The sequence below is a fragment of the Electrophorus electricus genome, chromosome 6, assembly GCF_013358815.1.
Source record: "Electrophorus electricus isolate fEleEle1 chromosome 6, fEleEle1.pri, whole genome shotgun sequence".
NCBI lineage: Eukaryota > Metazoa > Chordata > Actinopteri > Gymnotiformes > Gymnotidae > Electrophorus > Electrophorus electricus.
Window position 1 is genome coordinate 3,216,080 of NC_049540.1, and position 144,179 is coordinate 3,360,258.

Below are 144,179 nucleotides of genomic sequence, written 5' to 3' on the forward strand. Positions count from 1 at the left end.
TTTCTAAAAGGTTTATTAAGCTCCTAACAGTGTCCAGCAGCATTGAAAAGGAAACACTTGCGCTGCAAAACTTGGAGGTCTACATTGCTGCAGTTCTCAGCTTCTCACAGTGTATAGCGATCATGATCCACTTGTCTTTCTTTAGCGTTTGGCCAACGCAAACCACCGGCTCATGCATTGGTTGCTCAGAATTCAAGGCTTCAGTCTTAATGTGCACAGTTTGCATAATGGACGGCTCACAGGATGACACCTTCAAACACTTGTTAAAAATGAACAATTCTCATTTTAAGTGTGATGATCTGGGGCTTGTTTGCTGGAGTAGAGTGTCTGGCATGGTCCATGCCATGTTTTTTTCCCTTTAATATTCCTTGGTGCTTTATTAGGTCACTTCAAACCAAATTTCACTTGCATACAGTCAGAATAGCTAAAGGTCTTTCAAGAAATTGCAGTTCTTTTTAATTTTTGTCACTTTTTATTCCAGACAAGACTTGTTGAGTGTTTGAGTAGGTGTGTTATGCTTTACTGTACTGTTCACTGACATGATTTAGTTGTATATATTAGAGTGTTGAGATTTATCTTAGCAGATACTGAGCTCCACTCATTTAAAGTCGCACAGCACACCAAGCAGTGGATTTTTCCATTTGCATTCTGAACGTAAATGCTCTTCTATTAGTCGTTAGCTGAGGGGGAGAAAATTAATTAGAAAGACAGGAAACATGATCACCATGAGAATACATCGAGCACAACGAGCTTCACAAACAACAGCAGATGAGAAGGGAGACCGAGAAAGAACGGAGAGAGTGCATGCACATGAATGAGTGAGCACCACATATTGTACTCAGGTCCACATCCACCAGGTGGGGAACTTCCACACTATTAACACTGAACTCGTGATGACATTAAGACTTAAAATAGTTCTTAAACACATAAACAAATAATTAAATGCAAAAAGTAGTTTGTTGTTAAATAAAGAGTAAGAAACTGCATCAGCCTTTCATGCCAGGAGGCCCTGATGAAGGCTGAGGAAGGTGACTGAGATGGGATGGCAGACTGGACAAATCACGATTTTTTCTCTGCTGTATCAGAGAATTTAGTTTGACGTTTAACATTTTCATGGTGTTGTCTCCGTGAGCACTGTGCACACGCATATGTATGTAAATGATAGGGGACTGAGGAAAACTAGAGAGAAGATGTACAGCTGTATGTGTCCAAGAAGGAGAATGTAACCCTTTTGGGGCTGAGTACATTTAATTAACACTCTTATCCAGAACAACTTACAATTTCAATCATGTTATGGAGGCGGGCAAGTGTAGTGTTAGGAGTCTTGCCCAAGGACTCTTACTGGTATAGCATAGAGCACTTGCCCAGTTCACCACACGAGGCAGCGTTATTTCAGTCCTGCTGTAATCCAGATTCAAATCTACTTATTTTCTAGTTTACAATTCCCCCCCCCATTTTTGAATTTTGTTTAAAAGATCAAGAGCATTTCTAAGAACATTTAGGTTGCCAGTACAGCAAGCACATGAAGTGTGTTAAATGACCAGAGGGTGAAAGGCGACATGAAGTCACGGTTTTGCTCAACACAATTATCTGATGAAATATTTTGCTGCCCTGTTTTGCCTTTAAGCATCAGACACAAATTCAATTTCTCAAAGAAAGAAATAAAGATAACAAACAAATAACCAAAGCGAGAAATCCGTTCGAAAATAATTCACGTGTAGACCACTCTTTCCGTACTGGATAGAAACGCAGTCGTGTCTACTTTCCTCCGCGATCAAAGGCGGACGCTCAAAGCGAGTCAGACCTGCCACGTTTAAATGACCGCGCGACTTACTAGTCTACACGTGAGCAGAATGCGTGTTTACATGCTTTCCCTTCGAGTTATGAGAGATGCTTGGAAAAAACAATACTTACCGTAAACAAGGCGTCAGAAATTTAGGATGCATAAACGAAACTTTTACAGTGGTGGACTTTCAACACCAAACCCACACCACCGAATAAATGACCTGTAGTGGATATTCAACACCTACAGGTTTACAAAAGCTCACATGACCACAAAGATTCGCACACATTGGAAATGTGAGCGGTGTTTATTGGTAAACCAATATGTTGATGACAATTATTTAACAGCTAAAACACTTAATAAACGTAAGTCTGTCAAAGCCTATGGGATATGTATGGAACATGAAAGACTCATAATTTGGAGAAAACTTGTTTTTTTTAATGAGATACCAGGGAACGTTCTCATGAGATAATGTAATAATTGTAAAATGTGTAATATAAAGTATAACTTAGTATCGTGTAATATACTTGTAATGAATGCACACACGTTGAATTGGATCCAGTTGCAGAAGTTTATTTTAGCAATCAAACTGATACGTTTAGTAAAACGGGTAAGCGTGGTCAGGTCGGTCCGAGGTCAATGCACAGGGTAGCGTTCAGGAGGTGTCCGAGGGGCAAGCAGGAGTCAGTAACCAGGAAAGCACACAGGATGAGGTACGCCACATGGGAACAATAATTTGCAGCGTGTGCACGGGGAAAGGAAGCTTATAAAGGGGTTGGTAATGAGGGGAATGGGAATTAGGTGTGTGCTAGAATTCCGGTGAGTCAGACCGAGGGTGTGTGCGAGTGGGCATGGCTGTGCGGGGCTGATGGTTGTTCCTGGGGTTCATAACAATACTATCCTATATTTATGACCTAGTATATTGTAAATATAGGATATCAAGTCTTAATTATGAAACACTTCATTATTATGAGACATTATATAATACTTACTGTCTTAAGAATATAATAAACTTTCTCTTTGTCTTAATAAATGTTTTAATTTTATGACCGGTGAAACCCATTAATTTGAGTCATATGATGAAAATTGTAAATAACCAAACGATGAGTGTGTAATCCATTCCTAACAAAACAAGGCATGGTCAACTTCATTCAGCACTAAATTAGGGTAGTATTTTGAATTAGTTTACAATGGTATTTTAAAGAGTAGAATATGAATTTCACATTTGCGTAATGTACTATGAAATGATATGGGGCTTTTTCATAATAAACGTTTGGTGGCAACAGTCACATCTCAGGACTGAATCAGCATCAACCGTGATTCTTCCTGTGGGTCACACATTTACTGTTGGACAAAATTGTTTTTGTACATCCCAAAGCGAAAACAGTTAAAAATGACGTGAACATCGAAAGGGAAAGAAAATCATGATCAGTGAGAAAAACAGTAACGCTGGCCTCTGAATCTGCCTGATAGATATATTTCTCACAATTTGGACATTCATCTCCTGAGATGTGTGTGTGTGGGTAGTAAATTTAACAGAACAGAATAGACAAAGTAACCACCTCACTTGTACATTAAGATCAAGGACGCTTTATTTAAAAGAGTAACTCATTCGACAATATAATCATCCTCATCAATGAATCTTCTGTGCTCTCTCTCTCCTCTAGACCCGCTAAGTCCTCCACACCTGCCCCGTGGCTAACAGAAACACTTCGCTACCACAGAAGAGAACTAAGGACTGCAGAGAGGAGGTGGAGGAAATCTCATATAGATTCAGATCTTAGCTCATACAAGTATCTCCTTTTCAAGTTCTCAATGGAAGTGACATCTGCAAAGTCATCCTACTACAGAGAGAAATTCGAATCATCATTATCTGATCCACGTAAGCTCTTCACTATTTTTTCTTCTCTCCTGAATCCTCCCTATCCCCCTCCTTCCTCATCTCTTACTCCGGAAGTTTTATCACCTTCTTTGAGGAGAAGGTTGCAGCAATCCACCAGTCCTTTTCCTCTGTTCCCACTCCTCCAACTAATGTGCATTCCCCAACATCCAACTCTCTGACTTCTTTTTCTTCTCTCTCCACAGATAAAATTCTTCAACTCCTGACTTCCAGCAATCCCACTACATGTCTGCTGGATCCGATTCCTTCTGCTCTGTTCCAGACAATCGCAAGAGGTCTGCTTCCTTTCATCTTTGCCATCATCAACAACTCCTTATCTTCTGGATACGCGCCTACTGCATTCAAAACCGCCAGGGTGGTACCAATTCTCAAGAAGGCCACACTTGACAGCTCCAGCGTTACCAACTACAGACCGGTATCACTTCTCTCTTTCCTCTCAAAAGCCCTTGAACGAGCAGTTTATCATCAATTTTCTCACCCAGAACCAGCTGCATGATCCCAATCAGTCTGGCTACAAACCGCCACATTCTGCAGAAATGGCCCTCATAGCGGTGACTGAGAAACTTCATGCCGCTAAAGCTGCCAAACAGTTATCTGTTTTGATTCTTCTAGACCTCTCAGCAGCCTTTGACACAGTGAACCACAACATTCTTCCCTCTGTTCTTTCCAGGCTTTGTGTGATTGGCTCTGCTTGGAGATGGTTTCAGTCCTATCTGGATGGATGGTCCTATCAGGTGACATGGAGAGGATCCACATCCAAACCATGTAGACTCTCCACTGGTGTTCCACAAGGCTCAGTATTGGGCTTCTCTCTCCCCTTCTCTTCTCTTTGTATACTCGTTCTCTTGGTGATGTAATATTTTCTCATGGTTTCTCCTACCACTGCTATGCCGATGACACTCAATTATTTCTTTCTTTTCCACCCTCTGACACGGAGGTCTCCAGACGTATCTCGGCATGCTTGACTGACATCGCGGCATGGATGACAGCCAACCACTTGAAGCTCAATCCCAGTAAAACTGAGCTTCTGTTCATCCCAGGTACTCCTAACCCTTACCATGACCTCACTGTTTCCTTTGAGAACTCCCTGGTATCACCATCCGAAGCTGCCCGTAGCCTGGGCGTAACTTTGGACAACCAGTTGTCATTCCCAACTAATGTTTCTAATCTAACCCAGTCTTGCAGATTCCTCCTTTGTAACATACGAAGGATTCGACCCTTTCTTTCATGGGAAGCTACCCAGGTGCTTGTGCAGTCTCTTGTGATCTCAAAGCTAGACTACTGCAACTCGCTACTTGCTGGTCTTCCTCTAAGAGCCATTAAACCTCTACAACTTGTCCAGAATGCAGCAGCACGACTGGTCTTCAATCTACCAAAGTTCGCACGTTAGTCCACTGCTGCGCTCCCTTCATTGGCTCCCTGTAGCTGCATGCATCAGATTTAAAACCTTGATGCTTGCCTACAAATCCAAAAATGGACCAGCCCCTTCATACATGTGGTCAATGGTCAAAGCCCGATCTGTACCTCGAGTACTTCGAACCTCAAGTGCAGCTCGGCTTGAAATACCTTGCTTCAGGTCTCATAGACGAGAAGCATCGAGACTATTTTCTGTCCTGGCTCCAAGATGGTGGAATGAACTCCCGGTTGCTGTCTGGACAGCAGAGTCCCTTGTAGTCTTCAAACGCAGACTGAAGTCCCATCTATTTGCAGAATATTTAAAGGACAACTGACACTTTAATATTTAAAGTACAGCTGACCTTATTGACTGGCTAATTTAGTACTTATTGTAGGGCATTATTTATGCTTTTTAACAAACTCTAGCACTTATTGTTTATAGCACTTATCACTGTTTAAGATAGACCTTATGTATTTTGCACTTCTAGGTATCAGCATTCATCCCTGTATTATACAGTATTCTAGTTCATTGGTATGTTTAATTCTAACCTACTATACTGTACTTGGATATATTCTATGAGTAAATGACAAAGCGCTTTTGTAAGTCACTCTGGATAAGAATGTCTGCTAAATACCGTAAATGTAAATGTAATGTAAATGTAAATGATGAAGAGTTAAAGAATAGTTAACACATTCTGTATGGTGACACTTGAGCTTTAGACTCTAATGCACAGCTGGTTTCTAAAACATTGGCTTTAAAGTCTTTATAATTTTTACCATGATTATTTTTGTTGTTATTTAGATGGGATGCACTATGAAGTGTGTACTGAACTCTATGGATTATGTCAATCAACTGAGGTGAAAGAGTGATTTTACTTATACTGTAGTGCTGATCCTGGTCAGCCTAATGAATAATACCAGTGAACACCAGACCCATCTCCATGGGAACATGTTGCAAGTGTGGGGTGCTGGGATATAAATTATTGTTATTTTGTTACGATTGTGTAAATGCAGTATCTCTACCATCCACTAGGGGGTGTAACACCAGCCACACACTTAGTCCCCGTGGTTTTCACCAGACCAGTAAGGAGCAGACTAAAATCCAGAATGAATAGCAAGAGTACTACTGCTGAAGAGTCCAAGTTTCATAATCATTCAGAGTAATTTATTCATAGTTGTAATTGCATCAATGTAAATTAAAATTGTGATAAAAATGTTAAGCCAAGGTGAATTAACAATATTGCTCCATTTAAAATATGACCATTTTAATTAAATTTATTTGCATTTCGCTTTTTACAACAGTCATTGTCATTAAGCATCTTTACAGAAATCCAGGTCCAGACACCTAAATTGGAAGCCAGAGACATCAGTGAGCAGAGGAAAACTCTCAGAATGAGGAAGACATCTTGAGAGGAACCAGGCTAAGATGGGTAACCCATCCTCCTCTGGGCCACACTGAGCACATCCTATATGACCTAAGCGACCATATGCAGCCTACTTAGAGCTACACTTGAAGTTAAAAAAGAACAAAGCACCTCTGGAGAGCTCAGAGTCTTCAGGGAAAATGGTAAACTGAGAGTTTAAAAGAAGAAGTTCTTCACTTCTTCAGCAGCGCTCCTCATTAAATAAGTTCTCATTTTCCATGCAGCTGATTCATTATTAAAATTTTTCTAAAACAACTGATTTTGGAATTGTAATGGTGTGGCCTGAGTTCCGAAGGGCATGGAGCAGGACGCACAGAGACGCGGGGGTGCACGTCTGCCCCGGTTCAGGTCATGCTACCCTCTCCAATGGTCCTCCTCTCGCCTGCCGCTCTAGGAGTGTCCCAGAGGTGGTTTGCCCCTCCAGACTCACTGGCGAGTCTGCTGAAGGGAAGGGACTCAGGCTTCAGCTCTGCCCATCGGAAATCTTGATGACTCCACCCAACCGCCCTCTTTCTGCTTGTTGTGTTGTTGTGGTGTGTTATATTTGTGTTACATAACACAAAACGGCACTCACATATAACATGAAGGAAGAACATGAATACATTAACAATGACAAGATGAACATGGTAAGCACTGTGTGCAGAGTGTCTGGCATGCTGAAGCAGAAGGCCTCCCACAGCATCAGGCAGTCACATGCAGATCTCAGTTTCTAGAATTATTTTCTATCTGCAAAAGATGGATTTATTATTATTGCGGATGATAATTCGAAACTTTTGCTATCTTAATGAGTTATAACTTAACACTGGTGGGATTAGCAAGGAACACAGGCTTTCAAGGTCCCCCAGAAAAGATGCGACTCGCACATACAAGTGTTGAGGGCAGTAGTAGCTCAGTGGTTAAAGTGCTTGCTTTGTTGCTGGTTCAAGCCCCACCACTGCCAAATTATGACTGTTGGACCCCTGAACCAGACCCTGCTCAGGACTTCCTGTTTACCAGGCAGGTACCAGCTAAGCCACAGCACCCATTTGCTGAGGCTGAATCATTGATGAGTGCTTTTACCTTCCACACCTCCAGCAAAGGCAAGTTTTCAGGTGAACCCAGTGCAGAAAAATTCATTTGGATGTTGGACAAATGTACATTTTTCCAATTGTTATTGACATGTAAGCAGTTCAAGTCTTGTGAATAACCTAAGCAGCAAATCGGGCTAAACCAAAGGTTTTTTAAAAATTAACAGTAAACTGGAAATGGATCTAAACTGTAAAAATAAATGTAAAGTTAATGTAAGAAGTCATTTTCGATCAGTAGTTAAAAACCTACAGTTGTTCTGCAGAAATGTATGTAAATTAAGCTTTGAAAGTTAATGCAAAGAATTCCTAAGGGTGAACCCCCTGACTTAGCTATCCTCTCTCTGTGTGAGAAAGCAGAGGTGATAAAGACTGGGTTACTACATCCTTTAGGGCAGTGTTTGGACAATACTGTACTGCAGCATTCGGTATTTATGTTGCTATTGTAATAGCAAGAAAAATGAAATTGACAAAGGAAGGCAGACAATTATAACCCTTTAAAGTATAGGTCTTTCCTTTAGAGAAACTGAAAAGACATACACCATCAAAAGACACTTGAAAACCACAGTGAGGAAGAGGTCTGACAGAAACAGAAACAGAAAACATGTTTCTGTGAGTCCATAGCTTGAATGATGGCTGGCTCACAGGATGAGACCTTCAAACACTTGTTAAAAACTTAGTAAGTGTCATTTTCAGCTGTGAAGCTGTAGGTCTGACAGGTTAAGTGATGGTGAGAAAGCCATCAGTGTGTATGACACCTGCTGTCAAGCAGAGAAGAGAGAGTGTGATGATCTGGGGCTTGTTTGCTGGAGCAAAGGTCAGCACCGTGTACAGAGTGTCTGGCATGTGGAAGCAGAAGGCCTACCACAGCATCGTGCAGTCACACGCAGTAGACTCTGTTCTCTGGATAGTGGTTCAGGGATTCATCACATTTTGTTAAACAAAACATTTCTATGATTCTATCTCAAATAGCTTTGTTTGTCCCCCACCAAGAAATTCCTGGGGGTGTTCCCCTCCACCTTCGGAGTGGACACGGGCTTCAGTCACGGTCCTCTCCCCAATCTCCTGGTATCCAGGCGGCAGGGCGGGGGTGCCTACGCACCTCCCGCTATGAAGTCTGTCTTTAGCCAAGGGAGCTGGCATCCTGTGGTGGTTGGGCATTCTGTAATGGTGTGGCCCGAGTGCCGAAGGGTGTGGAGAAGCACGCACAGACTTCCTCGACCTGGACGAACATTTATTTACATAACACAAAACGGCACTCACATATAACACGAAGGAAGAACACGAATACATTAACAACGACGAGATGAACATGTACAATAACGACACCAACATTTATCTCAACCCGCTATATTAACAATGACCAACACACTGCACTCAATGACAAGGGTTTATACACATAAAGACAAACAAGGTGCAGGTGTGTGCAGGTGTTGTTACAAACAACAACTCTCCCACTGCACGTGGCGGGCCAAACCATGTGACCCGCAGGAGGTGAGCATTCCGTGACAGGAAAGTGTTGCCATGGAAATTGTGACAACATTTGGATGGACCTTTTAGGCATCTGACAATGCTATAATCGTTTATAAGGAAGGTTGAATATTTTGCTATGCAGGATGAGGTTTCTCAGACTGCCACACCAATCACATCACTGTAGAAACAATCCACTTTTTAATGATCATTTTCCTGTATAATGTTAACGGTAGTCAGTATGCTCTTCAAGACCTCTGGATCTTAGCCAGAGAAAAGGTGCAAGTCTGTCGTCAGGCTGTCAGTCGAAAACACAAGGGTGTGTTTAAACAAAAGAAACGGGAGACAGTAAGAGGAGAGAAGGGGGAGATTAGGGCTCAGAGAACCCAGAGAGAATGTTGTCACCTCCAGTCCTTGGCTTTTCGTGAACTGCGTGGTCCATCTCTGTTACCCATGCAGCCAGTACAGGAATACTGGACTGTCTCAGCACTCTCTAATCTATTCTCTTCTGGGCACGCCAGTCAAACCTGTCTGCAAATGACAAGATCATCTTTTACTGGCCCAATACAATATGATAATAAATTAATCTTATTTCAGATATAAAAATACTATAAATTGAATTGAGATGTTTCCAGAATGAGGTATGGTGCTATAGAAGTGACTTACAAAGGCAAAGAATCTACAGTCTGTTATTTCTATTCCTGGCCCTTCTCCTATTCATTCATTCAGTCATTCACCCATCAAGTGTACTTGGTCTCTGTGTATACTGTTGGTCCTAAACATGCATGCCTGCTTGATGTTGTTCTGATATGTAACATTGTTAAGGTGTCTATAGTATATAGGTGCCTGCTGTTAGCACCAGAACAGATACACCTTGTAGACCATCTGAGTTATTCTGCCCTATTAGCAGCAAAAAGGAGGTGACGTTAGTGTGTGGTTATAAAGGGACGTAGGTGATATGCGTACTGTGGAGAAAAGCAGTGAAGTTTGTTCTCACAGCTTTACTGCAGACCACTAACTGGAGAGGTGAGTAAAACTCCTCAGTGTCAACAACCTTGACATTCTACTTTATACGACTCTTATTAGTGGAATTTTCAACCATGAATGAACATGAGCAAGTTATATACATTTTTTTATTTTTTTTTAATGTTTACTGGATTAACCAGACCATTTATTATAGTGTTGGAGGCATGATGATGTATTTTCAAACTTTGTTTTGCAATAGTTTGGAGAGGTTTACTAGAAACCCCAAACAAAAACTGCTTGTCAGGTCCATTTTTAGTACTGAAACAAAAAAAGGCTTTCCCTTTTATACAGTAACAAAGCATCAAAGGTGTAACTTGGCTGTGGGAAGTGCTGTGGAGAGGAATGTGGACTTGGTGAAACATTTCATTCAGCAGCACCCAAAATTCACATTCAAGTCCTCAGTACCAAGCTTCTGCATATACTAGTAACTAGTAAAAGTAGATTTACTGCTAATGGATTTATTAGTAGTATTATAACCTTGACATGGAGTTACTGTGTGTATAGTATAATGAGCATCATTTTAGTATGAGTCAGTATTACTGTAGGATTAATGCTTACTGTGAATCTTTTTCTCTTCTCTGGCTAGGCCCACACTCATTGCTTCACCACTTCAACATTGTGATTTTTCCAACATTTCCAGCAGTACCATTAAGTATGTTCCAGTATTTCTTTCAATGATATCGATATAGCTAAATTATTAGTAGCCGATTATATTAGCGATTACTAACATATGAAGTAAAATACACTAGTGGTCAAACATTTTCGAACATGCCATTTTTCCACTTGTTATTGACATGTAAGCAGTTAAAGTCTCTGGAATAACCTATGCAGTAAGGTAAGCAGTAAACTGGGGTAAACCAAATGTTTTTTAAAAAATAACAGTAAACTGAAAATGTATCTAAACTGAAAAAATAAATGTAAAATTAATGTTAATGTAAAAAGTGAAGATAGAGAAGTTATTGCAAAAATTAGACAAGGCACTTGGATATGCAGCACTACCAGTGGACTACTGAAGAATGAATGAACATCTTATGGACTGATGAATCAAAATTTGGAATTTTTGATTCAGAATGCAAAGTTTTTGAATCTTGTCGAATAGGCCAAATGCGGGTTCCTCAGTGTGTATGACACCCACTGACAAGCAGAGAGCAGACAGTGTGATGATCTGGGGCTTGTTTGCTGGAGCAAAGGTCAGCACCGTGTACAGAGTGTCTGGCATGCTGAAGCAGAAGGCCTCCCACAGCATCATGCAGTCACAGGCAGTAGCCTTTGTTCTTTGGTTAGTGGTTCAGGGATTCATCAGATTTTGTTAAACAGAACAATTCTATGATTCTATGATTCTTTTTCAAAATAATAGCTCAAATAGCTTTGATGTTTTAGGACTTTAAATTCAGAGTAAACAGAGACAATAAACTGCTAAAGAAAAACAAAACAAAAACAGGGAAAATTAGGGTGTTCGTAAACCTTTGATAGGTTTCTGGAGAAAGGGTTTACAGTACTACAGCACTGCTGTTCTGTAGTTTACCATACCAAATACCCATAACAATACAAATAGATGAAGATGAACTATTCCTGATTGGTTGACACATCTGGCCTGTGTTAAAATGTGATTTATTTGCTTATAGAGCCGAGCACAGTCACAGGGTTGTTGTTTTTTTCTCAAAAGAACTATTTTAGCAATCAAGATACCCCACAGAAAACTACAGTAGGGAACTCCATTTCCCAGAGCAGCTGAGTGACCTGTCACAAATCAATTACAGCCAATCAGGAAACCTTAAGCAGATCATCTATGTTCAAAATAGTCTACTACATTGTTACAATGTAGGCAGTAGAGCTGTAGATACAATTTGCTTGATCTGTAGGATTAATGCTTACCGTGAATCTATTTCTCTTCTCTGGCGAGGCCCACACTCATGGCTTCACGACTTAAACAATGTGATTTTTCCAACGCTTCCAGCAGTACAATTAAGTATGTTTCTGTATTCCTTAAAATGTTTTCAATATAGCTCAATTATTAGTAGCTGATTATATTAGCGATTACTAACATATGAAGTAAAATACACTAGTGGTCAAACATTTTTGAACACGCCATTTTTCCAGTTGTTATTGACATGTAAGCAGTTAAAGTCTCGTCGTCACGGAACGCTCGCCTCCCGCGAGGCACGTGGTTTGGCCAGCCACGTGCAGTGGGAGGACCTTCGTTAGTGGCCACGCCTGCGCACACCTGCGCCTCGTTCCATCTGTGCGTATGTAAACCCACGTCAGGGTGTGCAGCGTCCTTGGTCATTGTCGACGCGACGTGTTGTTGATGGTGGTGTTAAACGTTATGCTCGTCGTCGTTGTTAGATGTGTATGTGTTTATCGTGTTCGTTTAATGTTAATCGTTTCATGTTCTTTGATTGTAAACACATGTAAGTGCTATTGTCTTTAAATGTTAATAAATGTTTGTCCCCGTCGTTGGACCCTGTGCGTCCTGCCCCTCGCCCTACGGCACTTGGGCCACCTCGCGTTACACTCGTGAATAACCTAAGCAGTAAACTGGGGTAAACCAAAAGTTTTTTAAAAATTTACAGTAAACTGCAAATGTATCTAAATTGTAAAAATACATTTAATGTTAATGTAAGAAGTCCTTTTCAGTCAGCAGTTAACAACCTACAGTTCTGCAGAAATGTATGTAAATTAAGCTTTGAAAGTTACCTCCAGCAAAGGCAAGTTTTCAGGTGAACCCAGTGCAGAAAAATTCATTTGGATGTTGGACAAATGTACATTTTTCCAATTGTTATTGACATGTAAGCAGTTCAAGTCTTGTGAATAACCTAAGCAGCAAATCGGGCTAAACCAAAGGTTTTTTAAAAATTAACAGTAAACTGGAAATGGATCTAAACTGTAAAAATAAATGTAAAGTTAATGTTAATGTAAGAAGTCATTTTCGATCAGTAGTTAAAAACCTACAGTTGTTCTGCAGAAATGTATGTAAATTAAGCTTTGAAAGTTAATGCAAAGAATTCCTAAGGGTGAACCCCCTGACTTAGCTATCCTCTCTCTGTGTGAGAAAGCGGAGGTGATAAAGACTGGGTTACTACATCCTTTAGGGCAGTGTTTGGACAATACTGTACTGCAGAATTTGGTATGTATGTTGCTATTGTAATAGCAAGAAAAATGAAATTGACAAAGGAAGACAGACAATTATAACCCTTTAAAGTATAGGTCTTTCCTTTAGAGAAACTGAATAGACACACACCATCAAAAGACATTTGAAAACCATAGTAAACTTTGAGAGGAAGAGATCTGACAGACCACAACAGAAACAGAAAACATGTTTCTGTGAGTTCACAGCTTGCATGATGGATGGCTCACAGGATGAGACCTTCAAACACTTGTTAAAAACTTAGCAAGTGTCATTTTCAGCTGTGAGGCTGTAGGTCTGACAGGTTAAGTGATGGTGAGAAAGCCATCAGTGTGTATGACACCTGCTGTCAAGCAAAGAAGAAAGAGTGTGATGATCTGGGGCTTGTTTGCTGGAGCAAAGGTCAGCACCATGTAAAGAGTGTCTGGCATGCTGAACCAGAAGACCTACCACAGCATCATGCACTCACATGCAGTAGACTCTGTTCTCTGGATAGTGGTTCAGGAATTCATCACATTTTGTTAAACAGAACAATTCTATGATTCTATTTCATCTCAAATAGCTTTGTTGTTTTACACTTTAAATTCAGAATAAACAGAGACAATAAACTGCATAAATGTAAATAAAAACAGGAAACATTTGAGTGATTGAAAACTTTATGAGGTCATCATGGGGTCCAGGAGCTGCACAACGGTAGGAAAGCCTTGTGGTCAACACCTTGAGCAGGATCCCCATGACCGTTCCCCAGGAATCCCCTGATCCATCATTACTATGGAAAACTAATCCACCAGGTTCTCTGCTTGCTTCACATTTGACTTTTGATACAATCTTTGAGGCAGAAAACACCAAACTCTAGTTTTCTCTTCCTTCATCCTCCTTACTAGTCATGAATTCATTTCTAAAATGCTGATTTGATGTGGCTGAAAAATGTCTCAATTTGCATGTCATTCCACAAATATAATTCCAGTTCAACAAATTCAATTCAGATTCAAATTAGGCCTTTACCTGCAAAAACCACTGTGTATGGATTCCCAGAGAGTACTTATTCTGATCAAGGAGTGAGTTTTGAAAGCTAGCTGGTTGGTGAACTCCTCTGAGAATTGAGAATAAGAAAATCCCAAACAACCCTTTACCACCTTATGGGGAACGGCAGTGCTGAATGTTTCAACAGGACCCTTGGTAATATGATCCGAGCTCTTAGCTGCAACAAGATGCCTTGACTGGCCTAGATTGCAGACACTTACTTTCATGTACAACCATACTATACATGAGATGACAGGGTACGCCCCTCTTTATGATATCTCTTTAGGATATCTCTTTTGTATACTTTTGTGACATCTTTAAAACAAGCCAGATGTATGCGGATAGCCGAGATTCCTTTTTTTGCTTTGCCTCACAATTTCAGCTTCCTGCGAGTCAGTTGCACAGCTTTGATGTTGCACTTTTTGACCCTCCTGCTTCCCGTACTCTGGGATACAAGTATTGCCAGGGTGAAAATCTACAGCTGATAACATATATTACAGTAGTGAGAGTTAATGTTTGTATGCAAAGAATAAACAGAGAGAGAGAGAGAGAGAGAGAGAGAGAGAGAGAGAGAAAGAGAGAGAGAGTCATCTCATTGTCCTTCATGTCCCCCATGTCCTTACTCTGACACACACACAGACCATCACAGATGTCCAGCCCAACGTTTTGGCAATCACTCACTAATTAAAAATGGCAGGGCATGCATCAGTGGATCATCAGTGCCAAAGACGGTCACGATGAAAGACTCAGGACTTGAGCTACAGTAACATGAACAAAAGCTCTGGTACCTGCAGCAGTCTCTATTTGCACCTGGCAAAAATTCTAAAAAACGTGAAATGTTTCTGACACCAAGCATCTCTTTCACACAAAATAAGCTTTGGCCTGACTGACTTTTTAAAATATCCTTCTGCTGTTTTGCTTGCACTATTTCTAGTACGTAATTTGTACATGAAGTCTGGATTATTAAAACATAAGAATGCCTGTTTACTGTAGAAGAAAAGACGCTATGTGAAAATAGACCTATATGGCATGAGTAAAACGAATTATAAAGCAACAAAACTCTGCCAAGCCTACACAAGTATTCTTGGTTATGTGTCTCTACATGTGTATTATTTAATGATTCTTCTACCCCCCTAAACCAAATATGGTATGTTCTGTGCTTATTGGACAGACTATCATGTTTCTCTTGAATGCATGAATTAAGGATGCTACGAATGAAATAATATTTTCCTGATACTGCTAAAGGAACATCCATCCTGGCTAAGTTGGATGTTATTACTGAGGAATAGTATATAAGGTATCTGTTAAGCAGATTGCAAAGGATAAAAAGCTCATTTTAATCAGTTTAAGGACATTTTTTCCAATACACAAAGAGAAGGAAAAGCTTCTTGCTGGGGGATTTCTGGGAGGAGAATCTTAGATTTGTGGTCGTACAGCATCCAGCTCTTCGAGTCTACTCTGAAGCTTATTCTAATAAAATACCATAATGCCTGTTCCATTAACAAGTACAGCGAGCTGTTAATGTTATTTGTTGTTAATATCTTCCAATATTTTTCCCTCTTTCTCTCTCCAGAGCCGTTGTCATGGAGATACATGGGTTTGCTCTAGGTTTGCTGTTGGCTTTGTCTGCCACCCTGTCGGTCGACGCCCAGCCCGCCAACGTGAAGAGGCGCTACAAGCACTTTCTCAGACAGCATGTGATCGAGGACATGGAAATGCACCAGTGTGACCAAGTGATCAAAGAGAGGCACATCACATCACGCAACATCAATAAATGCAAAGAAATCAACACCTTCATCTTGGCCTCAAAGGAACAAGTTACCGCAGTTTGCAAGGACACAAATAAGCATCGGAAACTTTACAAAAGCACCAAACGTTTTGATTTAGTCATTTGCAAGTTGAAAAGTGGAGTCAAATGCCCCCCATGTGTGTATAATGGTAAAAACAGCAGCAAAACCATTATAGTGGCTTGTAAGAGGGGCTGGCCTGTGCACTTTCAATGCAGCAACATTGTTCTGGATTTATTCAAAGGACTTTTTCAAAGGGCTTTGATGATGCTATCTGGTTATAATGCCAATTCAGTAAAGATATTGTAATGTTTGCCAGAAAAGGCACTTTCCTCAAAACTAATGGCAAAATATGACACATACTGTGAACAATGTACATGTAACACAGATGTTTAAAAGGTAAACTAAGATTTTATTCCATTGTATTACAGGGCAGGGGTACATTTTCCACCTCCTGCCCCACCTGTTTATAACCAGAAAGCATATTGGCCCACAAGAAAACAACAATTTTTTAGGTAAAATTGTTTGCATCAGCCACCTGCGGCTGCATTATCTCAAACTGATTAATTTGCCTTTGACTTGCCATAATGTTTATAGTTTGAACATGATTGATCTCTTTTTTTTAATTTTGTTTTTACTTATACTAACTAAATATTTTTTCACTTACATTTTCATGACTTAGTGCTTAAAATGCCTTTACCAGCCCACTACACACTACCACCTCCCCCTGAGTATAAACCTGCTTCTCAGCCCACTGGTGCTCCATGGCCTGCAGGTTGAGAAACCCTGTTACAGTGTTGAACACTTATATTTTGTAATGGGAGTGCCTCACCCAAAGTAGAGGTGAACCCAGATCTCTGAGTGTGGCAGACCAGGGCAAATTAGATGAGGAACCAACTGGTATCAGGACCAAAGAGCAGATCAGCTATGGAGCTCGAAAAACAAACAAAAGCAGAGTAAGGCAAAACACAGTAGACCCAACTATGGGCTTGCACCAGCTGGACCTGGGACCTGCAAGACCCCTGAAGGCCTGCAAGGTCATTAGGGGTTTAGGATGAGCAAAATGAATTGTTTTTTCTATTTACATTAAAGTAAATTTTACATTTTTATTATTACAGGTTACATTGTATAAAAGTACTATTGGATTTGATTTTACTTCTGTGTTTTTCTTCTGTGTCACTGAGTGTGGGCCACGGTAGCCTCCGTTCTCTGCCTAGTGTTTCAGGGATTCTTCACATTTTGTTAAACAGAACAATTCTATGATTCTTTTTAATCTCAAAAAGCTTTATTGTTCTACACTTTAAATTCAGAGTAAACAGAGACAATAAACTGCTAAAATATAAATAAAAACAAGGAAAATGAGGGAGTTTGTAAACTTTTGACAGGTTTATGGAGAAAGGGTTTACAGTACTACAGCACTGCTGTTCTGTAGTTTACCATACCAAATACCCATAACAATACAAATAGATGAAGATGAACTATTCACAAGTCTTATTGCTGACATGGTGCTGCTGGTATCAGCTTCTCTCTCCAGATTCATCACCATGGAGATGCGTTGGTCAGCTCTGACCCTGCTGCTGGTTCTGTGTGCCATCCCATACACTGATGCTCAGACGGAAGAAGAATTCATCAGAAAGCATATTAGACCTCATAATCTGCTGAAAAAGAGCTGTAATGAAAGCATGAAAGAAATCAACGGCAGAGGAAATTGCAAACCGATCAATACCTTCATACTGGATAAGATTAACAATGTGAGGCAAGTGTGCAGGAATGGCAGATATTTGGGCAGACGTCTGTGGTATAATAATTATTATAAATATTATGAAAGCAACCAGAACTTTAATATAGTTGGTTGCACCTTAATCAGAAATTCAGAACCACCCATATGTGGTTGCATGCATAGAAATGGAAGCGAGCACATTTTTGTAGCATGTGACCAAAACAACAGACCAGTGCATTATGGACAGCCACGAACTCATAAAAATGAAAATCATGCATATTGATTCTATACCATGAGTGGTTTTTCATTAAATGATTAATTTACTTAAGCTGTAAAAAATAACAACATGGAATCAAAAGGTTTAGCTTCATATATAAATGCCCACTTGATTAAACATGTTCTTCAATAAACACAAATGAGTTGTTCAAATCTAATATTATAAAAGTTTCAGAGCAACTACTTTCTGTTGTGTCCATTCATTTGCTCTTGGTTTTAAAAATTAAATATGGGAGCATTGTGAGGTCCAGGAGCTGAACAACGGTAGGAAAGCCTTGTGGTAAAGACCTGGAGCAGGATCTCCATGACCGTTACCCAGGAATCCCCTGATCCATCATTACTATGGAAAACTAATCCACCAGGTTCTGTGCTTGTTTCACATGTGGCTTTTGATGCAATGTTTGAGGCAGAAAACACCAAACTTTAGTTGTCTCTTCCTTCATCTTCCTTTACTTGTCATGCATTCATTTCTAAAATGCTGATCTGATATGGCTGAAAATGCCTCAATTTGTACCTCATTCCACAAATACAATTCCAATTCCATAAATACAATTCCAGGTCCACAAATACAATTCAAATTCAAATCAAGTTTGTCTTGGAGTATCAGAGAACCTAAGTGGGAGGACACCTCAGTAGATATATAAATAAAATAATATAGCACTTAATTTAAATACAAATAGAAAGTTCTTATTTTAAAACCTTTATCCTATTTTAATTAATTAATTAATTTGTTAATTTTTTCTGTGTTCCATGTTTATGCAAAATACAATAATTGACATCCAATGAGGGACCATCTACTTGTAGAGAAGTATCCGGATTGGTTGATGCATCTGGACTGTATTAAAATGTGATTTTTTTTGGTTATAGAACCGAGGACAGTCACAGAGTTGTTTTTTTTCCCTCAAAATAACCTAGTTTAGCAATCAAGATGCAAAAATAGTTTAGCTTTCAGGATCTCTTCGACCCCACAGAAAACTACAGCAGCCACCTCCATTTCCCAGAGCACCCGAGTGACCTGTCACCAATTACCATCTGCCAATCAGGAAACCTTAAGCAGATCATCGACTGTGTGCAAAATAGTCTACTACATTGTTATAACCCCATCTAGGTAATAGAGCTGTAACAGTGATAATGAAGAACACAGATAACTAAATGTTGAATGACCAGGCCAAAAGACCAGAAATAAGGGGACAACCATGTGTATTGTATAACTTACCACACATAAACATACATACAGCTGGGGTAAACTTCATAAGTGGTCTGTCACCAACATATTTGAAATTGCAAAATAATTGTGAGTTGTTTATGTGTGTGTAGATACAATTTGCTTGATTTGTTTGTGCATAAATGTGTTGCTTAACACCAATGTACACCAGGGTTCTGAATGCTCCTTCAAGGCAAAGGCAATATGAGTATATATTGGACAAAATTCATCATCCAGGTTAGCATTTGTATGAGATGTGTGAAAGTTGACTTACCTGGCATTCGAGTGCTGTCTCAGCCTTTTCTCTGATTTACTGCTATGGCTACATGCTGTGGCATTTGCCCAACATCCAAATGAATTTTTGTGCACTGGGTTCACCTTGAATTTTGCCTTTGCTGGAAGTGTGGAAGGTAAAAGTACTCATCAAAGACTCAGCCTCAGCAAAATGCGTGCCATGTCTTAGCTGGTCATAGTATCTGCCTGGTAAACAGGAAGTCCTGAGCAAGGGTACAAAACTGAATGGTACCTTTACATTATTGAAACACTGTTAGGATGTGATGTTCAAGCTCACAATAATAAATGAATGTCATCAATTATAACCTCTGCAGTGCAATAGATAGCACATTGAACTTCTGGCCTCTGACTTGAACCCATACATATATGGCATTTAGCAGACACTTTAATCCAAAGCAATTTATAATTTGAGTAATTGAGGGTTAAGGGTCTGGTTCAGGGGTCCAACAGTGGCAATTTGTCAGTGTTGGGACTTGGACCAGCAACCTTCCAACATCAAATTGAGCACCTTAACCACTGAGCTACCACTGACCTCAAACCTTGAGTGTGCAAGTCACATCTTTTCTGGGGGACCTTGAAAACCTGCTGAGTCTTGCCAATCCCACTAGTGTTAAGTAATAACTCATTAAGATTGCAATTGTTTTGAATCATCATCCTCAATAATAATAAATCCATCTTTTGCAGATAGAAAATAATTCTAGAAATTGAGATGTGTCCAGAATGAGGTACAGGGCTTTACATGAATCCCAAGGGACTTACAAAGCATCTGCAGTCTGTCATTTCTGTTTCTGGCCCTTCTACTAATTAAGGAATTAACTAACAAATTAATTAATTAACTAATTAGCCAATCAATCAATCAATCAATCAATCAACTGAACCTTGCATGTTATAAACATGCACGCATGCTTGATTTTGTACCAATAGGAAATGTAGTTAAGGTGTCAGCAGTATGATGGTGCCTGCTGTTAGCACTAGAACATACACACCTTGTATTCTAGTCTTATTTGCATGCATGCTTGATTTTGTTATGATATAAAATGCTGTTAACGTGTGTGCAATAAGTAAACAGTTCCTGTTCACTCTAGAACAGATACACGCTGTAGACCATCTGAGCAGTTTTAAAAACCAAAGGTTTCTAAAAAAATTAACAGTAAACTGGAAATGTATCTAAATTGTAAAAATAAATGTAAAGTAGTTAATGTTAATGTAAGAAGTCCTTTTCAGTTAGTAGTTAACAACCTACAGTTGTTCAGCAGAAATGTATGTAAATTAAGCTTTGAAAGTTAACGGAAAGAATTCCTAAGGGTGAAACAGCTAACTTAGTTATCCTCTGTCTGTGTGAGAAAGCAGAGGTGATAAAGACTGGGTTACTACATCCTTTAGGGCAGTGTTCAGACAATTCTGTACAGCAGAATTCAGTATGTATGTCGCTATTATAATAGCAAGAAAAATGAAATTAACAAAGGAAGACAGACAATTATAACCATTTAAAGTATAGTTTTGCCTTTAAAGAAATAGCAAAGAAATTCGCCATCAAAAGACACTTGAAAACCAGAGCAAACTTTGAGAGGAAGAGGTCTGGCAGACCACAACAGAAACAGAAAACATGTTTCTGTGAGTCCACAGCTTGCATGATGGATGGCCCACAGGATGACACCTTCAAGCACTTGTTAAAAGTTAGCAAGACTTCAGGCTGTAGGTTTGATAGGTTACGTGATGGTGAGAAAGCCATCACAAAGACAAGATATTGCAAAAGTTAGAAAAGACACTTGGTTATGCAGCACTACCAGTGGACTACTGAAAAATGAAAGAACGTCTTATGGACTGATGAATCAAAATGTGTAATCTTTGGTTCAGAATGCAGAGTTTTTGAATGTTGTCCAATAGGCTAAATGCTGGTTCCTCAGTGTGTGACACCCACTGTCAAGCAGAGAGGAGACAGTGTGATGATCTGGGGCTTGTTTGCTGGAGCAAGGGTCAGCACCATGTACAGAGTGTCTGACATAATGAAGCAGAAGGCCTATCATAGCATCGTGCAGTCACATGCAGTAGCCTTTGTTCTCTGGATAGTGGTTCAGGGATTCATCACATTTTGTTAAACAGAACAATTCTTTGACTCTATGATTCTTTTTCAAAATAATAGCTCAAATAGCTTTGACGTTTTACAACTTTAAATTCAGAGTAAACAGAAACAATAAACTGCTAAACAAAAACAAAACAAAAACAGGGAAAATTAGGGTGTTCGTAAACCTTTGACAGGTTTATGGAGAAAGGGTTTACAGTACTACAGCACTGCTGTTCTGTAGTTTACCATACCAAATACCCATAACAATACAAATAGATGAAGCTGAACTGTTCACTAGTGTTATTACTGGCAGGGTGCTGCTGGTATCAGCTTCTCTCTCCAGATTCATCGCCATGGAGATGCGATGGTCAGCTCTGACCCTGCTGCTGGTTCTGTGTGTCATTCCATACACTGATGCTCAGACGGAAGAAGAATTCATCAAAAAGCATATTAGACCTGATATGCTGTCGCAACTCAACTGTACTAAAACCATGGAAGAAATCAACGACAGAGGAAAATGCAAAAAGAGCAATACCTTCATACTGGATGAGATTAGCAATGTGAGGAAAGTGTGCAGAAATGGCACACATTCTAATTGTTGTTATAATTGCTATGAAAGCAACCGGTGCTTTAGTATAGTTGAATGCAAATGAAAAAAAAAAAATCAGAAGCACCCAAATGTATTTATAGAAATACATATGTTCCAGAAACTAAGATTATTGTGGCATGTGAATACAACAAACCAGTGCATTATGAATCTCCACCAACTCATAAAAAGCCAATAGTGGTTTGTAAATAAAAGATTAATTTACTTGATTTACCTAAGCTGTAAAAAACACGGAATCAAAAAGTTTAGCTTCATATATAAATGTCCACTTGATTAAATGTGTTCTTCATGAAACAAATGAGTCGTTAAAATCTAATATTAAAAAAGTTTCTGAGCAACTACTTTCTGGTGTGTCCATTCATTTGCTCTTGGAATTACCAATTAAATGTGGGAACATTATGAGGTCCAGGAGTTGAACAACGGTAGGAAAGCCTTGTGGCCAACACCTGGAGCAGGATCTCCATGACCGTTCCCCAGGAATCCCCTGATCCATCAGTACTCTGTAAAACTAAACCACCAGGTTCTGTTCTTGCTTCACATGTGGCTTTCGATACAATGTTAGAGGCAGAAAACACCAGACTCTAGTTTTCTCTTCCTTCATCCTCCTTTAGTAGTTTTGCATTCATTTCTAAAATACTGATCTGATACAGTTGAAAATGCCTCAAATTGCACTTCATTCCACAACAACAATTCACGAATGGCCACCCTCCTGGCATCCCTGTTGTCATGGTTTTCCTGTCGTCTGTTTTCCGGTACTCCCTGGTTCCGCTCCTTAGTTTCGTTTTCTGTGCCCCTCATCTGTTCCTTCATTCCAGTCTGTGTTTTGGTTCTCCCATTTCCTATGTTCACCTGAGTCTGTTTAGTGACTAGTTCTCCTGGTTATTTTAGCCCTGTATTTTTGAAGATAGAGAAGTTATTGCAAAAATTAGAAAAGACACTTGGTTATGCAACACTACCAGTGGACTACTGAAGAATGAATGAATGGCTGATTGACTGATGAATCAAAATGTGTAATCTTCAGTTCAGAATGCAGAGTTTTTGAATGTTGTCCAATAGGCTAAATGTTGGTTCCTCAGTGTGTATGACACCTGCTGTCAAGCAGAGAAGAGAGAGTGTGATGATCTGGGGCTTGTTTGCTGGAGCAAAGTTCAGCACCATGTACAGAGTGTCTGGCATGCTGAAGCAGAAGGCCTCCCACAGCATCAGGCAGTCACATGCAGATCTCAGTTTCTAGAATTAGTTTCTATCTGCAAAAGATGGATTTATTATTACTGCGGATGATAATTCGAAACTTTTGCTATCTTAATGAGTTATAACTTAACACTGGTGGGATTAGCAAGGAACACAGGCTTTCAAGGTCCCCCAGAAAAGATGCAACTCGCACAGTAGGGCAGTAGTAGCTCAGTGGTTAAAGTGCTTGCTTTGTTGCTGGTTCAAGCCCCACCACTGCCAAATTATAACTGTTGGATCCCTGGACCAGACCCTGTGCCCTCCATTATTCAAGTTGTACTCAGTAATAACTGTAAATTGCTTTGGATTAAAGTGTCTGCTAAATTCTGTAAATGTATGGGTTCAAGTTGGAGGCAGGAAGTCCAATGTGCTATCCATTGCACTGCAGAGGTTATAATTGATGACATTCATTTGTTATTGTGAGCTTGAACGTCACATCCTAACAACTGTTTCAATAACGCAAAGGTGCCACTGGATTTTGAGCTCAGGACTTCCTGTTTACCAGGCAGGTACTATGAAAAGCTAAGCCACAGCACCCATTTGCTGAGGCTGAATCATTGATGAGTGATTTTACCTTCCACACTTCCAGCAAAGGCAAGTTTTCAGGTGAACCAAGTGCAGAAAAATTCATTTGGATGTTGGGCAAATGTACATTTTTCCAATTGTTATGGACATGTAAGCAGTTCAAGTCTTGTGAATAACCCAAGCAGCAAATCGGGCTAAACCAAAGGTTTTTTAAAAATTAACAGTAAACTGGAAATGGATCTAAATTGTAAAAATAAATGTAAAGTTAATGTTAATGTAAGAAGTCCTTTTCAATCAGTAGTTAAAAACCTACAGTTGTTCTGCAGAAATGTATGTAAATTAAGATTTGAAAGTTAATGCAAAGAATTCCTAAGGGTGAACCCCATGACTTAGCTATTCTCTCTTTGTGTGAGAAAGCAGAGGTGATAAAGCCTGGGTTACTACATCCTTTAGGGCAGTGTTTGGACAATACTGTACTGCAGAATTTGGTATGTATGTTGCTATTGTAATAGCAAGAAAAATGAAATTGACAAAAGAAGGCAGACAATTATAACCCTTTAAAGTATAGGTCTTTCCTTTAGAGAAACTGAATAGACACACACCATCAAAAGACATTTGAAAACCATAGTAAACTTTGAGAGGAAGAGGTCTGACAGACCACAACAGAAACAGAAAACATGTTTCTGTGAGTTCACAGCTTGCATGATGGATGGCTCACAGGATGAGACCTACAAACACTTGTTAAAAACTTAGCAAGTGTCATTTTCAGCTGTGATGCTGTAGGTCTGACAGGTTAAGTGATGGTGAGAAAGCCATCAGTGTGTATGACACCTGCTGTCAAGCAGAGAAGAAAGAGTGTGATGATCTGGGGCTTGTTTGCTGGAGCAAAGGTCAGCACCGTGTAAAGAGTGTCTGGCATGCTGAATCAGAAGGCCTACCACAGCATCGTGCAGTCACATGCAGTAGACTCTGTTCTCTGGATAGTGGTTCAGGGATTCATCACATTTTGTTAAACAGAACAATTCTATGATTCTATTTCATCTCAAATAGCTTTATTGTTTTACACTTTAAATTCAGAATAAACAGAGACAATAAACTGCATAAATATAAATAAAAACAGGAAACATTTGAGTGATTGAAAACTTTATGAGGTCATCATGGTGTCCAGGAGCTGAACAACGGTAGGAAAGCCTTGTGGTCAACACCTGGAGCAGGATCTCCATGACTGTTCCCCAGGAATCCCCTGATCCATCATTACTATGGAAAACTAATCCACCAGGTTCTCTGCTTGCTTCACACTTGACTTTTGATACAATGTTTGAGGCAGAAAACACCAAACTTTAGTTGTCTCTTCCTTCATCCTCCTTACTAGTCATGCATTCATTTCTAAAATGCTGATTTGATGTGTTTGAAAAATGCCTCAATTTGCACGTCATTCCACAAATATAATTCCAGTTCAACAAATTCAATTCAAATTCAAATTAGGCCTTTACCTGCAAAAACCACTGTCAGGGTACGCCCCTCTTTATGATATCTCTTTAGGATATCTCTTTTGTATACTTTTGTGACATCTTTAAAACAAGCCAGATGCATGCGGATAGCCGGGATTTATTCGTAGCAGAATAATCAACAATTGCAAAGTGAAACAGGTGAGGGTAGTAGCCAGATATATACACACCAGGGAATTGCTCAGTACTCATGATAGAACAGCGATAATACTTCACAGAGAGTGAACGGAACTGGAGAGACTAAAGATGCGATACAGGTGACACTAGTAAACTGGTGATGAGGATCTGGTGAGGTTGTGCCGAGGAAGACAGGAATTGTAGTCACGGATTGAGGGCGGTTGCGTGACAACTTTGGGATTTTATAAAATTATTATGGCAGTTGTCTGTCTGTCGAATGAGCGATGTGGGATCTATGCAGTTGGCTTGAGACTCTAGAACTGCTCTCTTGCCACTTCATCCACATGGAACACTTTTGATACTTGGAAGTCTGTTTTAGGACCTCCTATTTTGGTAGATATTGTGTAACGCACATATGTGCCTTTGATATTGTGCACATAATTTGTCTTGTGCACATCATTTTGGCAGAATTAAATGGGGGTGGGTGCAACAGAGTTGAAATTAACTTTACTGAAATTAATTATATTTACTTAAACCAAAACTCTAATAATATGCATGTGGTTTTGATAGTTATTTCTTTTTTTTTTAATAAAAGTTCATTTTTGTTCATTCCTTTTTTTGCTTTGCCTCACAATTTCAGCTTCCTGCGAGTCAGTTACACAGCTTTGATGTTGCACTTTTTGACCCTCCTGCTTGCCGTACTCTGGGATACAAGTATTGCTAAGGTGAAAATCTACAGCTGATAACACATATTACAGTAGTGAGAGTTAAAGTTTGTATGCAAAGAATAAACAGAGAGAGAGAGAGAGAGAGAGAGAGAGAGAGAGAGAGAGAGAGAGAGAGAGAGAGAGAGAGAGAGTCATCTCCATGTCCTTCATGTCCCCCATGTCCTTACTCTGACACACACACACAGACCATCACAGATGTCCAGCCCAACGTTTTGGCAATCACTCACTAATTAAAAATGGCAGGGCATGCATCAGTGGGTCATCAGTGCCAAAGACGGTCACGATGAAAGACTCAGGACTTGAGCTACAGTAACGTGAACAAAAGCTCTGGTGCCTGCAGCAGTCTCTATTTAATTCTCAAAACGCAAAATGTTTCTGCCACCAAGCATCTCTTTCACACAAAATAAGCTTTGGCCTGACTGACTTTTTAAAATATCCGTCTACTGTTTTGCTTGCACTATTTCTAGTATGTCATTTGTACATGAAGTCTGGATTATTAAAACATAAGTATACCTGTTTACTGTAGAAGAAAAGATGCTATGTGATTTCAGCTCCAGAAAAATAGACCGATATGGCATGAGTAAAACGAGTTATAGAGCAACAAAACTCTGTCAAGCCTACACAAGTATTCTTGGTTATGTGTCTCTACATGTGTATTATTTAATGATTCTTCTACCCCCCTAAACCAAATATGGTATGTTCTGTGCTTATTGGACAGACTATCATGTTTCTCTTGAATGCATGAAGTAAGGATGCTACGAATTAAATCATATTTTCCGGATACTGCTAAAGAAACATCCAGCCTGGCTAAGTTGGATGTTATTACTGAGGAATAGTATATAAGGTATCTGTTAAGCAGATTGCAAAGGATAAAAAGCTCATTTAAATCAGTTTAAGGACATTTATTCCAATACACAAAGAGAAGGAAAAGCTTCTTGCTGGGGGATTTCTGGGAGGAGAATCTTAGATTTGTGGTCGTACAGCATCCAGCTCTTCGAGTCTACTCTGAAGCTTATTCTAATAAAATGCCATAATGCCTGTTCCATTAACAAGTACAGGGAGCTGTTAATGTTATTTGTTGTTAATATCTTCCTATATTTTTCCCTCTTTCTCTCTCCAGAGCCGTTGTCATGGAGATACGTGGGTTTGCTGTAGGTTTGCTGTTGGCTTTGTCTGCCACCCTGTTGGTTGACACACAGCCCACCGACGTGATGAGGCGCTACAAGCACTTTCTCAGACAGCATGTGATCGAGGACATGGAACTGAACCAGTGTGACCAAGTGATCAACAAGAGGAACATCAAGAAATGCAACACCAATAATGCAAAGAAATCAACACCTTCATCTTCGCCTCAAATAAGCAGGTCAGGTAAGTTTACAAGGACGAAGGCAGAAATATATGTTTGAATTTTCATTAAAGCAAGAAAACTTGCTTTATATATAGTCTTTATATATAACAGCTTTATTGCTCTACACTGTAAATTCAGAGTACACAGAGACAATAAACTGCATAAATCTAAATAAAAAGACGAAACATTTGAGTGTTTGAAAACTTTTGACTCGTAATGTAGGTTTGTGGTCAAAAAGCATATCAACTGCATTTTTAATAATTCCAAAAGATATATAAATGTCAATTTTTTTGTTTTGTTAAGTAATAATTTTAGAAATTCAGATGTATTCAGAATGAGGTACAGTGCTTTATATGAATCCTAAGGGATTTACAAAGCATCTGCAGTCTGTCATTTCTGTTTCTGACCCTTCTCTTAAGTAACAAATTAATTAATTAGACAATCAATCAGTCAAGTATCAAGTGAACCTGATCTATGTGTATACGTTTTGTCATAAACATGCATGCATGCTTGATTTTGTAGCAGTATGAAACATCTAACAGAAAAAAAGAAAATCACATCAATGATAAGAATTCAGTCTGATTCAACTTATCATGTCATAAACAATACATTGAAGAAGGCTAAGGCTATTTTATGTGAGGGGCAGTGCATCTGTGTAATGGCAAGCTAAAAAGACTGAAATACACTACATTTATGCATTTGAAAATAGAATTTTTCCATTTTCCAGAGTAGTTGGACGTTTTTCATCAGGGATGTCAGCAAAAGGTGGATTGGAGTCTTCTGTTGGAAGGGGTGGCCAGTCTGGAATGTCCTCTGGATCGATCTTGATTAGCTGGTAACCATCTCCCACCATACCCAGTAGGAGCAATGTAACAACCAGCACTGCAGGCAGTACCGTGGTGACTAGCCTGAGGATGCTGCGAAAGCCTGTTTCTCCAGTGTCTCCGAGTGTTTAAATATTCTGCTTCATATGCTCAAGAAATGAAGTAAGGTTGTTGTGATTGTCTGGAATAAAGAAACAACATGATGTCTTGAGGAGTTTTCAAACACCATCCTTCTCAGCAAGAAGAATGTCTAACGTAAGCCTGTGATGTATTATTGCTCAATTCATCATTCAGCAGTGTTAGGGCCAATTCTGTCTCATTTGCTAGGTTTAATACCTGCCATGCTAGTGCATTCTTTTTATTAAGCAGTGCCACGGTTCCACCACCAGGCAACAAGGACAACTCTGTCACAGCACATGGCCCTGTCCAAGGATCCCAAAGGTGGTGACCCTGATACCGTGCAGGCATTTCACTCGTAAGAGACCTCTTAGTTCTGTGTGTCGTGCCAACCCCCTGGGGGCGTTTTCAGTAATTAGGCAGTGAGACAGCACAACAGCAACAGGACAACAGCATCCATACCAGGTTTTAGGTAGTTCTAAGTAAGCATGTTGTCCACATGCCCACATAAATCTACTGGTTGGAGTGGAGATCCACTACCACTAAATCCACTAGATCCACTACAGAAAACCATCTGCTATCAGCAGGGACCTGACCTAAAATCATGTACAGATTTGGAATGTCAGGCACTCTTTGAACTGCAGCTGCACTGACTGCTTGCAAGTCCCGTACAAACCCCCATTCATTTGGTTGTGGTGGTTTTCTAGCCTTCTTTACAGGGAAGATAGGTATATGCACCGGCGAGTCTGGGCAAGGGACAACTCCAGCTTTCACTAGTGAGTTAAACACGGATCTAATGCCTTTAATGGCCTCTGTCTTCAGTGGATACTGGCTTTGTATTGGCCTAAAATCAGATTTTGAGGTCATTACCACCGGGTCTGACCTTGTGTAAAGACCACCGGAGATGCATTATACAAGATAGAGAGGTCTTTTGGTGGGACCCAACCACTTCTTGTGTTTGAGCAATTCAGCACTCAATGGCCCACATCCTTCCAGTCCCTATCGGATGGCTTAGACAGAGAAATGTGGGGTTTGGAGCCCATTATAAAAAAATCAGCTTGACAACAGCCATGAGGAGGGATGTTTTTGATAGCTAAAAGAAGCCTTAATGGTACTACATCCCCAGGGCAGCAGTCAGTGCATCTACTAAGATGAACCTGTACAGCACAGTAATGGGCAGACCAGAATGTGGTTGTCAGACTCAATCGTTCTCTAATGTGGGAGTCTTTAAACCAACCTCTTTTATACTTCTCATCCCACCCCTCATGGATGTGTGCGGTGCAGTGCAGGTGGTCTGCAAGCATGTAATCGGTGTTGTTCGGTGATGTACGGTTGCGGGCGGTGGTAAGCATTATACATGACTCCATGAGGCTCCCCCCGTGGTGACTGTAATACCTCCTGGGGAAGAAGAAAGAGTAAGGTGCAATTTGCACATCAGGTCATGCCCCAATAAATTGACTGGACAACGTTGAGATGTTATAAAGGAGTGGGTAATGCACATCCCACTCTCAGTTTGACACTACAAACTTTCAGAAAATTGTTCTGTGGTCAAATGACCCGTAGCACCCACTGTCTGAATGTTTTATTAGTGAGACCTGGTGCTTTCTTCAACTCCCCCTGTTGTATGACTGAATATCCTGCCCCTGAGCCTACTAAAATGTCAACACCTCCCCATCAATAGTTAATGGTATGCATGTTAATCGGTTCTAGGGTGTACAGGCATATTTTAACAAACCATAGGACTTTTCTGATGGTTTAACTACTTCATTATTATCAGCCTATACTTCTTTGGGTGTTTGGGGCTTGTCTTTCTGTTCTATATGTGTGCTTTGTGGTATGTTGTGTATCCTTGCTAATGTGAGCTAACTGAGTTTGCTGGTGTTATGTGTTATATATTCTGTTATATATTCTGTGGTGGCTCTTGTCTCGGCTGTACAGGTGTGGCAGTGTCCAGGTCAGGCCCCTCTATAGCTTTAAACACTGAGAAGAGGGTGAGGTGCCTGCCTGTCACCTCTGTCTTTTTTGTGCCTCCATCTGCCAGGCCCCAAACGCCTTCCAGTCTGCTAAAAACACTGTTGTCTAACCCTCCTTTTTTCCCTTTGTTCTAATTTTACTTTGAGTTGTTCTATCTATCTAGTGCTCAGAATTCCCTTATTTGGGAACCCACAGTTCTCAACCCACACATCAAACTGTGCTTAAAGTTCTTCTCCATAATTGACCTTTATGAACTGAATATTTGGACTGGCAATCCAAATATATATGATATCATATATGATGGGGTGGGGTTGGATCCTGACTCTTAGCTGGTGGATCTGGACCCTTAACTGGTAGAGTTGGTTCATTGGCCTTTTTCTTTAATTTTTACTATGATTTTGTCCCATCTTCTATATATACACGTATATGTATATACAGCAGCGAATATTTATTGTCAAAGTACAAAGGAATTTTTTTTTTATTTATATATATATATATATATATATATATATATATATATATATATATATATATATATATATATATATATATAGCCTCACACAATACACTTTACTAAACAGCCAGTTGTAGTAAGGACGACCACCAGAAACAGAATATGTCTGTTATTATGCTCGTCACACTGTTCCATGTGCACTGGTGCGTCTTCACTAAACACAAACACTCGTCAGTATTTTTATGGCATTTACATTTATGGCATTTAGCTGATGCTTTTATCCAAAGCAACTTTAAATGATGACTGATTACAACTTGAGCAATTGAGGGTTAAGGGCCTTGCTCAGGGGCTCAACAGTGGCAACTTGAACCAGCAACCTTCCAAAGTTCAGAACCAGCATAAGGCTCCTAGTTTGCCGCCTCAACTAGGTGAACAACTGTGACCATCATCACAGTACAATAAACACTCACTAACTATCTCCAATAGCCTTTTGAGATTATCTCATATAATCTCTCTGAATTATCTCTTCTAATTCCATATTCATTGTCTCAGCTCTGACGAACATCTGCAACCACACACACCACTATACTCAATACTCAACATGCCAACTTGCGTTTTGTACTATTCAAAATGGAAGATAAATTATAATCATCACTTTGTTATTCTTTGTTGTGATTCGGAGGGCAACGACGGTCCACTCCTGAAGTAGAACCGCCTCCCTCAATGTAGAGGTCAGGGTTGAATCTCCTGTAATTCACGAGTGTCCTCTGGTTCTCGACGTCCACGAGAGGAAGCAGGACTTGTGTTGCCCAGCCAGAGACGCCAATTTGTCGTGGTAATGTCTAATAAAGAGTCAGAGTCGTCCTTATTTACATAGCAGAAGAGAAGAGGTGAAAACGTAGTAAAAGAGGTGAAAGCATCAGGAAAGCGATGAGAGCGCGCTCTGCCCGATGTGAGTGAGGCGTTCATTAAAAGATACAGAGAAGCCTGGCTCTAACTGGTTTAGTCTTATCTACTGGCATGTAGCTTCACTAACAGTAACATTTTTGTTCTGTGTCAAGGAGAAACACCAGCAGACAGCTACAGGGTGCAATTTCAAGTTCTGAAAAGAAGTCTCTACTTACTGGCACATCTGAACACAATTCACAAACTAAGACAGTGCATGTTAAAATCAATCTCTACATATTTGACTCATTATATATGAATTTCTTCCACAAGTGGAAAACCTTCTTAATAAAGGCATTCCTAACAAGTTCCTACTCAAATATCCAGTTCCAACAAAGACTTACTCCATCAGGTATGAGGACCTGTTTTGAAGGGTAGAGTCCTTCCCATATAAAGTATCTTAGCATTTGACATCAGAGGGTTTTATATCAAATCATGTGGTAATTTAACATCAAAAGGATTTTGAATTTCATTCTGTAATTTAACAACAAAGTTTTAAAATTGTTTTATTTCAGTCATCCTGTAACTTAAGATCAGAGGGGTTGGACCCAAAGCTTTTAGTAATTTTACATTAAAGGGGTTATTCTTTGTTAAGGGGTTGTGACATCAAAGAGGTGATCTTTGACATAAATCTAAAATCAAACACAAGCCTGTTTCGTGGAAGACAACAGCTCAGTTAACACATTATAATTAATACATAATTAAATTACATAATTAAATATCCATACACAACTCTTTGCTTCTTCATGGAAAACCATGACCTCTTGCTCTGACGCTTAACGGGTTAACGAGGATGCGGGGACGAGGCACGTTAAACAGAACATACGTTTTAATCATAAGCACAACTCAACACACACAAACACACTACATGGGTCAAACACCGACAACCTTGACGATACGACATGAGACTTATATACACTCATGACAATTACACACAACAAGGATCAGGTGCACAACACAAGAGGGTGTAGCAATACGGACACACAGACACGCACGCACACGCACATTCACGCACACGCACACATTTGAGGGGGGAGGGGCCGTACCGTGACAGAGCCCCCCCTCGAAGGCGCGACTCCCGGCGCGTCAGCCTACCAGGCTGCGGCCCCGAGACCAACGCCAAAAGGCGAGACAGACACGGGGACGCACACACTAACGGGCACAGACACAACGGGGAACAAGGTGACCGGTACATTTAGCGTAATCGAGACAGACACGGGGGACAGGCACATGAACACCACACACATTCAATAGTCCGGGAAAGGGGGAAGGAACTCCAGCCAGTCCCCCAGTCATCCGCTGGGTCAAAGACTGAAAGTGTCCCTCGCCAGCCTAGGTAGCGGTGACTGTCCCGGTTCTGGTACTGGTGCCGCTGCCTTTTTGTCTGTACGAGGCTTCGGCGTAGGCGCATACGCTCTAGAGCTCCTTGCCTCAGGTGGGGGAGTGTCCATATTTGACAACAGTGCCTCTCTGCTAGCCACCCGTGTTAGCCAGCTCACACCTGGGTGGCATGCCCTGGGCAGTGCCTTGGGTGCTGGAGGCTCCTTGCTCTCTGAGCTTTTGGCGTCGCCGTGCGAAGGAAGATCCCTATGAGGGTACTCTTCTACCTCCATAGGAGCTTCCTCCTCACAAACGGAACCCCTTTCCGACTGCAGACAGAGGTTGTTGCACTCCTCTGTCTCTCCATACTCTGTGTCTGCCATATGATTGTCCAGGTAGGGATCGTAGGACCCAGCAGAGTCCATCTCCGAGTACTGGTCCTCCTGATCCGGCTGTTCTCCGCAGGACTCTGCACCGTCGGATCCCGGACCATACACAGGGCCTCCCCCAAATCGATCAGCGGGTTCCTCCCCTCCTGTAGCTCCATGAAGCGAGGCCAGGATGAGGGAAGGTCTGACTGCTGGAATGTAGGGGTCCACAGTGTCCGACTGCGAGGACTGGAAATCGTTATACCAGTCCCACTCGTCCACCAGGTTTCTGTATGACTCCCCTGCTTCCGCAACTGGAGTCAGGAGGGTGCCCAAGAACACGGGAGACTTTGCTGTACGTGCTGTGGGAGGGCGTTGACTTCCTTTCCTCCCCTTCTTCTTCCTTTAATAACCCCCATTATACATGCCCATTTACCATTTTTCCACATTCTTCAAAATAAAAACAATATAAAGCATTATTGGAAGTTTTATTTATTAAATCCCCATTTGTTTTTTGTTCCAAGGGCTCAAATGACCCTTGGACTGCCCTGATTAAATATGCCACTGGCATTAGTTTCAGGAATCACCTGATCCTGGATCAGTCTTTGAGTGCATGCATGACCGAGGGCACCAATGAGGAAACCAACTTCCACTGACCATACTGATCACATTTTTACCATCCTTTTCCCACTTCTATTCCGCTTCCAATTCTTCTTCTGGTTCATCCTGCTTTTCCTATGCACCTTCATCTTCCTCCCTTGATTCTTCCTCATCATCATCTTCCTGCCTTGCATCCTCTTCCTCCTCACTCTTCCTCTTCCTCCTCCTCAGAGTCTTCCTCTTGCTATTCCTCCTCAGACTCTCCCATTGGCCATTCATCCTCAGACTCTTCCTCTGGCCATTCCTCCTCTTCCTCCGGCCATTCGTCCCCTTCCTCCTCTGACTCAGACAACAGGACCTTCCTCTTTCCTCTTATTGTTGACATTCTTATCCAGAGCAACTTACAAAAGTGCTTTGTCATTTACTCTTAGAATACATCCTAGCCAGTACAGTATGTTAGAGTCCAAGATACTAATGAACCAGAATACTGCTGAAATGCACGGATCAATGCTGATGTATAGGAGTGCAAAATACATGAGCTCTATCTCAGACAAAGATAAGTGCAATAAACAAGTACAACAATGTTGTTAGTCAACAACAGTGTAATAAACAATACAATAAGTACTAGTTTCAGTTAGTCAACATAGGGTCAGTGGTCATTTAAATATTCTACAAATGGATGGGTCTTCAGTCTGCATCAAGTCTGCTGTCCAGACAGCAAGAGGAAGTTCGTTCCACCATTTGATGTGATGTCTTATCATTATGTTCACTCTTTAGTATTTTTAATAAATCACCAATTGAATGCTTTTAGTGCATTAAAACTGTAACTGCAATTTAAACTGGTCTATCTGCTGAAGTTTCTGATACTAGTGGGTCACTGAATGCAATCACACTCGCTGACGCAATAACTGCTGCCTGGCGTTTGTTTGTGACGTCATAACACAGTCTATACATTTATACCGAGGATAATCATTTTAGCAAAGAGCATAAAAGGTACACTGAAACAAAACCAATAAATGGTAAGTTAAATGGTTTTGTATCTACAAAGGATTTACTTTAGGAAATGGCAAATAATTCAGTGTGTAGTAGTAGTAGTAGAATGAATCTACTGCGCTGTTTAATATAACGGATTACAGAAATAGTTTAAAATGCGTGAAAACAAGTGAACGTAGAATGACGTCGCTGAAAAGAAAGCGTGGGGTGGCTGAAAATACGCGAGTAACATAGACTACATGAAAATGTTATGGGGGGGTTGTGAAAATGAGCGAACTTCACGGAGCTGTGTAAAAAATAATATCTAGTTATAATTTAAGGTTGACGAGGTTAAAGTAAGATAGTTAAGTACAGAGAGGCCCTCTACTGTCATAAGGTTTGAGTGGTTTAGTTTTGATGGCGCATTTCCTCCGGGTTCTCCAGTTTCCTTCACACAGTCCAAAGACGTGCGTATTAAGTTCGACTGGTGTGAGTGGGATAGAGTGGTACCCTGTTCAGTGTCGGTTCCTATCTGGCGCCCTGTGCTGCCTTTAAAGAATCCAGCTCCCCGCGACCCTGAATTGGATAAAGCGCCATAAAAGATGATTAAATGCATGAGTGGTTAACCGGAGCCTTTTCGTGTAACGGAGTAGAGACTGGCAAAAATAGAAATGCGGGATATCGTAGATGAACAGAGCCCGCCCTCCGTGTAGGCACATGCTAGGTGCGCCGTCCATTCTATTTTCCCAATTGAGGGGAAAATATTCAAAGTTTTGCTATTTTCACTAATACTATCACTTCTAAATATTACCAAAAACACTCACATTATAACTTCACAATCTAATAATAGGAGCCTTAATATTTTCTCACACTCGTTAAAGATTTGCTTGCCTGTGGGGGAGGGGTACCGCCCTCTGGTGTTCAGGGCAGAAAAGAGAACAGAATAAGGCGAAATACGGCAAAAGACAAAGGTAATTTAGTGTGATGAAGAAACACTTTATGAGCCCAGTAATACTTAACGTTAGATGCGCGGAACAAAGTTGCTAATTAGGGTACCTAGCTAGCTAGGCCAGGTGATTTTCGCTAATTTAATAAACAAATAGCTAGCTAGTTAGATAATATTCTCTAATTTGATAAATAACTAATTAGCTACCTAGCAAGCAAGCAAGAGTTGTCATTTACTCCCACCCTAAATCCATCAGGGAAAGTTGGAAAGACTATTCAGGTTTTTGGGAAATTAACTACATAAAAGAAAAAGTGTATTTCTGAAAAATTAAGTGTGCTGCCTGCGCGAACCGTCCACTGTCTGCCTTACAAAACATTTTTATTGACATCTTAGTCTATATAGTTAGCTAGCAAATGCTAGCCATTCTTATATTAGTAAGTTAAAATGCCTTCCATTTCATCATTAATATAAGCCTCTGTCATTTTCATTTTAATTTCATTCATTGCATTTGATATGAACAACAAACAGCATTGCATCATGTAAGAGAAGGTCTTACCGAATACATGAATGAATGACACACCAGCCAAAATCTTGCCTAGGGCACCACATCAGTCAGGGCCCGCTCCTGATGAACAGATTTTGAAGTCACTGCAAGCAGTGACACCCCCAGAAATTGTTTATATGCATGACCAGATGGGGCCACTGAAAATCTTGAGGTGACACACCAAAACCAAAAGGCAGACCGACCTTGTACAGTGCCCTGCAGCATCAGGCAGCGGGAGAGGTCGGAGTACGATTCAGGGACGTCGGCTGACTTCCTGCATTTATTTACTTTCATTTATTTACTGAACTATTGTAAAAAATAGGGCTGTAATGCAATGTCTATAATGGTGGGAAGTTTAATGTTCTTGTATTTAAAAATTTAGAGCCATCTTAGAATCATCTTGAACTTCTTGTGGCTTTTGTCAGCCAACTGGTTAAATTTACCAATAAAACATTACTTTGAAATCTATAAAATGATCAATATGGAGGAGACATAGGTCATTCTAGCCAAGACTGTTTTTGCAAGTATACTGCTCTTTGCCAGGTTACTGGCTGCAGTGTTGGCCACAAAAACTGAAAATAGTGAAGATGGTACCAACTACACAAGACAGACCTGTAAATGTTATTATATATTAATACAAGAAAGGGTTAATAGAATTGTTTTAAATTATTCATATTCCTTTGTATGTGGAATGAGAGAAAAAGATGTCCAAAATAAGAGATAACACTTATTGCAGCATCACCGTACTGTACAAATACACAAGAGAAGATGTACATTAATATACATAGACATTCATATAGACATACATAAATAAGTGCAAATCAAGCCCCTGAGTAAATCACTGTATACTTGGATATATTTTTGAGACAAAGAAATAAGGGCAAACACTGGGCAGTGGTCAGTAAAGTTAATAGAATGGTGAAATAGGTGGAGGGTTTAGTTGAAGGACAGAAAAGGAGAAAGTTATGTTTTAAGAGGAACACACTGGTGTAAATCCTTCTGTTTAAAAACAGTAGTAGTATTCTCAGTATCCTCAGTAGTATTCTCAATAAAAAACTGATTGATTTCAGGAGGGTTTAAAAACCTGACTTTTTAAGAGCAAGAAAGCAGCTTTTTTTTTTTTACTGTTCTATACAATAGTGTTTTCTTCCGCCCTTTCTAGATGCCAAAGCACAAGGCAAACTGGTGGCAAAGTCAGTAGACACCAGAGCCCCAGAGTCCCTGCTCCAACTGCTCCCTCTCAGCAGTACTACAGGGCAAACTGGGAGAAAGTGTAAGTGTCCAAACCCTTTTATACTGTAACTCATTATTTGATGTATACTGTATCCACATTGGCTACTTTGTTATTGAAAAATATTGTGCATCACACATCTCAGTACAACCCGAATGTTTATTGCTTTTTGAGCTTTTGAGAATTGTTTCATCTGTGCAGTAGTTGATTTAAAATATACCTTTTTTATTTCTTCTAACAGCTTTTTCAGAAATGTCCAGTATTTGACCTTTGGGACCCCAACATGCACTTGACAAACTGGAGCTATAACATTCTGCATGATTCATACCTGAAGGATTTCTTCAGCAGGCCAGACAGGAAAAGGCTACTCATTAAACAGGGCCTTATAACTCATGATGAGAACATACAGAAATTCAGACATTCTCTCAGTCCACACAAACACACACACACATAAAAGCAGTTTTAAAAGTAAAGCCTCTAAATCAGCTTTTTATTTCAGGTGCTGTGCTCTCGGAAGGAGTTCACCCAGCACATTAAATATGTCAAGAATATTCAGCAGAGAAGGGAAAAGCTCTTCGTTCAAAACCAGAATGTTTGGAAAAGCTGGAAAAATCTCCAAAAACAGGCAAGTGAGCTGTCACTTCTCAGTTTATATTCAATTAAATTGCTTCATAGTTTTAAAACAATATTCTAACATGAAAAATTAATGGTGAAATGTCTTATAGAAACTAAAGTTAAGAGAATGGTGAAATAGGTGCAGGACATAGTTGAAAGAAAGAAAAGGAGCAGGTTATGTTTTAAGAGGAACACATTGGTGCAAATCCTTCTATTTAAAAACAATCAAATAATTAAGGGTTAAATACTGACTTCCTCAGTAGCACAACAAAAACAAATTAATATTGATTTCAAGAGGGTTTAAAAACTTGACTTTTTAAGAGCAAGAACGCAGCCTTTTTTAACTGTTCTATACAGTAATGTTTTCTTCTGCCCTTTCTAGATGCCAAAGGACAAGGCAAACAGTGGTGGCAGAATGAGTAGACACCAGAGCCCCAGAGTCCCTGTTCCCACTGCTCCCTCTCAGCAATACTACAGGGGCAAACTGGGAGAAAGTGTAAGTGTCCAAACCCTTTTATACTGTAACTCATTATTTGATTTATACTGTATCTACATCGGCTCCTTTGTTATTGGCAAATATTTTGCATCACAGAAACGTCAGTACAGCCCAAATGTTTCTTGAGAACTGTTTCATCTGTGCAGTAGTTGATTTAAAATATACTTTTTTTATTTCTTCTAACAGCTTATTCAGAAATGTCCAGTATTTCAACTTTGGGACCTCAACATGCACATGACAGACTGGAGCTATAACATTCTGCATGCTTCACACCTGAAGAATTTCTTCAGCAGGTCAGACACAAAAAGGCTACTCATTAAACAGGGCTTTATAACTCATGATGAGAACGTACAGAAATTAAGACATTCTCTCAATACACACACACACACACACACACATAAAAGGAGTTCTAAAAGCAAAGCCTCTAAATCAAGTTTTTATTTCAGGTACTGTACTCTCGGAAGGAGTTCACCCAACACATGAATTATGTCAAGAATGTTCAGCAGATCTGGGAAAGGTTCCTCTTGCAGGAGCAGAATGTTCAGGAGAGCTGGAAAAAACACCAAAAACAGGCAAGTGAGCTATCACTACTCAGTATATATTCTGTTAAATTGCTTCATAATTTAAAAACATATTCTAACTCGAAAAGTTAATGGTAAGATCTCTTTTAGAAACTGATTGAGAGAACATTAAATTCAGTGTGGCAGTGGTGACGTTTAAGCAGACCCAGATCATTTATTAACCCATACCAAAATGTATTTGCTCAGACACAGCAGGTGGGACAATAGCACCAATAAGAGGAGTCTGAGAAGGAGGAGGTGGCCAGAGAGCTGCTTCTAGGTTGCCAAGACGAGCATTCTCTCTCTCTCTCTCTCTCTCTCTCTCTCTCTCTCTCTCTCTCTCTCTCTCTCTCTCTCTCTCTGTATATATATATATAAAAGGCATTTAAAAATTTAAGCCTCTCTTTATTTCAGGTGCTGTGCTGTCAGAAAGAGTTCACCCAATGCATCAATTATGTCAAGAATGTCACCACTGTCGAGACTCTTCTTCACAAGTCTAAATCACTGGGTCCCAAGTGTAAGTTTCTTGCATCGCTGCACAATCGTTCAAAGCACAGCATACATACAGGAGGAACAAAAAAGTGCCTATAAAGAAAGTTCAGACATTCTTGCGTAAATTGAGCTTTCCTTTAAGAACATGCAGTAGCCCATGATGTCTGCTCAATTTAAATATGTGACTATACTTTATTATGTGTAAATGTCATATATTGTATTTTTATTGCTTTTTGAAAAAAACTACTCTGTAGATGCAATAGAGGACAAGATAGCAGAGGACTCCTGCAACTCCTTCCAGTGCTCTCAAGAGAGTGAAGTTAGAGACGCCACCAGAGCTCCAGAGACCCCGGACACTCTGGGAGCAGCAGGGGCACCTGAAGTGGAAAACACCCCAGCTGGTAAATGACAGCCAAATACCACATCAGTAGACTCTGCATACATCTGATCCATGTACACTAATTTAACATCCTTCTTTTATTTCAAATTTAAAGGTTCAAAATTCAAGAGGATCAAGAAAATTGGTGCCTTCTTCAGACAAGCTTTTCAGGCTGTAAGAAGGACCTGTGTCTGTGCCAAACGATCCAACAAGATTGCCCCTGCTGTTTAGCTTTGTCCAGCTCTCTTTTTGACCAGTTTATTTTTGTTTTTTTAATATTCCTTGGTGCTTTATATCATTTTATGTGTTTATTCATAATTTATTAGGTCACTTCAAACCAAATTTCACTTGCATACAGTCAGAATAGCTGAAGGTCTTTCAAGAAATTGCAGTTCTTTTTCATTTTTGTTACTTTTTATCCAGACAAGACTTGTTGAGTGTACCAGTAGGTGTGTTATGCTTTACTGTACTGTTCACTGACGTGACTTAGTTGTATATATTAGAGTGTTGAGATTTATCTTAGCAGATACTGAGCTCCACTCATTTAAAGTTGCACAGGACACCAAGCGGTGGATTTTTCCGTTTGCATTCTGAACGTAAATGCTCTTCTATTAGTCGTTAGCAGAGGAGGATAAAATTAATTAGAAAGACAGGAAACATGATCACCATGAGAATACACTGATCACAATGAGCTTCACAAACAACAGCAGATGAGAAGGGAGACCGAGAAAGAATGGAGAGAGTGCATGCACATGAATGAGTGAGCACCACATATTGTACTCAGCTCCACATCCACCAGGTGGGGAACTTCCACACTATAACACTGAACTCGTGATGACATTAAGACTTAAAATAGTTCTTAAACACATAAACAAATAATTAAATGCAAAAAGTAGTTTGTTGTTAAATAAAGAGTAAGAAACTGCATCAGCCTTTCATGCCAGGAGGCCCTGATGAAGGCTGAGGAAGGTGACTGAGATGGGATAGCAGACTGGACAAATCACGATTTTTTCTCTGCTGTATCAGAGAATTTAGTTTGACGTTTAAACGTTTTCATGGTGTTGTCTCCGTGAGCACTGTGCACACGCATGTGTATGTAAATGATAGGGGACTGAGGAAAACTAGAGAGAAGATGTGCAGCTGTATGTGTCCAAGAAGGAGAATGTAACCCTTTTGGGGCTGAGTACATTTAATTAACACTCTTATCCAGAACAACTTACAATTTCAATCATGTTACGGAGGCGGGCAAATGTAGTGTTAGGAGTCTTGCCCAAGGACTCTTACTGGTATAGCATAGAGCACTTGCCCAGTTCACCACACGAGGCAGCGTTATTTCAGTCCTCCTGTAATTTAAGATCAAAGGGTTTGGACCCAAAGCTTGTAATTTGACATTAAAGGGGTTATTCTTTGTTAAGGGATTTTATATCAAAGAGGTGATCTTTGACATAAACCTAAAATCAAACACAAGCCTGTTTCTTGGAAGACAACGGCTCAGTTACACATTATAATTAATACATAATTAAATATCAATACAGAACTGTTTGTTTCTTCATACAAAACTATGACCTACTGCATGTTTTAATAATTGTTCAGAGGAAAGGAAGACTAATACGTAAACTATTTCTTCCGTTCTTCTGTCTAGGATGAAAAGCCTTTTGTGGGACTGCTAGAACCAAATGACAGATGACATCCTCATACAACTGTCACAACTGATTTAAGTAAAACACCAGCATTTAAGAGTCAATCTCTTACACTTCAAAACCATTTAATGTTTTCCTTATTACATGGGGAAGCATCTGTGCATTCATCTCTATAAAAATAAAGGACACAGTGCAATTGCCTTCAGAATAACACACACACACACACACACACACACACCACACACACAGACAGACAGACAGACAGACAAACAGCAACTGGGAAAAAACGGGACATTAATCCAGCTCTTTTCAGGTGCAGATAATCTGTAGAGCTATGCAGTGTTTTGTGTCAGAGTTGAACCAACGGGTGTACAGTGTAGGTATATTAAGTAGTTATATTAATAAAAACTATTACATGCAAAAATAATAGAGTGATACAGCTTTACAGTTTGTGCAAATTAGCACAAGTTACAGAGAACTTGCTGTAATACAGTAAGGGAGGTGGTTTGGTTAGTTTAAGGTTAAAAGGTTTAAAGTGCAAAGCGTCAAACAGTCCAAAATACAAGTTACTATACTAATGCAATGGTGCAATGCAAATCCCACACTGGCTGGCATTTGGAAGGTTGAGACAATTAAATTACAATCTTAGTAATGCATTTCTGCTGCCATTTTGCCACAGCATGTGTGCAGTAATGTGAGAACATGTTACTGCAAAGCAGAGTGGCACTTTCCCCTTTCACAGTTGAATTTTGCCATCTTTCTAGTGTGGTGAACTTGACAGTTACATTCAAATGCATTGAGAGCAAATGCATATCAGGTGAATAACATGTTAATCATCATTTTTAAACCACTCTTGCATAATCACGATACATATTAGGTTAATATGTCCATGCAACAGATTTTATTGTAAATACAGCTACCCAAAACCTCTGGGTAAATGACATTTTCATATGTTAATATATCAAAGGGCAAATGTAAATGGAATTGTTTAATTAGAATTTCATTTTGAGCCCAAAATTCAAACCTACCAACAGTTTGTCATTTTGTATGTTACTTTTTCTTTTTAACTTTGCACTGAAATGCTCCCATATCACAAGGGTGTTTTATGCAAAAGGCATCCAGGCTCTTGAATGACCCCCTCCCCCTCCAACACATGCCACTGATCCAGCAAAGTCCGGAAATCCAGATTCAAATCTACTTATTTTCTAGTTTACAACACCCCCCCCCCCCCCCCCCCCCCCCCATTTTTGAATTTTGTTAAAAGATCAAGACATTTCTAAGAACATTTAGGTTGCCAGTACAGCAAGCACATGAAGTGTATTAAATGACCAGAGGGTGAAAGGCGACATGAAGTCACGGTTTTGCTCAACACAATTATCTGATGAAATATTTTGCTGCCCTGTTGTGCCTTTAAGCATCAGACACAAATTCAATTTCTCAAAGAAAGAAATAAGATAACAAACAAATAACCAAAACGAGAAATCCGTTCGAAAATAATTCACGTGTAGACCACTCTTTCCGTACTGGATAGAAACGCAGTCGTGTCTACTTTCCTCCGCGATCAAAGGCGGACGCTCAAAGCGAGTCAGACCTGCCACGTTTAAAGGACCGCGCGACTTACTAGTCTACACGTGAGCAGAATGCGTGTTTACATGCTTTCCCTTCGAGTTATGAGAGATGCTTGGAAAAAACAATACTTACCGTAAACAAGGCGTCAGAAATTTAGGATGCATAAACGAAACTTTTACAGTGGTGGACTTTCAACACCAAACCCACACCACCGAATAAATGACCTGTAGTGGATATTCAACACCTACAGGTTTACAAAAGCTCACATGACCACAAAGATTCGCACGCATTGGAAACGTGAGCGGTGTTTATTGGTAAACCAATATGTTGATGACAATTATTTAACAGCTAAAACACTTAATAAACGTAAGTCTGTCAAAGCCTATGGGATATGTATGGAACATGAAAGACTCATAATTTGGAGAAAACTTGTTTTTTTTAATGAGATACCAGGGAACGTTCTCATGAGATAATGTAATAATTGTAAAATGTGTAGTATAAAGTATAACTTAGTATCGTGTAATAGACTTGTAATGAATGCACACACGTTGAATTGGATCCAGTTGCAGAAGTTTATTTTAGCAATCAAACTGATACGTTTAGTAAAACGGGTAAGCGTGGTCAGGTCGGTCCGAGGTCAATGCACAGGGTAGCGTTCAGGAGGTGTCCGAGGGGCAAGCAGGAGTCAGTAACCAGGAAAGCACACAGGATGAGGTACGCCACATGGGAACAATAATTTGCAACGTGTGCACGGGGAAGGGAAGCTTATAAAGGGGTTGGTAATGAGGGGAATGGGAATTAGGTGTGTGCTAGAATTCCGGTGAGTCAGACCGAGGGTGTGTGCGAGTGGGCATGGCTGTGCGGGGCTGATGGTTGTTCCTGGGGTTCATAACAATACTATCCTATATTTATGACCTAGTATATTGTAAATATAGGATATCAAGTCTTAATTATGAGACACTTCATTATTATGAGACATTATATAATACTTACTGTCTTAAGAATATAATAAATTTCTTTGACTTAATAAATGTTTTAATTTTATGACCGGTGAAACCCATTAATTTGAGTCATATGATGAAAATTGTAAATAACCAAACGATGAGTGTGTAATCCATTCCTAACAAAACAAGGCATGGTCAACGTCATTCAGCACTAAATTAGGGTAGTATTTTGAATTAGTTTACAATGGTATTTTAAAGAGTAGAATATGAATTTCACATTTGCGTAATGTACTATGAAATGATATGGGGCTTTTTCATAATAAACGTTTGGTGGCAATAGTCACATCTCAGGACTGAATCAGCATCAACCGTGATTCTTCCTGTGGGTCACACATTTACTGTTGGACAAAATTGTTTATGTACATCCCAAAGCGAAAACAGTTAAAAATGACGTGAACATCGAAATGGAAAGAAAATCATGATCAGTGAGAAAAACAGTAACGCTGGCCTCTGAATCTGCCTGATAGATATATTTCTCACAATTTTGACATTCATCTCCTGAGATGTGTGTGTGTGGGTGGTAAATTTAACAGAACAGAATAGACAAAGTAATCACCTCACTTGTACATTAAGATCAAGGACGTTTTATTTAAAAGAGTAACTCATTCGACAATATAAGACGAATGCTAAACATCACATGCACAGTGCGAAACTCTAACTGTACAGTTGCTGCCATCTCGCTTGACACAGTGAAGGCGTTCTTTCAAGGTGAACGAGGTGTTTGCTGTGCCAAGGGCCTTTGGATTTGGACAAGTGTTCATTAAATGGATAAAGATCTTGTATAAGCAACCAGAAGTAGCAATACAAATGAGTGGGATGATTTCCTCTTCCTTTATTCTGGGTAGAGGGACATGTCAGTGATCAGAACTCTCACCAGATCTCTTCTCTTTGTTTAGCTGTTGAACCACGTCAGAAGCGATAAATAGGAAGTCTGGTTTCCCAGCAGTCCAGATCAGTGACATTGTGCTAAACTGATACATGCATATGACATCCTGTGCTTTGCATCAGACCCTGCAACAGCTGCCCAAGCCCTGCGTAACAGCATTAAGCAGTTTCCAAAGCTGTCGGGCTACAAAGTGAACAGGAACAAATCAGAGGTTTTATCTTTCACTGCATTCTGTCCCAAATCCTTCTTACAAGCCATAGCCTTTCAGTGGCTTCCAGAGAGCATCATGTATTTTGGCATTCACCTCCTACCTAAAATACATGACTTGCAGAAAAACTTTGACCCTTTGCTGAGGAAAATATCATGTTACGCAGACAGGTTGTCATCCTAATTTCTATTTCTATCGGGCAATATAAATGTCCGTAATTTGAACTGTATCCCTAAACCTAACTATCTCTTTCAATCTCTACTCATAAATATCTATATGAAACACCAAAAGCTACCAAAATGTCAACAGCATTAAGGACTTTTTGGGAGAAGGATTTAAACTTTTCATTTAACAAGAAAGAATTGGATCGTATTAGCATGAATCAAAGGAAGTTGTAAAGTGATATAAAAATTAGACTTATTCAACTTAAAATTCTAAATAGTTTCTATAGGACACCATCTCGATTACATAAGCTAAGCCTCGAAAATACAAAACAGTGCTGGAAATGTCGGAGTTCAAAGGAAACATTCCTTGCTATTGGCTATGAGGTCTTTGGGAACAAATAATTATGGAAATCACCATAATTATTGGAAATAATTATGGAAAAATTAAGTTTTCTCCCAGGTAATATGCTAGGAGATCCATCAATCATGTGGACATTCAGAGTTGATCCAGACTGCTGTAATGAGCTGTTTATCTGTTTAATGGGCCAGGGATCTGTCATCTTTTATTTGGTGTTAACGTTCATCTGAGTGACCGTTCAGTCACGGTGTCACGTCCACAGACCGGAACGTTCCCTGTTTCCCGGGCAACCTAGTCACTTCTGGGTTTTCATCCGTCTCCATGGTTCCCTTTCTCCTCCCCTTTCACTCCAGCTGTTTATCGATTAGCCTTGATTAGTGTGTGTACTTAAACCCTGTCTCTTTTGCTTCTTGTTTGTCGGTCATTGTTTGTTATTCGTGGTCTCTCTTTGGCTCTGGTTAGCTCTCGTTTGTCCCTGCGCATAACCTGTCTTCTTATGTTATCCTGTCTGTTCTGTTTTGTTCGGTGATTGTTTGTTTATTATTAAACCTATTATTTATTTTACTTTATTGTCACGCTCTGTATGGAATCCCTCGTTAGTTCCATTTTACATAACATCCAGCATGTCGGCACTTCGCAAGTGTGTTCGCTCTGCACCCCTCCCGCGTTACACAGGGTCGGTAACCAATGTGTAAGGTGACCACCCACTTCAGGCAGATATAGAAAACTGATGTGTCATGTAGCAACACCCCTACTAAAAACTGACATCTCGCGCCTGTTTTTAGCATTCATGCAAATGACCATTCAGTCAGGGTGTTTTAATTAAACAATGTTATTGTTTAATATATATGCCACACATAACCTGGATATAATTATAAATGGAAGGTCTAGTGATAAATCAAATATTATTTGTAGTATGTGTTTATAATTCAATTACAGGGATATATAATTAATAATGAAATATTGTTACATCAGGAAATGTTATGAAAGTATGAAAGTATACAGTGTATGTATGTGGGTGTGTGTCTGGGTGTGGGTGTGTGTGTATATATATATATATATATATATATATATATATATATATATAATATCTACCAAATTCTGAATGGTCATAGTTGGACTTTAGTTGGCTGAGTGCATTTTTCTTCAGATACACCAAACATCCACTTCTCCATGTGTACCTGTCTTATGGAATTTAAATGTGAATTTGCAGCCTGTAGAGTTTAGAGCAGATACTGTTCATCAGCCCCCGTTACACTGCTTGTCAGCAGTCAGTTTCTCACCACTTGCTGACTGGATGTTATTTTGGTGAAGGACTCTAATGCACAACTCATTTCTAAAACATTGGCTTTAAAGTCTTTATCATTTTTACCATGATTATTTTTGTTGTTGTTGTTTAGATGGATGCAATTTGAAGGCCAAATGTGTACTCCATGGATTGTCATTCAACTGAGGTGAAAGAGTGATTTTACTCATACTGTACTCCTGATCCTGGTCAGCCTAATTAATAATACCAGTGAACACCAGACCCATCTCCATGGGAACATGTTGCAAGTGTAAGGTGCTGGGATCTAAATTATTATTATTTTGTTACAGTTGTGCAAATGCAGGATCTCAACTATCCACTAGGGGTGCTGTAACACCATCCACACCCTATGTCCGCGTGGTTTTCACCAGAGCAGTAAGGAGCAGACTAAAATCCAGAATGAATAGCAAGAGTACTACTGCTAAAGAGTCCAAGTTTCGTAATCATTCAGAGTAATTTATTCATAGTTGTAATTGTATCAATGTAAATTAAAATTGTGGTAAAATGTTAAGCCAAAGTGAATTAACAATATTGCTCCATTTAAAATATGACCATTTTAATTAAATTTATTTGCATTTCGCTTTTTACAACAGTCATTGTCATTAAGCATCTTTACAGAAATCCAGGTCCAGACACCTAAAGAGGAAGCCACAGGCATCAGTGAGCAGAGGAAAACTCTCAGAGAATGAGGAAGCCGTCTTGAGAGGAACCAGGCTGAGATGGGTAACCCATCCTCCTCTGAGCCACACTGGGTCACACCAAGCACATGCTATATGACCTAATCGATCATATGCAGCCCACTTGGAGCTACATGTGAACTTAAAAAAGAACAAAGCACCTCTGGAGAGCTCAGAGTCTTCAGGGAAAACGGTAAACTGAGTGAGTTTAAAAGAGGGAGTTTTTCAGCAGCCTTTGTTACTGCAACATTGCACTGGTTCCCACCTCATTAAATAAGTTCTAATTTTCCATGCAGCTGATTCATTATTAAAATTTCTGAAACAATTGATTTTGGAATGCGTTGCCATGGAGATTGTGACAACATTTGGATGGACCTTTTAGGCATCTGACAATGCTATAATCGTTTATGAGGAAGGTTGAATATTTTGCTATGCAGGATGAGGTTTCTCGGACTGCCACACCAATCACATTACTGTAGAAACAATCCACTACTTAATGATCATTTTCCTGTATAATGTTAATGGTAGTCAGTATGCTCTTCAAGACCTCTGGATCTTAGCCAGAGAAAAGGTGGAAGTCTATCGTCAGGCTGTCAGTCCAAAACACAAGGGTGTGTTTAAACGTAAGAAATGGGAGACAGTAAGAGGAGAGAAGGGGGGGATTAGGGCTCAGAGAACCCAGAGAGAATGTTGTCACCTCCAGTCCTTGACCCTTGACCCAGTGAGAGGTGAACTGCGTGGCCCGTATCTGTGACCCATGCAGCCAGTACAGGAATACTGGACTGTCTCAGCATTCTCTAATCTATTCTCTTCTGGGCATCAACACGCCAGTCAAACCTGTCTGCAAATGACAAGATCATCTTTTATTGGCCCAATACAATATGATAATAAATTATCTTATTTCAGATATAAAAATACTATAAATTGAATTGAGATGTGTCCAGAATGAGGTATGGTGCTTTAGAAGTGACTTACAAAGGCAAAGAATCTACAGTCTGTTATTTCTATTCCTGGCCCTTCTCCTCTTCATTCATTCATTCATTCACCCATCAAGTGTACTTGGTCTCTGTGTATACTGTTGGTCCTAAACATGCACGCCTGCTTGATGTTGTTCTGATATGTAATATTGTTAAGGTGTCTGGAGTATGTAGGTGCCTGCTGTTAGCACCAGAACAGATACACCCTGTAGACCACCTGAGCTATTCTGCCCAATTAGCAGCAAAAAGGAGGTGACGTCAAATGACAAGAAGCCAGAGAAAAGGTGCAAGTCTTTCGTCAGGCTGTCAGTCCAAAACACAAGGGTGTGTTTAAATGTAAGAAACGGGAGACAGTAAGAGGAGAGAAGGGGGGGATTAGGGCTCAGAGAACCCAGAGAGAATGTTGTCACCTCCAGTCCTTGACCCTTGACCCAGTGAGAGGTGTCAGTGTGTGGTTATAAAGGGACGTAGGTGATATGCTTTTACTTTGGAGAAAAGCAGTAAAGTTTGTTCTCACAGCTTTATTGCAGACCACTAACTGGAAAGTAAAATTCCACTGTGTCAACATGAAGCTTGGATATTCTACTTTAAATGACCCTCACTAGTGGCATTTTCAAGCAAATGTTAAAAAGGTTTATTGGTTTAACCAGCCAATTTATTAATGTTAGAGGAATGGAGAATTGAAAGAGTTTGGACAACTTTACTGAAATCCCAATCAGAAACTTGTCAAGTTAATTTTTAATACTGCAACAAAATACCCTCTTTGAAAGAATAATGAATCATCAATTGTGTAACTTTAAAATATTTCATTAGCTGTCCCCCAAATTCCGGTTCAAGTTCTCAGAACACACACATCTGAAGCAAGCTGTTATTAGAAACATATTTTCAGAATGCACTTTCAAAAAGTAGTGGGGACAAAATCACCCACCAAAATGTACAATATACACACTTATTACACATCCTGTTAACCAGTTTAGTAGCTGTTTCAGCAATTCTGCAGCTAATATCTTCCATCTCTTTCTGTAGGCTTCTGACAATAACCAGTTATTACATTTACTAGCAATGGATTTATTAGTAATAATGTACCCCTGACATTGAGTTTATGTGTTTGTGGTATATCGTTTTACTAAAGGTCAGTATTAGTGTAGCATAATACTAATGCTTATTGTGATTCTTTTTCTCTTCTCTGGCTAGACCAACCCTCAAACCATACTTCACAACTTCACAAGTTGTGAAGTTTGCTTCACAACTTCAACACTGTGACTTTTTCAACATTTCCTGCAGTAACTTTAGTTAAGTTCCAATAATTGTCTATTTAATTAGATATAGCTAAACTATTAGTAACTGATTATTTCAGAGATTACTAACATATGAAGTAAAATACATTGCACGGCCTGTCAAATGCTTTAGAATAGCCCATTTTCCCCAGTTATCGACATTTAAGCAGCTCAAGTCTCGTGAATAACCTGAAAAGGTAAACAGTAAACTGCAAAAGGTTTTTAAAAAATGAACAATAATCTGTAAATTAATATAAAAAATCAGTAGTTAACAACCTTCAGCTGTTCTACATGAATGTATGTAAATTAAGCATTACAAGTTGATGTAAAGAATTTCCACAGTTGTTTAATTTAGACACCCTCAGACTAGGTTACTACATCCTTTAGGGCAGTGTTTGGACAGTACTGTACTGTACAATGTAGTATGTATGTTGCTATTGTAATAAAAATTGAATTAATAAAGGAAGACAGGCCATTATAATCCTTAAAAAGTATAGGGGTTTTTTTCTTTTAGGGAAATTGCAGACAGTTGGGTGTAAGAAATAGCAAAGATATACACCATCAAAAGGCACTTGAAAACCAGAGGAAGCTTTGACAGGAAGAGGTCTGGCAGACCACAAAAATTTTCAAGAGTTTCAAAAGAGATGCAACAGTTAACATGTTCCTGTGTCTCACAGGACAACGCCTTCAAGCACAGCTTAACACTGGTTGAAGAAGGCAAGTTTTAGTTAAACCTGTGAAGAGGAGACTTCAGGCTGTAGGTTTGACAGGTTGAGTGAGAGTGAGAGATCCAGTTTTTGTATGTTGTCGAAAAGGCCAAATGCTGGATCCTCAGTGTGTATGACACCCACTGTCAAGCAGAGAGGAGAGAGTGTGATGAACTGGGGCTTGTTTGCTGGAGCAAAGGTCAGCACCGTGTACAGAGTGTCTGGCATGCTGAAGACTGCCAGACCAATCACATCACTGTAGAAACAATCCACTATTTAATGATCATTTTCCTGTACAATGTTAATGGTAGTCACAATGCTCTTCAAGACCTCTGGATCTTAACCAGAGAAAAGGTGGAAGTCTATCGTCAGGCTGTCAGTCCAAAACACAAGGGTGTGTTTAAACGTAAGAAATGGGAGACAATAAGAGGAGAGAAGGGGGGGATTAGGGCTCAGAGAACCCAGAGAGAATGTTGTCACCTCCAGTCCTTGACCCTTGACCCAGTGAGAGGTGAACTGCGGCCAGTACAGAAATACTGGACTGTCTCAGCATTCTCTAATCTATTCTCTTCTGGGCGTCAACATGCCAGTCAAACATGTCTACAAATGACAAGATCATCTTTTACTGGCCCAATACAATATGATAATAAATTCATCTTATTTCAGATATAAAAATACTATAAATTGAATTGAGATGTGTCCAGAATAAGGTACGGTGCTTTAGAAGTGACTTACGAAGGCAAAGAATCTACAGTCTGTTATTTCTATTCCTGGCCCTTCTCTTCATTCATTCATTCATTCATTCATTCATTCACCCATCAAGTGTACTTGGTCTCTGTGTATACTGTTGGTCCTAAACATGCACGCCTGCTTGATGTTGTTCTGATATGTAACATTGTTAAGGTGTCTGGAGTATGTAGGTGCCTGCTGTTAGCACCAGAAGAGATACACCCTGTAGACCACCTGAGGTATTCTGCCCAATTAGCAGCAAAAGTGAGGTGACGTTAGTGTGTGGTTATAAAGGGACGTAGGTGATATGCGTACTGTGGAGAAAAGCAGTGAAGTTTGTTCTCACAGCTTTATTGCAGACCACTAACTGGAGAGGTGAGTAAAACTCTTCGGTGTCAACAACTTTGACATTCTACTTTATAAGACTCTTATTAGTGGCATTTTCAACCATGAATGAACATGAGCAAGTTATATAAAATGTTTACATTTTTTTTAATGTTTACTGGATTAACCAAACCATTTATTATAGTGTTGGAGGCATGATGATGTATTTTCAAACTTTGTTTTGCAATAGTTTGGAGAGGTTTACTAGAAACCCCAAACAAAAACTGCTTGTCAGGTCCATTTTTAGTACTGGAACAAAAAAGGCTTTCCCTTTTATACAGTAACAAAGCATCAAAGGTGTAACTTGGCTGTAGGAAGTGCTGTGGAGAGGAATGTGGACTTGGTGAAACATTTCATTCGCAGCACCCCAAATTCACATTCAAGTCCTCAGTACCAAGCTTCTGCATATACTAGTAACTAGTAAAAGTAGATTTACTGCTAATGGATTTATTAGTAGTATTATAACCTTGACATGGAGTTACTGTGTGTATAGTATAATGACATCATTTTAGTATGAGTCAGTATTACTGTAGGATTAATGCTTACTGTGAATCTTTTTCTCTTCTCTGGCTAGGCCCACACTCATTGCTTCACCACTTCAACATTTCCAACATTTCCAGCAGTACCATTAAGTATGTTCCAGTATTTCTTTCAATGATATCGATATAGCTAAATTATTAGTAGCCGATTATATTAGCGATTACTAACATATGAAGTAAAATACACTAGTGGTCAAACATTTTTGAACATGCCATTTTTCCAATTGTTATTGACATGTAAGCAGTTAAAGTCTCTGGAATAACCTAAGCAGTAAGATAAGCAGTAAACTGGGGTAAACCAGAGGTTTTTTAAAAAACAACAGTAAACTGAAAATTTATCTAAACTGTAAAATAAATGTAAAATTGATGTTAATGTAAAAAGTGAAGATAGAGAAGTTATTGCAAAAATTAGAAAAGACACTTGGTTATGCAACACTACCAGTGGACTACTGAAGAATGAATGAACATCTTATGGACTGATGAATCAAAATGTGTAATCTTCAGTTCAGAATGCAGAGTTTTTGAATGTTGTCCAATAGGCTAAATGTTGGTTCCTCAGTGTGTATGACACCTGCTATCAAGCAGAGAAGAGAGAGTGTGATGATCTGGGGCTTGTTTGCTGGAGCAAATGTCAGCACCATGTACAGAGTGTCTGGCATGCTGAAGCAGAAGGCCTCCCACAGCATCAGGCAGTCACATGCAGATCTCAGTTTCTAGAATTATTTCTATCTGCAAAAGATGGATTTATTATTATTGCAGATGATAATTCGAAACTTTTGCTATCTTAATGAGTTATAACTTAACACTGGTGGGATTAGCAAGGAACACAGGCTTTCAAGGTCCCCCAGAAAAGATGTGACTCGCACATACAAGTGTTGAGGGCAGTAGTAGCTCAGTGGTTAAAGTGCTTGCTTTGTTGCTGGTTCAAGCCCCACCACTGCCAAATTATAACTGTTGGATCCCTGGACCAGACCCTGCGACCTCAATTATTCAAGTTGTACTCAGTAATAACTGTAAATTGCTTTGGATTAAAATGTCTGCTAAATTCTGTAAATGTATGGGTTCAAGTTGGAGGTAGGAAGTCCAGTGTGCTATCTGTTGCACTGCAGAGGTTATAATTGATGACATTCATTTGTTATTGAATGTGAGCTTGAACTGTCACATCCTAACAAGTGTTTCAATAACGTAACGGTACCAATGGATTTTGAGCTCAGGACTTCCTGTTTACCAGGCAGCTATTATGACCAGCTAAGCCACAGCACCCATTTGCTGAGGCTGAGTCATTGATGAGTGCTTTTACCTTCCACACCTCCAGCAAAGGAAACTTTTCAGGTGAACCCAGTGCAGAAAAAATCATTTGAATGTTGGGCAAATGTACAGTTTCCAATTGTTATTGACATGTAAGCCGTTCAAGTCTTGTGAATAACCCAAGCAGCAAATCGGGCTAAACCAAAGGTTTTTAAAAATTAACAGTAAACTGGAAATGGATCTAAATTGTAAAATAAATGTAAAGTTATTGTTAATGTAAGAAGTCCTTTTCAATCAGTAGTTAAAAACCTACAGTTGTTCTGCAGAAATGTATGTAAATTTAAACTTTGAAAGTTAATGCAAAGAATTCCTAAGGGTGAACCCCCTGACTTAGCTATCCTCTCTCTGCGGTGAGAAAGCAGAGGTGATAAAGACTGGAATACTACATCCTTTAGGGGCAGTGTTTGGACAATTCTGTACTGCAGCATTCGTATGTCGCTATTGTAATAGCAAGAAAAAATGAAATTAACAAAGGAAGACAGACAATTATAACCATTTAAAGTATAGGTCTTTCCTTTAGAGAAAAGATATACACCATCAAAAGGGCACTTGAAAACCACAGCAAACTTTGACAGGAAGAGGTCTGAAAAACCACAACAGAAACAGAAAACATGTTTCTGTGAGTCCACAGCTTGCATGATGGATGGCTCACACGATGAGACCTTTAAACACTTGTTAAAACTTAGCAAGTGCCATTTTCAGCTGTGAAGCTGTAGGTTTGACAGGTTAAGTGATGGTGAGTGTGTGTATGACACCTGCTGTCAAGCAGAGAAGAGAGAGGGTGATGATCTGGGGCTTGTCTGTTGGAGCAAAGGTCAGCACCGTGTACAGAGTGTCTGACATGCTGACACACACACACAGACCATCACAGATGTCCAGCCCAACGTTTTGGCAATCACTCACTAATTAAAAATGGCAGGGCATGCATCAGTGGGTCATCAGTACCAAGACGGTCACGATGAAAGACTCAGGACTTGAGCTACAGTAACGTGAACAAAAGCTCTGGTGCCTGCAGCAGTCTCTATTTAATTCTCAAAACGCAAAATGTTTCTGACACCAAGCATCTCTTTCACACAAAATAAGCTTTGGCCTGACTGACTTTTTAAAATATCCATCTACTGTTTTGCTTGCACTATTTCTAGTATGTAATTTGTACATGAAGTCTGGAATATTAAAACATAAGAATGCCTGTTTACTGTAGAAGAAAAGATTATGTGATTTCAGCTCCAGAAAAATAGACCATATGGCATGAGTAAAACGAGTTATAGAGCAACAAAACTCTGTCAAGCCTACACAAGTATTCTTGGTTATTTGTCGCTACATGTGTGCCCTTATGTAAGTATATTGATTCTTCTACCCCCCTAAACCAAATATTGTATGTTCTGTGCTTATTGGACAGATTATCATGTTTCTCTTGAATGCATGAATTATGGATGCCATGAAAAAATCATATTTTCCTGATACTGCTAAAGGAACATCCAGCCTGGCTAAGTTGGATGTTATTACTGAGGAATAGTATATAAGGTATCTGTTAAGCAGATTGCAAAGGATAAAAAGCTCATTTTAATCAGTTTAAGGACATTTTTTCCAATAAACAGAGAGAAGGAAAAGCTTCTTGCTGGGGGATTTCTGGGAGGAGAATCTTAGATTTGTGGTCGTACAGCATCCAGCTCTTCGAGTCTACTCTGAAGCTTATTCTAATAAAATACCATAATGCCTGTTCCATTAACAAGTACAGGGAGCTGTTAATGTTATTTGTTGTTAATATCTTCCTATATTTTTCCCTCTTTCTCTCTCCAGAGCCGTTGTCATGGAGATACGTGGGTTTGCTGTAGGTTTGCTGTTGGCTTTGTCTGCCACCCTGTTGGTTGACCCAGCCCACCGACGTGATGAGGCGCTACAAGCATTTCTCACGCAGCATGTGATCGAGGACATGAAACAAACCAGTGACCAAGTGATCAACCAGAGGCACATCACCGAAGGCAACACCAACAACTGCAAAGAAATCAATACCTTCATCCTGGCCACAGATGAGCAGGTCAGGGCAGTTTGCAGTGATGGAGGCACACCTAAGGGTAGGAATCTGTACGAAAGCACCAAACGTTTTCCTTTAGTCATTTGCAAGTTAAAAAAGGGAGTCAGATGCCCCAAATGTGAGTATAATGGTAAAAGGAGCACACGAACCATTATAGTGGCTTGTGACAGGGGCTGGCCTGTGCACTTTGAAGCAGCACATTGTTCTTGATTTATTCAAAGGAATTTTTCAAAGGGCTTTGATGATGCTATCTGGTTAAACATTAATGCAAATTCATTAAAGATATTGTAATGTTTGCCAGAACAGACGCTTTCCTCAAAACTAATGGCAAAATATGACACATACTGTGAACAATGTACATGTAACAGATATTTAAAAGGTAAACTAACATTTTATTCCATTGTATTACATGGCAGGGGTACTTTTTCCACCTCCTGCCCCACCTGTTTATAACTAGAAAGCATATTGGCCCACAAGAAAACAACAATTTTTAGGTAAAATTGTTTGCATCAACCACCTGCGGCTGCATTATCTCAAACTGATGAGGTTAAATTTGTCTTTAACTTGTCAAAATGTTTATAGTTTGAACATGATTAATCTTTTTCTTTTTTCTTTACTTATACTAAATAAAACATTTTTCACTTACATTTTCATGACTTAGTGCTTAAAATGCCTTTACCAGCCCACTACACTCTACCCCTGAGTATGGACCTGCTTCTCAGCCCACTGGTGGTCCATGGCCTGCAAGTTGAGGAACCCTGTTACAGTGTTGAACACTTATATTTTGTAATGGGAGGGCCTCACCAAAGTAGAGGTGAACCCAGATCTCTGAGTGTGGCAGACCAGGGCAAATTAGGTGAGGCACCAACTGGTATCAGGACCAAAGAGCAGATCAGCTATGGAGCTCGAAAAACAAACAAAAGCAGAGTAAGGCAAAACACAGTAGACCCAACTATGGGCTTGCACCAGCTGGACCTGGGCCTGCAAGACCCCTGAAGGCCTCAAGGTCATTAGGGGTTTAGGATGAGCAAAATGAGTTGTTTTTTCTATTTCCATTAATGGACATTTTACATTTTTTTATTATTTCAGGTTACATTGTATAAAAGTACTATTGGATTTGATTTTACTTCTGTGTTTTTCTTCTGTGTCACTGAGTGTGGCCCACAGTAAACTAATATTCACAGTCAGACACATGGAAGATGTGCCATGCACAACATATCACAGGGTACTATAGAATACTAGAGGAACGCATGCTTTTGAAATCACTTGTTATAGTCTGGGTGGTTACAGTATTTGATGTCACGGCCACACCGATGTCACGTGAGCAATCGCTGTAAAAACTTCCTGCTATATCAAGAACTCAGTGTTTCATCATTGGCACATCGAGAAACATACAAAAACAAACAAAAACAATCAAAACAGGGACGGTGAACTACATCCCACTTCTGGTTACATATTGTAATATACAATGAAGACTGAAGAGAACAAGTACACGTTCAAGAAAAGAACGTTTGAGGTAGGGCTCAGTGACAAGGACAGTCCCTCAAAAAAAATGACTGAGTTGATCATTATTAAAAAACTGTACCTTATAATTGCAATTAAAACTCTTTTTCTACCCAGATAATGTTTGTTTTTGGTCTGACGGGGAAATAATCCAAGTTTACTCTTTTTACATGATTATCTTTTGTATTTAATTTGTATTTAACATGTTGCGGTATCAGAGTACACATGCTGAACATGAAAATCTGCTAAAAGAGACATGGAACTGGTTACTGAAGACATGGAGACATCGAACTGGACACTGGCAAGAGAATCACTGTTCTCTCTTAATCTCTCTCTGTTCCGGTCTCAACAGTTCTGTAAAAAGCTTCTCATGTACACATACATTTAAGAAATTAAAACATAAACAGAAAAATCAAACCACACTTTTGCCTTGTGTGCTTTTTTTTACTTTAATCACATGTTTTTTGTATTGGACATTTTTAACAGGTTCTTTTACATTTTGTACCTTTAATAATGTTTAAAAAACTAGTCCCTGTTTGGTTAGAAATTCAGTACTGCTGAATCAATTGCATTCAATTACGCTTCTCTCATTCTGAACTTGGATAGTGTGACTTTGGAAAAGGGGAAGTCTCTTACTTAGGGAAGCTAGACACCAAGATACCGGTGACTCGGTCTTTTCTTCCACCCGACAACAAGCGTTGGACGCTTCCTTGGAATGGTGGGGTTTTACCACTGTTTGTAAGAATTTCTTGACTGTTGTAGCCCTCTAATCAGCTTGCTCCACAATAAGGAACATTTTGTATGTCCCCAACCGTGTCAGAATGATTTTGATGCTGTAAAGGCATTACTCTACCATACCCCCAGTTCTTGCTGCGCCTGATTACTCACATCCTTTTAAACGCAAAGTAGATAACAGCGGTATTGGGACTAGAGCAGTCAGTCCTCATTCAGGAGGACGCACACGGATCCTAACACCCTGATCGTTATTTTTCTAAAAGGTTTATTAAGCTCCTAACAGTGTCCAGCAGCATTGAAAAGGAAACACTTGCGCTGCAAAACTTGGAGGTCTACATTGCTGCAGTTCTCAGCTTCTCACAGTGTATAGCGATCATGATCCACTTGTCTTTCTTTAGCGTTTGGCCAACGCAAACCACCGGCTCATGCATTGGTTGCTCAGAATTCAAGGCTTCAGTCTTAATGTGCACAGTTTGCATAATGGACGGCTCACAGGATGACACCTTCAAACACTTGTTAAAAATGAACAATGATGATCTGGGGCTTGTTTGCTGGAGTAGAGTGTCTGGCATGGTCCATGCCATGTTTTTTTCCTTTAATATTCCTTGGTGCTTTATTAGGTCACTTCAAACCAAATTCACTTGCATACAGTCAGAATAGCTAAAGGTCTTTCAAGAAATTGCAGTTCTTTTTAATTTTTGTCACTTTTTATCCCAGACAAGACTTGTTGAGTGTTTGAGTAGGGTGTTATGCTTTACTGTACTGTTCACTGACATGATTTAGTTGTATATATTAGAGTGTTGAGATTTATCTTAGCAGATACTGAGCTCCACTCATTTAAAGTTGCACAGCACACCAAGCGGTGGATTTTTCCATTTGCATTCTGAACGTAAATGCTCTTCTATTAGTCGTTAGCAGAGGAGGATAAAATTAATTAGAAAGACAGGAAACATGATCACCATGAGAATACACTGAGCACAACGAGCTTCACAAACAACAGCAGATGAGAAGGGAGACAGAAAGAAGGGAGAGAGTGCATGCACATGAATGAGTGAGCACCACATATTGTACTCAGGTCCACATCCACCAGGTGGGAACTTCCACACTATAACACTGAACTCGTGATGACATTAAGACTTAAAATAGTTCTTAAACACATAAACAATAATTAAATGCAAAAAGTAGTTTGTTGTTAAATAAAGAGTAAGAAACTGCATCAGCCTTCATGCCAGGAGGCCCTGATGAAGGCTGAGGAAGGTGACTGAGATGGGGATGGCAGACTGGACAAATCACGATTTTTTCTCTGCTGTATCAGAGAATTTAGTTTGACGTTTAACGTTTTCATGGTGTTGTCTCCGTGAGCACTGTGCACACGCATGTGTATGTAAATGATAGGGGACTGAGGAAAACTAGAGAGAAGATGTACAGCTGTATGTGTCCTAAGAAGGAGAATGTAACCCTTTTGGGGCTGAGTACATTTAATTAACACTCTTATCCAGAACAACTTACAATTTCAATCATGTTACGGAGGCGGGCAAATGTAGTGTTAGGAGTCTTGCTCAAGGACTCTTACTGGTATAGCATAGAGCACTTGCCCAGTTCAGCCACTACGAGGCAGCGTATTTCAGTCCTCCTGTAATTTAAGATCAAAGGGTTTGGACCCAAAGCTTGTGGTAATTTGACATTAAAGGGGTTATTCTTTGTTAAGGGATTTTATATCAAAGAGGTGATCTTTGACATAAACCTAAAATCAAAACACAAGCCTGTTTCTTGGAAGACAACGGCTCAGTTACACATTATAATTAATACATAATTAAATATCAATACAGAACTGTTTGTTTCTTCATACAAAACTATGACCTACTGCATGTTTTAATAATTGTTGTTCAGAGGAAAGGAAGACTAATACGAACTATTTCTTCCATTCTTCTCTCTGGGATGAAAAGCTTTTGTGGGACTGCTAGAACCAAATGACAGATGACATCCTCATACAACTGTCACAGCTGATTTAAGTAAAACACCAGCATTTAAGAGTCAATCTCTTACACTTCAAAACCATTTAATGTTTTCCTTATTACATGGGAAGCATCTGTGACAACACTTGCATTCACCTCTATAAAAATAAAGGACACAATGCAATTGCCTTCAGAATAACACACACACACAACACACACACAACACACACACACACACACACACACACACACACACACACACACACAGACAGACAGACAAACAGCAACTGCGAAAACGGGACATTAATCCAGCTCTTTTCAGGTGCGGATAATCTGTAGAGCTATGCAGTGTTTTGTGTCAGAGTTGAACCAACAGGTGTACAGTGTAGGTATATTAAGTAGTTATATTAATAAAAACTATTACATGCAAAAATAATAGAGTGATACATCTTTACAGTTGTGCAAATTAGCACAGAGTTACAGAGAACTTGCTGTAATACAGTAAGGGAGGTGGTTTGGTTAGTTTAAGGTTAAAAGGTTTAAAGTGCAAAGCGTCAAACAGTCCAAAATACAAGTTACTATACTAATGCAATGGTGCAATGCAAATCCCACACTGGCTGGCATTTGGAAGGTTGAGAAAATTAAATTACAATCTTAGTAATGCATTCTGCTGCCATTTTGCCACAGCACTGTGTGTAGTAATGTGAGAACATGTTACTGCAAAGCAGAGTGGCACTTTCCCCTTTCACAGTTGAATTTTGACATCTTTCTAGTGTGGTGAACTTGACAGTTACATTTCAAATGCATTGAGAGCAAATGCATATCAGGTGAATAACATGTTAATCATCATTTTTAAACCACTCTTGCATAATCACGATACATATTAGGGTTAATATGTCCATGCAACAGATTTTATTGTAAATACAGCTACCCAAAACCTCTGGGTAAATGACATTTTCATATGTTAATATATCAAAGGGCAAATGTAAATGGAATTGTTTAATTAGAATTTCATTTGAGCCCAAAATTCAAACCTACCAACAGTTTGTCATTTTGTATGTTACTTTTTCTTTTTAACTTTGGCACTGAAATGCTCCCATATCACAAGGGTGTTTTATGCAAAGGCATCCAGGCTCTTGAATGACCCCCTCCCCCTCCAACACATGCCACTGATCCAGCAAAGTCCGGAAATCCAGATTCAAATCTACTTATTTTCTAGTTTACGACATCCCCCCCCCCCCCCCCCCCCCCCCCCCATTTTTGAATTTTGTTTAAAAGATCAAGAACATTTCTAAGAACATTTAGGTTGCCAGTACAGCAAGCACATGAGGTGTATTAAATGACCAGAGGGTGAAAGGCGACATGAAGTCACGGTTTTGCTCAACACAATTATCTGATGAAATATTTTGCTGCCCTGTTTTGCCTTTAAGCATCAGACACAAATTCAATTTCTCAAAGAAAGAAATAAAGATAACAAACAAATAACCAAAACGAGAAATCCGTTCGAAAATTATTCACGTGTAGACCACTCTTTCCGTACTGGATAGAAACGCAGTCGTGTCTACTTTCCTCCGCGATCAAAGGCGGACGCTCAAAGCGAGTCAGACCTGCCACGTTTAAATGACCGCGCGACTTACTAGTCTACACGTGAGCAGAATGCGTGTTTACATGCTTTCCCTTCGAGTTATGAGAGATGCTTGGAAAAAACAATACTTACCGTAAACAAGGCGTCAGAAATTTAGGATGCATAAACGAAACTTTTACAGTGGTGGACTTTCAACACCAAACCCACACCACCGAATAAATGACCTGTAGTGGATATTCAACACCTACAGGTTTACAAAAGCTCACATGACCACAAAGATTCGCACGCATTGGAAATGTGAGCGGTGTTTATTGGTAAACCAATATGTTGATGACAATTATTTAACAGCTAAAACACTTAATAAACGTAAGTCTGTCAAAGCCTATGCAGGATGAGGTTTCTCGGACTGCCACACCAATCACATTACTGTAGAAACAATCCACTACTTAATGATCATTTTCCTGTATAATGTTAATGGTAGTCAGTATGCTCTTCAAGACCTCTGGATCTTAGCCAGAGAAAAGGTGGAAGTCTATCGTCAGGCTGTCAGTCCAAAACACAAGGGTGTGTTTAAACGTAAGAAATGGGAGACAGTAAGAGGAGAGAAGGGGGGGATTAGGGCTCAGAGAACCCAGAGAGAATGTTGTCACCTCCAGTCCTTGACCCTTGACCCAGTGAGAGGTGAACTGCGTGGCCCGTATCTGTGACCCATGCAGCCAGTACAGGAATACTGGACTGTCTCAGCATTCTCTAATCTATTCTCTTCTGGGCATCAACACGCCAGTCAAACCTGTCTGCAAATGAGAAGATCATCTTTTATTGGCCCAATACAATATAATAAATTCATCTTATTTCAGATATAAAAATACTATAAATTGAATTGAGATGTGTCCAGAATGAGGTATGGTGCTTTAGAAGTGACTTACAAAGGCAAAGAATCTACAGTCTGTTATTTCTATTCCTGGCCCTTCTCCTCTTCATTCATTCATTCATTCACCCATCAAGTGTACTTGGTCTCTGTGTATACTGTTGGTCCTAAACATGCACGCCTGCTTGATGTTGTTCTGATATGTAATATTGTTAAGGTGTCTGGAGTATGTAGGTGCCTGCTGTTAGCACCAGAACAGATACACCCTGTAGACCACCTGAGCTATTCTGCCCAATTAGCAGCAAAAAGGAGGTGACGTCAAATGACAAGAAGCCAGAGAAAAGGTGCAAGTCTTTCGTCAGGCTGTCAGTCCAAAACACAAGGGTGTGTTTAAATGTAAGAAACGGGAGACAGTAAGAGGAGAGAAGGGGGGGATTAGGGCTCAGAGAACCCAGAGAGAATGTTGTCACCTCCAGTCCTTGACCCTTGACCCAGTGAGAGGTGTCAGTGTGTGGTTATAAAGGGACGTAGGTGATATGCTTTTACTTTGGAGAAAAGCAGTAAAGTTTGTTCTCACAGCTTTATTGCAGACCACTAACTGGAAAGTAAAATTCCACTGTGTCAACATGAAGCTTGGATATTCTACTTTAAATGACCCTCACTAGTGGCATTTTCAAGCAAATGTTAAAAGGTTTATTGGTTTAACCAGCCAATTTATTAATGTTAGAGGAATGGAGAATTGAAAGAGTTTGGACAACTTTACTGAAATCCCAATCAGAAACTTGTCAAGTTAATTTTTAATACTGCAACAAAATACCCTCTTTGAAAGAATAATGAATCATCAATTGTGTAACTTTAAAATATTTCATTAGCTGTCCCCCAAATTCCGGTTCAAGTTCTCAGAACACACACATCTGAAGCAAGCTGTTATTAGATAACATATTTTCAGAATGCACTTTCAAAAAGTAGTGGGGACAAAATCACCCACCAAAATGTACAATATACACACTTATTACACATCCTGTTAACCAGTTTAGTAGCTGTTTCAGCAATTCTGCAGCTAATATCTTCCATCTCTTTCTGTAGGCTTCTGACAATAACCAGTTATTACATTTACTAGCAATGGATTTATTAGTAATAATGTACCCCTGACATTGAGTTTATGTGTTTGTGGTATATCGTTTTACTAAAGGTCAGTATTAGTGTAGCATAATACTAATGCTTATTGTGATTCTTTTTCTCTTCTCTGGCTAGACCAACCCTCAAACCATACTTCACAACTTCACAAGTTGTGAAGTTTGCTTCACAACTTCAACACTGTGACTTTTTCAACATTTCCTGCAGTAACTTTAGTTAAGTTCCAATAATTGTCTATTTAATTAGATATAGCTAAACTATTAGTAACTGATTATTTCAGAGATTACTAACATATGAAGTAAAATACATTGCACGGCCTGTCAAATGCTTTAGAATAGCCCATTTTCCCCAGTTATCGACATTTAAGCAGCTCAAGTCTCGTGAATAACCTGAAAAGGTAAACAGTAAACTGCAAAAGGTTTTTAAAAAATGAACAATAATCTGTAAATTAATATAAAAAATCAGTAGTTAACAACCTTCAGCTGTTCTACATGAATGTATGTAAATTAAGCATTACAAGTTGATGTAAAGAATTTCCACAGTTGTTTAATTTAGACACCCTCAGACTAGGTTACTACATCCTTTAGGGCAGTGTTTGGACAGTACTGTACTGTACAATGTAGTATGTATGTTGCTATTGTAATAAAAATTGAATTAATAAAGGAAGACAGGCCATTATAATCCTTAAAAAGTATAGGTTTTTTTTTCTTTTAGGGAAATTGCAGACAGTTGGGTGTAAGAAATAGCAAAGATATACACCATCAAAAGGCACTTGAAAACCAGAGGAAGCTTTGACAGGAAGAGGTCTGGCAGACCACAAAAATTTTCAAAAGAGTTTCAAAAGAGATGCAACAGTTAACATGTTCCTGTGTCTCACAGGACAACGCCTTCAAGCACAGCTTAACACTGGTTGAAGAAGGCAAGTTTTAGTTAAACCTGTGAAGAGGAGACTTCAGGCTGTAGGTTTGACAGGTTGAGTGAGAGTGAGAGATCCAGTTTTTGTATGTTGTCGAAAAGGCCAAATGCTGGATCCTCAGTGTGTATGACACCCACTGTCAAGTAGAGAGGAGAGAGTGTGATGAACTGGGGCTTGTTTGCTGGAGCAAAGGTCAGCACCGTGTACAGAGTGTCTGGCATGCTGAAGACTGCCAGACCAATCACATCACTGTAGAAACAATCCACTATTTAATGATCATTTTCCTGTACAATGTTAATGGTAGTCACAATGCTCTTCAAGACCTCTGGATCTTAACCAGAGAAAAGGTGGAAGTCTATCGTCAGGCTGTCAGTCCAAAACACAAGGGTGTGTTTAAACGTAAGAAATGGGAGACAATAAGAGGAGAGAAGGGGGGGATTAGGGCTCAGAGAACCCAGAGAGAATGTTGTCACCTCCAGTCCTTGACCCTTGACCCAGTGAGAGGTGAACTGCGGCCAGTACAGAAATACTGGACTGTCTCAGCATTCTCTAATCTATTCTCTTCTGGGCGTCAACATGCCAGTCAAACATGTCTACAAATGACAAGATCATCTTTTACTGGCCCAATACAATATGATAATAAATTCATCTTATTTCAGATATAAAAATACTATAAATTGAATTGAGATGTGTCCAGAATAAGGTACGGTGCTTTAGAAGTGACTTACGAAGACAAAGAATCTACAGTCTGTTATTTCTATTCCTGGCCCTTCTCTTCTTCATTCATTCATTCATTCATTCACCCATCAAGTGTACTTGGTCTCTGTGTATACTGTTGGTCCTAAACATGCACGCCTGCTTGATGTTGTTCTGATATGTAACCTTGTTAAGGTGTCTGGAGTATGTAGGTGCCTGCTGTTAGCACCAGAACAGATACACCCTGTAGACCACCTGAGGTATTCTGCCCAATTAGCAGCAAAAGTGAGGTGACGTTAGTGTGTGGTTATAAAGGGACGTAGGTGATATGCGTACTGTGGAGAAAAGCAGTGAAGTTTGTTCTCACAGCTTTATTGCAGACCACTAACTGGAGAGGTGAGTAAAACTCTTCGGTGTCAACAACTTTGACATTCTACTTTATAAGACTCTTATTAGTGGCATTTTCAACCATGAATGAACATGAGCAAGTTATATAAACTTTTTACATTTTTTTTAATGTTTACTGGATTAACCAAACCATTTATTATAGTGTTGGAGGCATGATGATGTATTTTCAAACTTTGTTTTGCAATAGTTTGGAGAGGTTTACTAGAAACCCCAAACAAAAACTGCTTGTCAGGTCCATTTTTAGTACTGGAACAAAAAAAGGCTTTCCCTTTTATACAGTAACAAAGCATCAAAGGTGTAACTTGGCTGTAGGAAGTGCTGTGGAGAGGAATGTGGACTTGGTGAAACATTTCATTCAGCAGCACCCCAAATTCACATTCAAGTCCTCAGTACCAAGCTTCTGCATATACTAGTAACTAGTAAAAGTAGATTTACTGCTAATGGATTTATTAGTAGTATTATAACCTTGACATGGAGTTACTGTGTGTATAGTATAATGAGCATCATTTTAGTATGAGTCAGTATTACTGTAGGATTAATGCTTACTGTGAATCTTTTTCTCTTCTCTGGCTAGGCCCACACTCATTGCTTCACCACTTCAACATTTCCAACATTTCCAGCAGTACCATTAAGTATGTTCCAGTATTTCTTTCAATGATATCGATATAGCTAAATTATTAGTAGCCGATTATATTAGCGATTACTAACATATGAAGTAAAATACACTAGTGGTCAAACATTTTTGAACATGCCATTTTTCCAATTGTTATTGACATGTAAGCAGTTAAAGTCTCTGGACTTTAACCTAAGCAGTAAGATAAGCAGTAAACTGGGGTAAACCAGAGGTTTTTTAAAAAACAACAGTAAACTGAAAATTTATCTAAACTGTAAAATAAATGTAAAATTGATGTTAATGTAAAAAGTGAAGATAGAGAAGTTATTGCAAAAATTAGAAAAGACACTTGGTTATGCAACACTACCAGTGGACTACTGAAGAATGAATGAACATCTTATGGACTGATGAATCAAAATGTGTAATCTTCAGTTCAGAATGCAGAGTTTTTGAATGTTGTCCAATAGGCTAAATGTTGGTTCCTCAGTGTGTATGACACCTGCTATCAAGCAGAGAAGAGAGAGTGTGATGATCTGGGGCTTGTTTGCTGGAGCAAAGGTCAGCACCATGTACAGAGTGTCTGGCATGCTGAAGCAGAAGGCCTCCCACAGCATCAGGCAGTCACATGCAGATCTCAGTTTCTAGAATTATTTTCTATCTGCAAAAGATGGATTTATTATTATTGCGGATGATAATTCGAAACTTTTGCTATCTTAATGAGTTATAACTTAACACTGGTGGGATTAGCAAGGAACACAGGCTTTCAAGGTCCCCCAGAAAAGATGTGACTCGCACATACAAGTGTTGAGGGCAGTAGTAGCTCAGTGGTTAAAGTGCTTGCTTTGTTGCTGGTTCAAGCCCCACCACTGCCAAATTATAACTGTTGGATCCCTGGACCAGACCCTGCACCCTCAATTATTCAAGTTGTACTCAGTAATAACTATAAATTGCTTTGGATTAAAATGTCTGCTAAATTCTGTAAATGTATGGGTTCAAGTTGGAGGTAGGAAGTCCAGTGTGCTATCTGTTGCACTGCAGAGGTTATAATTGATGACATTCATTTGTTATTGAATGTGAGCTTGAACGTCACATCCTAACAAGTGTTTCAATAACGTAACGGTACCAATGGATTTTGAGCTCAGGACTTCCTGTTTACCAGGCAGCTATTATGACCAGCTAAGCCACAGCACCCATTTGCTGAGGCTGAGTCATTGATGAGTGCTTTTACCTTCCACACCTCCAGCAAAGGAAACTTTTCAGGTGAACCCAGTGCAGAAAAATTCATTTGAATATTGGGCAAATGTACAGTTTTCCAATTGTTATTGACATGTAAGCCGTTCAAGTCTTGTGAATAACCCAAGCAGCAAATCGGGCTAAACCAAAGGTTTTTTAAAAATTAACAGTAAACTGGAAATGGATCTAAATTGTAAAAATAAATGTAAAGTTATTGTTAATGTAAGAAGTCCTTTTCAATCAGTAGTTAAAAACCTACAGTTGTTCTGCAGAAATGTATGTAAATTTAAACTTTGAAAGTTAATGCAAAGAATTCCTAAGGGTGAACCCCCTGACTTAGCTATCCTCTCTCTGCGTGAGAAAGCAGAGGTGATAAAGACTGGAATACTACATCCTTTAGGGCAGTGTTTGGACAATTCTGTACTGCAGCATTCGGTATGTCGCTATTGTAATAGCAAGAAAAATGAAATTAACAAAGGAAGACAGACAATTATAATCATTTAAAGTATAGGTCTTTCCTTTAGAGAAACTGAAAAGATATACACCATCAAAAGGCACTTGAAAACCACAGCAAACTTTGACAGGAAGAGGTCTGAAAAACCACAACAGAAACAGAAAACATGTTTCTGTGAGTCCACAGCTTGCATGATGGATGGCTCACAGGATGAGACCTTTAAACACTTGTTAAAAACTTAGCAAGTGCCATTTTCAGCTGTGAAGCTGTAGGTTTGACAGGTTAAGTGATGGTGAGTGTGTGTATGACACCTGCTGTCAAGCAGAGAAGAGAGAGGGTGATGATCTGGGGCTTGTCTGTTGTAGCAAAGGTCAGCACCGTGTACAGAGTGTCTGACATGCTGACACACACACACAGACCATCACAGATGTCCAGCCCAACGTTTTGGCAATCACTCACTAATTAAAAATGGCAGGGCATGCATCAGTGGGTCATCAGTGCCAAAGACGGTCACGATGAAAGACTCAGGACTTGAGCTACAGTAACGTGAACAAAAGCTCTGGTGCCTGCAGCAGTCTCTATTTAATTCTCAAAACGCAAAATGTTTCTGCCACCAAGCATCTCTTTCACACAAAATAAGCTTTGGCCTGACTGACTTTTTAAAATATCCATCTACTGTTTTGCTTGCACTATTTCTAGTATGTAATTTGTACATGAAGTCTGGAATATTAAAACATAAGAATGCCTGTTTACTGTAGAAGAAAAGACGCTATGTGATTTCAGCTCCAGAAAAATAGACCCATATGGCATGAGTAAAACGAGTTATAGAGCAACAAAACTCTGTCAAGCCTACACAAGTATTCTTGGTTATTTGTCGCTACATGTGTGCCCTTATGTAAGTATATTGATTCTTCTACCCCCCTAAACCAAATATTGTATGTTCTGTGCTTATTGGACAGATTATCATGTTTTTCTTGAATGCATGAATTATGGATGCCATGAATAAAATCATATTTTCCTGATACTGCTAAAGGAACATCCAGCCTGGCTAAGTTGGATGTTATTACTGAGGAATAGTATATAAGGTATCTGTTAAGCAGATTGCAAAGGATAAAAAGCTCATTTTAATCAGTTTAAGGACATTTTTTCCAATAAACAGAGAGAAGGAAAAGCTTCTTGCTGGGGGATTTCTGGGAGGAGAATCTTAGATTTGTGGTCGTACAGCATCCAGCTCTTCGAGTCTACTCTGAAGCTTATTCTAATAAAATACCATAATGCCTGTTCCATTAACAAGTACAGGGAGCTGTTAATGTTATTTGTTGTTAATATCTTCCTATATTTTTCCCTCTTTCTCTCTCCAGAGCCGTTGTCATGGAGATACGTGGGTTTGCTGTAGGTTTGCTGTTAGCTTTGTCTGCCACCCTGTTGGTTGACACACAGCCCACCGACGTGATGAGGCGCTACAAGCACTTCCTCACACAGCATGTGATCGAGGACATGGAACTGAACCAGTGTGACCAAGTGATCAACCAGAGGCACATCACCGAAGGCAACACCACCAACTGCAAAGAAATCAATACCTTCATCCTGGCCACAGATGAGCAGGTCAGGGCAGTTTGCATTGATGAAGGCACACCTAAGGGTACGAATCTGTACGAAAGCACCAAACGTTTTCCTTTAGTCATTTGCAAGTTAAAAACGGGAGCCAGATATACCCCCAAATGTGAGTATAATGGTAAAAGGAGAATGCGAACCATTATAGTGGCTTGTGACAGGGGCTGGCCTGTGCACTTTGAAGGCAGCAACATTGTTCTTGATTTATTCAAAGGAATTTTTCAAAGGGCTTTGATAATGCTATCTGGTTAAACATTAATGCAAATTCATTAAAGATATTGTAATGTTTGCCAGAACAGACGCTTTCCTCAAAACTAATGGCAAAATATAACATATACTGTGAACAATGTACATGTAACAGATATTTAAAAGGTAAACTAACACTTTATTCCATTGTATTACATGGCAGGGGTACATTTTCCACCTCCTGCCCCACCTGTTTATAACTAGAAAGCATATTGGCCCACAAGAAAACAACAATGTTTTAGGTAAAATTGTTTGCATCAGCCACCTGCGGCTGCATTATCTCAAACTGATGAGGTTAAATTTGTCTTTAACTTGTCAAAATGTTTATAGTTTGAACATGATTAATCTTTTTCTTTTTTCTTTACTTATACTAAATAAAAAATTTTTCACTTACATTTTCATGACTTAGTGCTTAAAATGCGTTTACCAGCCCACTACACTCTACCCCTGAGTATGGACCTGCTTCTCAGTCCACTGGTGGTCCATGGCCTGCAGGTTGAGGAACCCTGTTACAGTGTTGAACACTTATATTTTATAATGGGAGGGCCTCACCCAAAGTAGAGGTGAACCCAGATCTCTGAGTGTGGCAGACCAGGGCAAATTAGGTGAGGCACCAACTGGTATCAGGACCAAAGAGCAGATCAGCTATGGAGCTCGAAAAACAAACAAAACCAGAGCAAGGCAAAACACAGTAGACCCAACTATGGGCTTGCACCAGCTGGACCTGGGCCTGCAAGACCCCTGAAGGCCTCAAGGTCATTAGGGGTTTAGGATGAGCAAAATGAGTTGTTTTTTTCTATTTCCATTAATGGACATTTTACATTTATATTATTACAGGTTACATTGTATAAAAGTACTATTGGATTTGATTTTACTTCTGTGTTTTTCTTCTGTGTCACTGAGTGTGGCCCACAGTAAACTAATATTCACAGTCAGACACATGGAAGATGTGCCAGGCACAACATATTACAGGGTACTATAGAATACTAGAGGAACGCATGCTTTTGAAATCACTTGTTATAGTCTGGGTGGTTACAGTATTTGATGTCACAGCCACTCCGATGTCACGTGAGCAATCGCTGTAAAAACTTCCTGCTATATCAAGAAGCTCAGTGTTTCATCATTGGCACATCGAGAAACATACAAAAACAAACAAAAACAATCAAAACAGGGACGGTGAACTACATCCCACTTCTGGTTACATATTGTAATATACAATGAAGACTGAAGAGAACAAGTCACACGTTCAAGAAAAGAACGTTTGAGGTAGGGCTCAGTGACAAAGACAGTCCCTCAAAAAAAAATGACTGAGTTGATCATTATTAAAAAACTGTACCTTATAATTGCAATTAAAACTCTTTTTCTACCCAGATAATGTTTGTTTTTGGTCTGACGGGGAAATAATCCAAGTTTACTCTTTTTACATGATTATCTTTTGTATTTAATTTGTATTTAACATGTTGCGGTATCAGAGTACACATGCGTGAACATGAAAATCTGCTAAAAGAGACATGGAACTGGTTACTGAAGACATGGAGACATCGAACTGGACACTGGCAAGAACCTTTAATCACTGTTCTCTCTTAATCTCTCTCTGTTCCGGTCTCAACAGTTCTGTAAAAAGCTTCTCATGTACACATACATTTAAGAAATTAAAACATAAACAGAAAAATCGAAAAATCAAACCACACTTTTGCCTTGTGTGCTTTTTTTTACTTTAATCACATGTTTTTTGTATTGGACATTTTTAACAGGTTCTTTTACATTTTGTACCTTTAATAATGTTTAAAAAACTAGTCCCTGTTTGGTTAGAAATTCAGTACTGCTGAATCAATTGCATTCAATTACGCTTCTCTCATTCTGAACTTGGATAAGTGTGACTTTGGAAAAGGGGAAGTCTCTTACTTAGGGAAGCTAGACACCAAGATACCGGTGACTCTGTCTTTTCTTCCACCCGACAACAAGCGTTGGACGCTTCCTTGGAATGGTGGGGTTTTACCACTGTTTGTAAGAATTTCTTGACTGTTGTAGCCCTCTAATCAGCTTGCTCCACAATAAGGAACATTTTGTATGTCCCCAACCGTGTCAGAATGATTTTGATGCTGTAAAGGCATTACTCTACCATACCCCCAGTTCTTGCTGCGCCTGATTACTCACATCCTTTTAAACGCAAAGTAGATAACAGCGGTATTGGGACTAGAGCAGTCAGTCCTCATTCAGGAGGACGCACACGGATCCTAACACCCTGATCGTTATTTTTCTAAAAGGTTTATTAAGCTCCTAACAGTGTCCAGCAGCATTGAAAAGGAAACACTTGCGCTGCAAAACTTGGAGGTCTACATTGCTGCAGTTCTCAGCTTCTCACAGTGTATAGCGATCATGATCCACTTGTCTTTCTTTAGCGTTTGGCCAACGCAAACCACCGGCTCATGCATTGGTTGCTCAGAATTCAAGGCTTCAGTCTTAATGTGCACAGTTTGCATAATGGACGGCTCACAGGATGACACCTTCAAACACTTGTTAAAAATGAACAATTCTCATTTTAAGTGTGATGATCTGGGGCTTGTTTGCTGGAGTAGAGTGTCTGGCATGGTCCATGCCATGTTTTTTTCCCTTTAATATTCCTTGGTGCTTTATTAGGTCACTTCAAACCAAATTTCACTTGCATACAGTCAGAATAGCTGAAGGTCTTTCAAGAAATTGCAGTTCTTTTTAATTTTTGTTACTTTTTATCCCAGACAAGACTTGTTGAGTGTACCAGTAGGTGTGTTATGCTTTACTGTACTGTTCACTGACGTGACTTAGTTGTATATATTAGAGTGTTGAGATTTATTTTGGCAGATACTGAGCTCCACTCATTTAAAGTTGCACAGCACACCAAGCGGTGGATTTTTCCATTTGCATTCTGAACGTAAATGCTCTTCTATTAGTCGTTAGCAGAGGAGGATAAAATTAATTAGAAAGACAGGAAACATGATCACCATGAGAATACACTGAGCACAACGAGTTTCACAAACAACACCAGATGAGAAGGGAGACCGAGAAAGAACGGAGAGAGTGCATGCACATGAATGAGTGAGCACCACATATTGTACTCAGGTCCACATCCACCAGGTGGGAACTTCCACACTATTAACACTGAACTCGTGATGACATTAAGACTTAAAATAGTTCTTAAACACATAAACAAATAATTAAATGCAAAAAGTAGTTTGTTGTTAAATAAAGAGTAAGAAACTGCATCAGCCTTTCATGCCAGGAGGCCCTGATGAAGGCTGAGGAAGGTGACTGAGATGGGATGGCAGACTGGACAAATCACGATTTTTTCTCTGCTGTATCAGAGAATTTAGTTTGACGTTTAACGTTTTCATGGTGTTGTCTCCGTGAGCACTGTGCACACGCATGTGTATGTAAATGATAGGGGACTGAGGAAAACTAGAGAGAAGATGTACAGCTGTATGTGTCCAAGAAGGAGAATGTAACCCTTTTGGGGCTGAGTACATTTAATTAACACTCTTATCCAGAACAACTTACAATTTCAATCATGTTACGGAGGCGGGCAAGTGTAGTGTTAGGAGTCTTGCTCAAGGACTTTTACTGGTATAGCATAGAGCACTTGCCCAGTTCAGCATACGAGGCAGCGTTATTTCAGTCCTGCTGTAATCCAGACTCAAATCTACTTATTTTCTAGTTTACAACACCCCCACCCCCCATTTTTGAATTTTGTTTAAAAGATCAAGAACATTTCTAAGAACATTTAGGTTGCCAGTACAGCAAGCACATGAAGTGTGTTAAATGACCAGAGGGTGAAAGGCGAGATGAAGTCACGGTTTTGCTCAACACAATTATCTGATGAAATATTTTGCTGCCCTCTTTTGCCTTTAAGCATCAGACACAAATTCAATTTCTCAAAGAAAGAAATAAAGATAACAAACAAATAACCAAAACGAGAAATCCGTTCGAAAATTATTCACGTGTAGACCACTCTTTCCGTACTGGATAGAAACGCAGTCGTGTCTACTTTCCTCCGCGATCAAAGGCGGACGCTCAAAGCGAGTCAGACCTGCCACGTTTAAAGGACCGCGCGACTTACTAGTCTACACGTGAGCAGAATGCGTGTTTACATGCTTTCCCTTCGAGTTATGAGAGATGCTTGGAAAAAAACAATACTTACCGTAAACAAGGCGTCAGAAATTTAGGATGCATAAACGAAACTTTTACAGTGGTGGACTTTCAACACCAAACCCACACCACCGAATAAATGACCTGTAGTGGATATTCAACACCTACAGGTTTACAAAAGCTCACATGACCACAAAGATTCGCACGCATTGGAAACGTGAGCGGTGTTTATTGGTAAACCAATATGTTTTCACCAGACCAGTAAGAAGCAGACTAAAATCCAGAATGAATAGCAAGAGTACTACTGCTAAAGAGTCCAAGTTTCGTAATCATTCAGAGTAATTTATTCATAGTTGCAATTGTATCAATGTAAATTAAAATTGTGATAAAAATGTTAAGCCAAAGTGAATTAACAATATGACCATTTTAATTAAATTTATTTGCATTTCGCTTTTTACAACAGTCATTGTCATTAAGCAATTTTACAGAAATCCAGGTCCAGACACCTAAAGAGGAAGCCACAGGCATCAGTGAGCAGAGGAAAACTCTCAGAGAATGAGGAAGCCGTCTTGAGAGGAACCAGGCTGAGATGGGTAACCCATCCTCCTCTGAGCCACACTGGGTCACACCAAGCACATGCTATATGACCTAAGCGATCATATGCAGCCCACTTGGAGCTACATGTGAACTTAAAAAAGAACAAAGCACCTCTGGAGAGCTCAGAGTCTTCAGAGAAAACGGTAAACTGAGTGAATTTAAAAGAGGGAGTTTTTCAGCAGCCTTTGTTACTGCAACATTGCACTGGTTCCCACCTCATTAAATAAGTTCTAATTTTCCATGCAGCTGATTCATTATTAAAATGTTTCTGAAACAATTGATTTTGGAATGCGTTGCCATGGAGATTGTGACAACATTTGGATGGACCTTTTAGGCATCTGACAATGCTATAATCGTTTATGAGGAAGGTTGAATATTTTGCTATGCAGGATGAGGTTTCTCGGACTGCCACACCAATCACATTACTGTAGAAACAATCCACTACTTAATGATCATTTTCCTGTATAATGTTAATGGTAGTCAGTATGCTCTTCAAGACCTCTGGATCTTAGCCAGAGAAAAGGTGGAAGTCTATCGTCAGGCTGTCAGTCCAAAACACAAGGGTGTGTTTAAACGTAAGAAATGGGAGACAGTAAGAGGAGAGAAGGGGGGGATTAGGGCTCAGAGAACCCAGAGAGAATGTTGTCACCTCCAGTCCTTGACCCTTGACCCAGTGAGAGGTGAACTGCGTGGCCCGTATCTGTGACCCATGCAGCCAGTACAGGAATACTGGACTGTCTCAGCATTCTCTAATCTATTCTCTTCTGGGCATCAACACGCCATTCAAACCTGTCTGCAAATGACAAGATCATCTTTTATTGGCCCAATACAATATGATAATAAATTCATCTTATTTCAGATATAAAAATACTATAAATTGAATTGAGATGTGTCCAGAATGAGGTATGGTGCTTTAGAAGTGACTTACAAAGGCAAAGAATCTACAGTCTGTTATTTCTATTCCTGGCCCTTCTCCTCTTCATTCATTCATTCATTCACCCATCAAGTGTACTTGGTCTCTGTGTATACTGTTGGTCCTAAACATGCACGCCTGCTTGATGTTGTTCTGATATGTAATATTGTTAAGGTGTCTGGAGTATGTAGGTGCCTGCTGTTAGCACCAGAACAGATACACCCTGTAGACCACCTGAGCTATTCTGCCCAATTAGCAGCAAAAAGGAGGTGACGTCAAATGACAAGAAGCCAGAGAAAAGGTGCAAGTCTTTCGTCAGGCTGTCAGTCCAAAACACAAGGGTGTGTTTAAATGTAAGAAACGGGAGACAGTAAGAGGAGAGAAGGGGGGGGATTAGGGCTCAGAGAACCCAGAGAGAATGTTGTCACCTCCAGTCCTTGACCCTTGACCCAGTGAGACGTGTCAGTGTGTGGTTATAAAGGGACGTAGGTGATATGCTTTTACTTTGGAGAAAAGCAGTAAAGTTTGTTCTCACAGCTTTATTGCAGACCACTAACTGGAAAGTAAAATTCCACTGTGTCAACATGAAGCTTGGATATTCTACTTTAAATGACCCTCACTAGTGGCATTTTCAAGCAAATGTTAAAAAGGTTTATTGGTTTAACCAGCCAATTTATTTGTGTTAGAGGAATGGAGAATTGAAAGAGTTTGGACAACTTTACTGAAATCCCAATCAGAAACTTGTCAAGTTAATTTTTAATACTGCAACAAAATACCCTCTTTGAAATAATAATGAATCATCAATTGTGTAACTTTAAAATATTTCATTAGCTGTCCCCCAAATTCCGGTTCAAGTTCTCAGAACACACACATCTGAAGCAAGCTGTTATTAGATAAAATATTTTCAGAATGCACTTTCAAAAAGTAGTGGGGACAAAATCACCCATCAAAATGTACAATATACACACTTATTACACATCCTGTTAACCAGTTTAGTAGCTGTTTCAGCAATTCTGCAGCTAATATCTTCCATCTCTTTCTGTAGGCTTCTGACAATAACCAGTTATTACATTTACTAGCAATGGATTTATTAGTAATAATGTACCCCTGACATTGAGTTTATGTGTTTGTGGTATATCGTTTTACTAAAGGTCAGTATTAGTGTAGCATAATACTAATGCTTATTGTGATTCTTTTTCTCTTCTCTGGCTAGACCAACCCTCAAACCATACTTCACAACTTCACAAGTTGTGAAGTTTGCTTCACAACTTCAACACTGTGACTTTTTCAACATTTCCTGCAGTAACTTTAGTTAAGTTCCAATAATTGTCTATTTATTTAGATATAGCTAAACTATTAGTAACTGATTATTTCAGAGATTACTAACATATGAAGTAAAATACATTGCACGGCCTGTCAAATGCTTTAGAATAGCCCATTTTCCCCAGTTATCGACATTTAAGCAGCTCAAGTCTCGTGAATAACCTGAAAAGGTAAACAGTAAACTGCAAAAGGTTTTTAAAAAATGAACAATAATCTGTAAATTAATATAAAAAATCAGTAGTTAACAACCTTCAGCTGTTCTACATGAATGTATGTAAATGAAGCATTACAAGTTGATGTAAAGAATTTCCACAGTTGTTTAATTTAGACACCCTCAGACTAGGTTACTACATCCTTTAGGGCAGTGTTTGGACAGTACTGTACTGTACAATGTAGTATGTATGTTGCTATTGTAATAAAAATTGAATTAATAAAGGAAGACAGGCCATTATAATCCTTAAAAAGTATAGGGTTTTTTTTCTTTTAGGGAAATTGCAGACAGTTGGGTATAAGAAATAGCAAAGATATACACCATCAAAAGGCACTTGAAAACCAGAGGAAGCTTTGACAGGAAGAGGTCTGGCAGACCACAAAAAGTTTCAAAAGAGTTTCAAAAGAGATGCAACAGTTAACATGTTCCTGTGTCTCACAGGACAACGCCTTCAAGCACAGCTTAACACTGGTTGAAGAAGGCAAGTTTTAGTTAAACCTGTGAAGAGGAGACTTCAGGCTGTAGGTTTGACAGGTTGAGTGAGAGTGAGAGACCCAGTTTTTGTATGTTGTCGAAAAGGCCAAATGCTGGATCCTCAGTGTGTATGACACCCACTGTCAAGCAGAGAGGAGAGAGTGTGATGATCTGGGGCTTGTTTACTGGAGCAAAGGTCAGCACCGTGTACAGAGTGTCTGACATGCTGAAGCAGAAGGCCTCCCACAGCATCGTGCAGACACACGCAGTAGCCTCTGTTCTCTGGCTAGTGGTTCAGGGATTCATCACATTTTGTTAAACAGAACAATTCTATGATTCTATGATTCTTTTTCATCTCAAATAGCTTTGTTGTTTTACACTTTAAATTCAGAGTAAACAGAGACAATAAACTGCATAAACATAAATAAAAACAGGAAACATTTGAGTGTTTGAAAACTTTTAACTTGTAATGTAGGTTTGTGGTCAAAAAGCATATCCACTGCATTTTTAATGATTCTATAATATTTATAAATGTCTAATGTTTTGTTTTGTTAAGTATATTTATGGAGAAAGGGTTTACAGTACTACAGCACTGCTATTCTGTAGTTTACCATACCAGATACCCATGGAAATACAAATAGATGAAGATGAACTATTCACAAGTGTTATTGCTGACATGGTGCCTGAAGGTATTGGTTCCTCTCTCCAGATTCATCACCATGGAGATGCGTTGGTGAGCTCTGACCCTGCTGCTGGTTCTGGGTGTCACTCAGTACACTGATGCCCAGTCAGAAGCTGCATTCATTCATAAGCATATTAGATGTGAATGGGCACTAAACAGCTGTAACATCTCCATAGAACCACTGAATCGAGGCAAACAATTATGCAAACTACTCAATACCTTCATACTGTATGTGATTAGAAATGTGAGGCAAGAGTGCATGGATGGCAGATATTTGGGCAGACGTCTGTGGCATAATAATTATTATAAATATTATGAAAGCAAGCAGAACTTTAATAAAGTTGATTTCATCTTAATCAGAAATTCAAGACCACTGAGATGTAGGTACAAGCATAGAAATGCAAGAGGGCACATTTTTGTAGCATGTGACCAAAACGACAGACCAGTGCATTATGGACATCCACAAGCTCATAAAAAGTGCAAATCATGCATATTGATTCTATACCATCAGTGGTTTTACATTAGATGATTAATTTACTTAAGCTGTAAAACAATAACGACATGGAATCAAAAGGTTTAGCTTCATATCTAAATGTACACTTTATTAAACACCCAATTGATTAAAACAATTGAGTTATTAAAATCTAATATTCTAAACGTTTCAGAGCAACTACTTTCTGTTGTGTCCATTCATTTGCTCTTGGATTTATCAATTAAATGTGGGCACATTATGAGGTCCAGGTGTTGGAACAATGGTAGGGAAACCTTGTGGTCAACACCTGGAGCAGGATCTCTATGACCGTTCCCCAGGAATCCCCTGATCCATCAGTACTCTGGAAAACTAATCCACTAGGTTCTGTTCTTGCTTCACATGTGGCTTTTGATGGAATGTTTGAGTCAGAAAACACCAAACTCTAGTTGTCTCTTCCTTCATCCTCCTTTCGTAGTCTTGCATTCATTTCTAAAATGCTGATCTGATATGGATGAAAATGCCTCAATTTGCACTTCATTCCACAAATACAATTCCAGGTCCACAAATACAATTCAAATTCCAATCAAGTTTGTCTTGAAGTATCAGAGAACCTAAGTGGGAGGACACCTCATTTGATATATAAATAGAATAATATAGTACTTAATTTAAATACAAATGGAAAGTTCTTATTTTAAAACCTTTATCCTATTTTAATTATTTAATTAATTTGTTAATTTATTCTGTGCTCCATGTTTATGCAAAATGCAGTAATTGACAGCCAATGAGGGACCATCTACTTGTAGAGAAGTTTCCTGATTGGTTGATGCATCTGGACTGTGTTAAAATGTGATTTTCTTGGTTATAAAGCCAAGGATAGTCACAGAGATTTGTTTTTCCTCAAAATAACTATTTTAGCAATCAAGATGCAAAAATAGTTTACCTTTCAGGATCTCTTCGACCCCACTGAAAACTACAGCAGCCACCTCCATTTCCCAGAGCACCTGAGTGACCTGTCACCAATTACCATCTGCCAATCAGGAAACCTTAAGCAGATCATCCACTGTGTTCAAAATAGTCTACTACATTGTTATAACCCCATCTAGGTAATAGAGCTGTAACAGTGATAATGAAGAACACAGATAACTAAATGTTGAATGACCAGGCCAAAAGACCAGAAACGAGGGGACAACTATGTGTATTGTATAATGTACCATACATAAACATACATACAGCTGGGGTCAACTTCATAAGTGGTCTGTCACCAACATATTTTGAAATTGCCAGTTAATTGTGAGTTTTTTATGTGTGTGTAGACACAATTTGCTTGATTTGTTTGTGCTATTCTATTACATATATGTGTTGCTTAACACCAATGTACACCAGGGTTTTGAACGCTCCTTCAAGGCAAAGGCAATATGAGTATATATTAGGCAAAATTCATCATCCAGGTTAGCATTTGTATGAGATGTGTGAAAGTTGACTTACCTGGCATTCGAGTGCTGTCTCAGCCTTTTCTCTGATTTACTGCTATGGCTAGATGCTGTGGCATTTGCCCAACATCCAAATGAATTTTTGTGCACTGGGTTCACCTGGAATTTTGCCTTTGTTGGAAGTGTGGAAGGTAAAAGTACTCATCAAAGACTCGGCCTCAGCAAATGCTTGCTGTGTCTTAGCTGGTCATAGTACCTGCCTGGTAAACAGGAAGTCCTGAGCAAGGGTACAAAACTGAATGATACCTTTACATTACTGAAACACTTGTTAGGATGTGATGTTCAAGCTCACAATAATAAATGAATGTCAACAATTATAACCTCTGCAGTGCAATGGATAGCTCATTGAACTTCTGGCCTCTGACTTGAACCCATACATATACAGCATTTAGCAGACACTTTAATCCAAAGCAATTTATAATTTGAGTAATTGAAGGTTAAGGGTCTGGTTCAGGGGTCCAGCATTGGCAATTTGTCAGTGTTGGGACTTGGACCAGCAACCTTCCAACATCAAATTGAGCACCTTAACCACTGAGCTACCACTGACCTCAAACCTTGAGTGTGCAAGTCACATCTTTTCTGGGGGACCTTGAAAACCTGCTGAGCCTTTCTAATCCCACCAGTGTTAAGTCATAACTCATTAAGATTGCAAATGTTTTGAATCATCCTCCTCAACAATAATAAATCCATCTTTTGCAGAAAGAAAATAATTCTAGAAATTGAGATGTGTCCAGAATGACGTGCAGGGCTTTACATGAATCCCAAGGGACTTAAAAAGCATCTGCAGTCTGTCATTTCTGTTTCTGGCCCTTCTACTATTTAAGGAATTAACTAACAAATTAATTAATTAACTAACCAATTAGCCAATCAATCAATCAATCAATCAATCCATCAATCAACTGAACCTTGCATATTATAAACATGCACACATGCTTGATTTTGTACCAATATGAAATGTAGTTACGGTGTCAGCAGTATGTTCGTGCCTGCTGTTAGCACTAGAACATACAATCCTTGTATTCTAGTCTTATTTGCATGCATGCTTGATTTTGTTATGATATAAAATGCTGTTAACGTGTGTGCAATAAGTAAATAGTTCCTGTTAGCTCTAGAACAGATACACCCTGTAGACCATCTGAGCAGTTTTAAACTGGAAATGTATCTAAATTGTAAAAATAAATGTAAAGTAGTTAATGTTAATGTAAGAAGTCCTTTTCAGTCAGTCGTTAACAACCTACAGTTGATCTGCAGAAATGTATGTAAATTAAGCTTTGAAAATTAATGGAAAGAATTCCTAAGGGTGAACCAGCTAACTTAGTTATCCTCTGTCTGTGTGAGAAAGCAGAGGTGATAAAGACTGGGTTACTACATCCTTTAGGGCAGTGTTCAGACAATTCTGTACTGCAGAATTCGGTATGTATGTCGCTATTTTAATAGCAAGAAAAATGAAATTAACAAAGCAAGGCAGACAATTATAACCATTTAAAGTATAGGTCTTTCCTTTAGAGAAACTGAAAAGACATACAGCATCAAAAGACACTTGAAAACCACAGTGAGGAAGAGGAAGACAGAAACAGAAACAGAAAACATGTTGCTGTGAGTCCACAGCTTGAATGATGGCTGGCTCACAGGATGAGACCTTCAAACACTTTTTGCTGTGAAGCTGTAGGTCTGACAGGTTAAGTGATGGTGAGAAAACCATCAGTGTGTATGACACCTGCTGTCAAGCAGAGAAGAGAGAGTGTGATGATCTGGGGCTTGTTTGCTGGAGCAAAGGTCAGCACCGTGTACAGAGTGTCTGGCATGCTGAAGCAGAAGGCCTATCACAGCATCGTGCAGTCACACGCAGTAGACTCTGTTCTCTGGATAGTGGTTCAGGGATTCATCACATTTTGTTAAACAAAACAATTCTATGATTCTATTTCATCTCAAATAGCTTTGTTTGTCCCCCCCCCAAGAAATTCCTGGGGGTGTTCCCCTCCACCTTCGGAGTGGACACGGACTTTAGTCACGGTCCTCTCCCCAATCTCCTGGTATCCAGGCGGCAGGGCGGGGGTGCCTACGCACCTCCCGCTAGGAAGTCTGTCTTTAGCCAAGGGAGCTGGCATCCTGTGGTGGTTGGGCATTCTGTAATGGTGTGGCCCGTGTGCCGAAGGGCGTGGAGCAGGATGCACAGACTTCCTCTACCTGGACGAACATTTATTTACATAACACAAAACGGCACTCACATATAACACGAAGGAAGAACACGAATACATTAACAACAACGAGATGAACATGTACAATAACGACACCAACATTTATCTCAACCCGCTATATTAACAATGACCAACACACTGCACTCAATGACAAGGGTTTATATACATAAAGACGAACAAGGTGCAGGTGTGTGCAGGTGTGGTTACAAACAACAGCTCTCCCACTGCACGTGGTGGGCCAAACCATGTGACTCGCAGGAGGTGAGCATTCCGTGACAGGAATGCGTTGCCATGGAAATTGTGACAACATTTGGATGGACCTTTTAGGCATGCGACAATGCTATAATCGTTTATAAGGAAGGTTGAATATTTTGCTATGCAGGGTGGGGTTTCTCAGACTGCCACACCAATCACATCACTGTAGAAACAATCCACTACTTAAGGATCATTTTCCTGTATAACGTTAATGGTAGTCAGTGTGCTCTTCAAGATCTCTGGATCTTAGCCAGAGAAAAGGTACAAGTCTATCGTCAGGCTGTCAGTCCAAAACACAAGGGTGTGTTTAAACAAAAGAAATGGGAGACAGTAAGAGGAGAGAAGGGGGAGATTAGGGCTCAGAGAACCCAAAGAGAATGTTGTCACCTCCAGTCCTTGGCGCTTGGTGAACTGCGTGGTCCATCTCTGTTACCCATGCAGCCAGTACAGGAATACTGGACTGTCTCAGCACTCTCTAATCTATTCTCTTCTGGGCATCAACACGCCAGTCAAACCTGTCTGCAAATGACAAGATCATCTTTTACTGGCCCAATATAATATGATAATAAATTAATCTTATTTCAGATATAAAAAATTCTATAAATTGAATTGAGATGTTTCCAATATGAGGTACGGTGCTTTAGAAGTGACTTACAAAGGCAAAGAATCTACAGTCTGTTATTTCTATTCCTGGCCCTTCTCCTATTCATTCATTCATTCATTCACCCATCAAGTGTACTTGGTCTCTGTGTATGCTGTTGGTCCTAAACATGCACGCCTGCTTGATGTTGTTCTGATATGTAACATTGTTAAGGTGTCTGGAGTATGTAGATGCCTGCTGTTAGCACCAGAACAGATACACCCTGTAGACCATCTGAGCTATTCTGCCCAATTAGCAGCAAAAGGGAGGTGACGTTAGTGTGTGGTTATAAAGGGGAGTAGGTGATATGCGTACTGTGGAGAAAAGCAGTGAAGTTTGTTCTCACAGCTTTACTGCAGACCACTAACTGGAGAGGTGAGTAAAACTCCTCAGTGTCAACAACTTTGACATTCTACTTTATACGACTCTTATTAGTGGAATTTTCAACCATGAATGAACATGAGAAAGTTATATAAAATTTTTACATTTTTAAAAAAAATGTTTACTGGATTAACCAGACCATTTATTATAGTGTTGGAGACATGATCATGTCTTTTCAAACTTTGTTTTGCAATAGTTTGGAGAGGTTTACTAGAAACCCCAAACAAAAACTGCTTGTCAGGTCCATTTTTAGTACTGGAACAAAAAAAGGTTTTCCCTTTTATACACTAACAAAGCATCAAAGGTGTAACATGGCTGTAGGAAGTGCTGTGGAGAGGAATGTGGACTTGGTGAAACCTTTCATTCAGCAGCACCCCAAATTCACATTCAAGTCCTCAGTACCAAGCTTCTGCATATACTAGTAACTAGTAAAAGTAGATTTACTGCTAATGGATTTATTAGTAGTATTATAACCTTGACATGGAGTTACTGTGTGTATAGTATAATGGGCATCATTTTAGTATGAGTCAGTATTACTGTAGGATTAATGCTTACTGTGAATCTTTTTCTCTTCTCTGGCTAGGCCCACACTCATTGCTTCACCACTTCAACATTGTGATTTTTCCAACGTTTCCAGCAGTACCATTAAGTATGTTCCAGTATTTCTTTCAATGATATCGATATAGCTAAATTATTAGTAGCTGATTATATTAGCGATTACTAACATATGAAGTAAAATACACTAGCGGTCAAACATTTTTGAACACGCCATTTTTCCAATTGTTATTGACATGTAAGCAGTTAAAGTCTCTTGAATAACCTAAGCAGTAAGATAAGCAGTAAACTGTGGCAAACCAAAGGTTTTTTAAAAAATAACGGTAAACTGAAAATTTATCTAAACTGTAAAAATAAATGTAAAATTAATGTTAATGTAAAAAGTGAAGATAGAGAAGTTATTGCAAAAATTAGAAATGACACTTGGTTATGCAGCACTATCAGTGGACTACTGAAGAATGAATGAACGTCTTATAGACTGATGAATCAAAATGTGTAATCTTCAGTTCAGAATGCAGAGTTTTTGACTGTTGTCCAATAGGCTAAATGCTGGTTCCCCAGTGTGTGTGACATCCGCTGTCAAGCCGAGAGGAGAGAGTGTTATGGTCTGGGGCTAGTTTGCTGGAGCAGAGTGTCTGGCATGCTGAGGCAGAAGGCCTATCACAGTATCGGCGGGGTCATACGCAATAGCCTCTGTTCTCTGCCTAGTGTTTCAGGGATTCTTCACATTTTGTTAAACAGAACAATTCTATGATTCTTTTTAATCTCAAATAGCTTTATTGTTCTACACTTTAAATTCAGAGTAAACAGAGACAATAAACTGCTAAAATATAAATAAAAACAAGGAAAATGAGGGAGTTTGTAAACTTTTGACAGGTTTATGGAGAAAGGGTTTACAGTACTACAGCACTGCTGTTCTGTAGCTTACCATACCAAATACCCATAACAATACAAATAGATGAAGATGAACTATTCACAAGTGTTATTGCTGACATGGTGCTGCTGGTATCACCTTCTCTCTCCAGATTCATCACCATGGAGATACGTTGGTCAGCTCTGACCCTGCTGCTGGTTCTGTGTGTCATCCCATACACTGATGCTCAGACGGAAAAAGAATTCATCAAAAAGCATGTTAGACCTCATAATCTGCTGCAAGACAGCTGTAATGAAAGCATGCAAGAAATCAACGGCAGAGGAAATTGCAAACCGATCAATACCTTCATACTGGATAACATTAGCAATGTGAGGCAAGTGTGCAGTAATGGCAGATATTTGGACATACGTCTGTGGCATAATAATTATTATAAATATTATGAAAGCAACCGGAATTTTAATATAGTTAATTGCACCTTAATCAGAAATTCAAAACCACCCATATGTAGGTACAAGCATATAAATGGAAGCGAGCACATTTTTGTAGCATGTGACCAAAACGACAGACCAGTGCATTATGGACAGCCACGACCTCATACAAATGAAAATCATGCATATTGATTCTATACCATGAGTGGTTTTTCATTAAATGATTAATTTACTTAAGCTGTAAAAAATAACAACATGGAATCAAATAGTTTAGCTTCATATATAAATGCCCACTTGATTAAACATGTTCTTCAATAAACACAAATGAGTTGTTAAAATCTAATATTATAAAAGTTTCAGAGCAACTACTTTCTGTTGTGTCCATTCATTTGCTCTTGGTTTTAAAAATTAAATATGGGAGCATTCTGAGGTCCAGGAGATGAACAACGGTAGGAAAACCTTGTGGTAAACACCTTGAGCAGGATCTCCATGACCGTTCCCCAGGAATCCCCTGATCCATCAGTACTCTGGAAAACTAATCCACCAGGTTCTGTGCTTGCTTCACGTGTGGCTTTTTATGCAATGTTTGAGGCAGAAAACACCAAACTTTAGTTGTCTCTTCCTTCATCCTCCTTTACTAGTCATGCATTCATTTCTAAAATGCTGATCTGATATGGCTGAAAATGCCTCAATTTGTACCTCATTCCACAAATACAATTCCAATTCCATAAATACAATTCCAGGTCCACAAATACAATTCAAATTCAAATCAAGTTTGTCTTGGAGTATCAGAGAACCTAAGTGGGAGGACAACTCATTAGATATATAAATAAAATAATATAGTACTTAATTTAAATACAAATAGAAAGTTCTTATTTTAAAACCTTTATCCTATTTTAATTAATTAATTAATTTGTTAATTTATTCTGTGTTCCATGTTTATGCAAAATACAATAATTGACATCCAATGAGGGACCATCTACTTGTAGAGAAGTATGCTGATTGGTTGATGCATCTGGACTGTGTTAAAATGTGATTTTTTTTGGTTAAAGAGCCGAGGACAGTCACAGAGTTGTTTTTTTTCTTCCTCAAAATAACCTAATTTAGCAATCAAGATGGAAAAATAGTTTACCTTTCATGATCTCTTTGACCCTACAGAAAATAACAGCAGCCAACTCCATTTCCCAGAGCACCCGAGTGACCTGTCACCAATTACCATCTGCCAATCAGGAAACCTTAAGCAGATCATCAACTGTGTGCAAAATAGTGTACTACATTGTTATAACCCCATCTAGGTAATAGAGCTGTAACAGTGATAATGAAGAACACAGATAACTAAATGTTGAATGACCTGGCCAAAAGACCAGAAATAAGGGGACAACCATGTGTATTGTATAACTTACCACACATAAACATACATACAGCTGGGGTAAACTTCATAAGTGGTCTGTCACCAACATATTTGAAATTGCAAAATAATTGTGAGTTGTTTATGTGTGTGTAGATACAATTTGCTTGATTTGTTTGTGCATAAATGTGTTGCTTAACACCAATGTACACCAGGGTTCTGAATGCTCCTTCAAGGCAAAGGCAATAATACTATATATTGGACAAAATTCATCATCCAGGTTAGCATTTGTATGAGATGTGTGAAAGTTGACTTACCTGGCATTCGAGTGCTGTCTCAGCCTTTTCTCTGATTTACTGCTATGGCTACATGCTGTGGCATTTGCCCAACATCCAAATGAATTTTTGTGCACTGGGTTCACCTTGAATTTTGCCTTTGCTGGAAGTGTGGAAGGTAAAAGTACTCATCAAAGACTCAGCCTCAGCAAAATGCGTGCCGTGTCTTAGCTGGTCATAGTATCTGCCTGGTAAACAGGAAGTCCTGAGCAAGGGTACAAAACTGAATGGTACCTTTACATTATTGAAACACTGTTAGAATGTGATGTTCAAGCTCACAATAATAAATGAATGTCATCAATTATAACCTCTGCAGTGCAATAGATAGCACATTGAACTTCTGGCCTCTGACTTGAACCCATACATATATGGCATTTAGCAGACACTTTAATCCAAAGCAATTTATAATTTGAGTAATTGAGGGTTAAGGGTCTGGTTCAGGGGTCCAACACTGACAAATTGCCACTGTTGGACTTGGACCAGCAACCTTCCAACATCAAATTGAGCACCTTAACCACTGAGCTACCACTGACCTCAAACCTTGAGTGTGCAAGTCACATCTTTTCTGGGGGACCTTGAAAACCTGCTGAGTCTTGCCAATCCCACTAGTGTTAAGTAATAACTCATTAAGATTGCAAATGTTTTGAATCATCATCCTCAATAATAATAAATCCATCTTTTGCAGATAGAAAATAATTCTAGAAATTGAGATGTGTCCAGAATGAGGTACAGGGTTTTACATGAATCCCAAGGGACTTACAAAGCATCTGCAGTCTGTCATTTCTGTTTCTGGCCCTTCTACTAATTAAGGAATTAACTAACAAATTAATTAATTAACTAATTAGCCAATCAATCAATCAATCAATCAACTGAAGCTTGCATGTTATAAACATGCACGCATGCTTGATTTTGTACCAATAGGAAATGTAGTTAAGGTGTCAGCAGTATGATGGTGCCTGCTGTTAGCACTAGAACATACACACCTTGTATTCTAGTCTTATTTGCATGCATGCTTGATTTTGTTATGATATAAAATGCTGTTAACGTGTGTGCAATAAGTAAACAGTTCCTGTTAGCTCTAGAACAGATACACCCTGTAGACCATCTGAGCAGTTTTAAAAACCAAAGGTTTTTAAAAAAATTAACAGTAAACTGGAAATGTATCTAAATTGTAAAAATAAATGTAAAGTAGTTAATGTTAATGTAAGAAGTCCTTTTCAGTTAGTAGTTAACAACCTACAGTTGTTCGGCAGAAATGTATGTAAATTAAGCTTTGAAAGTTAACGGAAAGAATTCCTAAGGGTGAACCAGCTAACTTAGTTATCCTCTGTCTGTGTGAGAAAGCAGAGGTGATAAAGACTGGGTTACTACATCCTTTAGGGCAGTGTTCAGACAATTCTGTACAGCAGAATTCAGTATGTATGTCGCTATTATAATAGCAAGAAAAATGAAATTGACAAAGGAAGACAGACAATTATAACCCTTTAAAGTATAGGTCTTTCCTTTAGAGAAATTGCAAAGAAATTTGCTATCAAAAGACACTTGAAAACCACAGCAAACTTTGACAGAAAGAGGTCTGGCAGACCACAACAGAAACAGAAAACATGCTTCTTTGAGTCCACAGCTTGCATGATGGATGACTCACAGGATGACACCTTCAAATACTTCGTAAAAGTTAGCAAGACTTCAAGCTGTAGGTTTGACAGGTTAAGTGATGGTGAGAAAGCCATCACAAAGACAAGATATTGCAAAAAATTAGAAAAGACACTTGGTTATGCAGCACTACCAGTGGACTACTGAAGAATGAAAGAACATCTTATGGACTGATGAATCAAAATGTGTAATCTTTGGTTCAGAATGCAGAGTTTTTGAATGTTGTCCAATAGGCTAAATGCAGTTCCTCAGTGTGTGACACCCACTGTCAAGCAGAGAGGAGAGAGTGTGATGATCTGGGGCTTGTTTGCTGGAGCAAAGGTCAGCACTGTGTACAGAGTGTCTGACATGCTGAAGCAGAAGGCCTATCACAGCATCGTGCAGTCACACGCAGTAGCCTCTGTTCTCTGGATAGTGGTTCAGGGATTCATCACATTTTGTTAAACAGAACAATTCTTTGGTTCTATGATTCGTTTTCATCTCAAATAGCTTTGTTGTTTTACACTTTAAATTCAGAGTAAACACAGACAATAAACTGCTTAAACATAAATAAAAACAGGAAACATTTGAGTGTTTGAAAACTTTTAACTAGTAATGTAGGTTTGTGGTCAAAAAGCATATCAACTGCATTTTTAATGATTCTATAATATTTATAAATGTCTAAATTTTTGTTTTGTTAAGTATGTTTATGGAGAAAGGGTTTACAGTACTACAGCACTGCTGTTCTGTAGTTTACCATACCAAATACCCATAACAATACAAATAGATGAAGATGAACTATTCACAAGTGTTATTGCTGACATGGTGCTGCTGGTATCACCTTCTCTCTCCAGATTCATCGCCATGGAGATGCGTTGGTCAGCTCTGACCCTGCTGCTGGTTCTGTGTGTCATTCCATACACTGATGCTCAGACGGAAAAAGAATTCATCAAAAAGCATATTGGACCTTTACTAAACTGTAATGAAACCATGAAAGAAATCAACGGCAGAGGAAATTGCAAATATATCAATACCTTCATACTGGATGAGATTAGCAATGTGAGGCAGGTGTGTATGGGTGACAAATTTCATCATAATAATTCTCAATGTTATCAAAGCAGGAAGAAGTTTAATATAATTGAATGCAAAGTTCTCAATTCCAGTTCACCCAGTTGTATTTACAATCGTGTAAATGCAATCAAGCCCATTAAAATAACATGTGATGAAAGCAACAAACCAGTGCATTTTGGATGTTAGCATACAAAGCCAATAGTGTTTTTTAATTAAACGATTAATTTACTTTATTTACCTAAGCTGTAACAAAAACATTTAATCAAAAAGTTTAGCTTCATATATAAATTTCCACTTGATTAAATGTGTTTTTCAAGAAACAAATGAGTCGTTAAAATCTAATATTAAAAAGGTTTCTGAGCAACTACTTTCTGGTGTGTCCATTCATTTGCTCTTGGAATTACCAATTAAATGTGGGAACATTATGAGGTCCAGGAGCTGAACAATCGTAGGAAAACCTTGTGGTCAACACCTGGAGCAGGATCTCCATGACCGTTCCCCAGGAATCCCCTGATCCATCAGTACTCTGGAAAACTAATCCACCAGGTCCTGTGCTTGCTTCACATGTGGCTTTCGATACAATGTTAGAGGCAGAAAACACCAAACTCTAGTTGTCTCTTCCTTCATCCTCCTTTAGTAGTCTTGCATTCATTTCTAAAATGCTGATCTGATACAGTTGAAAATGCCTCAATTTGTACTTCATTTCACAGCAACAATTCCAGTTCATGTCACGAATGGCCACCCTCCTGGTGTCCCTGTTGTCATGGTTTCTCTGTCGTCTGTTTTCCTGTACTCCCTGGTTCCACTCCTTTGTTTCATTTTCTCCGCCCCTCGTCTGTTCCTTCATTCCAGTCTGTGTTTTGGTTCTCCCAGTTCCTATGTTCACCTGAGTCTGTTTAGTGCCTAGTCGTCCTGGTTATTTAAGCCCTGTATTTCTGACTCCCAGGTTGTTGGTTATTTTGGTAAGATGTGTTAGTTTTGTTGTGTTTAAATTATGCTTGTTGGATCGGCGTTGCTTTTCCGTTTGCTCAGTTTGTTTTCTCCTCGCCTCGGTTTATTCTACATCATTTAATAAACCACCCTCATGCATTCAGCATCTCCCCTGTTCCTATGGGAATCGTTACAGTTCCATAAATACAATTCCAATTCAAATCAAGTTTGTCTTGGAGCATCAGAGAACCTAAGTGGGAGGACAACTTATTAGATATATAAATAAAATAATATAATATTTAATTTATATACAAATGGAATGTCCTTATTGTAAAACCTTTATGCTATTTTAATTAATTAATTAATTTATTTATTTATTTATTTATTCTGTGCTCCATGTTTATGCAAAATACAATAATTGTCAGCCAATGAGGGACCAGCTACTTGCACAGAAGTTTCCTGATTGGTTGATGCATCTGGACTGTGTTAAAATGTGATTTTTAAAATATTTTTATTATAGAGTTGAGGACAGTCACAGAGGGGTTTTTTTTCTCAAAATAACTATTTTAGCAATCAAGATGCAAAAATAGTTTACCTTTCAAGCTCTCTTCGACCCCACAAAAACTACAGCAGCCAACTCCATATCCCAGAGCACCTGAGTGACCTGTCACCAATTACCATCTGCTAATCAGGAAATGTTAAGCAGATCATCCACTGTGTTCAAAATAGTCTATTACATTGTTATAACCCCATCTAGGTAATAGAGCTGTAACAGTGATAATGAAGAACACAGATAACTAAATGTTGAATGACCAGGCCAAAAGACCAGAAATAAGGGGAAAACCATGTGTATTGTATAATGTACCACACATAAACATACATACAGCTGGGGTAAACTTCATAAGTGGTCTGTCACTAACATATTTGAAATTGCAAAATAATTGTGAGTTGTTTATGTGTGTGTAGATACAATTTGCTTGATTTGTTTGTGCATAAATGTGTTGCTTAACACCAATGTACACCAGGGTTCTGAATGCTCCTTCAAGGCAAAGGCAATAATAGTATATATCGGGCAAAATTCATCATCCAGGTTAGCATTTGTATGAGATGTGTGAAAGTTGACTTACCTGGCATTCGAGTGCTGTCTCAGCCTTTTCTCTGATTTACTGCTATGGCTACATGCTGTGGCATTTGCCCAACATCCAAATGAATTTTTGTGCACTGGGTTCACCTTGAATTTTGCCTTTGCTGGAAGTGTGGAAGGTAAAAGTACTCATCAAAGACTCAGCCTCAGCAAAATGCGTGCCGTGTCTTAGCTGGTCATAGTACCTGCCTGGTAAACAGGAAGTCCTGAGCAAGGGTACAAAACTGAATGGTACCTTTACATTATTGAAACCACTGTTAGGATGTGATGTTCAAGCTCACAATAATAAATGAATGTCATCAATTATAACCTCTGCAGTGCAATAGATAGCACATTGAACTTCTGGCCTCTGACTTGAACCCATACATATATGGCATTTAGCAGACACTTTAATCCAAAGCAATTTATAATTTGAGTAATTGAGGGTTAAGGGTCTGGTTCAGGGGTCCAACAGTGGCAATTTGTCAGTGTTGGAACTTGGACCAGCAACCTTCCAACATCAAATTGAGCACCTTAACCACTGAGCTACCACTGACCTCAAACCTTGAGTGTGCAAGTCACATCTTTTCTGGGGGACCTTGAAAACCTGCTGAGTCTTGCCAATCCCACTAGTGTTAAGTAATAACTCATTAAGATTGCAAATGTTTTGAATCATCATCCTCAATAATAATAAATCCATCTTTTGCAGATAGAAAATAATTCTAGAAATTGAGATGTGTCCAGAATGAGGTACAGGGCTTTACATGAATCCCAAGGGACTTACAAAGCATCTGCAGTCTGTCATTTCTGTTTCTGGCCCTTCTACTAATTAAGGAATTAACTAACAAATTAATTAATTAACTAATTAGCCAATCAATCAATCAATCAATCAACTGAACCTTGCATGTTATAAACATGCACGCATGCTTGATTTTGTACCAATAGGAAATGTAGTTAAGGTGTCAGCAGTATGTTGGTGCCTGCTGTTAGCACTAGAACATACACACCTTGTATTCTAGTCTTATTTGCATGCATGCTTGATTTTGTTATGATATAAAATGCTGTTAACGTGTGTGCAATAAGTAAACAGTTCCTGTTAGCTCTAGAACAGATACACCCTGTAGACCATCTGAGCAGTTTTAAAAACCAAAGGTTTTTAAAAAAATTAACAGTAAACTGGAAATGTATCTAAATTGTAAAAATAAATGTAAAGTAGTTAATGTTAATGTAAGAAGTCCTTTTCAGTTAGTAGTTAACAACCTACAGTTGTTCGGCAGAAATGTATGTAAATTAAGCTTTGAAAGTTAACGGAAAGAATTCCTAAGGGTGAACCAGCTAACTTAGTTATCCTCTGTCTGTGTGAGAAAGCAGAGGTGATAAAGACTGGGTACTACATCCTTTAGGGCAGTGTTCAGACAATTCTGTACAGCAGAATTCAGTATGTATGTCGCTATTATAATAGCAAGAAAATGAAATTAACAAAGGAAGACAGACAATTATAACCATTTAAAGTATAGTTTTGCCTTAGAGAAATAGCAAAGAAATTCGCCATCAAAAGATACTTGAAAACCAGAGCAAACTTTGAGAGGAAGAGGTCTGGCAGACCACAACAGAAACAGAAAACATGTTTCTGTGAGTCCACAGCTTGCATGATGGATGGCCCACAGGATGACACCTTCAAGCACTTGTTAAAATTTAGCAAGACTTCAGGCTGTAGGTTTGATAGGTTAAGTGATGGTGAGAAAGCCATCACAAAGACAAGATATTGCAAAAGTTAGAAAAGACACTTGGTTATGCAGCACTACCAGTGGACTACTGAAAAATGAAAGAACGTCTTATGGACTGATGAATCAAAATGTGTAATCTTTGGTTCAGAATGCAGAGTTTTTGAATGTTGTCCAATAGGCTAAATGCTGGTTCCTCAGTGTGTGACACCCACTGTCAAGCAGAGAGGAGACAGTGTGATGATCTGGGGCTTGTTTGCTGGAGCAAGATCAGCACCATGTACAGAGTGTCTGACATAATGAAGCAGAAGGCCTACCATAGCATCGTGCAGTCACATGCAGTAGCCTTTGTTCTCTGGATAGTGGTTCAGGGATTCATCACATTTTGTTAAACAGAACAATTCTTTGACTCTATGATTCTTTTTCAAAATAATAGCTCAAATAGCTTTGACGTTTTACAACTTTAAATTCAGAGTAAACAGAAACAATAAACTGCTAAACAAAAACAAAACAAAAACAGGGAAAATTAGGGTGTTCGTAAACCTTTGACAGGTTTATGGAGAAAGGGTTTACAGTACTACAGCACTGCTGTTCTGTAGTTTACCATACCAAATACCCATAACAATACAAATAGATCAAGCTGAACTGTTCACTAGTGTTATTACTGACAGGGTGCTGCTGGTATCAGCTTCTCTCTCCAGATTCATCGCCATGGAGATGCGATGGTCAGCTCTGACCCTGCTGCTGGTTCTGTGTGTCATTCCATACACTGATGCTCAGACGGAAGAAGAATTCATCAAAAAGCATATTAGACCTGATATGCTGTCGCAACTCAACTGTACTAAAACCATGGAAGAAATCAACGACAGAGGAAAATGCAAAAAGAGCAATACCTTCATACTGGATGAGATTAGCAATGTGAGGAAAGTGTGCAGAAATGGCACACATTCTAATTGTTGTTATAACTGCTATGAAAGCAACGGTGCTTTAGTATAGTTGATGAATGCAAATGAAAAAAAAAAATCAGAAGCACCCAAATGTATTTATAGAAATACATATGTTCCAGAAACTAAGATTATTGTGGCATGTGAATACAACAAACCAGTGCATTATGAATCTCCACCAACTCATAAAAAGCCAATAGTGGTTTGTAAATAAAAGATTAATTTACTTGATTTACCTAAGCTGTAAAAAACACGGAATCAAAAAGTTTAGCTTCATATATAAATGTCCACTTGATTAAATGTGTTCTTCATGAAACAAATGAGTCGTTAAAATCTAATATTAAAAAGTTTCTGAGCAACTACTTTCTGGTGTGTCCATTCATTTGCTCTTGGAATTACCAATTAAATGTGGGAACATTATGAGGTCCAGGAGTTGAACAACGGTAGGAAAGCCTTGTGGCCAACACCTGGAGCAGGATCTCCATGACCGTTCCCAGGAATCCCCTGATCCATCAGTACTCTGTAAAACTAATCCACCAGGTTCTGTTCTTGCTTCACATGTGGCTTTCGATACAATGTTAGAGGCAGAAAACACCAGACTCTAGTTTTCTCTTCCTTCATCCTCCTTTAGTAGTTTTGCATTCATTTCTAAAATACTGATCTGATACAGTTGAAAATGCCTCAAATTGCACTTCATTCCACAACAACAATTCACGAATGGCCACCCTCCTGGCATCCCTGTTGTCATGGTTTTCCTGTCGTCTGTTTTCCGGTACTCCCTGGTTCCGCTCCTTAGTTTCGTTTTCTGTGCCCCTCATCTGTTCCTCATTCCAGTCTGTGTTTTGGTTCTCCCATTTCCTATGTTCACCTGAGTCTGTTTAGTGACTAGTTCTCCTGGTTATTTTAGCCCTGTATTTCTGACTCCCAGGTTGTTGGTTATTTTGGTAAGATGTGTTAGTTTTGTTGTGTTTAAATTATGCTTGTTGGATCGGCGTTGCTTTTCCGTTTGCTCAGTTTGTTTTCTCCTCGCCTCGGTTTATTCTACATCATTTAATAAACCACCCTCATGCATTCAGCATCTCCCCTGTTCCTATGGGAATCGTTACAGTTCCATAAATACAATTCCAATTCAAATCAAGTTTGTCTTGGAGCATCAGAGAACCTAAGTGGGAGGACAACTTATTAGATATATAAATAAAATATATAATATTTAATTTATATACAAATGGAATGTCCTTATTGTAAAACCTTTATGCTATTTTAATTAATTAATTAATTAATTTATTTATTTATTTATTCTGTGCTCCATGTTTATGCAAAATACAATAATTGTCAGCCAATGAGGGACCAGCTACTTGCACAGAAGTTTCCTGATTGGTTGATGCATCTGGACTGTGTTAAAATGTGATTTTTAAAAAATTTTTATTATAGAGTTGAGGACAGTCACAGAGGTTTTTTTTTCTCAAAATAACTATTTTAGCAATCAGAGATGCAAAAATAGTTTACCTTTCAAGCTCTCTTCCGACCCCACAAAAACTACAGCAGCCAACTCCATATCCCAGAGCACCTGAGTGACCTGTCACCAATTACCATCTGCTAATCAGGAAATGTTAAGCAGATCATCCACTGTGTTCAAAATAGTCTACTACATTGTTATAACCCCATCTAGGTAATAGAGCTGTAACAGTGATAATGAAGAACACAGATAACTAAATGTTGAATGACCAGGCCAAAAGACCAGAAATAAGGGAAAACCATGTGTATTGTATAATGTACCACACATAAACATACATACAGCTGGGGTAAACTTCATAAGTGGTCTGTCACTAACATATTTGAAATTGCAAAATAATTGTGAGTTGTTTATGTGTGTGTAGATACAATTTGCTTGATTTGTTTGTGCATAAATGTGTTGCTTAACACCAATGTACACCAGGGTTCTGAATGCTCCTTCAAGGCAAAGGCAATAATAGTATATATCGGGCAAAATTCATCATCCAGGTTAGCATTTGTATGAGATGTGTGAAAGTTGACTTACCTGGCATTCGAGTGCTGTCTCAGCCTTTTCTCTGATTTACTGCTATGGCTACATGCTGTGGCATTTGCCCAACATCCAAATGAATTTTTGTGCACTGGGTTCACCTTGAATTTTGCCTTTGCTGGAAGTGTGGAAGGTAAAAGTACTCATCAAAGACTCAGCCTCAGCAAAATGCGTGCCGTGTCTTAGCTGGTCATAGTACCTGCCTGGTAAACAGGAAGTCCTGAGCAAGGGTACAAAACTGAATGGTACCTTTACATTATTGAAACACTGTTAGGATGTGATGTTCAAGCTCACAATAATAAATGAATGTCATCAATTATAACCTCTGCAGTGCAATAGATAGCACATTGAACTTCTGGCCTCTGACTTGAAACCCATACATATATGGCATTTCGCAGACACTTTAATCCAAAGCAATTTATAATTTGAGTAATTGAGGGTTAAGGGTCTGGTTCAGGGGTCCAACAGTGGCAATTTGTCAGTGTTGGAACTTGGACCAGCAACCTTCCAACATCAAATTGAGCACCTTAACCACTGAGCTACCACTGACCTCAAACCTTGAGTGTGCAAGTCACATCTTTTCTGGGGACCTTGAAAACCTGCTGAGTCTTGCCAATCCCACTAGTGTTAAGTAATAACTCATTAAGATTGCAAATGTTTTGAATCATCATCCTCAATAATAATAAATCCATCTTTTGCAGATAGAAAATAATTCTAGAAATTGAGATGTGTCCAGAATGAGGTACAGGGCTTTACATGAATCCCAAGGGACTTACAAAGCATCTGCAGTCTGTCATTTCTGTTTCTGGCCCTTCTACTAATTAAGGAATTAACTAACAAATTAATTAATTAACTAATTAGCCAATCAATCAATCAATCAATCAACTGAACCTTGCATGTTTATAACATGCAAGCATGCTTGATTTTGTACCAATAGGAAATGTAGTTAAGGTGTCAGCAGTATGTTGGTGCCTGCTGTTAGCACTAGAACATACACACCTTGTATTCTAGTCTTATTTGCATGCATGCTTGATTTTGTTATGATATAAAATGCTGTTAACGTGTGTGCAATAAGTAAACAGTTCCTGTTAGCTCTAGAACAGATACACCCTGTAGACCATCTGAGCAGTTTTAAAACCAAAGGTTTTTAAAAAAATTAACAGTAAACTGGAAATGTATCTAAATTGTAAAAATAAATGTAAAGTAGTTAATGTTAATGTAAGAAGTCCTTTTCAGTTAGTAGTTAACAACCTACAGTTGTTCGGCAGAAATGTATGTAAATTAAGCTTTGAAAGTTAACGGAAAGAATTCCTAAGGGTGAACCAGCTAACTTAGTTATCCTCTGTCTGTGTGAGAAAGCAGAGTGATAAAGACTGGTTACTACATCCTTTAGGGCAGTGTTCAGACAATTCTGTACAGCAGAATTCAGTATGTATGTCGCTATTATAATAGCAAGAAAAATGAAATTAACAAAGGAAACAGACAATTATAACCATTTAAAGTATAGTTTTGCCTTTAGAGAAATAGCAAAGAAATTCGCCATCAAAAGACACTTGAAAACCAGAGCAAACTTTGAGAGGAAGAGGTCTGGCAGACCACAACAGAAACAGAAAACATGTTTCTGTGAGTCCACAGCTTGCATGATGGATGGCCCACAGGATGAACACCTTCAAGCACTTGTTAAAATTTAGCAAACTTCAGGCTGTAGGTTTGATAGGTTACGTGATGGTGAGAAAGCCATCACAAAGACAAGATATTGCAAAAGTTAGAAAAGACACTTGGTTATGCAGCACTACCAGTGGACTACTGAAAAATGAAAGAACGTCTTATGGACTGATGAATCAAAATGTGTAATCTTTGGTTCAGAATGCAGAGTTTTTGAATGTTGTCCAATAGGCTAAATGCTGGTTCCTCAGTGTGTGACACCCACTGTCAAGCAGAGAGGAGACAGTGTGATGATCTGGGGCTTGTTTGCTGGAGCAAAGGTCAGCACCAAGTACAGAGTGTCTGACATAATGAAGCAGAAGGCCTACCATAGCATCGTGCAGTCACATGCAGTAGCCTTTGTTCTCTGGATAGTGGTTGAGGGATTAATCACATTTTGTTAAACAGAACAATTCTTTGACTCTATGATTCTTTTTCAAAATAATAGCTCAAATAGCTTGACGTTTTACAACTTTAAATTCAGAGTAAACAGAACAATAAACTGCTAAACAAAAACAAAACAAAAACAGGGAAAATTAGGGTGTTCGTAAACCTTTGACAGGTTTATGGAGAAAGGGTTTACAGTACTACAGCACTGCTGTTCTGTAGTTTACCATACCAAATACCCATAACAATACAAATAGATGAAGCTGAACTGTTCACTAGTGTTATTACTGACAGGGTGCTGCTGGTATCAGCTTCTCTCTCCAGATTCATCGCCATGGAGATGCGATGGTCAGCTCTGACCCTGCTGCTGGTTCTGTGTGTGTCATTCCATACACTGATGCTCAGACGGAAGAAGAATTCATCAAAAAGCATATTAGACCTGATATGCTGTCGCAACTCAACTGTACTAAAACCATGGAAGAAATCAACGACAGAGGAAAATGCAAAAAGAGCAATACCTTCATACTGGATGAGATTAGCAATGTGAGGAAAGTGTGCAGAAATGGCACACATTCTAATTGTTGTTATAACTGCTATGAAAGCAACCGGTGCTTTAGTATAGTTGAATGCAAATGAAAAAAAAAAATCAGAAGCACCCAAATGTATTTATAGAAATACATATGTTCCAGAAACTAAGATTATTGTGGCATGTGAATACAACAAACCAGTGCATTATGAATCTCCACCAACTCATAAAAAGCCAATAGTGTTTGTAAATAAAAGATTAATTTACTTGATTTACCTAGCTGTAAAAAACATGGAATCAAAAAGTTTAGCTTCATATATAAATGTCCACTTGATTAAATGTGTTCTTCATGAAACAAATGAGTCGTTAAAATCTAATATTAAAAAAGTTTCTGAGCAACTACTTTCTGGTGTGTCCATTCATTTGCTCTTGGAATTACCAATTAAATGTGGGAACATTATGAGGTCCAGAGTTGAACAACGGTAGGAAAGCCTTGTGGCCAACACCTGGAGCAGGATCTCCATGACCGTTCCCAGGAATCCCCTGATCCATCAGTACTCTGTAAAACTAATCCACCAGGTTCTGTTCTTGCTTCACATGTGGCTTTCGATACAATGTTAGAGGCAGAAAACACAGACTCTAGTTTTCTCTTCCTTCATCCTCCTTTAGTAGTTTTGCATTCATTTCTAAAATACTGATCTGATACAGTTGAAAATGCCTCAAATTGCACTTCATTCACAACAACAATTCACGAAATGGCCACCCTCCTGCATCCCTGTTGTCATGGTTTTCCTGTCGTCTGTTTTCCGGTACTCCCTGGTTCCGCTCCTTAGTTTCGTTTTCTGTGCCCCTCATCTGTTCCTTCATTCAGTCTGTGTTTTGGTTCTCCCATTTCCTATGTTCACCTGAGTCTGTTTAGTGACTAGTTCTCCTGGTTATTTTAGCCCTGTATTTTTGAAGATAGAGAAGTTATTGCAAAAATTAGAAAAGACACTTGGTTATGCAACACTACCAGTGGACTACTGAAGAATGAATGAATGGCTGATTGACTGATGAATCAAAATGTGTAATCTTCAGTTCAGAATGCAGAGTTTTTTGAATGTTGTCCAATAGGCTAAATGTTGGTTCCTCAGTTGTATGACACCTGCTGTCAAGCAGAGAAGAGAGAGGTGATGATCTGGGGCTTGTTTGCTGGAGCAAAGTTCAGCACCATGTACAGAGTGTCTGGCATGCTGAAGCAGAAGGCCTCCACAGCATCAGGCAGTCACATGCAGATCTCAGTTTCTAGAATTAGTTTCTATCTGCAAAAGATGGATTTATTATTACTGCGATGATAATTCGAACTTTTGCTATCTTAATGAGTTATAACTTAACACTGGTGGGATTAGCAAGGAACACAGGCTTTCAAGGTCCCCAGAAAAGATGCAACTCGCACAGTAGAGCAGTAGTAGCACAGTGGTTAAAGTGCTTTCTTTGTTGCTGGTTCAAGCCCCACCACTGCCAAATTATGACTGTTGGATCCCTGAACCAGACCCTGTGCCCTCAATTATTCAAGTTGTACTCAGTAATAACTGTAAATTGCTTTGGATTAAAGTGTCTGCTAAATTCTGTAAATGTATGGGTTCAAGTTGGAGGCAGGAAGTCCAATGTGCTATCCATTGCACTGCAGAGGTTATAATTGATGACATTCATTTGTTATTGTGAGCTTGAACGTCACATCCTAACAACTGTTTCAATAACGCAAAGGTGCCACTGGATTTTGAGCTCAGGACTTCCTGTTTACCAGGCAGGTACTATGACCAGCTAAGCCACAGCACCCATTTGCTGAGGCTGAATCATTGATGAGTGATTTTACCTTCCACACTTCCAGCAAAGGCAAGTTTTCAGGTGAACTAAGTGCAGAAAAATTCATTTGGATGTTGGGCAAATGTACATTTTTCCAATTGTTATGGACATGTAAGCAGTTCAAGTCTTGTGAATAACCCAAGCACAAATCGGGCTAAACCAAAGGTTTTTTAAAAATTAACAGTAAACTGGAAATGGATCTAAATTGTAAAAATAAATGTAAAGTTAATGTTAATGTAAGAAGTCCTTTTCAATCAGTAGTTAAAAACCTACAGTTGTTCTGCAGAAATGTATGTAAATTAAGCTTTGAAAGTTAATGCAAAGAATTCCTAAGGGTGAACCCCATGACTTAGCTATTCTCTCTTTGTGTGAGAAAGCAGAGGTGATAAAGACTGGGTTACTACATCCTTTAGGGCAGTGTTTGGACAATACTGTACTGCAGAATTTGGTATGTATGTTGCTATTGTAATAGCAAGAAAAATGAAATTGACAAAGGAAGGCAGACAATTATAACCCTTTAAAGTATAGGTCTTTCCTTTAGAGAAACTGAATAGACACACACCATCAAAAGACATTTGAAAACCATAGTAAACTTTGAGAGGAAGAGGTCTGACAGACCACAACAGAAACAGAAAACATGTTTCTGTGAGTTCACAGCTTGCATGATGGATGGCTCACAGGATGAGACCTTCAAACACTTGTTAAAAACTTAGCAAGTGTCATTTTCAGCTGTGAGGCTGTAGGTCTGACAGGTTAAGTGATGGTGAGAAAGCCATCAGTGTGTATGACACCTGCTGTCAAGCAGAGAAGAAAGAGTGTGATGATCTGGGGCTTGTTTGCTGGAGCAAAGGTCAGCACGTGTAAAGAGTGTCTGGCATGCTGAACCAGAAGGCCTACCACAGCATCGTGCAGTCACATGCAGTAGACTCTGTTCTCTGGATAGTGGTTCAGGGATTCATCACATTTTGTTAAACAGAACAATTCTATGATTCTATTTCATCTCAAATAGCTTTATTGTTTTACACTTTAAATTCAGAATAAACAGAGACAATAAACTGCATAAATATAAATAAAAACAGGAAACATTTGAGTGATTGAAAACTTTATGAGGTCATCATGGGGTCCAGGAGCTGAACAACGGTAGGAAAGCCTTGTGGTCAACACCTGGAGCAGGATCTCCATGACTGTTCCCCAGGAATCCCCTGATCCATCATTACTATGGAAAACTAATCCACCAGGTTCTCTGCTTGCTTCACACTTGACTTTTGATACAATGTTTGAGGCAGAAAACACCAAACTTTAGTTGTCTCTTCCTTCATCCTCCTTACTAGTCATGCATTCATTTCTAAAATGCTGATTTGATGTGTTTGAAAAATGCCTCAATTTGCACGTCATTCCACAAATATAATTCCAGTTCAACAAATTCAATTCAAATTCAATTAGGCCTTTACCTGCAAAAACCACTGTCAGGGTACGCCCCTCTTTATGATATCTCTTTAGGATATCTCTTTTGTATACTTTTGTGACATCTTTAAAACAAGCCAGATGCATGCGGATAGCCGGGATTTATTCGTAGCAGAATAATCAACAATTGCAAAGTGAAACAGGTGAGGGTAGTAGCCAGATATATACACACCAGGGAATTGCTCAGTACTCACGATAGAACAGCGATAATACTTCACAGAGAGTGAACGGAACTGGAGAGACTAAAGATGCGATACAGGTGACACTAGTAAACTGGTGATGAGATCTGGTGAGGTTGTGCCGAGGAAGACAGGAATTGTAGTCACGGATTGAGGGCGGTTGCGTGACAACTTTGGGATTTTATAAAATTATTATGGCAGTTGTCTGTCTGTCGAATGAGCGATGTGGGATCTATGCAGTTGGCTTGAGACTCTAGAACTGCTCTCTTGCCACTTCATCCACATGGAACACTTTTGATACTTGGAAGTCTGTTTTAGGACCTCCTATTTTGGTAGATATTGTGTAACGCACATATGTGCCTTTGATATTGTGCACATAATTTGTCTTGTGCACATCATTTTGGCAGAATTAAATGGGGGTGGGTGCAACAGAGTTGAAATTAACTTTACTGAAATTAATTATATTTACTTAAACCAAAACTCTAATAATATGCATGTGGTTTTGATAGTTATTTCTTTTTTTTTTAATAAAAGTTCATTTTTGTTCATTCCTTTTTTTGCTTTGCCTCACAATTTCAGCTTCCTGCGAGTCAGTTACACAGCTTTGATGTTGCACTTTTTGACCCTCCTGCTTGCCGTACTCTGGGATACAAGTATTGCTAAGGTGAAAATCTACAGCTGATAACACATATTACAGTAGTGAGAGTTAAAGTTTGTATGCAAAGAATAAACAGAGAGAGAGAGAGAGAGAGAGAGAGAGAGAGAGAGAGAGAGAGAGAGAGAGAGAGAGAGAGTCATCTCCATGTCCTTCATGTCCCCCATGTCCTTACTCTGACACACACACACAGACCATCACAGATGTCCAGCCCAACGTTTTTGGCAATCACTCACTAATTAAAAATGGCAGGGCATGCATCAGTGGGTCATCAGTGCCAAAGACGGTCACGATGAAAGACTCAGGACTTGAGCTACAGTAACGTGAACAAAAGCTCTGGTGCCTGCAGCAGTCTCTATTTAATTCTCAAAACGCAAAATGTTTCTGCCACCAAGCATCTCTTTCACACAAAATAAGCTTTGGCCTGACTGACTTTTTAAAATATCCGTCTACTGTTTTGCTTGCACTATTTCTAGGTATGTCATTTGTACATGAAGTCTGGATTATTAAAACATAAGTATACCTGTTTACTGTAGAAGAAAAGATGCTATGTGATTTCAGCTCCAGAAAAATAGACCGATATGGCATGAGTAAAACGAGTTATAGAGCAACAAAACTCTGTCAAGCCTACACAAGTATTCTTGGTTATGTGTCTCTACATGTGTATTATTTAATGATTCGTCTACCCCCTAAACCAAATATGGTATGTTCTGTGCTTATTGGACAAGACTATCATGTTTCTCTTGAATGCATGAAGTAAGGATGCTACGAATTAAATCATATTTTCCGGATACTGCTAAAGAAACCATCCAGCCTGGCTAAGTTGGATGTTATTACTGAGGAATAGTATATAAGGTATCTGTTAAGCAGATTGCAAAGGATAAAAAGCTCATTTAAATCAGTTTAAGGACATTTATTCCAATACACAAAGAGAAGGAAAAGCTTCTTGCTGGGGGATTTCTGGGAGGAGAATCTTAGATTTGTGGTCGTACAGCATCCAGCTCTTCGAGTCTACTCTGAAGCTTATTCTAATAAAATGCCATAATGCCTGTTCCATTAACAAGTACAGGAGCTGTTAATGTTATTTGTTGTTAATATCTTCCTATATTTTTTCCCTCTTTCTCTCTCCAGAGCCGTTGTCATGGAGATACGTGGGTTTGCTGTAGGTTTGCTGTTGGCTTTGTCTGCCACCCTGTTGGTTGACACACAGCCCACCGACGTGATGAGGCGCTACAAGCACTTTCTCAGACAGCATGTGATCGAGGACATGGAACTGAACCAGTGTGACCAAGTGATCAACAAGAGGAACATCAAGAAATGCAACACCAATAATGCAAAGAAATCAACACCTTCATCTTCGCCTCAAATAAGCAGGTCAGGTAAGGTTTACAAGGACGAAGGCAGAAATATATGTTTGAATTTTCATTAAAGCAAGAAAACTTGCTTATATATAGTCTTTATATATAACAGCTTTATTGCTCTACACTGTAAATTCAGAGTACACAGAGACAATAAACTGCATAAATCTAAATAAAAAGACGAAACATTTGAGTGTTTGAAAACTTTTGACTCGTAATGTAGGTTTGTGGTCAAAAAGCATATCAACTGCATTTTTAATAATTCCAAAAGATATATAAATGTCAATTTTTTTGTTTTGTTAAGTAATAATTTTAGAAATTCAGATGTATTCAGAATGAGGTACAGTGCTTTATATGAATCCTAAGGGATTTACAAAGCATCTGCAGTCTGTCATTTCTGTTTCTGACCCTTCTCTTAAGTAACAAATTAATTAATTAGACAATCAATCAGTCAAGTATCAAGTGAACCTGATCTATGTGTATACGTTTTGTCATAAACATGCATGCATGCTTGATTTTGTAGCAGTATGAAACATCTAACAGAAAAAAAGAAAATCACATCAATGATAAGAATTCAGTCTGATTCAACTTATCATGTCATAAACAATACATTGAAGAAGGCTAAGGCTATTTTATGTGAGGGGCAGTGCATCTGTGTAATGGCAAGCTAAAAAGACTGAAATACACTACATTTATGCATTTGAAAATAGAATTTTTCCATTTTCCAGAGTAGTTGGACGTTTTTCATCAGGGATGTCAGCAAAAGGTGGATTGGAGTCTTCTGTTGGAAGGGGTGGCCAGTCTGGAATGTCCTCTGGATCGATCTTGATTAGCTGGTAACCATCTCCCACCATACCCAGTAGGAGCAATGTAACAACCAGCACTGCAGGCAGTACCGTGGTGACTAGCCTGAGGATGCTGCGAAAGCCTGTTTCTCCAGTGTCTCCGAGTGTTTAAATATTCTGCTTCATATGCTCAAGAAATGAAGTAAGGTTGTTGTGATTGTCTGGAATAAAGAAACAACATGATGTCTTGAGGAGTTTTCAACACCATCCTTCTCAGCAAGAAGAATGTCTAACGTAAGCCTGTGATGTATTATTGCTCAATTCATCATTCAGCAGTGTTAGGGCCAATTCTGTCTCATTTGCTAGGTTTAATACCTGCCATGCTAGTGCATTCTTTTTATTAAGCAGTGCCACGGTTCCACCACCAGGCAACAAGGACAACTCTGTCACAGCACATGGCCCTGTCCAAGGATCCCAAAGGTGGTGACCCTGATACCGTGCAGGCATTTCACTCGTAAGAGACCTCTTAGTTCTGTGTGTCGTGCCAACCCCCTGGGGGCGTTTTCCAGTAATTAGGCAGTGAGACAGCACAACAGCAACAGGACAACAGCATCCATACCAGGTTTTAGGTAGTTCTAAGTAAGCATGTTGTCCACATGCCCACATAAATCTACTGGTTGGAGTGGAGATCCACTACCACTAAATCCACTAGATCCACTACAGAAAACCATCTTGCTATCAGCAGGGACCTGACCTAAAATCATGTACAGATTTGGAATGTCAGGCACTCTTTGAACTGCAGCTGCACTGACTGCTTGCAAGTCCCGTACAAACCCCCATTCATTTGGTTGTGGTGGTTTTCTAGCCTTCTTTACAGGGAAGATAGGTATATGCACCGGCGAGTCTGGGCAAGGGACAATACTCCAGCTTTCACTAGTGAGTTAAACACGGATCTAATGCCTTTAATGGCCTCTGTCTTCAGTGGATACTGGCTTTGTATTGGCCTAAAATCAGATTTTGAGGTCATTACCACCGGGTCTGACCTTGTGTAAAGACCACCGGAGATGCATTATACAAGATAGAGAGGTCTTTTGGTGGGACCCAACCACTTCTTGTGTTTGAGCAATTCAGCACTCAATGGCCCACATCCTTCCAGTCCCTATCGGATGGCTTAGACAGAGAAATGTGGGGTTTGGAGCCCATTATAAAAAAATCAGCTTGACAACAGCCATGAGGAGGGATGTTTTTGATAGCTAAAGAAGCCTTAATGGTACTACATCCCCAGGGCAGCAGTCAGTGCATCTACTAAGATGAACCTGTACAGCACAGTAATGGGCAGACCAGAATGTGGTTGTCAGACTCAATCGTTCTCTAATGTGGGAGTCTTTAAACCAACCTCTTTTATACTTCTCATCCCACCCCTCATGGATGTGTGCGGTGCAGTGCAGGTGGTCTGCAAGCATGTAATCGGTGTTGTTCGGTGATGTACGGTTTGCGGGCGGTGGTAAGCATTATACATGACTCCATGAGGCTCCCCCCGTGGTGACTGTAATACCTCCTGGGGAAGAAGAAAGAGTAAGGTGCAATTTGCACATCAGGTCATGCCCCAATAAATTGACTGGACAACGTTGAGATGTTATAAAGGAGTGGGTAATGCACATCCCACTCTCAGTTTGACACTACAAACTTTCAGAAAATTGTTCTGTGGTCAAATGACCCGTAGCACCCACTGTCTGAATGTTTTATTAGTGAGACCTGGTGCTTTCTTCAACTCCCCCTGTTGTATGACTGAATATCCTGCCCCTGAGCCTACTAAAATGTCAACACCTCCCCATCAATAGTTAATGGTATGCATGTTAATCGGTTCTAGGGTGTACAGGCATATTTTAACAAACCATAGGACTTTTCTGATGGTTTAACTACTTCATTATTATCAGCCTATACTTCTTTGGGTGTTTGGGGCTTGTCTTTCTGTTCTATATGTGTGCTTTGTGGTATGTTGTGTATCCTTGCTAATGTGAGCTAACTGAGTTTGCTGGTGTTATGTGTTATATATTCTGTTATATATTCTGTGGTGGCTCTTGTCTCGGCTGTACAGGTGTGGCAGTGTCCAGGTCAGGCCCCTCTATAGCTTTAAACACTGAGAAGAGGGTGAGGTGCCTGCCTGTCACCTCTGTCTTTTTTGTGCCTCCATCTGCCAGGCCCCAAACGCCTTCCAGTCTGCTAAAAACACTGTTGTCTAACCCTCCTTTTTTCCCTTTGTTCTAATTTTACTTTGAGTTGTTCTATCTATCTAGTGCTCAGAATTCCCTTATTTGGGAACCCACAGTTCTCAACCCACACATCAAACTGTGCTTAAAGTTCTTCTCCATAATTGACCTTTATGAACTGAATATTTGGACTGGCAATCCAAATATATATGATATCATATATGATGGGGTGGGGTTGGATCCTGACTCTTAGCTGGTGGATCTGGACCCTTAACTGGTAGAGTTGGTTCATTGGCCTTTTTCTTTAATTTTTACTATGATTTTGTCCCATCTTCTATATATACACGTATATGTATATACAGCAGCGAATATTTATTGTCAAAGTACAAAGGAATTTTTTTTATTTATATATATATATATATATATATATATATATATATATATATATATATATATATATATATATATAGCCTCACACAATACACTTTACTAAACAGCCAGTTGTAGTAAGGACGACCACCAGAAACAGAATATGTCTGTTATTATGCTCGTCACACTGTTCCATGTGCACTGGTGCGTCTTCACTAAACACAAACACTCGTCAGTATTTTTATGGCATTTACATTTATGGCATTTAGCTGATGCTTTTATCCAAAGCAACTTTAAATGATGACTGATTACAACTTGAGCAATTGAGGGTTAAGGGCCTTGCTCAGGGGCTCAACAGTGGCAACTTGAACCAGCAACCTTCCAAAGTTCAGAACCAGCATAAGGCTCCTAGTTTGCCGCCTCAACTAGGTGAACAACTGTGACCATCATCACAGTACAATAAACACTCACTAACTATCTCCAATAGCCTTTTGAGATTATCTCATATAATCTCTCTGAATTATCTCTTCTAATTCCATTATTCATTGTCTCAGCTCTGACGAACATCTGCAACCACACACACCACTATACTCAATACTCAACATGCCAACTTGCGTTTTGTACTATTCAAAATGGAAGATAAATTATAATCATCACTTTGTTATTCTTTGTTGTGATTCGGAGGGCAACGACGGTCCACTCCTGAAGTAGAACCGCCTCCCTCAATGTAGAGGTCAGGGTTGAATCTCCTGTAATTCACGAGTGTCCTCTGGTTCTCGACGTCCACGAGAGGAAGCAGGACTTGTGTTGCCCAGCCAGAGACGCCAATTTGTCGTGGTAATGTCTAATAAAGAGTCAGAGTCGTCCTTATTTACATAGCAGAAGAGAAGAGGTGAAAACGTAGTAAAAGAGGTGAAAGCATCAGGAAAGCGATGAGAGCGCGCTCTGCCCGATGTGAGTGAGGCGTTCATTAAAAGATACAGAGAAGCCTGGCTCTAACTGGTTTAGTCTTATCTACTGGCATGTAGCTTCACTAACAGTAACATTTTTGTTCTGTGTCAAGGAGAAACACCAGCAGACAGCTACAGGGTGCAATTTCAAGTTCTGAAAAGAAGTCTCTACTTACTGGCACATCTGAACACAATTCACAAACTAAGACAGTGCATGTTAAAATCAATCTCTACATATTTGACTCATTATATATGAATTTCTTCCACAAGTGGAAAACCTTCTTAATAAAGGCATTCCTAACAAGTTCCTACTCAAATATCCAGTTCCAACAAAGACTTACTCCATCAGGTATGAGGACCTGTTTTGAAGGGTAGAGTCCTTCCCATATAAAGTATCTTAGCATTTGACATCAGAGGGTTTTATATCAAATCATGTGGTAATTTAACATCAAAAGGATTTTGAATTTCATTCTGTAATTTAACAACAAAGTTTTAAAATTGTTTTATTTCAGTCATCCTGTAACTTAAGATCAGAGGGGTTGGACCCAAAGCTTTTAGTAATTTTACATTAAAGGGGTTATTCTTTGTTAAGGGGTTGTGACATCAAAGAGGTGATCTTTGACATAAATCTAAATCAAACACAAGCCTGTTTCGTGGAAGACAACAGCTCAGTTAACACATTATAATTAATACATAATTAAATTACATAATTAAATATCCATACACAACTCTTTGCTTCTTCATGGAAAACCATGACCTCTTGCTCTGACGCTTAACGGGTTAACGAGGATGCGGGGACGAGGCACGTTAAACAGAACATACGTTTTAATCATAAGCACAACTCAACACACACAAACACACTACATGGGTCAAACACCGACAACCTTGACGATACGACATGAGACTTATATACACTCATGACAATTACACACAACAAGGATCAGGTGCACAACACAAGAGGGTGTAGCAATACGGACACACAGACACGCACGCACACGCACATTCACGCACATGCACACATTTGAGGGGGGAGGGGCCGTACCGTGACAGAGCCCCCCCTCGAAGGCGCGACTCCCGGCGCGTCAGCCTACCAGGCTGCGGCCCCGAGACCAACGCCAAAAGGCGAGACAGACACGGGGACGCACACACTAACGGGCACAGACACAACGGGGAACAAGGTGACCGGTACATTTAGCGTAATCGAGACAGACACGGGGGACAGGGCACATGAACACCACACACATTCAATAGTCCGGGAAAGGGGGAAGGAACTCCAGCCAGTCCCCCAGTCATCCGCTGGGTCAAAGACTGAAAGTGTCCCTCGCCAGCCTAGGTAGCGGTGACTGTCCCGGTTCTGGTACTGGTGCCGCTGCCTTTTTGTCTGTACGAGGCTTCGGCGTAGGCGCATACGCTCTAGAGCTCCTTGCCTCAGGTGGGGGAGTGTCCATATTTGACAACAGTGCCTCTCTGCTAGCCACCCGTGTTAGCCAGCTCACACCTGGGTGGCATGCCCTGGGCAGTGCCTTGGGTGCTGGAGGCTCCTTGCTCTCTGAGCTTTTGGCGTCGCCGTGCGAAGGAAGATCCCTATGAGGGTACTCTTCTACCTCCATAGGAGCTTCCTCCTCACAAACGGAACCCCTTTCCGACTGCAGACAGAGGTTGTTGCACTCCTCTGTCTCTCCATACTCTGTGTCTGCCATATGATTGTCCAGGTAGGGATCGTAGGACCCAGCAGAGTCCATCTCCGAGTACTGGTCCTCCTGATCCGGCTGTTCTCCGCAGGACTCTGCACCGTCGGATCCCGGACCATACACAGGGCCTCCCCCAAATCGATCAGCGGGTTCCTCCCCTCCTGTAGCTCCATGAAGCGAGGCTAGGATGAGGGAAGGTCTGACTGCTGGAATGTAGGGTTCCACAGTGTCCGACTGCGAGGACTGGAAATCGTTATACCAGTCCCACTCGTCCACCAGGTTTCTGTATGACTCCCCTGCTTCCGCAACTGGAGTCAGGAGGGTGCCCAAGAACACGGGAGACTTTGCTGTACGTGCTGTGGGAGGGCGTTGACTTCCTTTCCTCCCCTTCTTCTTCCTTTAATAACCCCCATTATACATGCCCATTTACCATTTTTCCACATTCTTCAAAATAAAAACAATATAAAGCATTATTGGAAGTTTTATTTATTAAATCCCCATTTGTTTTTTGTTCCAAGGGCTCAAATGACCCTTGGACTGCCCTGATTAAATATGCCACTGGCATTAGTTTCAGGAGTCACCTGATCCTGGATCAGTCTTTGAGTGCATGCATGACCGAGGGCACCAATGAGGAAACCAACTTCCACTGACCATACTGATCACATTTTTACCATCCTTTTCCCACTTCTATTCCGCTTCCAATTCTTCTTCTGGTTCATCCTGCTTTTCCTATGCACCTTCATCTTCCTCCCTTGATTCTTCCTCATCATCATCTTCCTGCCTTGCATCCTCTTCCTCCTCACTCTTCCTCTTCCTCCTCCTCAGAGTCTTCCTCTTGCTATTCCTCCTCAGACTCTCCCATTGGCCATTCATCCTCAGACTCTTCCTCTGGCCATTCCTCCTCTTCCTCCGGCCATTCGTCCCCTTCCTCCTCTGACTCAGACAACAGGACCTTCCTCTTTCCTCTTATTGTTGACATTCTTATCCAGAGCAACTTACAAAAGTGCTTTGTCATTTACTCTTAGAATACATCCTAGCCAGTACAGTATGTTAGAGTCCAAGATACTAATGAACCAGAATACTGCTGAAATGCACAGGATCAATGCTGATGTATAGGAGTGCAAAATACATGAGCTCTATCTCAGACAAAGATAAGTGCAATAAACAAGTACAACAATGTTGTTAGTCAACAACAGTGTAATAAACAATACAATAAGTACTAGTTTCAGTTAGTCAACATAGGGTCAGTGGTCATTTAAATATTCTACAAATGGATGGGTCTTCAGTCTGCATCAAGTCTGCTGTCCAGACAGCAAGAGGAAGTTCGTTCCACCATTTGATGTGATGTCTTATCATTATGTTCACTCTTTAGTATTTTTAATAAATCACCAATTGAATGCTTTTAGTGCATTAAAACTGTAACTGCAATTTAAACTGGTCTATCTGCTGAAGTTTCTGATACTAGTGGGTCACTGAATGCAATCACACTCGCTGACGCAATAACTGCTGCCTGGCGTTTGTTTGTGACGTCATAACACAGTCTATACATTTATACCGAGGATAATCATTTTAGCAAAGAGCATAAAAGGTACACTGAAACAAAACCAATAAATGGTAAGTTAAATGGTTTTGTATCTACAAAGGATTTACTTTAGGAAATGGCAAATAATTCAGTGTGTAGTAGTAGTAGTAGAATGAATCTACTGCGCTGTTTAATATAACGGATTACAGAAATAGTTTAAAATGCGTGAAAACAAGTGAACGTAGAATGACGTCGCTGAAAAGAAAGCGTGGGGTGGCTGAAAATACGCGAGTAACAGACTACATGAAAATGTTATGGGGGGGTTGTGAAAATGAGCGAACTTCACGGAGCTGTGTAAAAAATAATATCTAGTTATAATTTAAGGTTGACGAGGTTAAAGTAAGATAGTTAAGTACAGAGAGGCCCTCTACTGTCATAAGGTTTGAGTGGTTTAGTTTTGATGGCGCATTTCCTCCGGGTTCTCCAGTTTCCTCCACACAGTCCAAAGACGTGCGTATTAAGTTCGACTGGTGTGAGTGGGATAGAGTGGTACCCTGTTCAGTGTCGGTTCCTATCTGGCGCCCTGTGCTGCCTTTAAAGAATCCAGCTCCCCGCGACCCTGAATTGGATAAAGCGCCATAAAAGATGATTAAATGCATGAGTGGTTAACCGGAGCCTTTTCGTGTAACGGAGTAGAGACTGGCAAAAATAGAAATGCGGGATATCGTAGATGAACAGAGCCCGCCCTCCGTGTAGGCACATGCTAGGTGCGCCGTCCATTCTATTTTCCCAATTGAGGGGAAAAATATTCAAAGTTTTGCTATTTTCACTAATACTATCACTTCTAAATATTACCAAAAACACTCACATTATAACTTCACAATCTAATAATAGGAGCCTTAATATTTTCTCACACTCGTTAAAGATTTGCTTGCCTGTGGGGGAGGGGTACCGCCCTCTGGTGTTCAGGGCAGAAAAGAGAACAGAATAAGGCGAAATACGGCAAAAGACAAAGGCTAATTTAGTGTGATGAAGAAACACTTTATGAGCCCAGTAATACTTAACGTTAGATGCGCGGAACAAAGTTGCTAATTAGGGTACCTAGCTAGCTAGGCCAGGTGATTTTCGCTAATTTAATAAACAAATAGCTAGCTAGTTAGATAATATTCTCTAATTTGATAAATAACTAATTAGCTACCTAGCAAGCAAGCAAGAGTTGTCATTTACTCCCACCCTAAATCCATCAGGGAAAGTTGGAAAGACTATTCAGGTTTTTGGGAAATTAACTACATAAAAGAAAAAGTGTATTTCTGAAAAATTAAGTGTGCTGCCTGCGCGAACCGTCCACTGTCTGCCTTACAAAACATTTTTATTGACATCTTAGTCTATATAGTTAGCTAGCAAATGCTAGCCATTCTTATATTAGTAAGTTAAAAATGCCTTCCATTTCATCATTAATATAAGCCTCTGTCATTTTCATTTTAATTTCATTCATTGCATTTGATATGAACAACAAACAGCATTGCATCATGTAAGAGAAGGTCTTACCGAATACATGAATGAATGACACACCAGCCAAAATCTTGCCTAGGGCACCACATCAGTCAGGGCCCGCTCCTGATGAACAGATTTTGAAGTCACTGCAAGCAGTGACACCCCCAGAAATTGTTTATATGCATGACCAGATGGGGCCACTGAAAATCTTGAGGTGACACACCAAAACCAAAAGGCAGACCGACCTTGTACAGTGCCCTGCAGCATCAGGCAGCGGGAGAGGTCGGAGTACGATTCAGGGACGTCGGCTGACTTCCTGCATTTATTTACTTTCATTTATTTACTGAACTATTGTAAAAAATAGGGCTGTAATGCAATGTCTATAATGGTGGGAAGTTTAATGTTCTTGTATTTAAAAATTTAGAGCCATCTTAGAATCATCTTGAACTTCTTGTGGCTTTTGTCAGCCAACTGGTTAAATTTACCAATAAAACATTACTTTGAAATCTATAAAATGATCAATATGGAGGAGACATAGGTCATTCTAGCCAAGACTGTTTTTGCAAGTATACTGCTCTTTGCCAGGTTACTGGCTGCAGTGTTGGCCACAAAAACTGAAAATAGTGAAGATGGTACCAACTACACAAGACAGACCTGTAAATGTTATTATATATTAATACAAGAAAGGGTTAATAGAATTGTTTTAAATTATTCATATTCCTTTGTATGTGGAATGAGAGAAAAAGATGTCCAAAATAAGAGATAACACTTATTGCAGCATCACCGTACTGTACAAATACACAAGAGAAGATGTACATTAATATACATAGACATTCATATAGACATACATAAATAAGTGCAAATCAAGCCCCTGAGTAAATCACTGTATACTTGGATATATTTTTGAGACAAAGAAATAAGGGCAAACACTGGGCAGTGGTCAGTAAAGTTAATAGAATGGTGAAATAGGTGGAGGGTTTAGTTGAAGGACAGAAAAGGAGAAAGTTATGTTTTAAGAGGAACACACTGGTGTAAATCCTTCTGTTTAAAAACAGTAGTAGTATTCTCAGTATCCTCAGTAGTATTCTCAATAAAAAACTGATTGATTTCAGGAGGGTTTAAAAACCTTGACTTTTTAAGAGCAAGAAAGCAGCTTTTTTTTTTTACTGTTCTATACAATAGTGTTTTCTTCCGCCCTTTCTAGATGCCAAAGCACAAGGCAAACTGGTGGCAAAGTCAGTAGACACCAGAGCCCCAGAGTCCCTGCTCCAACTGCTCCCTCTCAGCAGTACTACAGGGGCAAACTGGGAGAAAGTGTAAGTGTCCAAACCCTTTTATACTGTAACTCATTATTTGATGTATACTGTATCCACATTGGCTACTTTGTTATTGAAAAATATTGTGCATCACACATCTCAGTACAACCCGAATGTTTATTGCTTTTTGAGCTTTTGAGAATTGTTTCATCTGTGCAGTAGTTGATTTAAAATATACCTTTTTTATTTCTTCTAACAGCTTTTTCAGAAATGTCCAGTATTTGACCTTTGGGACCCCAACATGCACTTGACAAACTGGAGCTATAACATTCTGCATGATTCATACCTGAAGGATTTCTTCAGCAGGCCAGACAGGAAAAGGCTACTCATTAAACAGGGCCTTATAACTCATGATGAGAACATACAGAAATTCAGACATTCTCTCAGTCCACACAAACACACACACATACATAAAAGCAGTTTTAAAAGTAAAGCCTCTAAATCAGCTTTTTATTTCAGGTGCTGTGCTCTCGGAAGGAGTTCACCCAGCACATTAAATATGTCAAGAATATTCAGCAGAGAAGGGAAAAGCTCTTCGTTCAAAACCAGAATGTTTGGAAAAGCTGGAAAAATCTCCAAAAACAGGCAAGTGAGCTGTCACTTCTCAGTTTATATTCAATTAAATTGCTTCATAGTTTTAAAACAATATTCTAACATGAAAAATTAATGGTGAAATGTCTTATAGAAACTAAAGTTAAGAGAATGGTGAAATAGGTGCAGGACATAGTTGAAAGAAAGAAAAGGAGCAGGTTATGTTTTAAGAGGAACACATTGGTGCAAATCCTTCTATTTAAAAACAATCAAATAATTAAGGGTTAAATACTGACTTCCTCAGTAGCACAACAAAAACAAATTAATATTGATTTCAAGAGGGTTTAAAAACTTGACTTTTTAAGAGCAAGAACGCAGCCTTTTTTAACTGTTCTATACAGTAATGTTTTCTTCTGCCCTTTCTAGATGCCAAAGGACAAGGCAAACAGTGGTGGCAGAATGAGTAGACACCAGAGCCCCAGAGTCCCTGTTCCCACTGCTCCCTCTCAGCAAGTACTACAGGGGCAAACTGGGAGAAAGTGTAAGTGTCCAAACCCTTTTATACTGTAACTCATTATTTGATTTATACTGTATCTACATCGGCTCCTTTGTTATTGGCAAATATTTTGCATCACAGAAACGTCAGTACAGCCCAAATGTTTCTTGAGAACTGTTTCATCTGTGCAGTAGTTGATTTAAAATATACTTTTTTTATTTCTTCTAACAGCTTATTCAGAAATGTCCAGTATTTCAACTTTGGGACCTCAACATGCACATGACAGACTGGAGCTATAACATTCTGCATGCTTCACACCTGAAGAATTTCTTCAGCAGGTCAGACACAAAAAGGCTACTCATTAAACAGGGCTTTATAACTCATGATGAGAACGTACAGAAATTAAGACATTCTCTCAATACACACACACACACACACACACATAAAAGGAGTTCTAAAAGCAAAGCCTCTAAATCAAGTTTTTATTTCAGGTACTGTACTCTCGGAAGGAGTTCACCCAACACATGAATTATGTCAAGAATGTTCAGCAGATCTGGGAAAGGTTCCTCTTGCAGGAGCAGAATGTTCAGGAGAGCTGGAAAAAACACCAAAAACAGGCAAGTGAGCTATCACTACTCAGTATATATTCTGTTAAATTGCTTCATAATTTAAAAACATATTCTAACTCGAAAAGTTAATGGTAAGATCTCTTTTAGAAACTGATTGAGAGAACATTAAATTCAGTGTGGCAGTGGTGACGTTTAAGCAGACCCAGATCATTTATTAACCCATACCAAAATGTATTTGCTCAGACACAGCAGGTGGGACAATAGCACCAATAAGAGGAGTCTGAGAAGGAGGAGGTGGCCAGAGAGCTGCTTCTAGGTTGCCAAGACGAGCATTCTCTCTCTCTCTCTCTCTCTCTCTCTCTCTCTCTCTCTCTCTCTCTCTCTCTCTCTCTCTGTATATATATATATAAAAGGCATTTAAAAATTTAAGCCTCTCTTTATTTCAGGTGCTGTGCTGTCAGAAAGAGTTCACCCAATGCATCAATTATGTCAAGAATGTCACCACTGTCGAGACTCTTCTTCACAAGTCTAAATCACTGGGTCCCAAGTGTAAGTTTCTTGCATCGCTGCACAATCGTTCAAAGCACAGCATACATACAGGAGGAACAAAAAAGTGCCTATAAAGAAAGTTCAGACATTCTTGCGTAAATTGAGCTTTCCTTTAAGAACATGCAGTAGCCCATGATGTCTGCTCAATTTAAATATGTGACTATACTTTATTATGTGTAAATGTCATATATTGTATTTTTATTGCTTTTTGAAAAAAACTACTCTGTAGATGCAATAGAGGACAAGATAGCAGAGGACTCCTGCAACTCCTTCCAGTGCTCTCAAGAGAGTGAAGTTAGAGACGCCACCAGAGCTCCAGAGACCCCGGACACTCTGGGAGCAGCAGGGGCACCTGAAGTGGAAAACACCCCAGCTGGTAAATGACAGCCAAATACCACATCAGTAGACTCTGCATACATCTGATCCATGTACACTAATTTAAACATCCTTCTTTTATTTCAAATTTAAAGGTTCAAAATTCAAGAGGATCAAGAAAATTGGTGCCTTCTTCAGACAAGCTTTTCAGGCTGTAAGAAGGACCTGTGTCTGTGCCAAACGATCCAACAAGATTGCCCCTGCTGTTTAGCTTTGTCCAGCTCTCTTTTTGACCAGTTTATTTTTGTTTTTTTAATATTCCTTGGTGCTTTATATCATTTTATGTGTTTATTCATAATTTATTAGGTCACTTCAAACCAAATTTCACTTGCATACAGTCAGAATAGCTGAAGGTCTTTCAAGAAATTGCAGTTCTTTTTCATTTTTGTTACTTTTTATCCCAGACAAGACTTGTTGAGTGTACCAGTAGGTGTGTTATGCTTTACTGTACTGTTCACTGACGTGACTTAGTTGTATATATTAGAGTGTTGAGATTTATCTTAGCAGATACTGAGCTCCACTCATTTAAAGTTGCACAGGACACCAAGCGGTGGATTTTTCCGTTTGCATTCTGAACGTAAATGCTCTTCTATTAGTCGTTAGCAGAGGAGGATAAAATTAATTAGAAAGACAGGAAACATGATCACCATGAGAATACACTGATCACAATGAGCTTCACAAACAACAGCAGATGAGAAGGGAGACCGAGAAAGAATGGAGAGAGTGCATGCACATGAATGAGTGAGCACCACATATTGTACTCAGCTCCACATCCACCAGGTGGGGAACTTCCACACTATAACACTGAACTCGTGATGACATTAAGACTTAAAATAGTTCTTAAACACATAAACAAATAATTAAATGCAAAAAGTAGTTTGTTGTTAAATAAAGAGTAAGAAACTGCATCAGCCTTTCATGCCAGGAGGCCCTGATGAAGGCTGAGGAAGGTGACTGAGATGGGATAGCAGACTGGACAAATCACGATTTTTTCTCTGCTGTATCAGAGAATTTAGTTTGACGTTTAACGTTTTCATGGTGTTGTCTCCGTGAGCACTGTGCACACGCATGTGTATGTAAATGATAGGGGACTGAGGAAAACTAGAGAGAAGATGTGCAGCTGTATGTGTCCAAGAAGGAGAATGTAACCCTTTTGGGGCTGAGTACATTTAATTAACACTCTTATCCAGAACAACTTACAATTTCAATCATGTTACGGAGGCGGGCAAATGTAGTGTTAGGAGTCTTGCCCAAGGACTCTTACTGGTATAGCATAGAGCACTTGCCCAGTTCACCACACGAGGCAGCGTTATTTCAGTCCTCCTGTAATTTAAGATCAAAGGGTTTGGACCCAAAGCTTGTAATTTGACATTAAAGGGGTTATTCTTTGTTAAGGGATTTTATATCAAAGAGGTGATCTTTGACATAAACCTAAAATCAAAACACAAGCCTGTTTCTTGGAAGACAACGGCTCAGTTACACATTATAATTAATACATAATTAAATATCAATACAGAACTGTTTGTTTCTTCATACAAAACTATGACCTACTGCATGTTTTAATAATTGTTCAGAGGAAAGGAAGACTAATACGTAACTATTTCTTCCGTTCTTCTGTCTAGGATGAAAAGCCTTTTGTGGGACTGCTAGAACCAAATGACAGATGACATCCTCATACAACTGTCACAACTGATTTAAGTAAAACACCAGCATTTAAGAGTCAATCTCTTACACTTCAAAACCATTTAATGTTTTCCTTATTACATGGGGAAGCATCTGTGCATTCATCTCTATAAAAATAAAGGACACAGTGCAATTGCCTTCAGAATAACACACACACACACACACACACACACACACACACACACAGACAGACAGACAGACAGACAAACAGCAACTGGGAAAAACGGGACATTAATCCAGCTCTTTTCAGGTGCAGATAATCTGTAGAGCTATGCAGTGTTTTGTGTCAGAGTTGAACCAACGGGTGTACAGTGTAGGTATATTAAGTAGTTATATTAATAAAAACTATTACATGCAAAAATAATAGAGTGATACAGCTTTACAGTTGTGCAAATTAGCACAAGTTACAGAGAACTTGCTGTAATACAGTAAGGGAGGTGGTTTGGTTAGTTTAAGGTTAAAAGGTTTAAAGTGCAAAGCGTCAAACAGTCCAAAATACAAGTTACTATACTAATGCAATGGTGCAATGCAAATCCCACACTGGCTGGCATTTGGAAGGTTGAGACAATTAAATTACAATCTTAGTAATGCATTTCTGCTGCCATTTTGCCACAGCATGTGTGCAGTAATGTGAGAACATGTTACTGCAAAGCAGAGTGGCACTTTCCCCTTTCACAGTTGAATTTTGCCATCTTTCTAGTGTGGTGAACTTGACAGTTACATTTCAAATGCATTGAGAGCAAATGCATATCAGGTGAATAACATGTTAATCATCATTTTTAAACCACTCTTGCATAATCACGATACATATTAGGGTTAATATGTCCATGCAACAGATTTTATTGTAAATACAGCTACCCAAAACCTCTGGGTAAATGACATTTTCATATGTTAATATATCAAAGGGCAAATGTAAATGGAATTGTTTAATTAGAATTTTCATTTTGAGCCCAAAATTCAAACCTACCAACAGTTTGTCATTTTGTATGTTACTTTTTCTTTTTAACTTTGGCACTGAAATGCTCCCATATCACAAGGGTGTTTTATGCAAAGGCATCCAGGCTCTTGAATGACCCCCTCCCCCTCCAACACATGCCACTGATCCAGCAAAGTCCGGAAATCCAGATTCAAATCTACTTATTTTCTAGTTTACAACACCCCCCCCCCCCCCCCCCCCCCCCCCCATTTTTGAATTTTGTTTAAAAGATCAAGAACATTTCTAAGAACATTTAGGTTGCCAGTACAGCAAGCACATGAAGTGTATTAAATGACCAGAGGGTGAAAGGCGACATGAAGTCACGGTTTTGCTCAACACAATTATCTGATGAAATATTTTGCTGCCCTGTTGTGCCTTTAAGCATCAGACACAAATTCAATTTCTCAAAGAAAGAAATAAAGATAACAAACAAATAACCAAAACGAGAAATCCGTTCGAAAATAATTCACGTGTAGACCACTCTTTCCGTACTGGATAGAAACGCAGTCGTGTCTACTTTCCTCCGCGATCAAAGGCGGACGCTCAAAGCGAGTCAGACCTGCCACGTTTAAAGGACCGCGCGACTTACTAGTCTACACGTGAGCAGAATGCGTGTTTACATGCTTTCCCTTCGAGTTATGAGAGATGCTTGGAAAAAACAATACTTACCGTAAACAAGGCGTCAGAAATTTAGGATGCATAAACGAAACTTTTACAGTGGTGGACTTTCAACACCAAACCCACACCACCGAATAAATGACCTGTAGTGGATATTCAACACCTACAGGTTTACAAAAGCTCACATGACCACAAAGATTCGCACGCATTGGAAACGTGAGCGGTGTTTATTGGTAAACCAATATGTTGATGACAATTATTTAACAGCTAAAACACTTAATAAACGTAAGTCTGTCAAAGCCTATGGGATATGTATGGAACATGAAAGACTCATAATTTGGAGAAAACTTGTTTTTTTTAATGAGATACCAGGGAACGTTCTCATGAGATAATGTAATAATTGTAAAATGTGTAGTATAAAGTATAACTTAGTATCGTGTAATAGACTTGTAATGAATGCACACACGTTGAATTGGATCCAGTTGCAGAAGTTTATTTTAGCAATCAAACTGATACGTTTAGTAAAACGGGTAAGCGTGGTCAGGTCGGTCCGAGGTCAATGCACAGGGTAGCGTTCAGGAGGTGTCCGAGGGGCAAGCAGGAGTCAGTAACCAGGAAAGCACACAGGATGAGGTACGCCACATGGGAACAATAATTTGCAACGTGTGCACGGGGAAGGGAAGCTTATAAAGGGGTTGGTAATGAGGGGAATGGGAATTAGGTGTGTGCTAGAATTCCGGTGAGTCAGACCGAGGGTGTGTGCGAGTGGGCATGGCTGTGCGGGGCTGATGGTTGTTCCTGGGGTTCATAACAATACTATCCTATATTTATGACCTAGTATATTGTAAATATAGGATATCAAGTCTTAATTATGAGACACTTCATTATTATGAGACATTATATAATACTTACTGTCTTAAGAATATAATAAATTTTCTTTGACTTAATAAATGTTTTAATTTTATGACCGGTGAAACCCATTAATTTGAGTCATATGATGAAAATTGTAAATAACCAAACGATGAGTGTGTAATCCATTCCTAACAAAACAAGGCATGGTCAACGTCATTCAGCACTAAATTAGGGTAGTATTTTGAATTAGTTTACAATGGTATTTTAAAGAGTAGAATATGAATTTCACATTTGCGTAATGTACTATGAAATGATATGGGGCTTTTTCATAATAAACGTTTGGTGGCAATAGTCACATCTCAGGACTGAATCAGCATCAACCGTGATTCTTCCTGTGGGTCACACATTTACTGTTGGACAAAATTGTTTATGTACATCCCAAAGCGAAAACAGTTAAAAATGACGTGAACATCGAAATGGAAAGAAAATCATGATCAGTGAGAAAAACAGTAACGCTGGCCTCTGAATCTGCCTGATAGATATATTTCTCACAATTTGGACATTCATCTCCTGAGATGTGTGTGTGTGGGTGGTAAATTTAACAGAACAGAATAGACAAAGTAATCACCTCACTTGTACATTAAGATCAAGGACGTTTTATTTAAAAGAGTAACTCATTCGACAATATAAGACGAATGCTAAACATCACATGCACAGTGCGAAACTCTAACTGTACAGTTGCTGCCATCTCGCTTGACACAGTGAAGGCGTTCTTTCAAGGTGAACGTAGGTGTTTGCTGTGCCAAGGGCCTTTGGATTTGGACAAGTGTTCATTAAATGGATAAAGATCTTGTATAAGCAACCAGAAGTAGCAATACAAATGAGTGGGATGATTTCCTCTTCCTTTATTCTGGGTAGAGGGACATGTCAGTGATCAGAACTCTCACCAGATCTCTTCTCTTTGCTTAGCTGTTGAACCACGTCAGAAGCGATAAATAGGAAGTCTGGTTTCCCAGCAGTCCAGATCAGTGACATTGTGCTAAACTGATACATGCATATGACATCCTGTGCTTTGCATCAGACCCTGCAACAGCTGCCCAAGCCCTGCGTAACAGCATTAAGCAGTTTCCAAAGCTGTCGGGCTACAAAGTGAACAGGAACAAATCAGAGGTTTTATCTTTCACTGCATTCTGTCCCAAATCCTTCTTACAAGCCATAGCCTTTCAGTGGCTTCCAGAGAGCATCATGTATTTTGGCATTCACCTCCTACCTAAAATACATGACTTGCAGAAAAACTTTGACCCTTTGCTGAGGAAAATATCATGTTACGCAGACAGGTTGTCATCCTAATTTCTATTTCTATCGGGCAATATAAATGTCCGTAATTTGAACTGTATCCCTAAACCTAACTATCTCTTTCAATCTCTACTCATAAATATCTATATGAAACACCAAAAGCTACCAAAATGTCAACAGCATTAAGGACTTTTTGGGAGAAGGATTTAAACTTTTCATTTAACAAGAAAGAATTGGATCGTATTAGCATGAATCAAAGGAAGTTGTAAAGTGATATAAAAATTAGACTTATTCAACTTAAAATTCTAAATAGTTTCTATAGGACACCATCTCGATTACATAAGCTAAGCCTCGAAAATACAAAACAGTGCTGGAAATGTCGGAGTTCAAAGGAAACATTCCTTGCTATTGGCTATGAGGTCTTTGGGAACAAATAATTATGGAAATCACCATAATTATTGGAAATAATTATGGAAAAATTAAGTTTTCTCCCAGGTAATATGCTAGGAGATCCATCAATCATGTGGACATTCAGAGTTGATCCAGACTGCTGTAATGAGCTGTTTATCTGTTTAATGGGCCAGGGATCTGTCATCTTTTATTTGGTGTTAACGTTCATCTGAGTGACCGTTCAGTCACGGTGTCACGTCCACAGACCGGAACGTTCCCTGTTTCCCGGGCAACCTAGTCACTTCTGGGTTTTCATCCGTCTCCATGGTTCCCTTTCTCCTCCCCTTTCACTCCAGCTGTTTATCGATTAGCCTTGATTAGTGTGTGTACTTAAACCCTGTCTCTTTTGCTTCTTGTTTGTCGGTCATTGTTTGTTATTCGTGGTCTCTCTTTGGCTCTGGTTAGCTCTCGTTTGTCCCTGCGCATAACCTGTCTTCTTATGTTATCCTGTCTGTTCTGTTTTGTTCGGTGATTGTTTGTTTATTATTAAACCTATTATTTATTTTACTTTATTGTCACGCTCTGTATGGAATCCCTCGTTAGTTCCATTTTACATAACATCCAGCATGTCGGCACTTCGCAAGTGTGTTCGCTCTGCACCCCTCCCGCGTTACACAGGGTCGGTAACCAATGTGTAAGGTGACCACCCACTTCAGGCAGATATAGAAAACTGATGTGTCATGTAGCAACACCCCTACTAAAAACTGACATCTCGCGCCTGTTTTTAGCATTCATGCAAATGACCATTCAGTCAGGGTGTTTTAATTAAACAATGTTATTGTTTAATATATATGCCACACATAACCTGGATATAATTATAAATGGAAGGTCTAGTGATAAATCAAATATTATTTGTAGTATGTGTTTATAATTCAATTACAGGGATATATAATTAATAATGAAATATTGTTACATCAGGAAATGTTATGAAAGTATGAAAGTATACAGTGTATGTATGTGGGTGTGTGTCTGGGTGTGGGTGTGTGTGTATATATATATATATATATATATATATATATATATATATATATATAATAGCTACCAAATTCTGCATGGTCATAGTTGGACTTTAGTTGGCTGAGTGCATTTTTCTTCAGATACACCAAACATCCACTTCTCCATGTGTACCTGTCTTATGGAATTTAAATGTGAATTTGCAGCCTGTAGAGTTTAGAGCAGACACTGTTCATCAGCCCCCGTTACACTGCTTGTCAGCAGTCAGTTTCTCACCACTTGCTGACTGGATGTTATTTTGGTGAAGGACTCTAATGCACAACTCATTTCTAAAACATTGGCTTTAAAGTCTTTATCATTTTTACCATGATTATTTTTTGTTGTTGTTGTTTAGATGCGATGCAATTTGAAGGCCAAATGTGTACTCCATGGATTGTCATTCAACTGAGGTGAAAGAGTGATTTTACTCATACTGTACTCCTGATCCTGGTCAGCCTAATTAATAATACCAGTGAACACCAGACCCATCTCCATGGGAACATGTTGCAAGTGTGAGGTGCTGGGATCTAAATTATTATTATTTTGTTACAGTTGTGCAAATGCAGGATCTCAACTATCCACTAGGGGATGCTGTAACACCATCCACACCCTATGTCCGCGTGGTTTTCACCAGAGCAGTAAGGAGCAGACTAAAATCCAGAATGAATAGCAAGAGTACTACTGCTAAAGAGTCCAAGTTTCGTAATCATTCAGAGTAATTTATTCATAGTTGTAATTGTATCAATGTAAATTAAAATTGTGGTAAAATGTTAAGCCAAAGTGAATTAACAATATTGCTCCATTTAAAATATGACCATTTTAATTAAATTTATTTGCATTTCGCTTTTTACAACAGTCATTGTCATTAAGCATCTTTACAGAAATCCAGGTCCAGACACCTAAAGAGGAAGCCACAGGCATCAGTGAGCAGAGGAAAACTCTCAGAGAATGAGGAAGCCGTCTTGAGAGGAACCAGGCTGAGATGGGTAACCCATCCTCCTCTGAGCCACACTGGGTCACACCAAGCACATGCTATATGACCTAATCGATCATATGCAGCCCACTTGGAGCTACATGTGAACTTAAAAAAGAACAAAGCACCTCTGGAGAGCTCAGAGTCTTCAGGGAAAACGGTAAACTGAGTGAGTTTAAAAGAGGGAGTTTTTCAGCAGCCTTTGTTACTGCAACATTGCACTGGTTCCCACCTCATTAAATAAGTTCTAATTTTCCATGCAGCTGATTCATTATTAAAATATTTCTGAAACAATTGATTTTGGAATGCGTTGCCATGGAGATTGTAACAACATTTGGATGGACCTTTTAGGCATCTGACAATGCTATAATCGTTTATGAGGAAGGTTGAATATTTTGCTATGCAGGATGAGGTTTCTCGGACTGCCAGACCAATCACATTACTGTAGAAACAATCCACTACTTAATGATCATTTTCCTGTATAATGTTAATGGTAGTCAGTATGCTCTTCAAGACCTCTGGATCTTAGCCAGAGAAAAGGTGGAAGTCTATCGTCAGGCTGTCAGTCCAAAACACAAGGGTGTGTTTAAACATAAGAAATGGGAGACAGTAAGAGGAGAGAAGGGGGGGATTAGGGCTCAGAGAACCCAGAGAGAATGTTGTCACCTCCAGTCCTTGACCCTTGACCCAGTGAGAGGTGAACTGCGTGGCCCGTATCTGTGACCCATGCAGCCAGTACAGAAATACTGGACTGTCTCAGCATTCTCTAATCTATTCTCTTCTGGGCATCAACACGCCATTCAAACCTGTCTGCAAATGACAAGATCATCTTTTATTGGCCCAATACAATATGATAATAAATTGATCTTATTTCAGATATAAAAATACTATAAATTGAATTGAGATGTGTCCAGAATGAGGTATGGTGCTTTAGAAGTGACTTACAAAGGCAAAGAATCTACAGTCTGTTATTTCTATTCCTGGCCCTTCTCCTCTTCATTCATTCATTCATTCACCCATCAAGTGTACTTGGTCTCTGTGTATACTGTTGGTCCTAAACATGCACGCCTGCTTGATGTTGTTCTGATATGTAATATTGTTAAGGTGTCTGGAGTATGTAGGTGCCTGCTGTTAGCACCAGAACAGATACACCCTGTAGACCACCTGAGCTATTCTGCCCAATTAGCAGCAAAAAGGAGGTGACGTCAAATGACAAGAAGCCAGAGAAAAGGTGCAAGTCTTTCGTCAGGCTGTCAGTCCAAAACACAAGGGTGTGTTTAAATGTAAGAAACGGGAGACAGTAAGAGGAGAGAAGGGGGGGATTAGGGCTCAGAGAACCCAGAGAGAATGTTGTCACCTCCAGTCCTTGACCCTTGACCCAGTGAGAGGTGTCAGTGTGTGGTTATAAAGGGACGTAGGTGATATGCTTTTACTTTGGAGAAAAGCAGTAAAGTTTGTTCTCACAGCTTTATTGCAGACCACTAACTGGAAAGTAAAATTCCACTGTGTCAACATGAAGCTTGGATATTCTACTTTAAATGACCCTCACTAGTGGCATTTTCAACCAAATGTTAAAAAGGTTTATTGGTTTAACCAGCCAATTTATTAATGTTAGAGGAATGGAGAATTGAAAGAGTTTGGACAACTTTACTGAAATCCCAATCAGAAACTTGTCAAGTTAATTTTTAATACTGCAACAAAATACCCTCTTTGAAAGAATAATGAATCATCAATTGTGTAACTTTAAAATATTTCATTAGCTGTCCCCCAAATTCCGGTTCAAGTTCTCAGAACACACACATCTGAAGCAAGCTGTTATTAGATAACATATTTTCAGAATGCACTTTCAAAAAGTAGTGGGGACAAAATCACCCACCAAAATGTACAATATACACACTTATTACACATCCTGTTAACCAGTTTAGTAGCTGTTTCAGCAATTCTGCAGCTAATATCTTCCATCTCTTTCTGTAGGCTTCTGACAATAACCAGTTATTACATTTACTAGCAATGGATTTATTAGTAATAATGTACCCCTGACATTGAGTTTATGTGTTTGTGGTATATCGTTTTACTAAAGGTCAGTATTAGTGTAGCATAATACTAATGCTTATTGTGATTCTTTTTCTCTTCTCTGGCTAGACCTACCCTCAAACCATACTTCACAACTTCACAAGTTGTGAAGTTTGCTTCACAACTTCAACACTGTGACTTTTTCAACATTTCCTGCAGTAACTTTAGTTAAGTTCCAATAATTGTCTATTTAATTAGATATAGCTAAACTATTAGTAACTGATTATTTCAGAGATTACTAACATATGAAGTAAAATACATTGCACGGCCTGTCAAATGCTTTAGAATAGCCCATTTTCCCCAGTTATCGACATTTAAGCAGCTCAAGTCTCGTGAATAACCTGAAAAGGTAAACAGTAAACTGCAAAAGGTTTTTAAAAAATGAACAATAATCTGTAAATTAATATAAAAAATCAGTAGTTAACAACCTTCAGCTGTTCTACATGAATGTATGTAAATTAAGCATTACAAGTTGATGTAAAGAATTTCCACAGTTGTTTAATTTAGACACCCTCAGACTAGGTTACTACATCCTTTAGGGCAGTGTTTGGACAGTACTGTACTGTACAATGTAGTATGTATGTTGCTATTGTAATAAAAATTGAATTAATAAAGGAAGACAGGCCATTATAATCCTTAAAAAGTATAGGGGTTTTTTTCTTTTAGGGAAATTGCAGACAGTTGGGTGTAAGAAATAGCAAAGATATACACCATCAAAAGGCACTTGAAAACCAGAGGAAGCTTTGACAGGAAGAGGTCTGGCAGACCACAAAAATTTTCAAGAGTTTCAAAAGAGATGCAACAGTTAACATGTTCCTGTGTCTCACAGGACAACGCCTTCAAGCACAGCTTAACACTGGTTGAAGAAGGCAAGTTTTAGTTAAACCTGTGAAGAGGAGACTTCAGGCTGTAGGTTTGACAGGTTGAGTGAGAGTGAGAGATCCAGTTTTTGTATGTTGTCGAAAAGGCCAAATGCTGGATCCTCAGTGTGTATGACACCCACTGTCAAGCAGAGAGGAGAGAGTGTGATGAACTGGGGCTTGTTTGCTGGAGCAAAGGTCAGCACCGTGTACAGAGTGTCTGGCATGCTGAAGACTGCCAGACCAATCACATCACTGTAGAAACAATCCACTATTTAATGATCATTTTCCTGTACAATGTTAATGGTAGTCACAATGCTCTTCAAGACCTCTGGATCTTAACCAGAGAAAAGGTGGAAGTCTATCGTCAGGCTGTCAGTCCAAAACACAAGGGTGTGTTTAAACGTAAGAAATGGGAGACAATAAGAGGAGAGAAGGGGGGGATTAGGGCTCAGAGAACCCAGAGAGAATGTTGTCACCTCCAGTCCTTGACCCTTGACCCAGTGAGAGGTGAACTGCGGCCAGTACAGAAATACTGGACTGTCTCAGCATTCTCTAATCTATTCTCTTCTGGGCGTCAACATGCCAGTCAAACATGTCTACAAATGACAAGATCATCTTTTACTGGCCCAATACAATATGATAATAAATTCATCTTATTTCAGATATAAAAATACTATAAATTGAATTGAGATGTGTCCAGAATAAGGTACGGTGCTTTAGAAGTGACTTACGAAGGCAAAGAATCTACAGTCTGTTATTTCTATTCCTGGCCCTTCTCTTCTTCATTCATTCATTCATTCATTCATTCATTCACCCATCAAGTGTACTTGGTCTCTGTGTATACTGTTGGTCCTAAACATGCACGCCTGCTTGATGTTGTTCTGATATGTAACATTGTTAAGGTGTCTGGAGTATGTAGGTGCCTGCTGTTAGCACCAGAAGAGATACACCCTGTAGACCACCTGAGGTATTCTGCCCAATTAGCAGCAAAAGTGAGGTGACGTTAGTGTGTGGTTATAAAGGGACGTAGGTGATATGCGTACTGTGGAGAAAAGCAGTGAAGTTTGTTCTCACAGCTTTATTGCAGACCACTAACTGGAGAGGTGAGTAAAACTCTTCAGTGTCAACAACTTTGACATTCTACTTTATAAGACTCTTATTAGTGGCATTTTCAACCATGAATGAACATGAGCAAGTTATATAAAATTTTTACATTTTTTTTAATGTTTACTGGATTAACCAAACCATTTATTATAGTGTTGGAGGCATGATGATGTATTTTCAAACTTTGTTTTGCAATAGTTTGGAGAGGTTTACTAGAAACCCCAAACAAAAACTGCTTGTCAGGTCCATTTTTAGTACTGGAACAATAAAAGGCTTTCCCTTTTATACAGTAACAAAGCATCAAAGGTGTAACTTGGCTGTAGGAAGTGCTGTGGAGAGGAATGTGGACTTGGTGAAACATTTCATTCCGCAGCACCCCAAATTCACATTCAAGTCCTCAGTACCAAGCTTCTGCATATACTAGTAACTAGTAAAAGTAGATTTACTGCTAATGGATTTATTAGTAGTATTATAACCTTGACATGGAGTTACTGTGTGTATAGTATAATGAACATCATTTTAGTATGAGTCAGTATTACTGTAGGATTAATGCTTACTGTGAATCTTTTTCTCTTCTCTGGCTAGGCCCACACTCATTGCTTCACCACTTCAACATTTCCAACATTTCCAGCAGTACCATTAAGTATGTTCCAGTATTTCTTTCAATGATATCGATATAGCTAAATTATTAGTAGCCGATTATATTAGCGATTACTAACATATGAAGTAAAATACACTAGTGGTCAAACATTTTTGAACATGCCATTTTTCCAATTGTTATTGACATGTAAGCAGTTAAAGTCTCTGGAATAACCTAAGCAGTAAGATAAGCAGTAAACTGGGGTAAACCAGAGGTTTTTTAAAAAACAACAGTAAACTGAAAATTTATCTAAACTGTAAAATAAATGTAAAATTGATGTTAATGTAAAAAGTGAAGATAGAGAAGTTATTGCAAAAATTAGAAAAGACACTTGGTTATGCAACACTACCAGTGGACTACTGAAGAATGAATGAACATCTTATGGACTGATGAATCAAAATGTGTAATCTTCAGTTCAGAATGCAGAGTTTTTGAATGTTGTCCAATAGGCTAAATGTTGGTTCCTCAGTGTGTATGACACCTGCTATCAAGCAGAGAAGAGAGAGTGTGATGATCTGGGGCTTGTTTGCTGGAGCAAATGTCAGCACCATGTACAGAGTGTCTGGCATGCTGAAGCAGAAGGCCTCCCACAGCATCAGGCAGTCACATGCAGATCTCAGTTTCTAGAATTATTTTCTATCTGCAAAAGATGGATTTATTATTATTGCAGATGATAATTCGAAACTTTTGCTATCTTAATGAGTTATAACTTAACACTGGTGGGATTAGCAAGGAACACAGGCTTTCAAGGTCCCCCAGAAAAGATGTGACTCGCACATACAAGTGTTGAGGGCAGTAGTAGCTCAGTGGTTAAAGTGCTTGCTTTGTTGCTGGTTCAAGCCCCACCACTGCCAAATTATAACTGTTGGATCCCTGGACCAGACCCTGCGCCCTCAATTATTCAAGTTGTACTCAGTAATAACTGTAAATTGCTTTGGATTAAAATGTCTGCTAAATTCTGTAAATGTATGGGTTCAAGTTGGAGGTAGGAAGTCCAGTGTGCTATCTGTTGCACTGCAGAGGTTATAATTGATGACATTCATTTGTTATTGAATGTGAGCTTGAATGTCACATCCTAACAAGTGTTTCAATAACGTAACGGTACCAATGGATTTTGAGCTCAGGACTTCCTGTTTACCAGGCAGCTATTATGACCAGCTAAGCCACAGCACCCATTTGCTGAGGCTGAGTCATTGATGAGTGCTTTTACCTTCCACACCTCCAGCAAAGGAAACTTTTCAGGTGAACCCAGTGCAGAAAAAATCATTTGAATGTTGGGCAAATGTACAGTTTTCCAATTGTTATTGACATGTAAGCCGTTCAAGTCTTGTGAATAACCCAAGCAGCAAATCGGGCTAAACCAAAGGTTTTTTAAAAATTAACAGTAAACTGGAAATGGATCTAAATTGTAAAAATAAATGTAAAGTTATTGTTAATGTAAGAAGTCCTTTTCAATCAGTAGTTAAAAACCTACAGTTGTTCTGCAGAAATGTATGTAAATTTAAACTTTGAAAGTTAATGCAAAGAATTCCTAAGGGTGAACCCCCTGACTTAGCTATCCTCTCTCTGCGTGAGAAAGCAGAGGTGATAAAGACTGGAATACTACATCCTTTAGGGCAGTGTTTGGACAATTCTGTACTGCAGCATTCGGTATGTCGCTATTGTAATAGCAAGAAAAATGAAATTAACAAAGGAAGACAGACAATTATAACCATTTAAAGTATAGGTCTTTCCTTTAGAGAAAAGATATACACCATCAAAAGGCACTTGAAAACCACAGCAAACTTTGACAGGAAGAGGTCTGAAAAACCACAACAGAAACAGAAAACATGTTTCTGTGAGTCCACAGCTTGCATGATGGATGGCTCACACGATGAGACCTTTAAACACTTGTTAAAAACTTAGCAAGTGCCATTTTCAGCTGTGAAGCTGTAGGTTTGACAGGTTAAGTGATGGTGAGTGTGTGTATGACACCTGCTGTCAAGCAGAGAAGAGAGAGGGTGATGATCTGGGGCTTGTCTGTTGGAGCAAAGGTCAGCACCGTGTACAGAGTGTCTGACATGCTGACACACACACACAGACCATCACAGATGTCCAGCCCAACGTTTTGGCAATCACTCACTAATTAAAAATGGCAGGGCATGCATCAGTGGGTCATCAGTACCATAGACGGTCACGATGAAAGACTCAGGACTTGAGCTACAGTAACATGAACAAAAGCTCTGGTGCCTGCAGCAGTCTCTATTTAATTCTCAAAACGCAAAATGTTTCTGACACCAAGCATCTCTTTCACACAAAATAAGCTTTGGCCTGACTGACTTTTTAAAATATCCGTCTACTGTTTTGCTTGCACTATTTCTAGTATGTAATTTGTACATGAAGTCTGAATTATTCAAACACAAGTATGCCTGTTTACTGTAGAAGAAAATACATTATGTGATTTCAGCTCCAGAAAAATAAGACCTATATGGCATGAGTAAAACGAGTTATAGAGCAACAAAACTCTGTCAAGCCTACACAAGTATTCTTGGTTATTTGTCGCTACATGTGTGCCCTTATGTAAGTATATTGATTCTTCTACCCCCCTAAACCAAATATGGTATGTTCTGTGCTTATTGGACAGATTATCATGTTTCTCTTGAATGCATGAATTATGGATGCCATGAAAAAAAATCATATTTTCCTGATACTGCTAAAGGAACATCCAGCCTGGCTAAGTTGGATGTTATTACTGAGGAATAGTATATAAGGTATCTGTTAAGCAGATTGCAAAGGATAAAAAGCTCATTTTAATCAGTTTAAGGACATTTTTTCCAATAAACAGAGAGAAGGAAAAGCTTCTTGCTGGGGGATTTCTGGGAGGAGAATCTTAGATTTGTGGTCGTACAGCATCCAGCTCTTCGAGTCTACTCTGAAGCTTATTCTAATAAAATACCATAATGCTTGTTCCATTAACAAGTACAGGGAGCTGTTAATGTTATTTGTTGTTAATATCTTCCTATATTTTTCCCTCTTTCTCTCTCCAGAGCCGTTGTCATGGAGATACGTGGGTTTGCTGTAGGTTTGCTGTTGGCTTTGTCTGCCACCCTGTTGGTTGATGCCCAGCCCGCCGACGTGATGAGGCGCTACAAGCATTTTCTCACGCAGCATGTGTACGGGGGCATGAACACAAACAAGTGCAGCAAAGTGATCAACCAGAGGCACATCACCGAAGGCAACACCAACAACTGCAAAGAAATCAATACCTTCATCCTGGCCACACATGAGCAGGTCAGGGCAGTTTGCAGTGATGGAGGCATACCTAAGGGTAGGAATCTGTACGAAAGCACCAAACGTTTTCCTTTAGTCATTTGCAAGTTAAAAAAGGGAGTCAGATGCCCCAAATGTAAGTATAATGGTAAAAGGAGCACACGAACCATTATAGTGGCTTGTGACAGGGGCTGGCCTGTGCACTTTGAAGACAGCAAGATTGTTCTTGATTTATTCAAAGGAATTTTTCAAAGGGCTTTGATGATGCTATCTGGTTAAACATTAATGCAAATTCATTAAAGATATTGTAATGTTTCCCAGAACAGACACTTTCCTCAAAACTAATGGCAAAATATGACACATACTGTGAACAATGTACATGTAACACAGATATTTAAAAGGTAAACTAAGATTTTATTCCATTGTATTACAGGGCAGGGGTACTTTTTCCACCTCCTGCCCCACCTGTTTATAACTAGAAAGCATATTGGCCCACAAGAAAACAACAATTTTTTAGGTAAAATTGTTTGCATCAACCACCTGCGGCTGCATTATCTCAAACTGATGAGGTTAAATTTGTCTTTAACTTGTCAAAATGTTTATAGTTTGAACATGATTAATCTTTTTCTTTTTTCTTTACTTATACTAAATAAAACATTTTTCACTTACATTTTCATGACTTAGTGCTTAAAATGCCTTTACCAGCCCACTACACTCTACCCCTGAGTATGGACCTGCTTCTCAGCCCACTGGTGGTCCATGGCCTGCAAGTTGAGGAACCCTGTTACAGTGTTGAACACTTATATTTTGTAATGGGAGGGCCTCAACCAAAGTAGAGGTGAAGCCAGATCTCTGAGTGTGGCAGACCAGGGCAAATTAGGTGAGGCACCAACTGGTATCAGGACCAAAGAGCAGATCAGCTATGGAGCTCGAAAAACAAACAAAAGCAGAGTAAGGCAAAACACAGTAGACCCAACTATGGGCTTGCACCAGCTGGACCTGGGCCTGCAAGACCCCTGAAGGCCTCAAGGTCATTAGGGGTTTAGGATGAGCAAAATGAGTTGTTTTTTCTGTTTCCATTAATGGACATTTTACATTTTTATTATTTCAGGTTACATTGTATAAAAGTACTATTGGATTTGATTTTACTTCTGTGTTTTTCTTCTGTGTCACTGAGTGTGGCCCACAGTAAACTAATATTCACAGTCAGACACATGGAAGATGTGCCATGCACAACATATCACAGGGTACTATAGAATACTAGAGGAACGCATGCTTTTGAAATCACTTGTTATAGTCTGGGTGGTTACAGTATTTGATGTCACGGCCACACCGATGTCACGTGAGCAATCGCTGTAAAAACTTCCTGCTATATCAAGAAACTCAGTGTTTCATCATTGGCACATCGAGAAACATACAAAAACAAACAAAAACAATCAAAACAGGGACGGTGAACTACATCCCACTTCTGGTTACATATTGTAATATACAATGAAGACTGAAGAGAACAAGTTACACGTTCAAGAAAAGAACGTTTGAGGTAGGGCTCAGTGACAAGGACAGTCCCTCAAAAAAAAATGACTGAGTTGATCATTATTAAAAAACTGTACCTTATAATTGCAATTAAAACTCTTTTTCTACCCAGATAATGTTTGTTTTTGGTCTGACGGGGAAATAATCCAAGTTTACTCTTTTTACATGATTATCTTTTGTATTTAATTTGTATTTAACATGTTGCGGTATCAGAGTACACATGCCTGAACATGAAAATCTGCTAAAAGAGACATGGAACTGGTTACTGAAGACATGGAGACATCGAACTGGACACTGGCAAGAGAATCACTGTTCTCTCTTAATCTCTCTCTGTTCCGGTCTCAACAGTTCTGTAAAAAGCTTCTCATGTACACATACATTTAAGAAATTAAAACATAAACAGAAAAATCAAACCACACTTTTGTCTTGTGTGCTTTTTTTTACTTTAATCACATGTTTTTTGTATTGGACATTTTTAACAGGTTCTTTTACATTTTGTACCTTTAATAATGTTTAAAAAACTAGTCCCTGTTTGGTTAGAAATTCAGTACTGCTGAATCAATTGCATTCAATTACGCTTCTCTCATTCTGAACTTGGATACGTGTGACTTTGGAAAAGGGGAAGTCTCTTACTTAGGGAAGCTAGACACCAAGATACCGGTGACTCGGTCTTTTCTTCCACCCGACAACAAGCGTTGGACGCTTCCTTGGAATGGTGGGGTTTTACCACTGTTTGTAAGAATTTCTTGACTGTTGTAGCCCTCTAATCAGCTTGCTCCACAATAAGGAACATTTTGTATATCCCCAACCGTGTCAGAAGGATTTTGATGCTGTAAAGGCATTACTCTACCATACCCCCAGTTCTTGCTGCGCCTGATTACTCACATCCTTTTAAACGCAAAGTAGATAACAGCGGTATTGGGACTAGAGCAGTCAGTCCTCATTCAGGAGGACGCACACGGATCCTAACACCCTGATCGTTATTTTTCTAAAAGGTTTATTAAGCTCCTAACAGTGTCCAGCAGCATTGAAAAGGAAACACTTGCACTGCAAAACTTGGAGGTCTACATTGCTGCAGTTCTCAGCTTCTCACGGTGTATAGCGATCATGATCCACTTGTCTTTCTTTAGCGTTTAGCCAACGCGAACCACCGGCTCATGCATTGGTTGCTCAGAATTCAAGGCTTCAGTCTTAATGTGCACAGTTTGCATAATGGACGGCTCACAGGATGACACCTTCAAACACTTGTTAAAAATGAACAATGATGATCTGGGGCTTGTTTGCTGGAGTAGAGTGTCTGGCATGGTCCATGCCATGTTTTTTTCCGTTTAATATTCCTTGGTGCTTTATTAGGTCACTTCAAACCAAAATTCACTTGCATACAGTCAGAATAGCTAAAGGTCTTTCAAGAAATTGCAGTTCTTTTTAATTTTTGTCACTTTTTATCCCAGACAAGACTTGTTGAGTGTTTGAGTAGGGGTGTTATGCTTTACTGTACTGTTCACTGACATGATTTAGTTGTATATATTAGAGTGTTGAGATTTATCTTAGCAGATACTGAGCTCCACTCATTTAAAGTTGCACAGCACACCAAGCGGTGGATTTTTCCGTTTGCATTCTGAACGTAAATGCTCTTCTATTAGTCGTTAGCAGAGGAGGATAAAATTAATTAGAAAGACAGGAAACATGATCACCATGAGAATACACTGATCACAACAAGCTTCACAAACAACAGCAGATGAGAAGGGAGACAGAAAGAATGGAGAGAGTGCATGCACATGAATGAGTGAGCACCACATATTGTACTCAGCTCCACATCCACCAGGTGGGGAACTTCCACACTATAACACTGAACTCGTGATGACATTAAGACTTAAAATAGTTCTTAAACACATAAACAAATAATTAAATGCAAAAAGTAGTTTGTTGTTAAATAAAGAGTAAGAAACTGCATCAGCCTTTCATGCCAGGAGGCCCTGATGAAGGCTGAGGAAGGTGACTGAGATGGGATGGCAGACTGGACAAATCACGATTTTTTCTCTGCTGTATCAGAGAATTTAGTTTGACGTTTAACGTTTTCATGGTGTTGTCTCCGTGAGCACTGTGCACACGCATGTGTATGTAAATGATAGGGGACTGAGGAAAACTAGAGAGAAGATGTGCAGCTGTATGTGTCCAAGAAGGAGAATGTAACCCTTTTGGGGCTGAGTACATTTAATTAACACTCTTATCCAGAACAACTTACAATTTCAATCATGTTACGGAGGCGGGCAAATGTAGTGTTAGGAGTCTTGCCCAAGGACTCTTACTGGTATAGCATAGAGCACTTGCCCAGTTCACCACACGAGGCAGCGTTATTTCAGTCCTCCTGTAATTTAAGATCAAAGGGTTTGGACCCAAAGCTTGTGGTAATTTGACATTAAAGGGGTTATTCTTTGTTAAGGGATTTTATATCAAAGAGGTGATCTTTGACATAAACCTAAAATCAAAACACAAGCCTGTTTCTTGGAAGACAACGGCTCAGTTACACATTATAATTAATACATAATTAAATATCAATACAGAACTGTTTGTTTCTTCATACAAAACTATGACCTACTGCATGTTTTAATAATTGTTGTTCAGAGGAAAGGAAGACTAATACAGAACTATTTCTTCCGTTCTTCTGTCTGGGATGAAAAGCCTTTTGTGGGACTGCTAGAACCAAATGACAGATGACATCCTCATACAACTGTCACATCTGATTTAAGTAAAACACCAGCATTTAAGAGTCAATCTCTTACACTTCAAAACCATTTAATGTTTTCCTTATTACATGGGGAAGCATCTGTGACAACACTTGCATTCATCTCTATAAAAATAAAGGACACAATGCAATTGCCTTCAGAATCACACACACACACAGACAGACAGACAAACAGCAACTGGGAAAAACGGGACATTAATCCAGCTCTTTTCAGGTGCGGATAATCTGTAGAGCTATGCAGTGTTTTGTGTCAGAGTTGAACCAACGGGTGTACAGTGTAGGTATATTAAGTAGTTATATTAATAAAAACTATTACATGCAAAAATAATAGAGTGATACATCTTTACAGTTGTGCAAATTAGCACAGAGTCACAGAGAACTTGCTGTAATACAGTAAGGGAGGTGGTTTGGTTAGTTTAAGGTTAAAAGGTTTAAAGTGCAAAGCGTCAAACAGTCCAAAATGCAAGTTACTATACTAATGCAATGGTGCAATGCAAATCCCACACTGGCTGGCATTTGGAAGGTTGAGAAAATTAAATTACAATCTTAGTAATGCATTTTTGCTGCCATTTTTCCACAGCATGTGTGCAGTAATGTGAGAACATGTTACTGCAAAGCAGAGTGGCACTTTCCCCTTTCACAGTTGAATTTTGCCATCTTTCTAGTGTGGTGAACTTGACAGTTACATTTCAAATGCATTGAGAGTAAATGCATATCAGGTGAATAACATATTAATCATAATTTTTAAACCACTCTTGCATAATCACGATACATATTAGAGTTAATATGTCCGTGCAGCAGATTTTATTGTAAATACAGCTACCCAAAACCTCTGGGTAAATGACATTTTCATATGTTAATATATCAAAGGGCAAATGTAAATGGAATTGTTTAATTAGAATATTCATTTTGAGCCCAAAATTCAAATCTACCAACAGTTTGTCATTTTGTATGTTACTTTTTCTTTTTAACTTTGGCACTGAAATGCTCCCATATCACAAGGGTGTTTTATGCAAAGGCATCCAGCCTCTTGAATGACCCCCTCCCCCTCCAACACATGCCACTGATCCAGCAAAGTCCGGAAATCCAGATTCAAATCTACTTATTTTCTAGTTTACAACACCCCCCCCCCCCCCCCCCCCCCCCATTTTTGAATTTTGTTTAAAAGATCAAGAACATTTCTAAGAACATTTAGGTTGCCAGTACAGCAAGCACATGAAGTGTGTTAAATGACCAGAGGGTGAAAGGCGACATGAAGTCACGGTTTTGCTCAACACAATTATCTGATGAAATATTTTGCTGCCCTCTTTTGCCTTTAAGCATCAGACGCAAATTCAATTTCTCAAAGAAAGAAATAAAGATAACAAACAAATAACCAAAACGAGAAATCCGTTCGAAAATAATTCACGTGTAGACCACTCTTTCCGTACTGGATAGAAACGCAGTCGTGTCTACTTTCCTCCGCGATCAAAGGCGGACGCTCAAAGCGAGTCAGACCTGCCACGTTTAAAGGACCGCGCGACTTACTAGTCTACACGTGAGCAGAATGCGTGTTTACATGCTTTCCCTTCGAGTTATGAGAGATGCTTGGAAAAAACAATACTTACCGTAAACAAGGCGTCAGAAATTTAGGATGCATAAACGAAACTTTTACAGTGGTGGACTTTCAACACCAAACCCACACCACCGAATAAATGACCTGTAGTGGATATTCAACACCTACAGGTTTACAAAAGCTCACATGACCACAAAGATTCGCACGCATTGGAAACGTGAGCGGTGTTTATTGGTAAACCAATATGTTGATGACAATTATTTAACAGCTAAAACACTTAATAAACGTAAGTCTGTCAAAGCCTATGGGATATGTATGGAACATGAAAGACTCATAATTTGGAGAAAACTTGGGGGGGGGGGGGGTTAATGAGATACCAGGGAACGTTCTCATGAGATAATGTAATACTTGTAAAATGTGTAGTATAAAGTATAACTTAGTATCGTGTAATATACTTGTAATGAATGCACACACGTTGAATTGGATCCAGTTGCAGAAGTTTATTTTAGCAATCAAACTGATACGTTTAGTAAAACGGGTAAGCGTGGTCAGGCCGGTCCGAGGTCAATGCACAGGGTAGCGTTCAGGAGGTGTCCGAGGGGCAAGCAGCAGTCAGTAACCAGGAAAGCACACAGGATGAGGTACGCCACATGGGAACAATAATTTGCAACGTGTGCACGGGGAAGGGAAGCTTATAAAGGGGTTGGTAATGAGGGGAATGGGAATTAGGTGTGTGCTAGAATTCCGGTGAGTCAGACCGAGGGTGTGTGCGAGTGGGCATGGCTGTGCGGGGCTGATGGTTGTTCCTGGGGTTCATAACAATACTATCCTATATTTATGACCTAGTATATTGTAAATATAGGATATCAAGTCTTAATTATGAGACACTTCATTATTATGAGACATTATATAATACTTACTGTCTTAAGAATATAATAAACTTTCTCTTTGACTTAATAAATGTCCCAAATCCCTCTTACAAGCCACATCCTTTCAGTGGCTTCCAGAGAGCATCATGTATTTTGGCATTCACCTCCTACCTAAAATACATGACTTGCAGAAAAACTTTGACCCTTTGCTGAGGAAAATATCATGTTACGCAGACAGGTTGTCATCCTAATTTCTATTTCTATCGGGCAGGATGAATGTCCGTAATTTGAACTGTATCCCTAAACTTAACTATCTCTTTCAATCTCTATTCGTAAATAGCTGTATGAAACACGAAAAGCTACCAAAATGTCAACAGCATTAAGGACTTTTTGGGAGAAGGATTTAAACTTTTCATTTAACAAGAAAGAATTGGATCGTATTAGCGTGAATCAAAGGAAGTTGTAAAGGGATATAAAAATTAGACTTATTCAATTTAAAATTCTAAATCGTTTCTATAGGACACCATCTCGATTACATAAGCTAAGCCTCGAAAATACAAAACAGTGCTGGAAATGTCGGAGTTCAAAGGAAACATTCCTTGCTATTGGCTATGAGGTCTTTGGGAACAAATAATTATGGAAATCACCAGCACTGAATTTAAGTTTTCTCCCAGGTAATATGCTAGGAGATCCATCAATCGTGTGGACATTCAGAGTTGATCCAGACTGCTGTAATGAGCTGTTTATCTGTTTATCTGTTTAATGGGCCAGGGATCTGTCATCTTTTATTTGATGTTAATATTCATCTGAGTGACTGGTCAGTCACAGTGTCACATCCACAGACCAGAACATTCCCTGTTTCCCGGGCAACCTAGTCACTTCTGGGTTTTCATCCGTCTCCATGGTTCCGTGTCTCCTCCCCTTTCACTCCAGCTGTTTATCGATTAGCCTTGATTAGTGTGGTCAAAAAGCATATCAACTGCATTTTTAATAATTCCATAATATTTATAAATGTCAAATTTTTTGTTTTGTTCATCCTTAAGCATTTTAGACGTGAATTGCCACTAAACAGCTGTAACATCTGCATGGAACCACTGAATCGAGGCAAACGATTATGCAAACCACTCAATACCTTCATACTGTATGTGATTAGAAATGTGAGGCAAGAGTGCACGGATGGCAGATATTTAGGCAGACGTTTGTGGTATAATAATTATTATAAATATTATGAAAGCAAGTAGATTTTTAATAAAGTTTATTGCAAATTAATCAGAAATTCAAGACCACCCAGATATAGCTACAGGCGTAGAAATGGAAGAGGGAACATTTTTGTAGTATGTCATCAAAACGACAAACCAGTGCATTATGGACATCCACAAGCAAATGAAAAGCGAAAACCATGAAATAAATATTCAGAAGCACAAACATTTGTTCTGCATATTGATTCTATACCATCAGTGGTTTTTCATTAAATGATTCATTTACTTGACTTATTTAAGCTGTAAAAAACAACATGGAATCAAAAGGTTTAGCTTCATATATCAATGTTTCTTGATTAAACGTGTTCTTCAATAAACACAAATGAGTTGGTAAAATCTAATAATACAAAGGTTTCTGAGCAACTACTATCTATTGTGTCCATTCATTTGCTCTTGGTTTTACCAATTAAATGTGGGTGCATTATGAGGTCCAGGAGTTGAACAACAGTAGGAAAGCCTTGTGGCCAACACCTGGAGCAGGATCTCCAAGGCTGTTCCCCCGGAATCCCCTGATCCATCATTACTATAGAAAACTAATCCACCAGGTTCTGTGCTTGCTTCACATTTGACTTTTGATGCAATCTTTGAGGCAGAAAACAACAAACTCTAGTTGTCTCTTCCTTCATCCTCCTTACTAGTCATGCATTCATTTCTAAAATGCTGATCTGAAATGGCTGAAAATGCCTCAATTTGCAGTTCATTCCACAAATACAATTCCAGTTCAACCAATACAATTCAAATTCAAATCAGGCCTTTAATTGCAAAAACCATTCTCCTGAGTATGTTGCCAAAGTCTTGCTTGATAAGAACTTCTGTGTGTATGGATTCCCAGAGTACTTATTCTGATCAAGGAGTGAGTTTTGAAAGCTAGCTGGTTGGTGAACTCCTCTGAGAACTGAGAATAAGAAAATCCCACACAACCCTTTACCACCTTATGGGGAACAGCAGTGTTGAACGTTTCAACAAGACCTTTGGTAATATGATCCGAGCTATTAGCCACAACAAGATTCCTTGACTAGCCTAGACTGGCCTAGATTGCAGACACTTACTTTCATATACAACTGTACTGTACATGAGATGACAGGGTATGCCCCTCTTTATGATATCTCTTTAGGATATCTCTTTTGTATACTTTTGTGACATCTTTAAAACAAGCCAGATGCATGCGGATAGCCGGGATTTATTCGTAGCAGAATAATCAACAATTGCAAAGTGAAACAGGTGAGGGTAGTTGCCAGATATATACACACCAGGGAATTGCTCAGTACTCACGATAGAACAGCGATAATACTTCACAGAGAGTGAACGGAACTGGAGAGACTAAAGATGCGATACAGGTGACACTAGTAAACTGGTGATGAGGATCTGGTGAGGTTGTGCCGGGGAAGACAGGAATTGTAGTCACGGTCTGAGGGTGGTTGCGTGACATCTTTGGGATTTTTAAAAATGATTATGGCAGTTGTCTGTCTGTCGAATGAGCGATGTGGGATTTATGCAGTTGGCTTGAGACTCTAGAACTGCTCTCTTGCCACTTCATCCACATGGAACACTTTTGATACTTGGAAGTCTGTTTTAGGACCTCCTATTTTGGTAGATATTGTGTAACGCACATATGTGCCTTTGATATTGTGCACATAATTTGTCTTGTGCACATCATTTTGGCAGAATTAAGTGGGGGTGGGTGCAACAGAGTTGAAATTAACTTTACTGAAATGAAGTATATTTACTTCAACCCAAACTCTAATATTATGCAGCATGTGTTTTTGATTGTACTTTTTATAAAAGTTCATTTTTGTTCATTACTTTTTTTGTGCTTTTTTTGACCCTCCTGCTTGCCGTACTCTGGGATACAAGTATTGCCAGGGTGAAAATCTACAGCTGATAACATATATTACGGTAGTGAGAGTTAATGTCTGTATGCAAAGAATAAACAGAGAGAGAGAGAGAGAGAGAGAGAGAGAGAGAGAGAGAGAGAGAGTCATCTCCATGTCCTTCATGTCCCCCATGTCCTTACTCTGACACACACACACAGACCATCACAGATGTCCAGCCCAACGTTTTGGCAATCACTCACTAATTAAAAATGGCAGGGCATGCATCAGTGGATCATCAGTGCCAAAGACGGTCACGATGAAAGACTCAGGACTTGAGCTACAGTAACATGAACAAAAGCTCTGGTGCCTGCAGCAGTCTCTATTTAATTCTCAAAACGCAAAATGTTTCTGCCACCAAGCATCTCTTTCACACAAAATAAGCTTTGGCCTGACTGACTTTTTAAAATATCCTTCTGCTGTTTTGCTTGCACTATTTCTAGTACGTAATTTGTACATGAAGTCTGGAATATTAAAACATAAGAATGCCTGTTTACTGATTTCAGCTCCAGAAAAATAGACCCATATGGCATGAGTAAAACGAGTTATAGAGCAACAAAACTCTGTCAAGCCTATACAAGTATTCTTGGTTATGGGTTTCAAGTTTCAAGTTTCAAGTTTGGTTTATTTGTCACATACATAGTCATAC

At 39.2% G+C, this 144,179-nt stretch overlaps 4 long non-coding RNA genes across 4 annotated transcripts; all 4 read left to right on the forward strand.

The window, feature by feature from the left end:
* The first annotated feature begins 10,009 nt into the window (after window positions 1-10,009).
* LOC118241597 lies at window positions 10,010-17,602 on the forward strand. Its single transcript, XR_004776226.1, has 3 exons — window positions 10,010-10,062; window positions 10,649-10,714; window positions 17,534-17,602. It is a non-coding gene; the product is annotated as an uncharacterized LOC118241597 (long non-coding RNA).
* Window positions 17,603-52,252: 34,650 nt separating this feature from the next.
* On the forward strand, window positions 52,253-56,063 carry LOC118241590. Its single transcript, XR_004776220.1, has 3 exons — window positions 52,253-52,335; window positions 52,919-52,976; window positions 55,992-56,063. It is a non-coding gene; the product is annotated as an uncharacterized LOC118241590 (long non-coding RNA).
* Window positions 56,064-65,934: 9,871 nt separating this feature from the next.
* Window positions 65,935-104,912, forward strand: LOC118241515. Its single transcript, XR_004776139.1, has 3 exons — window positions 65,935-66,017; window positions 66,604-66,661; window positions 104,844-104,912. It is a non-coding gene; the product is annotated as an uncharacterized LOC118241515 (long non-coding RNA).
* Window positions 83,891-90,056, forward strand: LOC118241514. The gene is made up of 3 exons (XR_004776138.1): window positions 83,891-83,941; window positions 84,531-84,596; window positions 89,974-90,056. It is a non-coding gene; the product is annotated as an uncharacterized LOC118241514 (long non-coding RNA).
* Window positions 104,913-144,179: the final 39,267 nt, after the last annotated feature.